At 37.5% G+C, this 144,179-nt stretch overlaps 5 protein-coding genes across 10 annotated transcripts in view; 1 reads left to right on the top strand and 4 right to left on the bottom strand.

The window, feature by feature from the left end:
* Positions 1–2,449: 2,449 nt before the first annotated feature.
* MS3_00007564 (uncharacterized protein) lies at positions 2,450–12,229 on the bottom strand. Its single transcript, XM_051215870.1, has 4 exons — positions 8,440–12,229; positions 3,747–5,727; positions 2,540–2,661; positions 2,450–2,502 (listed from the first exon to the last, which is right to left on the bottom strand). Exons 1-2 carry the CDS (start codon positions 8,835–8,837, stop codon positions 5,202–5,204), a joined length of 924 nt encoding a protein of 307 aa, XP_051066414.1. The 5' UTR covers positions 8,838–12,229; the 3' UTR covers positions 2,450–2,502; positions 2,540–2,661; positions 3,747–5,201.
* Positions 12,230–52,568: 40,339 nt separating this feature from the next.
* On the bottom strand, positions 52,569–53,584 carry MS3_00000428 (uncharacterized protein). Its single transcript, XM_051208195.1, has 3 exons — positions 53,241–53,584; positions 52,953–53,205; positions 52,569–52,915 (listed from the first exon to the last, which is right to left on the bottom strand). The coding sequence occupies exons 1-3, from the start codon at positions 53,451–53,453 to the stop codon at positions 52,629–52,631; spliced, it is 753 nt and encodes a 250-aa protein (XP_051066413.1). The 5' UTR covers positions 53,454–53,584; the 3' UTR covers positions 52,569–52,628.
* Positions 53,585–54,595: 1,011 nt separating this feature from the next.
* Positions 54,596–56,147, bottom strand: MS3_00000430 (uncharacterized protein). Its single transcript, XM_051208197.1, has 3 exons — positions 55,178–56,147; positions 54,731–55,134; positions 54,596–54,692 (listed from the first exon to the last, which is right to left on the bottom strand). The coding sequence occupies exons 1-2, from the start codon at positions 55,882–55,884 to the stop codon at positions 55,107–55,109; spliced, it is 735 nt and encodes a 244-aa protein (XP_051066412.1). The 5' UTR covers positions 55,885–56,147; the 3' UTR covers positions 54,596–54,692; positions 54,731–55,106.
* Positions 56,148–56,281: 134 nt separating this feature from the next.
* On the bottom strand, positions 56,282–125,485 carry LIMA1_5 (LIM domain and actin-binding protein 1). 4 transcript variants are annotated; one of them, XM_051215866.1, is made up of 14 exons: positions 121,746–125,485; positions 111,867–112,529; positions 111,530–111,560; positions 110,770–110,861; positions 109,662–109,817; positions 103,376–103,657; positions 98,676–98,815; positions 91,755–91,828; positions 89,856–89,909; positions 70,572–70,699; positions 67,406–67,537; positions 62,353–62,428; positions 61,441–61,537; positions 56,282–59,519 (listed from the first exon to the last, which is right to left on the bottom strand). In XM_051215866.1, the coding sequence occupies exons 1-14, from the start codon at positions 121,821–121,823 to the stop codon at positions 59,384–59,386; spliced, it is 2,139 nt and encodes a 712-aa protein (XP_051066408.1). In that variant the 5' UTR covers positions 121,824–125,485; the 3' UTR covers positions 56,282–59,383. The 4 variants fall into 4 exon arrangements, with proteins under 4 accessions (XP_051066408.1, XP_051066409.1, XP_051066411.1 ...); XM_051215869.1 differs by lacking the exons at positions 103,376–103,657; positions 111,867–112,529 and adding an exon at positions 99,416–99,463 and having other exon boundaries at positions 121,746–121,846; positions 125,377–125,449; XM_051215867.1 differs by lacking the exons at positions 56,282–59,519; positions 103,376–103,657; positions 121,746–125,485 and having other exon boundaries at positions 60,233–62,428; positions 111,530–112,941.
* A 16,426-nt stretch (positions 125,486–141,911) lies between these two features.
* STK16_1 (Serine/threonine-protein kinase 16) overlaps positions 141,912–144,179 on the top strand; it is a 3,994-nt gene continuing 1,726 nt past the window's right edge. For 2 of the 3 annotated variants that reach the window (XM_051215861.1, XM_051215863.1), the window contains exons 1-2: positions 141,912–141,977; positions 144,065–144,179. The exon at positions 144,065–144,179 is cut by the window's right edge and continues 25 nt beyond it. In XM_051215861.1, coding sequence (XP_051066406.1) covers positions 144,086–144,179 — 94 coding nt within the window. In that variant the 5' untranslated portion in view covers positions 141,912–141,977; positions 144,065–144,085. Of the gene's footprint in view, positions 141,978–144,063 lie in introns of those variants that run through there. The other variant, XM_051215862.1, reaches the window with a different exon arrangement.

Genomic DNA, 144,179 nt, shown 5'->3' with positions numbered 1-144,179 from the left:
TTTGTTAGATAAGTTATTCGTATAAGAAACCGAAATTCGATGCGTGTATTTTATTCCAAGAAAAACAGCTATATTGTTACTGCTTATCGGAAAATCATGTGTATTTTTTGGAAGAATATAATCAATGAAACAGTCAGTTACACAAACTTAAATGTCTACGGAACAACGATCTTCATACAGAGAAATGTAAACTTAGCTAAATGCCGTAAGAGAATAAACAAGAGAAATTATTATACACAAGCTTTAAAGAAGTCGTTTTAAAACTAGTCAATATGATTTTTCTCTTTAAATTCATTTATGTTTGATTCATTGACTTGATGATCTGAAATAAATGTCCGCAAATCCTCTATGCATCGTTGGCCTCTTTCATGTAAGATTTCTTTGAGCATCGGCATAAGACGGCTTTCGAGATCATGATCTTTGCTGAAATATAGATAGTAAAGATTAACATCTTTTCAGATGGGAGATATAATCCATATGTAAAGTAAAGTCAGTTTTCTGGTAAAAAAAAAATTTTAAACACTTATTTATCTAACAATCTTACCATTATAACAGGTCACTAGAAAAGGAAAAATTCTGAATTCGTTAAAACAAACAAGTTATTGAACTTGCAAAGGGTCGTATATCAGGTTGGATGAGAAAATATATGGCCATTGTATTAATGTCGTCACTGGAACAACGAGAAACTCAAATGATAAAAATGACGGGAACTCGACAAACAGGATGATTAAGACTATTAGAGTTCAAATACTGAACACTAAGAGATATTCAGCCATGTAGTTTTCCACATACAATATAAGTTAATGTTATCCTAACATATGAAATACACAAGTAGACAAGCAGAAAGAACATAGGATCTGAGACAGGCATTGGTTAAAGATGTTGCAGATCACATCTTGTCTCGTCATATATCATTAGAGGAAATCAACAAGAGGGAAAGCAAAGAATTGGAAGAAATTGAGAAAAGTGAAAGTCCAAAGAATTAGAGGACTTGTGTTGCAATAATACGACTAAGTTTTAAATGGGGATAGAAAATAAAAGTAAGTGGGTAACTGCAACCAATCACGAAGTCTGCATTTCCTTACATAGTTTGGATTAGTAGCTAGTAGCTCCACATAATTTCTTGGTTCCTCTTTCCTAACCCACTTTTACTCTGACGTCAGCATAGCGCAACAAGGTGGGAGACGGTTGACCAAATGTGACCACATATAAAACCTAACATCCACAAAGTTATTGGTCGTTTGATCACTTGCATAGAGTACTCTACACCTAAAAATCAAGATTGCTCATCAATCCCATCACAGGTTACCAATGCTGACCACACTGATCAAATTATTTCAAGCACGTTCTTTAGGTTTACAGTCCATAACTCACATCAGTAAGCTCATGCAGAACAGCGTGTTGAACAATGTACTCGTACTTTGTCCAGATGTAAACAAATGTGTGCACCAAATATCGAACTTAACATTGTTCGACATAACTTAGTTGAGTATATGACAGACAATACTGGTAAGATATATATCCGTTCATAGTAGGTCACACATAACACAGGGTGGTAGGTGTTAGTAACTTTGATGAGCCTAACATAAAACACCATAGGTAGATTCAACAGTTTTTGATAATCAAAATACGAATTGCATTCGCCAAGAATTCGGATTATTGTCAGACTTTCTTTATGGGTTTTAAAAAATATAAGTGAATTGTCTTTGCAAAGGGTGATTGAACACTGGAATTCAACCTCATAGGACTTCATTAAAACAGACCCAGCAATTGGTGCAGAAACTTCTCATTTACCAAGTGTAACAAGTATAGCCTCATGTTAATTAGCGATATACAGGCGTAGGGAGAGACAGCTACTGCGCAATGTAAGGAAAAATAAAAAAAGAATCTAGCCACTTACTTTTGTAGAAAACAGTAGTTTTACACATTGACATTAGAATAAAATGATTAATGCATAAAGTAGACAATGGATGGCGACAATTCAATAATTGCAGCATCAGAACGAGCAACACGAATAATGTGAAAATCATCAGCCAATCGAGGTAAAATATACATTATTGCCAGGTTCGATAAAACACGAACGAGGATGAAAGTAAGCACCCAATCAACAATTGTCTGACCAATCAAAACATTCTACAAAAGAGCAAACGCCAACTGGAATTGTAGGCGTAGTTGAGTGTATATTTAAATTACACAACCAGCATGTGGCCCGTTAACAGGTAGGCACCGTACGAGTCTCAGACATATTGGCTGGCATCTAACGTAATTATTCATATTAATATCCATTATTTATAAATCAATTCACTGTTCCATACTCTGAAGGTAAGAAATCAGCCCTTATCCGTAGGCAGAGAATATTGCCATGTAATGCTAAAATTGCCAAAGCACAGATTTATATTAGATTTAAGCGTAAGAGGAAGGATACATTACGGACACAAATAAAAATTACCTTATTAGCATGCGAACGACTGTAGTGAATGCCTCGCAATCCCGTTTATAATCCTTTTAATATATTAAAGCATTAAAAATAAATAGTTACCTCTGCCAGGGCATCTTTACGATCACGAATCAGATTCATTACATCATCTGAACAATCACCTGACTCATTTTCTTCATTATTGAAAGATGATGCGGAGCCGACAGTAACTGACTGATTGTTACCTAGAATTCAGAAGCAATACATGGCACATTAAGTCAGTCAATAATCTGGTAAACAACGCTAATTCATCTCGAACGTTATGATTAAGTCTACTTAACAAATAAGAGATTGACCACCCAAACAAGATTAAACACCAAACCTCTTGAATGTATACCACTAATGAAAATTAGTTCGAAAATGGAACCATGACTCGATGGTCAAAACATTCGACCTCTAATCAATATTACACAAGTTTTAACCAACTTATTTACGTCGTCTAGGTAGTCATTTAGTACAACCAATCCCTACATTAAGTGTAGTTTGAAACTGTACCTGGTAAAAATAAGCTCATTAGATCATACCGTGACTGAAATTTTTAGATTTAATGAAGTGTAACGATCATAGGTTTTGATGAAATTTGTGACACTTAAAAGACAATTTGCCGATTACATGTGCATTTTATCTTGAGGACAAAAATAAAAGTAGAACATGCAAACTGAATTGTCATACTATGATCGTTAAAATATTGTCGGGAAAATGCCTCGGAACTACGGCATTTGGTATGACAGGAGATAATATTGCATATTTATGTTCATTTTTATCTAGTTAACTAATAATGGATAGGGTTCTTTGGATTAATCTTTTATTATGTAATATACAGCACTTTTATGGAACTGATAAGTCTTGTGCATGTGTATACACACATGTTACTCAGGTGCTTAATGGACTGAAACGAAACGAAAACTGATGTAGATACACACTGAATGGTAAGCTTAGAGTTTTTTATACGACAGGAAAATTGTTGAGTGTAGTTTGTATCTTGCCGAAATTAGTCAAAGTAAGTCATTTGGTTGTCTTATACACCGACGAATTTTAATGTGATATTATAGGGAATGAATTGTGACTACAACTAGTTAGATCTTAACCATAAACAATGCAACGTGAAAACGAGTTTAGTTCGTTTAATAGCAGAATATACAATCATTTTACACTCAACAAAACTTATCAGCAGTGTGTAAACATACAATAGCTAACTTTCGAATTTCTACTGGTTGACTTACATAAGTAGACAGAAAATCTGAAGGTCTAGTGTGTCTATAAAACCTACCGAATGAATATTTCAATGAAAATTCCCATATATATTGCATTTTATATAATGTACGATTGAGTGCAGTACAAAAGAAAGTACTGATAATAAGCTGCATATACATTGATTTTCCTCTTAGTATAGATGAATCTAGCTTGATTTATAAACAAATAAAATTTATTTAATTAGACATCAGGACCAAAGTATCCGTTCATAAACCATTATATCTGAGGTATCGGATCCACTATAGTTTATTTATTTGGTTAAATGCACTGACCAATAACAGAGGTTTTAATATATTCTTGTTAATTTCCAACTGATTAATATATTTGACTGCAGAAATTTGAAAGTGGTTGGAATTTTGTCCTGCTGATTCTCATAAATGCTATTGTTCAAGTGAAACGATTAAAATACTAATGTTTTTAAAGTTAAATAAAAAACAAAGACCAAAAGTAATAAATGCTTTGCATCATTTCTGACAAAATATAGTCTAATTTGGAATAAAATCGAACTGAGTGGATATTAGTGAACGACTCGTATTAGGAGTTACATCCTACATCTTAATCACGTAAAGGCTGGTTCCTATATTCGTAGTTAATTAGGTAAATACTCACACATTTGCAGAACAGATCACATGAACACTAAATTTGCAAAGAAAATCGCAGGTGAAAAAGGTATTGGGCCCGTATTTCATAAAATGAAATACTCATTAGATATACCAATTGGTTAAGCACAACCGATATTAAATGACTTTGAAAGCATAAAATGTCCTATCATGTGTTTAAACTATGGTATATATACGCCGTGGATAGTGTCTTATTATAACAGCACATTAAGCAACTGAATAAATGCTACGTGGGAGCCTTTTGTTTAATTCTCTTACAATTCTATGCATTAACAATAGACTATGATTTTTGGTTATCAGGGTGGTTTGACTAAATCTTTAAAGAAGTTAATAGTTGCTAAATTGATGACACATTGTTTGTCCGAGCAGAATCGAAATACCCTGTTCCAAGTCGTGAAAATATTGTCTATCTGCTCATGTAGTCGGTCATTATAAAAAACATTTACTTAGGAAATTTCCGTTTGATTAACAGGAAAAACTTAATTATTGCTGTCAATCAAGGAATCAAGTAAAGATGTAAGTATGTGACCGCATATCTCATTAGGACACAAAAATCAAACTGTTGCACTTTTCCTGTTTGAGACAACATACTTATGACTTAAAGTGAGGTTGTAAATGTCTCATTTTAGGAAGTGATATCAGTCTGTGTTTTAATAAGCTATCGTAAACAGAAAGGAGACCTGATTTTGAGAAATTTCAAGTTTCCCACAAAAAGAATTAATCCTACAATGAAAAACAAAATAGTCAAATGTCTACAGAACAGAATATTTTGTACTCCAGTAAAAAATTCAGTAGTTAATCGCGACCCTTGAACTACAATCACAGGTGTAAGGAAAGCAAACAATAAGATATTAGCATAACTTACTGTTTGAGGATGAACTGGACTTTTTAATTAACGGTTTCAAAGATTCTTTTGCTTTAATATTGTTATTTCTTGAGATGGTCACTTGATTACCATCAACTTTCGAAGCATCCGAATGATCATTATCGCTAGAATTATTTGCCGATGAAATGGCAGACTTTTTCTTTAGCTTAGCCGATTTATTGATAGTTGAGGGCCATTTTTCCTTTTTATGGAGATGGTCATCGTTGACTTCATCTTCTGGAGTTCGCCAACGTTTGGTTGCACGTGATGTTAAAGACAGTGGAGAACGTGCAGTATCCGAGCGTCGAGAATTCTTCGAAGTACTTTTTTCAATCGTTGGGGGAGAATCTTTAGTTGTAGATTTTTTATCTGCTTTGACAGCACTTGGTCTCTGTTTACGATCGGCATTTGTTTGACGTATTGTTGTTGAGTTTTCGACCCTTGGTGTTTTTTGAAGACTGGTTCTTTGAGTTTTACTTCGAGTATGGGGTGGCTCAGGGAGAGATTCTGTGCTGCTAATGAATTTGTTTAAAAACACGTTATAAAAGATGCATGCTAATAAAAGATAATTAAGCCAAGGCCCAATAGAATAAAGTAACCGAAAACGGTTCATAACATATCGAGTATGTCGTTGAAAAAGAGTATACAAGTCTTGTTTTTTCCAGATAGTTTTACTGACGCCTGACTTTCGTTCCCTGGTTCATGAGTTTATCGAGCACCAATTATCGCTTCGCCTTTTCTATCTCTTTTACTGTTATTGCCCACATCCTTCTACAGTCAATGCGTAAACCTAATGTTAAAGTACATTGTTTTTATCGTTTCCCGAACCTCCCAGAATTTCTCCAAATAGTATTTCCCAAAATTCCGATCCGAGTTGCAGACAGCAATCATTTTTGTATTTATCTTCTAGGATATCATGTCAAGCATCATTGAGATGGAGTCTCTTTTGCTATCACATTCTTAATATTTTCGTTCTCCAATTACGAACTAAAGTTTGTGTTCTTACTTTTTTGTGTGTGGAAACGTATGCTTTCAGTAGAGCGTTATCGGAGTCCAAACATGTACTTCTGTAGGACGGAAAATCTTCTATCAAACCTTTCCAATGATAGCTGATTTCTGATGACACCCTATGGGCAGGCAATCAAAAACTCAACTATCAGTCCATCTTAACCTTGTGAAAATGTTTTACCTAAAAGTATTTGCTTTATGTCGTACACTTAATACCAAAAGTAGTGAATCCAGAAAAAATCTGTGGTAATAAATACTCGTAATCTTGGTTTTAAGCACTGCTTTTAAAATGCACGAAACCAGTAAGAATAATGAAAATCTAGAAATACGCATGATAAACAGTATTGATACGATACTAAAATTTCTCCTCAATTATTTTGACGAATAATACAATGCCTAAAGAATAAACCTAACAGTTAGATCATCGACTGGCGGATGAGTGACCGACGAGTCAATTTCCTTCATTTGACAATGACATTTTATTACGTTTATTGTGTTTATATTTCGTAAATAACCATGTTGTTTTATTACATGAGAAATTATTCATTTGGTTAGTGATTTAGATTTTGCTTCCAATTATTACGGGGGCTTACATAACTATTACGGTATCGTGAGTACCCATTACTGTCACATTATATCGTAGGCTTCATTAATCGACAAACATCCTATTTACTGATTCTAACAATCAATAATCTCTTCCAACAAAATAACAGGAAACCACCACAACACAGGAGATGGACGGAAAGTTGAAGTCACAAGGCGCAAAATGGTAGACGCTTAAAAATCAAAATATGATTGTTCAAAACACGTAGTTGACTACGCCGCAAGTTACCAGTATTCGATCACAGATGTCTCAGAAATATTGCTCACATCTGTTGGGATCACCAGGCAAGTAATAGTGAGGTTCGATGCAAGGTATTAGGGAATGATGACAAGTCAGTTGATGAGGCTCTGAATCTACATCAACTGAGATGGTTGGGTCACGTATTATGCACACTTAACTACTGATTACCACGACGCGCAATGCTGATTAGTGTTGGAGACGGTTGGAAGAAAGTTTGGGGCGACCAAATTAAAACGTGGCATCAGTTCTTTAAGTCACTAACTTTTCGTCTGGGCTATGTTGGCAGATACAGACTACTTGGTTGGGGTCCGTGTTTTTTAACCACTGGGTCGTAGGTTTGAACTATTTCTTTTATTCTGGTTTGTGTAGTATCGGTTATAGCCGACAACACGAACAATTATTTGATTAGCATTGAACTGAAACCGATAAGCATGAAAATTTGTCGCTTATTGAGGCAGCAATCCTTTGCTTTACGCAGTCGACTCAGAAACTGCATCACAAGTTTGATTTAGCCTGGGCAACCAGATAGTATTACTAGCCTTCCATAATACACGTGATCTGGAGTCACGTACCTAATTGGTGAATTGAATTGTTTCGCTGCACCAATAAGTAAAAGAGTAAGGATAATAACGACCAATTTTGTTTCGAATGATCTGTAATTAGTGTGAACACTTGAAACAGGAACTTCGACACAACGTCCTCAGAGTAGCCGTGGGCCCAGTAGACTCACTAGTTGGTATTTGATACAACTTCCGAAGAGGAATATTTAAAGAAAATACGCCAGGTTTTTGGCGAGATGAACGAGGTGAATAATAGCAACACGTGTTCGGAAAGATAATTGATAAACGTTGGGACTAAAATGAATTTACTTAAAACGAAATGAATGTTAAAATCCTTGACGTCCAATATGTCATATACTGGAAAACCGCTTAATCTAGTTAGACTTTTGTAAAGAAATAGAGCATCAAGCCTCTACATAATAAAACTGAACTTGTATTTAGTTGCTGAGGTGTGTGGTACACCAAGTAGGATGCCAATATTAGCTGCATAACTTGATTTCAGTTGAGCATGAAAGCAGCAAAGAAAATAAGTTTGACAAGTTATTTCTAAAAATCTTTTGAAAACTACCGATCAAACCCCTTAAAACTTATTTCCATCAGTGACCACTACAGTTCATACAAAAACAATCAGTAAGTTATCATACTCAGTTTACTGCTGATTTAGTCAGGAAGTATGAAAAATGCAGCACGACAATTGGGGCACCAAATTGGATGTGAGTGTAATAAGTTGAAGATCTAGAAAATCACTTAGAATAAATATACATTAAAATATCTGACATTCTGAAGTGAGACTGAAGATTAAATTTAATTACTTGTTGGCTGGTGAATGGGTAATCCTTGTTTTTCTACGTTTCTGAGATTCGACTGAAGGTTGGTTTTTTTCATCACTATTTGAAGCGGCTTCAGTCTTGGACTTGGTGGTACGATTACGAACGTCATTATAGGGTGGTGAAATAGAATGCATCCGTTTGCGTCCACTGCGATTTCTAGGGGAATCAAAAGCACCATTGGAACTGGCGACCGAGGCACCTGAAGATGAATTTTCTGAAGAGTGTCGTGTTCTTCTGGAAAAACTGCCACCTCGGACAGATATCTGTTCAAAACCCTGTCGAACATGGCGTCTTAGTTGTATTAGTCCACTTACCAGTGAAGACCCATCTTCCGGATTAGGAGCAGGAGCATTTGAGAAAGCAAGGTTTCGTTCGCTCATTGAGGGTGACCCTGGAAAATACAAGAAACTTATTAACGTACGATGAGTGATGTCAAATTACGAAACAAAAAAGACGCGTAATAATTGAAAAACTGAAGGGATTTGTTGCACGTTAGTGTGAAAACAGCAAAGAAAACTTGCTTGAAACTTGTTGGTTTCTTCGAGTTTGGTAATCTGGAGATGAGTTTTCATCGGCACTTTGATCATATTGTTCATTATTTCTATTTGACGAGCGACGTTTAGACGAACCTTGACGCTTTCGCTCCTCTGAAGATTGACTACTGCTACTACTTCGATCATGAGAATGGCGAGAGAGGTTGCGAGAGGCACGTCGATCGTCGTAGATGTGACCATTAAATTCAGATTCACTTGCATGCATTGAATCCCCCGGATTTGAAGGCAAAGAATGCCTAGAAGCAAAACAATCTTATCAGTAAAATCTTGGGACATGTAGTGACAGAATTACTTAATTCTTTATATTACTCAAAATTCATCAATTTACTACATCATACAACGGTATAACCAGCATGGAAAATTGTCGAAACATTTACAACTTGATTTCTCTTAGAAGGACTAGCTATAGCATAGATCTGTAAGTTATCCAAATAGCTCCTTAAGAGAAACTAATTGGTTTTTAAAAACTTATGTTCGACATGAAACCCACTTAAATAAGTATCTTTGAAAATCTTCGACATTGTATTTAAGGGATATGAACAGCTTAATCTTACCGGGTTTTTGGTAGGAGCTACGCGTAAGGTTTTGCACGAAACACTTTTGGTGAACCAAAGAACTACCAGTTGCGAAAACTGGCCATATAAGGACGCTGACACCAAGGGCTATTAATTTCAGAATAGAGAAGTATATTTCTGTATATATTTAGTAAGCTTAGGGATTTTGTTTGCTACCACTTCAGCATGCTACCATATCATCTTCCACCAAATGTTTTACTGACAATCTTGTCAACTAGGTCTGATACTACAAGTTAGTGGCACTAAACATAATGCTACTACCGGTCACAAACAATTCAACTGGTCCACTATGAAAAATCCGGGATAGGGACACACGTCGTTGCCTTTTCGTCGTTTCAGCCTACGCTCCCACTGACTGCAACTCGGATGAAGTGGAAGATGAGTTTTACAGAAAGCTTTCTGAATTTCTTCAAAAAGCTAAACACTCAGAGATAGTACTCGTAACAGACGACTTTAATGCCAAGGTAGGAAGCTTAAACCGAACAGAAAGACATTTAGGTGGGTATTTTGGTATTCCGGTTCAGCGAACAGATAATGGCGATCGTCTGCTGCAACTGGGCTCAGACAATCGTTTATTTTTAGTAAGCACTAATTGTAAGCATAAGGAGAGACTGTTATATCCTAGCGAAGATTAATTTACGAGTAACTTTTGAGAACTATTAGGACTAATATTATCTATACATTCTTATGGTGAAACTATTCAGTAATTAGGTTATGTATACCTATATTCCTCTTATAATAAGCCTCATTTTGACTTATAAATTATTATTATTATACGATTGACTGTTCTTATGTTCAGTTTATTGATTACAGTCTCCCACGTTCATAGCCACTTTTTGGCTTTATTGTGTATAATTTTTTTATTTTATGGTGTGATGTGATCTGTTTGTCTGGTATATAAACCAAGTATGTTTGAAACAAATGATTCGCATAGCGGAAGCTGTTATTGTTCTGGACTCAGTTTGACGAACTAGGCGAACAAAGGACCAATAAGGACGCTAGACTGATCAGACAGGTCGAACGTCATTGGTTTATTGCAGTACAAGAGGGAATAAGTACTTCGATTGGCGAAATATTTCTGTGATAACTAGCCGAACTTAAGGTCACAACAGACATCGTCTAACATGGTAACCCCCTGTGTCAAACCAACGATGGACTCAAATAGACCATGTAGCCATCAGTCATCTTTGGAGAGGCTCGACAGAAGACTGTTTGGACTCCGACCATGCTAATACGAGCATGCACTTGCGCCCCACTGGACGCAGAAAAGGAACATTAAGACCCACTAAAGTTGAATTAAGTGACGAGAAAGCTAAAAGTAGATTCCAGGAACTAAGGTCACACTTAGGTAGTTCTGAAAACAAGGCTGACCCGGATGGTGCTTGGAGAGATACACAAACAGCTGTGGAAACAGAAGTGACATTAGTGATTTAAACCAAAGGGTCACAAGAAACTAATTGATCTCTTCTAAGTCTACTGAACTGGTGGATTCTTGTAAACTCATTCCATCAGACTCTGAACACGATGAAGAACAAAAACAAACCAGATCTAGGTTAACCAAAAGTCTAAGGAACGACCGCGAGCAGTGGTGGGCAACGAAAGCAAAAGAGATAGAAAAGACGGAGGCTGTATATAACACAAGACAGCTTTTCAGGCTAATGAAAGGAACGAACTAAGAAGTCAAGTGTGAGACGATCAAGGAAAAGGATGGCACTCTTTTCTGCTCTCAGCTCAGACGTTTGGAACGACGGGCGCAACACTTTAAGCAGCAGTTCATCTGGCCTTCAGCTACTCTACAACTACCCACCACCCCCAAACAAAACAAATGGAATACTGAAGTAGGCCCCCCGACTCTAGCCGAAATTCACAAGGCTATAAATAATCTGAAATGACGAAAAACATCTGGTCCAGATGGGTTGACTCCAGAGGTCTTCAAGTATGATGGTCCAATTTTAGCGATTAGGTTAGCTGTTTTAGACGAAATCTGGGAGTTGGACGTAATCCCATCTGACAGTTCGCAATCACTGGTTGACCCAATATAAAAGGGAGCGAAATCATCCTGAGATAACAATGGAGTGATTAGTTCGACTAATATAGCATCTAAAATACTAGCTTCAATAATTAATTCCACCTGGCTCTGAACATAATGAAGAGCGGAGTCAGCTTAAGCGCAAGCTGACAAGAAATCTAGGCAATGATCGTGAACAGTGGTGGGTAGCGAAAGCAAGAGAGATGGAAAAGGCAGCGGCAATAGGTAATAGCAGACAATTGTTCAGACTTGTTAAGGAAACCGGTATTAGGAAACCGACTGTTAGCGAAACAATCTCAGAGAAAGATGGACATATTATACATTCTCAATCCAGGAGATTAGATCGATGGGCAGAAGACTTTAGGGGTCAGTTCAACTGGCCTTCAGCCACACGTCGGTTTCCCACAATCTCCAGTCTACCTGAATGGCAAGTTAATGTAAGTCCTCCGACTCTTTGCGAAGTTGAAAAAGCTATAAAAAATCTGAAGCGAGGGAGAGCAGCAGGCCATGACAGGTTTACTCCTGAGATTTTTAAGGATGGTGGTCCAGTATTAGCAATGAGATTAACCGAGGTCTTAGGTAGAATTTGGGAACTGGACGTAATCCCATCTGACTGGTCTCAATCACTGATTGTGCCAGTCTATAAGAAAGGACAAAAGTCCTCCTGTGACAATCACAGAGGAATCAGTTTGACTAATAGTGTCTAAAATATTAGCCTCAATAATACTTCGACGCCTAATCAAAGCTCGTGAAGAGCAGATTAGAGAAAACCCGGCCGGTTTTCGACCTGGACGTGGTTGTATAGATCAGATATCCACACTACGTCAGGTTCTAGAACACAGACACACATTCAGACGCCCCACAATGGTAGTATTTTTCGACCTTAAGGCGGCATTCGACTCTGTTGATCGTGAGGTTCTATGGCAGTGTTTGTCACTGAAAGGAGTACCAAAGAAGTACATTAACCTTGTAAAGGCTCTGTACTCGAACACAACTGGTCGAGTGAGACCTTATGGCGAACTGTCATCAGAATTAATTACCTCAAGTGGTGTTCGTCAGGGTTGTCCACTCTCTCTATTCTTGTTCAACTTTGTCGTCGACGTACTTTTAGAGAACACACTTTCCTCGTCTAGATTTCCAGGGGTTGAACTTCTACCAGGAGATTCACTTGTTAACTTGGAATATACCGATGACATAGTTCTATTTGGCGAAGACGCTGACAAAATGCAGTCTTCTGACCACTCTAAGCAACAATGCAAGCATGTTCGGGATGCGATTCTCTCCCTTGAAATGCAAAATGTTGCTTCAGGATTGGGTTACATCGACACCCGAACTAGTGATAGGGAGTGAAGTAGTTGAGTGTGTCGACCGCTTCACTTATCTTGGAAGTCTCATCAGCCCTTGTGGTCTGGTGTGTGACGAAATCTCAGCACGGATACAGAATGCTCGACTAGCTTTTGCCAACGTGCGTCATTTATGGTGTAGGCGAGATATCCGTCTACCAACCAAAGGACGGGTTTACTGCGCAGCAGTTCGTTCCGTCCTACTTTATGGCAGTGATACATGGCCGGTAAGAGTAGGGGATATTCGTAGGCTACTAGTATTCGATCATAGGTGTCTTCGAAACATTGCTCGTATATCATGGGACCATCGAGTAAGTAACACAGTTGTTAGGAAACGGGTACTAGGTAAGGACGGCAAATCAGTTGATGAAGTAGTGAAAATTCATCAGTTGAGATGGCTGGGACACGTGTTACGTATGCCGAACCACCGACTGCCCCGACGAGCGATGTTTTATGATGTAGGAGTAGATTGGAAGAAAGCTAGGGGCGGCCAAACCAAAACATGGCACAAGTCCATGAAGTCACTGGCAAGTGGAATGAGTCATGTTGGTAGGTGTAGACTACCTGGTTGGGGACCACGAGATGATAGCAACCGATGGTTAGAGACCCTGAATGACATGGCTCAAAATCGTTTGCAATGGCGCAGGTGCATCCACTCTTTGTGTTCTCCCAAATTCTAATCTTCTGAATTCTCCATGTCCTTTTTTTCCTCTTTCCAAATTTATTTCACTGGATTATACTCTTTAAATAACGTCTCCAAACACTAATCTTTCCGATTTCTGCTTATACTCTTACTACCTCTACCACTACGGGATTTGAATCGACAACTGCATCTCTGTGTTAAGGTGGTGTGGCAACTCGAACTGATGTACGTACGTACGAAGTCCTACGTTGTTACTGACTGACCAGGCAAGTAATAGTGAGGTTCGATGCAAGGTATTAGGGAATGATGACAAGTCAGTTGATGAGGCTCTGAATCTACATCAACTGAGATGGTTGGGTCACGTATTATGCACACTTAACTACTGATTACCACGACGCGCAATGCTGATTAGTGTTGGAGACGGTTGGAAGAAAGTTTGGGGCGACCAAATTAAAACGTGGCATCAGTTCTTTAAGTCACTAACTTTTCGTCTGGGCTACGTTGGCAGATACAGACTACTTGATTAGGGTCCGCGCGACTGTCGTAACCAATGGTTGGAGATCCTGCGTTACGTGGCTCAAAATCGACCACAATGGTGTAGGTGTATACACTGTTTTCCCCTATACCGTGCGACTATAATTGCTCTATATTTTTCTTTCCAAGAACTAATTATTTTTTCTTGTTATATCCTTATACAGTCGTCCTTTTATATATTACTACTACTGAAGTAACTGCTATGAATTTGGTGTTCGTTTGTGCTGAGGTGTGGCAACTTGGACCGACACATATATGTGACTGTTTCTACGTTGTAACTGACTGACTATCCATCAAGACGCAGAGGACATTGAACTTTGTTACAACTGCCCGGATCAACAGCCCTTAAACCCATGCCCGTGGCTTCCCTTAAACTACTAGATTTGTCAACATACATTCAACTGTAACTCTACATACTTCACTACTACTACTTACAATTTTGATGAAAAAACTGAGCCTGCAATTTTTTGAGACAATGTTTTAGGGAAGAAACAATTACATTTAGAGTGACAGGTCCTGGATTTCGGCACGAAATCTACTCACCTATTAGGCTAAATATTTCGTGACGAAAAATCTTAAATATAATCCCTAACCTTAAACATCAACGGCTAATCATAATCCTTACTCTTCCAACTGCTTTATAATCTTCATTCAGCCCTAGTAAATAGGTAAACACGCTCAAGGTCACTTTGGCCTCCCTCGAAGGTCGTCGATAAATAATAGTCTCATATTTTCTTACATGCAGTACTTTGTAAACAGACTTGCTGTCTATCGTACTTACGAAAATTGTCTGGATAGACGACACTCGAAATACTGTAAGTTACTAACATTAGGAAACACCCAGGTCTACCGATGCAAGTTACGTGCACGAAATACCATATAAAGTTAGTGTACGGCAAACATGCGAGACAATTTACCTTGTACGAGATACTGATCTTGACCGAGATCTGCCTGAATTACTAGCGCTCCTTGACGATGACCCTGTGAATGATCGACTCCTTGATACACTTCTCCTTTCCATGCTTCTTCTGTCTGTGCTGCGTTCCGTGCTTCTTCTATCTGTACTTCTACGATCCATGCTTCTACGGTCTAAGCTCCTACGATCCGCACTTCTGCGATCCATGCTTCTACGGTCTCTGCCGTTATCTCTATACCCCCGACCGCCTGAGGAGGAAGAGCCCGTCCGGATCCGTCTAGCATCACCATAGTTTCCAGGAGATGGTATACTCTTTTCTAAGCCTCTGAAACCCCGTTGGTTTGGAGGAAAGCGTCTAACCTGACGCCGCTCTTCATACACTGGAAAAGCAACTTCGGGTGAATTTCGCAAATTACTCTTTGCTCTAGCTTTCTTGAGGTCCTTGAACCAAGTTAGCTCTACAGGGTAACCAAACATTGTTTTACCGTTGTGTCTGCAAATTAGATGAATGTAAGGCTTACCGACGAAGCATCTCGCTGGCAATCTCGTGGGACTTAAACCGTATGGCAACTGAGAATCTCTTCTTATCTTCTGAGGTAGAAAAAAATTCCACCGAGCACCTGGAATTTGTTTCATTACAGAAGAAGTCCCTGAACGTTAGCTAAGAAAGAAGCGTCTTACTTCACTTTAGTTACATCTGTCGTCCCTGGAAGCCCTCTAATAAAGAGGGTGTGCCGACTAGGTAGGACATTACGAGGATTGAGTCTATCAAACTGAGGTCTACGGTACATTCTTCGCAATTACAACAGGCGGCTAGTTATGTCAGAACTCATTAAAACAAACTGATGGAATAGTCTCTGGAAATACCAAGCTTTGTGTAACAAACTCTTGAACTTCTGACCTCAAAAACTTTTCTAGGGCGGAAAAGAGAACACTTTTTGTGCTCTTTGTAGGTGCTCCCTCCTTCCATATTGGTTGGTGAAGCCTATTGGCTTATCTGGACGCTGAATGATGACATGCTCTTCCACATTTTACATCCAGTGATTGCAGATCTTTTGTGAACCGAGTGTTAATGATCATTTTTAATATATTTGACCAATGTTGTTTTTTTAAAGTTCGTCGGACTTCATGGTCTTCTGTTTGCTTATATTCTATTTTTTCCTGTTCAAATCCATTTAATTTTTGTGGATGGAATGTTTTTGTGCATACTATTAGCCATAATTTTGTTTTGTATTCTTTTATACAACCTTTTACTGGATATGCACACACTTCTTTTTATGATCGTTGTTTCTTTATTCACATTGTAGCGGTAAATAAATCCCCAAAATAAACAGCTCTAAGTTTTCGACATTGGATGCTGACCATATGTTTTAGTGGACTCATCTAGCTGAAGGCGCTAGGTCAGGCATCCCCACCAGATCACATGTGGTAACGCCGTGCTCAACATCAACCGCAATCGCTAGTCAGATTAGATCAGAGAATTCCGGTATATTGGTAATCGCCAAATACACTCTTCCGATCTCCTCGACTCTGTCTTTTGATTTCTCTGGGTGGGAGCGAATTATATTAGGTGTTACTGGTAGAAGCGTTGTCAAACACTGAATACCTGTGACATCATCATTGGTGAGCCCCACGTGATCTGGTACACCTAATTGCAACTGTGAGTCTGTTCCTTTTTGGGATTTTTATATGTCATTGCCTTATTTTTTGTTTTTTAAACATTGTGATTTTTTTCGTATTTTTTCTTGGATACATATATATTTTCCCCTCGTTCATTATCGCACTTCATATTTCATCATGACTGAACAGACACCCAGAGTACTCAAGCCTAAGACTTTGTCCCCGCCTTCGTTTCAACTGATGCCTTTCTGGCCCGACAACATCGAAGCCTGGTTTTGCTACGCAGAAGCCGACTTCTCCGAGCATGGCGTGATCGACACACGTGCACAATTCCTCGCAGTAGTCAAGGCACTACCGCGCGAATTCAACAGGTACGTAACACCTAGTATGTTTACTAGTGATGTTTCCGATCCTTACGAAATCTTAAAACGCTCGATTCTTAAACGAGGAGACCTAACCGATCGACAAAGTTTAGATCAACTCTTCAATAACATCCACCTGCAACACGGTTCTGCGATGGACATGTTGCAACGGATGAGAGAGGTTGTAGGCCCAAGAACTTTCGACGAAGGTCTATTCAAACAACTCTTCTTGTCAAAACTTCCCCAACAGGTGCAAGCAGTTCTGGTCTCGTTTCAGAACAACGCCTTAAATGAGCTAGCTGCATCTGCCGACCGCATTTTAGAAATTACGAAACCTTCTACTACCGAGGTATTTTCAGTCAAAGAAAAGCCTCAAACGACTCAGAATGATATAACCGAGTTATTTCATACACTCACGCGTTATCTTAGTCTTCGTACCGACCGTAAGAGATCGCGCACCCCCACGTAGAAGCATTTCACGTAAGCGATCTGTCTCTAGACCACGAGAGACAGATAACCCCGACTGGTGCTGGTATCATAACTAGTATGGAAAGTTTTCCAAAAATTGCAGAAAACCCTGCAATTTTCCCAACACGAAACCGACTGACTCGGGAAACTTCCGAGCCGGCACGCGTTAACAGCAACCGTGGCCGGCGAACATAGCCGTCTGTTATACGTCACAGATGTGGCAACGAGAGTTCGCTACCTCGTCGACACTGGCGCAGAAGTTAGCGTTCTCCCAGCAAATCCTAGCGACCAGCTTCACGAATCGGCTCTTAACTTACAGGCGGCAAACGGAAAACCGATCGCTACGTATGGCAAAAGGTACGTTTACCTTAACGTGGGTTTACGCAATCCCATTCACTGGATCTTCGTTGTTGCTGATGTTTCTATGCCAATCATTGGTATGGATCTTCTACAGCACCATAATCTGATCATCGACACGCGCAAATGGAGGCTAGCAGACGGAAACACCAATTTATCCGTTTGCGTAACTTCCTTCTCTGGTTGCAGATTATCCCCAGTCACAATTAAGAATATGATAGACCCACTTTATCAGCCACTTCTCGATAAGTATCCTTGGATACAACAAACGCAACCGAGATTACCGTGTGTAACCGGCAACGTTACACATCACATCACGACTACAGGACCACCTGTATTTTCTAAAGCACGACGATTAGCTCCCGAAAAGCTAAGGTTAGCGAAAAATGAGTTCGACCATATGATAGACTTAGGAATCATACGACCGTCAAATATCCCATATGCATCTCCATTGCACATGGTCCCTAAAAAGGATAGCAACGATTGGCGTCCAACTGGTGACTATCGGCGATTGAACGCGGAAACCATTCCCGATCGTTACCCGTTGCCTCACATTCACGATTTGACAGCTACCTTGAAAGGTACAGCTGTCTTTTCGAAAATCGACTTGGTTAAAGCGTATAACCAAATCCCTATGGCTGCTGACGACATACCGAAAACAGCTATCATAACTCCCTTCGAACTCTATGAATTTTTGCGAATGCCTTTCGGTCTAAGGAACGCTGCTCAAACATTCCAAAGATTCATAGACGACGTTTTTCGGGGTCTCAACTTCGTACACGCGTATGTTGATGACTGCCTAATCGCAAGTCCGGACAGAGAAACACATCTCAAGCATCTTGATCTTGTTTTCGAACGATTACAAAGACATGGCATTACTTTAAACATTCAGAAATGCCAAATCGGGACCGACTCATTAGACTTCCTAGGACACACTATCGATGCTCAAGGCATTCGACCTCTTAGGACCAAAGTGGCGGCCATTCTGGATTACCCAGAACCGACCACCGTCAAGCAATTACGCACGTTCAACGGCCTCGTAAGTCTCTATAGACGTTTCATACCGAAATGCGCATTACTCATGAAACCGCTAACCGACCAACTTCGTGGAAATGCGAAATCCATTAATTTGGACGACACCGCACGAAAAGCATTCTCCACAGTTAAGGAACTGATCGCTAAAGCAACAATGCTCGCACATCAGGACACCCGAGCACCCATTAGCATCGCAGTAGACGCATCCGACTCGGCAATCGGAGGAGTCTTACAACAATGGGTTAACAACTCCTGGCAACCCTTGGCATTTTTCTCTAGAAGGTTGCTAGACACCGAATCGAGGTACAGCACATTCGGTAGGGAACTCCTAGCCATGTATTGTGCTGTACGACATTTTCAACGCTACATCGAAGGTCGTGAATTTACTCTTTTCACTGACCATAAACCACTTACCTTCTCTCTAAGCTCTCCTTCAGACAAGTACTCTCCTCGTGAGTCTCGACAACTGGACTACATTTCGCAGTTTACTTCAGGTATTCAATACATCTCTGGAGCAAACAATGTAGTTGCAGACGCCTTATCTCGCATAACTTCCTTGAACAGTTTCCAAGGAATCGACCTTCTTAAACTCGCCGAACTTCAAAAAGAAGACAGTGATCTTCAGCACGAGTTATCGTCCACAACCCTTAAACTACGCATCAAACAGATGGGAACAGGTAAGGAAACTCTACTTTGTGACACATCTACAGGTAGGGATCGCCCAATCGTGCCGAAACATTATCGACACAATCTCTTCAATACATTACACAAACTTTCTCATCCAGGTGCTCGTGCAACCATCAAGCTTATAGCAGAACGGTTTAGCTGGCCTGGCATGAATAAAGACGTGAGGGAGTGGGCACGCTCCTGTGTAAGCTGCCAAAAATCTAAGGTTATCAGACACAATAAATGTCCCTTAGACTCGTTTAAAACTCCCGATGCTCGTTTCGACCATGTCCATCTGGATTTGGTAGGACCTTTATTAGATTCAAATGGATACTCTTATCTTTTAACCTGCGTAGACCGTTTCACTCGATGGCCAGAAGCAGTACCTATCAAGGACATCACTGCTGAAACAGTGGCCCGCACCCTCGTCGAACGATGGGTAGCAAACTTCGGCTGCCCTTCAACCATCACTACAGACCGCGGACGTTAGTTTGAATCTGATCTTTTCCGTCGTCTGACCACACTTTTAGGAATCACTCGATTCCGAACGACCGCCTACCACCCACAAGCAAACGGGTTGGTAGAACGTTTTCACCGACAACTAGAAGCTTCACTATCAGCTGCAAACGTTTCACAGTGGACCGACGCTCTTCCACTTGTCTTACTAGGTATTCGGAATGCAGTGAAAGCTGACATTGGATACACTGCGGCTCAACTCGTTTATGGAACGACACTTCGACTTCCAGGAGAATTCGTGGATCCTTCATCCTCTTCAATGAACATGGATCTAACCTCCTACACGAACAGGCTTACAAACGCAATGCGTTCAGTTAAACCTGCTTCCACTCGACCTCAATCAACTAATGTTTTCGTCCAACCTGACTTACGATATAGTACACACGTTTTCGTTCGTCGAGACTCGCATCGACGACCATTCGACTCAGCATACGAAGGACCTTTCAAAGTTCTTCAACGTGAATCTAAGCACTATATAGTCGATAAGAACGGAACCAACGATAGCATCAGCATCGGTCGCTTAAAAGCAGCGTATTTAGAAGGAAATCCTATCTACGTGGATTTTCCTTCGGTACAATCGCACAACACGATTCCTACACTCATAATTCCTCAACCGACAACCAACACTAGCGATGATACTCCGAATGTATCTGAAAATATACCTAAAACGACGCGTTCTGGAAGAAGAGTAAGATTTCCAGAACATTTAAACGACTACTGCACGTAAGGCACTACTCGACATTTTATATTATCTCGATTTTTCTTTTTACGATATAATATTAAAAAAACAATTTTAATATGCCTATATATTTTTATTTTTATTTAAAAAAACAAAAAACAAAAAATTATTTTTTTAAACGCTATTACGTGTGCTTGAGTTTATTTTACATTTTTTTCGCCGACATTGTGTTTTTACGCACATACGAGTGTATTTCGACATGCACTTACATTTTCTTTCTTCTTTTCCAGAACGGCTGGAAAAGAACGATGACGTTTATGAGGAACTGAAATTTTCATTGTACATTTTCTTTTTTTACTATGTCGTACCTCGGTCCCATATAGTAAGGAAAGACGACCAGACACTGCTTAACTTAGTAAGCTATCAGAAGAGTGTTTACCAACGACAAACTCGCTGGGTTTAAACTTCTGGTTGGCCACGTCTTAGGGTCGTCACTGCCCCACTAGGAGGGGGAGTGATCTGTGCCGGTAAATAAATCCCCAAAATAAATAGCTCTAAGTTTTCGACATTGGATGCTGACCATATGTTTTAGTGGACTCATCTAGCTGAAGGCGCTAGGTCAGGCATCCCCACCAGATCACATGTGGTAACGCCGTGCTCAACATCAACCGCAATCGCTAGTCAGATTAGATCAGAGAATTCCGGTATATTGGTAATCGCCAAATACACTCTTCCGATCTCCTCGACTCTGTCTTTTGATTTCTCTGGGTGGGAGCGAATTATATTAGGTGTTACTGGTAGAAGCGTTGTCAAACACTGAATACCTGTGACATCCTCAACATGATAATATTTGTGGTGATGACGCATTTGTTTACTGGTAGCAAACATTTGATTACAGCTTTCGGTTGGGAATTTGTAAATCAAGGCTCATTTTACTACTATGGTGGGCTCATAACTATCGAATTTATCTAGTATTACTGTTTGGGATGTCTAACCAGTTATTAGTTAGATGTTCGTTGAGTGCTTGTATGTCTGCTTGTAGTTGCCTGATTTCGCACTCGTGTCGTTAATCATTTTCCACATGATTTCTTTCTTTCTTTGTTTGGATGTGTATGATAGGTCCAGTCTATTTTGTTTTATTTCCCCAAATAAGTTTGGTAGGTTAATGTCATGTTTTATTTCATCTACTATTTTTTGAACGAGACTATAATTCCTGGACAAAACGATCAGATTGAAGATAACAGATCATGGATTTTGTAAAGAAATTCATTCATCTATTGGGTTAAATAAAAATTAGATGTTATAGCTAGTGTAAATTCGTGATGAAATTCAGAAATCTAATTCCTAACCTCAACATCCAACTGTAAATTCTAATCATAATCCCTCAAATTAATTTATAACGCCCGTTCAACCCAAGTACAATGGTGGACATTCTCAAGATCACTTTAGGGTCAGTCAAAAATCATTTGTTAATTGGAGTCTTTTCATGCTGGTGGGTACTCCTTGTTCCATCGATAGAAGGAAACAGTCTAGTGGTGAATACGTCATTAGTTAGATCGTCCAACAGAACAGTTAGAGCACGAGGTTGCCTTCTTCATACAAAAGGTTGTCCAATAATCAATATAGAATAATAGGAAATATAATGCCTATACAAAATATGGAAGATAATGAATACTTGAGTTATATTTTTTTGACATTATTAAGATGTTTGAGACTAACTCTTAACCAATCTACATGAGTTATTACAGTCTCACCACTTTTGCTTATTATTATTGAGTTCTAGAATCATCTGTCTCGCAGTACTCAACACTATTTCGTGTTCCGTTGCTTCTTCAGGTTGTAGTACTATTGTTTGTAAACAATATATCAAGGCAGGTGTATGATAAATATAAATATTTGAAATAACTGCTAACTAAGGACTCTCGAGATAGCGTAATTTAGGCCAGACAGAACTAGATAAGTACAAATAAGGGTATCAAAGAATATGAAGTTAATGACCAGAAATCCTCTAAATGGAAACATTGGTAAGCTTGATCGTGACGTCGGAATTCAATGACTTAAACTTCCCAACCGATACGATGAACTTCATAGTGTCGGTGTCATCAGTAAAATCGTGAAAAACAGCACTAAACAGATATAATCGTTCTTGAATATAAAACGAATTGCTGGAAGTTGTACATAAGGATAGTATATTCCAGGAAGTAATTTTCTGAACATTCATCTCTAAACTCTCCCTTAGATTTTCGAAAAGAGTCTTAGCTTAGCCAGCGCTATTCGACTTGATAAACTTTGTTTCTAAAACACTAATCAACTGTTAGTATACAAAATAAACAGTTAATGCAGCCTATTAAACAAGGGGAAAGAGAGATATAAATAACATGCCGAACGGTAGCTAAAGGATAGAAAAGCGAGTCAACAAAGAGAATGCTGTTTTATGATAAGCATAAAATTGTGATTGATGACTGAGCTATGCATAGTCATGCAAAGTCAAGGAGAGTTAATGTGGCGGTGGACGTTTTATGCTGTCATTGGTGGGTTAGTTTATCGTTCGCACTTTACACTCCATCCGAAACACACCACGCTCATCGTCCTAGGTCGTTGTCAGATACACGGCTTCTTCAAGTATGCATAGACTTTGTAAATTTCGAACGACTTCTTTGTTTGTCGTTCTCAACTTTACCGTAAGAACTTGTTCGTCAGGTTCACAGCTTACTTGTCCAACAATGGCTTCAAGCCATGAACGTCTACTTGATTTAATATTGCTAACGAGTACTAGGTCTCCTAGTTGTAAATTCTTTTGTACGTTCGACCATTTATCTCTTGTTTGGGGGGAGGTCTACAGATATTCTCTTATCCATCTATTCCAAAATGCGGTAGTTAACCTCTGCGCTTCCTCCCATCTTCTTTTAATAAAGTCCCGCCCGCAGAAACATCGTCGAATGACAATCCTTTATAAGTCAATAACAATTTATCCGTAGTGGCAGTCTCTAGGATACCAGGGTCATCAGTCATTTTTAGTAGTGGTCTGTTGTTTGATATCCTTTCGGCCTCGGTCAAAAATGTTTGCAAGGTTTCATCAGTCAGCACATCTTCAAATAAAAACACTTAAAATTCTTTTAGTTGATCTGATGATGCACTTCTACACTCCACCTCGATGACTTGCCCTAGGTGTGTTGAAACGCTACCCACACCCCAGTCCTTTGAGGTAATTCTCTATCCCATGAGTATATAATGTGTCTCAAAATAGCATCTACGCCTCTAAAAATTGAAACCCTCCTGGCAATAAACCTTGATAATCTGCATAAAAATGAAATCCATGTCTAAAGAGTAAGACTTTTTAATGTGAACAGCTCGGATAGACAGGTACGTGAATAAACAACCTTAACGTTTCTCCACGACTCTTTCTCATTTGGTGTACAGTAGCCCGAATTAGTCCACACCAACTGAGCTAAATGGTGGTGAATGGGTGTAAGATCCATTTTGAATGCCTTGTGTGTTTGTGAAAATCCCTCCATGTATATACTTGCACTTTGTTCCTATTGATCTTCTTAGTTGTACATTGTTAACTTTTGGACTACATTTGAATTGTTAATCTTTGTATTTTATTATAGTTTTTGTTTTTACCACACCTTTACTAATTCCCCATGTTTCTTCCCGAACTGCACTTATGTTGTTTTACTTTATACTAAGTCTGAGCGGCAGTCATTTTGGTTGGTTCCTGCCTTTGATTGCTTGACCTGTGTTGACTGGAATTGTGCATTTTGGTTGTGAATTGAAGCACTCTTCCAGAATTGAAAACACTGTGTTATAGAGCGACCAATTATTACCTTTTGAACGAATCTGTACGTGATCTATCCAGACAGGATAGAATAACATTTATTTGTGGTGATTGTTTAGATTTGATCAATTAAACAATTATTGGTTGGATAGCTGTGTGGTTATATTTGTTTAGAACTGTCCAGCAGTCCAAACGTGGTTTGGATCCTACAATGGGCTTCTACTCAGCATTCCGGAGTAGGTACCATTATTTGGGAGCACGGTGTAGAAGAGAGTCCTCTACATAGATAGCGGTGTTTTAGAACTTTCCTTACGGTAGAGTAGCCTCTAGCAATCCAGTACTTTTCACGGGGACCACTTAAGTTTAGGGTAACTCTGACATGTACATTGAGCAAATGATAATGAATTATAATCAAATCAGTAACAAACTGTTTATTCGAAAGTATAACCGGATGTTTGGTTTCAAAGGGCAGGCATGATAATTGTAGACGTTCGCCTACGCGGATCATTTCCTCTAACATAAAGAGGTTGAAATTTTCTATCGAACTGTGACAAATTACATTTTCTCTCTTGATCATCTCGTTTATTCTTTCTGGGCCTTCTTTCTGTCTAGAAGCATTTTGTTCGAACATTCACGGTGGTTTGTACCAGAGCAGGCAGTTTGATCAACAAACCTGAAGGTGCACTGAAACTTACCATGGGAATCTTATTTCACCACAAACAATTTTGACATTGCGATTTCCCATTCGTACCACAACCTGACATATTGCCTTGACCGTACTGATCTAATTGCCGACCATGTGGCTTATAATGCCGATAGGGGCCAGAATACTTTCAAAACCTTCAAGAGAAAGCTTAGAAACACCGCTACCACAAGCATCATAACGTGTATGCTCTCCAGAGGATACTTAACTTGATCGATAAAAATGAATAATCTAAACACAAGTATCTTATGACCATGGAGAATAAAGTCCTACGTAGTAAAAGCCCAGAAATATAAGCACTTCGGCTTTTCAAATCCAATGTGAAATCAAATTCCCTTGGCACGACCAAATTCTGCATAGTACACGGAAGCACTGTTGACGACCATGATGCTATTTGGGAACAATTCAATCAGCATTTCCCGCAATGCTACAACACCGAGACCGAAACCTCAATCAGTACGTTTCCAAAGTTGGCATCTGAACATCTATCTAAAGTTGGTTTCATGTCCACCAGCATCAAGCAGGCCATAACTGCGCCGGAAAAGTCCAATGACAGTGGACTTGATGGAATTCCCTCATTATTTGTGAGATATAGTAGTAGAGAATCCTGGTCGATTTGCTTAAAGCTGTCCAAACTCTCTATAGACTATGGAGCCTATCCATCTGTATGGAAAACATCTCTTATCACCCCTAGATTCTAAACGGAATCACGTAGTGATACTACTGACTATAAGCCAATTAACACAGGTTTATAACTAAGCGCTCATGCCTCATATCGCATCTGGAATTTTCTGATCAAATTATCCAGAGCGGAGATGTTGGTCAGTCACTGATATTTCAGTATTTCAATTTTAGTAAGGCCTTAGACAATGTCTCACACAAACTTCATCTTCGAAGACTTTCTTCATTTGGCATACGGAATCCCCTCTTATTTTGGCTCAAATGTTTTCTAGCAGTTCGTGGCCAGTAACATCGAATCGAGATTTTACTCTGAAGTTTTACAATGTGGAAGTTCTTAGATGAAATGCATTTTCCGTCATTCCGAAGACGCCCACTTATTCCTTCTTCTGTCGATCGTTTTTTAGTACCATTAATCGGGCTGAGATCCACATGGACATATATTCCGGATCTAGTTTATATGAATTTTTCAGTATGTGGGTTCTTTCATCAGAGGAAGTGAAAGTGACTTTCAAAAGGTAGCTTGCCAAGGTACTTTCGAAGCTCACTTTTTGTGTCATTCTATAAAGCTTATGAATACTGACTTCTGCTGCTGTTTCTGAAAGTAGCTTGCTCTCTAGAAGCTTAGTGTGGCTTAGATTGTGTTAGAATTCAACATTTGGTTCCTCCTCCTCGAAGTTGAGTGTCTACTGGGTCTTTCATCCGCTTCAACGGTACTGTATAAACGTTTCTTGGTTATAACAGTATTGTGATGCCTCTGTAGTTATCAAACTTGCTGAAATCTTCTTCCTTTGAGACCTTGATGGGACACCATTCTTTCTAGTCTGTCTGCGCTTAACCTTTCCCCCAAATCCTTCTGAATAGAACGTAAAACATTTTTGGAGTTGCGTTTACGTCTAACTTCAGTGCTTCAGCCGGCACGTTGCCTGGTCCTGCTGCTTTACCATTATTGGTTTGTCTAATAGCCATGTTGATTTGTTCAACTGTTGATGGAATGGTGCTCTTAGAAACGTCCGTAGGTGACACTTCGATATTTGGTAGGTTCAGCGTGGTCGGTCTTCAGAAGTGCTCTTCACTGTGTAGGTATGTCACCAACGTGAGTAATCTCTGTCGATGGTGAGGGACCCGTTCCAGTAGACGGAGAAATGGTGACCTCCTAGATTACGTCGAAATCTCACCTCACGGGTAATACTCCGTGTATATTACCCTTTAGTCGCATCAAGTAACTGCTGTTACTCTGATGGGTGTAGGCTGGAACATAACGTTATGATAGGAATGCATTTGCAAGAATAGGTACGAGAGTAGAGTGTGACCATTGCCGTACTCTTCAACTCTATAGGCAGACTTTAAATGTTTTAAATATTTTCCCTGCTTATTTTTTAGCAAAGCTCTTTTTCATGGTATGTGGTTGCTAACTCCTATGCTCAACCCTTTTTCCGGGTGTGGAACAGACAGTAACCCCAGAAGGTCTACAGATAGAGTTGATTTTATCATATCGTAGCCTTTACACAGAGATTTTTGGATTGCGTCGAAGCCACCAGTTGAGAATATCTGGCGAAACTTCAGATGAGGGAGTAGTGCTATCATTTGGATTATCCTTTTTGTGTGGTGTCACCTGCATGATGATGACGTACCTCTTTTATAAAAGATTTAGTGCTACACGCGTTGAAACAATTCTGACGAGACTCCTTCTACTCTGCTAGTTCGGTATAAAGTAGCGTACAATCTGACTTACAGATGAATTTCTTAGATAAGTCATTACACTGTCACACACAGAGTCTTTGAAGGGCTGTAGTCGAAACAGGTAACTATGTGTGTAGCCAAAAATCATAATCTGTCCCTAAAATGTAAACTAATATGGTCAGCACAAGACGCATAGTAGTAGTCAATTACAAAAAGAACAATAAACGCGCATAACGAGCAGTAGCAAAAAAATGTAAAAAGGGAATAAACAACGAGGGTCGGCCGAATTCATATAACTAGTGCAATCTCGTGATTGGCATTTAAATTAAAAGAACCAGAATAATAAACAGTTCAGGGTTTAATGAGTCTTAAGTAATGGGCTCTAGTTGAAATATTGTTAGTTCATCTACTCCTGTCTATCCAAATTAAAAAATAGTACTGTGACTCTGAAGTGGCCGCTGATGTATATCACTCACCGCCCTCTGCTTTGTGTTCCCTGTCATATACGAGTTGTGTTACTTCTTACATAATAACTCAATTGGGGAGAGCTATGTTTTAATTAGAACTATGGCTCTCTCCAATTAGAACGCATGCTTTTGGTCTCTTATATCTCCCTCTCAGGTTCCTTACATCGATGCAGAGGCATTTAATTGCTTGTCATTTCATGCAGTGACTATGAAACTTACCTACACAGAGTTAAAATTGACTCTCACGTCCACGTCGTTCCTCCTGGATAACAGGGCCTAGGCTCATGAATCAACAAGGTTAGATGGGAATCATGCCAATCTACTACACTAAAGAAAACCAACCGATTACAAAAAGCCCAAAATTGATGTGCATAACTTCTGAGAATGGAGCTAGTAGACCGAAATGGGATTTGAGGAAGGCATCTCTAGCGGTTATCTGAAGCAGATCCTCCTGTCTCCCAAAAACAGAAAAATCTACGAAAACCAGAAATCTCATAAAAACCTAAAGTTCGGCCTGTGAAACATTCGTGGTTGTGCTCAAGACTGAGATCTGAGCCATATAGTTGACCATTTGGTAAGAAGAAAATACCACCCAACTGTATTGACCGAAACGAGACAAAATCCCATAGTAACAGAGATAGAATTGGAATAATATACTAAAGCAGTAGTCCTGATGTATAGGAAGGTAAAAATATGGAAAATGGTTAAGTGGCAACCGAAAGTTTAGGGATAGAGTTGTTGGGATACAATGAGGTTATCAGAACCATGAAAATAAAACTTGGTGAAATATCACCTTTAGAAAGCCATTCTGGATAACGTTTGGGGGTGTGTTTGGATGGCACTCGCTTTGTAAAGCTGGTATAACCTTCTCCAAAAGAGCAAGTGAGCCTACAAATACACATTGACATGGCCAGCGTGAGGGTTTGTCCTTGACACATCCACGAGTGATGGGACGTCCGGATAGGACGATATCTTAAAAAGTCTTCCTCAAGGATTTCGTCAGATGATTGTTCAAAATTTCATCAGCAGTACCTTCTTTGAGCTCAATGTTCATGAAGAGAGAAGACCTGTAACAGCCTAGGCTGATTGGTTAGGAGTTGACCTCAAACAACTAAGTATGTGTCGAAACAATAGAGTTCAAGCATTAATTCAATTCCTTATTTTGTAAAGGCATTATATTTCCTATCATCTTATATTGAATGTTGAGAAGCTTTGTTTGTCTGGACGGGTAATCCCAAGCTGCACTGTGACTGCGCGAAGATCTAAATTAAAACCAATTCACTACTAGTCTGGTTTTTTCTATCAATAGCACGAGGGTTACCTATAAGCACGAAAGGCCTCCCCAGACACACTTATTAGCTCAATCGCCTCAAGAGTGCAATGTTACATATAAAACCACAATAACGCATTGCATTTTTACTGAAGCCATTCATACGAAGGTTTCGCCTGATCTCAAATTAATTCACCCAACGCCCCAGGCTACCACTGAATCAATCATACTTGGCTTAAGAACTTTAAAATGTCTTGATTGGTCGGTCATTCGACTTAGGATATAGACGGCATAGGATTATAGCTTGGAAGCTTCTTAAAATGCCTTACCAATACATGAAACTTATCAAAGGCTACTGTAGGTTCACTTCGTAGCTGTACTAATTAAGTGTAACACATGGTATCTTTGGGCAAGTCCAGAGTAGCGCAGTTATGGGAATGAGATGATTAACACAAAATATCATGATTATTAAGTTATAAAGTTCAAACCACTTTAGAAATATATCTTTGACATGCCTCCTTTACCCAATGAATTGACAAAATGCCTTATACCACATAGAATGTTTACATAACAACATACTCTGCAGGTAAGTTGTGACTCGGTGGGAATATCTGAAGAGGCAGAAGTCAAACATATGGACTGTCTCGGTGTGTTGATCCGAATTTTGAACGAAGATTTACATCCATTGTTGATGTAGTCAGCATCATCACTGAATAATTAGAAAACCGTTTATTTTACAGAGTTGCTAAGCGCTACAAGTTCATGATTCGTGTCTGTTTACAAACAGTGTTATTTATAGACGTATTCTTTTATTGTCTGTAACTTTGAATAAATGAAGTTAAATCAGAGACAAGTGAACTTGTAAAAGAACTAAAGCTATTGATTGACGTTTCCCTATGGTTTACTTTATACTCTAAATCCAACACTACACGAAGCTTCGATAAGCTGCTAAAAATCCAGATGTCTATCATTCGTATTGGACCTACATTAGACTTCACAAATGCTGTCACGTATGCTTTATCTGAACATTTAAGCAGCATATTGAAGCCACTTCAACACAACCTAATCAACGTTGCAAAGGATTCATATGAATTCGAATAAAAGATCTCGGAATCATCTATTAACACGAACAAAACAATGGTGAGCTATGATGTTGTATTTTTGCATACTAGCATTTCAATTGATGGATGTAAAGACTTCGTCAATGGTTTACTAGAGAATGATAATACTCTATTTAACAGAAGTTCATTATGCTCCAGTTCAACAATAAAATCCATCAAACTATGCAAGAATGCAGTATTTTTCACTTTAAAAGGAAGTTTCTGTGAACAAATGAATGAAGCAGCCATGGGATCTCCAGTATCTCCGATTGTTGCAAATTTATTTACGTCATACACACTACACATCTGGCTTGGATACGCAGATGACACATTTGTCGTTATTAAAAAAGACTTTTCTTAGACGTTTCTCCAAACACATAAATACTTTCTCAGAACACATCAAATTTACTTTCAGCAGAGAAGATGAACATAGTGAACTGCAACTGGACTGATTATTTGAAAGGAATTATAATGGTAGTTTGATTCTAGCTATATATTGAAAACCGGCACATCCAAATCGGTATATGGATTTCAACTCTGCACATTCATTCAGTGCCAAAATTTCACTAGCCCTGAATCTTTTCAGAACAGCGGTCAAGATCATTTTTACACAAAATTGTGTATATAGATTGCGTTGTGTCAATTGTGATGCGTTCTACATTGGGAAGTCTTCTAGGGAAGTCTCGGGTCGCTCCAGTGAACAATTAATTCACATAAAATGACCTAATAATTCTGTGGAATTGGAAGATCTACGAGTGAAATCAGTAATAGCAGTACATGCTATTTTAATGATCACCAAATTGGTACTAAAAATATCAAAATAATTTAGAAAGGTTTTCCAACCATAGAAAATAGAGAGTAGCCGGAGCATTTCACATAGTACTAAATCCCTCTGGCCCTGAATAAGAAAGGAGGTCCGACTATCCATTCAAACAACCACATTCAACCCTATTCATTTTCAACACAATCTACATACACACACGCTCAATTCCAACCTCACTAATTCATATTACAGATGGATACAATTTTGTATACCCACCGTCTGAAGAAGAAATTAATGGTGATATGTCACATAAAGTGACCTTAACCAAGGATAACTTGACATTGACACATTTAGATCTGTTATTATGTTAATTGTACTGAAAATATTTTGCACTGTTTCTGTTATATCCAAGAGAGGATTGAATCACGAGTAACTTCCGAGACATATTAACTGACTAATATTATCTTCACATTCTTATGGTATAACTATTCAATAATTAGATTATGTATACTTATATTCCTCTTATTATAAGCTTCATTTTGATCTGTAATTTATTATTGTACGATCTACGGTTCTTAAGCTATGTTCAGTTTATTAACTACTGCCTTCCACGTTCACAGCCACTTTTGGCTTTATTATGTACAAATGTTATTTCCTATTTTATGGTGCGTCGCGGTCTGTTTGGTTGATATATAAACCCAGTATGTCTGAAATAAATGAGTCGATTCGACTCTCACATTGGAAGCTGGTATTGGTGTTCTGGACTCAAGTGGACGGGCTAGGTATACATAAGACCAATAATAACGCTAGGCTGCTCATACCGATCGAACGTCATTGGTTTGGCACAATGCTAGGATTGTATAAGTCGTGTTTTTATTGATGGACAAATCACGTGGTAAAAAACCGGACATAAATTCACAACAGTTTCGTTTCTTTTGTACTATTTAAAGTTGTGTTAATTTAATTGCATTTACACACTTACTCAGAAGAAGTGGCCTAAACTAAGTCACGAAACACCAGAAATACAGTTTTGTACTGATTGGGATATCACAAATATGTATTTATGACTAACTTTTTACCTAATGCTCAATTTATTTCAAACTACCAAGTTCAACCTTGACATTGATACCTACACCTCCAGAATTGTTATAAGAAACAGTGCAGAATATACGATATCACTTTACAACTCGAATTCTTTGAGTTCCAATGCAGTGACAGATCCCATAAGCCCCTAAGTCAGATTCCATTGCGAATAGACTCTCATTCTACGAACGTCGTAATCTTCAGACTAGAGATGATGAGTTTCTACTTCCGAATCATGAGTTCCCAATGATTGACAACAAATCACTCATACATGGTTTAAGGTTTATAAAAATACCCAATGTAACTTTCAATAGGAACTCAGAGCGTGCTAGAGAGGTTCTTCTGTGAAAATATCAAACTAAGGGAAACAAAATGCAAACGAAACAGCATCCATCATGGCCTGCAGAAATAACAGAATCGATACACATCCCAGAATCAGCTCATAGCCTAATTAGTAGGTTGAATAACTGTAGTCCGGTTTTTGTCTAATCTGTGGAGCGTGGTGTTTTGTTGGATGGTCAGTGACATATATATATATATATATATATATAGTTACTCGTTTCATTTATACTCAACACAGTAAATTACCATTTATTAACAATTCACTCCTGTCTCCTCATCAGTATGCTGACCAGAACGACAATAAAGGCCTCACTATCAAACCTACCAACTCGGAGAACACAGTCAATAAAATTCTCCTGAACTACAAGTTTCCACCTCAAGATATGGACAGTTTTCTGCTGATCATTAGTTTTAGGATTACTCGACAAATCCCTACTCGAAAATTTCTCAGTACGTTCAGTGAAGTTGACAGTGATGCAACAAACAGACATATTATGGTTGAAACATCCAAAATAGTAATATGAAATGGATAAATTTTGTATTAAACAAAATTTAGAGCACGTGAAATTTAAGTGAATTCGCGCCCAACTTTACAAACTACACCTCTAGATTTTTACGGCTGGGTTCCTATGAGAAATACAATCGTCACCACCTAACGGGATCTCTACGACCTTGAGAGTAAAGTTGGTCAGGATGGCCAAGTGAGGCACTTGAGAATTCCGTGGACCGCAAGTCAACTCTATGCAGAACCTCGTGGACGGTACAGGTGGCCTTCTGGAATGAGTCCTCTAGTATTTGTGTAACTTATCGTTCTAGATTAGTTATATTAGTTCCAATAATTAAGCAGTCGCGCAACTGAACATTCAAAAGGTCCCCAGAGGTACAGTATGGTATTTGTGCTAGGAAAGTATGGAATCTCTGGTCTGATCGGTTTGGAGCACTGTCTTTTAGAAATCACTTACATCTGTTATCCCTGCGGTTCATAGATCGCCAACCAGGATTGCCTGACCAGCTCTATCCTAGGTTCTCCCTTCCAGTTGTTCCCAAAAGTCATTCGTTCTTTTGATGTTCAACTTCAATCCACTGGTTAGCTTCTTTTGCTTTGAGGAATCCTAGTTAGGGCCTGTACTGTGACACAGTCTAATGATTTCCGTGAAGTTTGAATCTACAACGTCTCTTTTTAACCTCCTTCTCCACTGAAATCTGATTTGTTCTTACCCACGGTAGGTTGTTGCTGATGGTATCCAGTCAAAAAACATGGATTATTTCGCGTAGACAGAGGTTTATAAATACCTATGTATTTTGATTATGGTTGTAGTTTCAGTCCCGTAAAACAGAGTTGTGTCAACGTCGAAATTCGAAATTCTGATTTTGATAATGTCTGATAGCTCTTTTGAGTACCGGATCGTAGGACCGAATTATAGGAATCACAGACAGTTCTGCAGACATACTCCATATAGCATATCGTTCTCTTCAAATTTAAAGGGCTAACTGATAGTCAGTGAGTTTGAAACTTTTTTCGTCTTCCTTTATTATTTATAATGCCTTCTAAAGTATAGTTAATCAATTGGCTTCCCAGTAATCAGGTTTTGATTTGTTGTCGACTAATGCAGTCCCAGTTGTCATGCTTATTTGTTAGAAAATACATCGGTCGACTTGACTGATGCATTTACGATTACTAAGCAGACGGTTGGTTAATTGGTGGGGGGTTCGAAACAGCGTTGAATGAATTCAGCACGTAGGAGAAACATATTTGTACGTGTTTTAGACGACTCTCACTCTTCATATATTCATAGTATATATTTACTGTTTGCAAGTAAATGTTCGACTGAAAATGTAGAACACATGATTTAGGAATAATTAGTAAACTGTAAAGACTGCAAATCTAAAGTGACGTTTCAGATCCAAGTTTTCGAATTACCAGTCAATATTTCGCCTAATTCTTCTACAGAACTGGTTATTTATTTGGACACATGAATATTGGTACAAGGGAGCGCCAATATATATGCGCCACACAGAACAATGAATATTCGAAGAGGAATACAACGAAAAAAAAGCTAAGGAGCACAAAAAAAGAGAGAACAATAACGAAGAGATTTGTGTAAGGTAATGTGCTAGTAATCAGGGAACGCAAAGGTACAATCGGAAGAAATCTTTCGGGTAACGGAGACACAACCACTTTTTATGAAGAAAGTAAAAGAAGGTTACAGCAGGATCGCCACTGGCTTCTATTCTGAGCCATATCTGATAACGTCTTTAGCCACTGTGTAGCACCATCTCTCAGGCCCCAACCAGGGAGTCGTGAAGGACCAACACAAGCCAGTCCTTTGCAACTTTCTTTCATGCCACGACACCATGTCATGCACTGACCACCTCTCCGCTTCTTCCAACCAGTCCCAGAGTCGGCAAATAATGCACGACGTGGAATTCTCTGGGACGACATTCGGAGAACATGTCCAAGCCACCGAAGTCGGTGTTTCAAGATGGTGACACCAATTGAATTATCATCTCTGTGCCCGAACACACGATGCCGAACCTCTGCATTACTGACATGGTGTTGCCACTAATGTCAGCAATCCTTCGGAGACAGCGATGATCGAACACAGAAAGTTGTCTAACGTCCTCAACTCGGAGAGGCCAGGTTTCACAAGCATAGAGCAGAACTGCTCTCACCGACGCGTCGTAGATCCGACCTTTTACAGCCAGACTAACATCACGAAGGCGCCAAAGATGGCACAGATTGGCATAAGCCGCTCTGGCTTTCACTATACATGAATTGATCTCATCACTCACGCCACCACCAGCACTTATGCAGCTACTCAGATACACGAACTTCTCGACTACGTCTATCTGCTCACCATCCAGGTTGAGTACAGGATTGGAATCCTGCCAGTCTTGTAGAAGTACTTTGCACTTCGAAGGTGCAAAGCACATACCATACCTACGGACACTGATTTCCAACTGATTAAGTGCGGATTGCATGCCTTGGGCATTATCGCACAGTGAGACAATATCGTCCGCATACTCAAGGTCGAGAAGTCTTTCTCCAGGCAACAGATCTACACCACCATTACTTACATTCATCAGAGCTGTTTCCAGAATGTCATCGATGGCAAAGTTGAAGAGGAATGGTGAGATTGGGCAACCCTGCCTAACCCCACTGCTCGAATGGAACAATGGAGAGAGGTGGTTGTATGCCCTCACTCTGCCTGAGGTGTTTGTATATAGGGCTTTTAGGATGTTAATAAACTTCTCAGACACACCCTTCTTTAATAGACAATCCCAGAGAACAGTCCTGTCCAACGAATCGAAGGCAGCCCTGATGTCAAGAAACACTACGATCGTTGGCCTTTGATAAGAATGGCGATGTTCTAACATTTGGCGGAGGGTGAAGATATGATCAATACATCCTCAACCAGAACGAAACCCAGCCTGCTCCTCGCGAGTCAATCTTTCTCGGGTTTTGAACAACCTACGAAGTATGACGGAAGCCAATAGCTTGGACGCAATCGGATGTAGATTTATCCCCCGATAGTTGTTGTAGGAACGAAGTGAACCCTTTTTAAAGATAGGGACAACTATCGACTCATTCCATGACGTTGGTACACTCTCTAGTTCCCAAACCTTGGTAAACAACGTCGTCAATTCCTTAGTCAAAAAGTCACCACCATCTTTAAAAAGAGCCGGAGGTAAGTCATCTGGGCCAGGTGATTTGTAACGCTTCAAGAGTTGGAGTTCCTTGCGGACTTCCTCCTCGTTTGGTGGATCAGTCGTCACCGGCCATGGAGGGCAGGACAGTCTGACCGATGTTGCCGGAGCAATAGGCCAGTTGAACTGCCCTTCGAAAAATTCTGCCCATCGTCCAAGACGTCGATGGATGTTAGTGATTGGCATCCCGTCATCCTCGCAGATTGTTTCACTCACACCAGACTTCTTGCTGCCAGTGGCTCGGATGAGTTGGAAGAGCTTCCGGTAGTTACCAGATGCAGCCGCTGCTTCCAGCTCATTAGCACGCTTCGACCACCAGGCTTCTCGGTCCTTACGCAAGCTTTGCCCAATTTCCTTACGTAACTTCCTTCGTTTATGGTCAAACTCACGGTCACCCGGAGTAGACCGACAGGCTTCAATGAGTTGTAAGGAACCTGCAGAAACCCAGTGCTTAAAAGCGGGACGTTTCGCAAACCCACAACTGACTGATCCCGCCATTTTCATGGCGTCATGCAATTGCAACCAATGCTCATCTATACTTTTCGGTGGAGTGGTAGCTAGCCTAGAGGCTAGCTCGGTTCGATACTTATTTGCAACAGAAGTTGCAACCAGCTTGCTAATATCAATCCTTTGCTGGCGGTCACTTCGTTGTCCACTGAAAAGTAAGGCAAGATTGGCGCAGACCAAGGCATGGTCAGAGTCCAGATAGGTACTCCAAAAGGAGCGGCAGTCTTGTACACAACCACGCCAGCGGTAGCTGATCGCGATGTGATCAATCTGAGTCCAGGCTTGAGATGCAGAGGGAGGACGCCAGGTGGCACATCGGCGACGACTGTGCCGAAAGTTAGTGCTAGCCAGAAACAGGTTGTGGTCTGTGCACAGTTGCAGTAGACGGTCCCCGTTATCTGACCTGCGACCAACGAGTCCCCATCGGCCACCTAAACGACTCTCTTCTGTGCCTAGACGCCGGACCTGAGCATTCAAGTCTCCGGCTAGTACTACAATATCTGTCGAACGCACTTTCTGGAGAAGAACAGTTAACTGGTGGTAAAACTCATCCTTGATTGCATCCGGGCTGCAATCTGTCGGGGCATAGGCGGAGATAACGAAAAGACATCGTTTCTCACGCCGATTTCTTCTCACCTTGATGGAACTTTCTAATCTAACAGCACATAACCGACTGTTAATGGGGATCCAATCGATTAGTGCTGCCTCAGCTCTAGCGCTTAGTGCGACACCAACGCCAGCAAGACCAGGCGAAGATGCCACAGGGTCCCCGGATAAGAGCACGTAAAACAAGCTTTTTGAAGTGACAGATGTAGAGCGAATTTGTAGTACTTCACCAGAGTCTTGAATACGGGTCTCGGATAGACAGCAGACATCGATATTAAGACTTTCCAAAGACATAGCCAGCCCTATCTGTTGACCAACCTGCATAAGTGTGCGAACGTTGAAGGCAGCCAGTTTGAATGGCGCATGTGGTTTCAGAAAAACTGCTTCAGTACTCATATTCGATGGTAACATACAATTTTCGACCGGACAGTGACTCGAGAACGTTTAGATACAGTCGGATTTCCACCAAAGACGAGCCGCTGTATAAGTATAAAAGAGGGTGGATAATGTGGATAATAATAATAATAATAGTATTAATAATGACAATAATAGTAATGATAATTATTTGAATCGATTGATCGTTTTTCGGAGCGAGAAAAGTAGTTGCCATAGACATAGAGTTCATCATTTGTGTGGGCTGTGATACTGCCCGGGTGCCCAAACCGAAGCAGGTGGTTATCTTAGGGGCCACTCCCCGAGCCTTTGACCTAAAGGTCTAACCCACAAGGCAGTGGAGCATCGTAAGGAGATGCAATCCCATGGTAGCCGGTGACCAAAGATTGGTTCATACGCCATTTGTGCCCTCAGGATTCTGGAGCCCATGTGCACCATTGATTTGGGATCCGGTTAAAGCGCCGGACATTCGCTTTTCGTCCTCTCATTTTCGTAAACAACACCCCCGTCACGAGAAGGCAATGAGTAGGACTGCCCTGGCAGAGGCTGTATACGCGCGGCCGTGTGAGAGTATTTCGAGAGGGAGAGCGGACTCACCCCACTCTCGGCCGTACCAGGGCATTCGGGGGTACGTGACCAATTCATGCCAGATGGTACATAATTATCCTTGTTAAAGTTCGTGGATGATTTGTAGTCCGCGGACGAGGCAAATGGCTTCAAATTATAGGGAAAATCTGAGGCCAGTACTAATCTAATCATCATTCTTAGATCAGGCGGTTGAATATATTAAAAAACAGGCTCACCGTAAGGCTAGTACAACTAATTTGAAGATACTGAAAGCACAAATGTCTACAGGTAATTGTCTATTGTTATATTTTCAGGCTGTAGTACTCGATTAGGATTCTTCAGTCTCCTAAGACAAGGAGATGAACTGGGAGAATTTTCTTCCGAAGAAGAATCTGCTTTAGTAACTACGATCAGAACTCATTCTATGAACAATATCCAGACCTTTTCGGTACGAACTCTACTTGCGATACCAACAACAAAAATTGCGTATGCTGTTTGATAACTTTCAATTTGTAAGTATTCAGTGTGTCCGTTAGTGATAACTAGTAAATTTGTCCTCGGTCGTCCGATTTTATTTTCACAGATATGGATAGAAAAGAACGACAGTATAGGCTGGATATTAGATCGGTTTACAAAAATAACGGGTGGTACGTCAAGGACAGAGACATTTGTTATTGCCAGTGAGCAAGCTGAGGTTGCCGCAGTTCGAATCTCGCATTTACAAGCCAATATAATCTTATGAGGCATTTGTTATATCCCAGTGAAGATTAAATTACGGGTATCTTCGGAGACCCATTAATGGACTAATATTATCTATTTACCCTTACTGTGTAACTATTTATTACCTAGATTATGTATCTATATTCCTCTTATTATAAGCTTCGTTTTGACCTATAGATTACGATTGTACGATTTACTGTTCCTATGTTATACTCAGTTTATTAATTACTGTCTCCCACGTTCACAGCCACTTTTGGCTATATTTTGTACGAGTGTGATTTTCTACTTTATGGTGCGTTGCGGTCTGTTTGTTTGGTATATAAACTCAGTATGTCTGAAATAAATGGTTCACATAGTGGAGGCTGTTGTTGGCATTCTGGACTCGAGTGGATGGGCTAGGCAAACAAAGGATCAATAAGGACGCTAGGCTGATCAGACCGGTCATTGGTTTAGTACAGTATAAGAGCGAATAATTCGTATTTTGATTAGCGAACAGATTACGTGATAACTAGCGGGCCATAAAGTCACAAAAGCATTCATGTTTGCCACGCTTTTGATAAAAGGGAAGGTGAATGAAGACTAGCAACATAGTACTTAGACCAGTAATTGTATTTCAAAGGCCTATCTTTTTCTCCTAGTGAATATGTAGATTGTTGAATGGTAATGCTTACAGTGCAGTCATTTTCTAGACTTGATCAGTACTTCGGAATCATCAATCAGATATGCCGAAGATTGGAACGGTATCTCCGTCGGTCATGGCTCAACAGATAGGATATATGGGTCGCAGCTTTCAGTGGCTAAACACTAACACTGAGCAACGACATGAATAATCGTGTTGAGTCATTGAGTCGTCAACTAAAAGCATATGTGTGGAAAGTTGATTTCTAACATAATTGTGTATTGAATGTGTGCAAATGGGATGCCAGAATATCAGCAAGAAAAGTCACAGAAGACTGTATATCCGCAGTCAGGACGCCTTAACTATTGCTACCACTAACTGAACAACTGGCTCCCACAAAACGTGATGCTGAAAGTTGGAAAGTTTAATAAGGTGTACGTAGAATAAAAAACTTATGGTCTGATGTTAATAGTAGATCAAATGTAGGCCTACCTGGTAGATTTAAACAAGTTTGGGCGATTGTTGAGTGTTCTCAACACGCAGATATCCATGTGGGCACATGCTTCTGGTGCACTTGAATAGACGTATATTTACTGGTTACTTACTTACACCTGTTACTCCTCGTGAAGGAGCATAGGTCGCTCACCAGCATTCTCCATCCAACCCTGTCCTGGGCAATCCTTTCCAGCTCCTTCCAGTTGTAATTCATCCTTTTCATATCTGCTTCTATTATCCGACGTAATGTGTTCTTTGGCCTTCCTCTTTTCCGCTTCCCTTCAGGATTCCAAGTTAGAGCTTGCCTCGTGATGCAGTTTGACGATTTGCGTAATGTATGTCCTATCCATTTCCATCGTCTTTCCCTAATTTCCTCTTCAGCTGGAAGTTGGTTTGTTCTCTCCCACAGAAGGCTATTGCTGATGGTATCCGGCCAATGGATGTTGAGTATCTTGCGTAGACAGCTATTTATAAATACTTGTACTTTCTTGATTGTGGTTGTTGTAGTTCTCCAAGTTTCAGCTCCATACAGTAGAATTGCCTTGACGTTCGTATTGAAGATTCTCACTTTGATATTGGTTGAAAGTTGTTTTGAGTTCCATATGTTCTTCAATTGTAGGAATGCGACCCTTGCTTTGCCAATCCTCGCCTTTACGTCTGCATCTGAACCTCCATGTCTATCGACGATGCTTCCCAGATATGTGAAGGATTCTACATCTTCCAGAGTTTCGCCATCAAGGGTGATTGGATTGCTGTTCTCCGCTTTGAATTTGAGGACCTTAGTTTTCCCTTTGTGTATGCTGAGGCCTACTGATGCAGAGACTGCTGCTACACTGGCTGTCTTCATCTGCATCTGTTCGTTTGTACGTGATAGGAGGGCTAGGTCATCTGCGAAGTCCAGATCGTCTAATTGGTTCTGAGCTGTCCATTGTATTCCGTGTTTTCCTTCAGATGTCGAGGTCTTCATAATCCAGTCGACCACCAGAAGAAAGAGGAAGGGAGAGAGTAAACAGCCTTGTCTGACTCCGGTCCTTACTTGGAATGCATCTGTCAGCTGTCCTCCATGCACTACTTTGCACTGTAGTCCGTCGTATGAGTTCCGGATAATATTGACAATCTTCTCAGGAACTCCGTAGTGTCGAAGAAGTTTCCATAATGTCCTCCTATCTACACTGTCGAATGCCTTTTCATAATCAATGAAGTTGATGTATAGTGACGAGTTCCACTCAACTGATTGTTCGACGATGATCCGTAGTGTTGCAATTTGGTCTGTGCACGACCGATCCTTTCGGAATCCAGCTTGTTGATCTCGAAGTTGGGCGTCTACTGCATCCTTCATCCGGTTCAGCAACAATCTGTTGAGGACTTTCCCTGGTATTGACAGTAGTGTAATGCCTCTGTAGTTTTCACATTTGCTCAGATCTCCTTTCTTTGGAATCTTGATGAGGTGTCCTTCTTTCCAGTCCATTGGCACTTGTTCCTCCTCCCAAATCTTTTTGAATAGAGGGTAAAGCATGCTTGTGGTTGCTTCGATGTCTGATTTCAGTGCTTCAGCTGGTATGTTGTCGGGTCCTGCTGCTTTCCAGTTCTTGATTTGTCTGACGGCCATTCTAATTTCTTCCGTCGTTGGTGGGTTGACATCTATAGGAAGATCTGTGTGTGCTGCTTCGATGTTCGGTGGATTCATTGGAGCCGGCCTATTCAGGAGTTCCTCGAAGTATTCTACCCATCTGTTTCGCTGTTGTTGAATTTCAGTGATTGGCTTGCCTTCTTTGTCTTTGACCGGCCTCTCTGGTTTACTGTATTTCCCTGATAGTTTCTTCGTTGTATCGTAGAGCTGTTTCATATTTCCTTCTCTAGCAGCTTTTTCTGCCGTCGTTGCTAATTCTTCCACGTATTTCTTCCTGTCGGCTCTAATGCTCCTCTTCACTTGCTTGTTTGCTTCTATGTATTCAGCTTGTGCTTGGACTTTCTCTGCTCGTGTTTGGCTGTTGTTAATTGCTGTCTTCTTGTTCTTCCTTTCTTTGATCTTGTCCAGTGTTTCTATAGAGATCCATTCCTTATGATGGTGTTTCTTTAGGCCCAGAACCTCTTGACACGTTGAAGTCAATGTTTCTTTGATGCCTTTCCAGTTGTCCTCCATGGTAGTTTCTTCTTCCTTCAGTAGATCTTGAAAGGCTTGGAATCTGTTGTTGAGAGCTATCTTGAATTCATTGAGTTTGTCAGTATCTCGAAGGAAGGCTGTATTGAACCTTTGTATTGCTGTTTGTCCACTTGTCCAGTTCTTTTCTAGCTTCAGTTTCAAATTGGCTACAACTAGGTGGTGATCTGAAGCTACGTCAGCTCCTCTCCTGGTTCTCACATCTTCCATTGTCCTTCGGAATTTTTGTTGATGCAAATATGGTCTATCTGGTTCTCTGTAGTGTGGTCCGGTGAGATCCATGTAGCCTTGTGTATACGTTTGTGTGGAAATATTGTGCCTCCTATGACTAATTTGTTGAATGCACACAAATTTGCAAATCTTTCTCCATTTTCGTTCCTCTCTCCCAGTCCATGTCGTCCCATAATATCTTCATATCCAGTGTTGTCTATTCCAACCTTGGCATTTAGATCTCCCATCAGAATGGTGAGGTCCTTTCTTGAGCATTTCTCTATGATTGACTGCAGCCGCTCGTAGAATTGATCTTTAATGTCGTCGTTGCTATCATTGGTGGGTGCATAACATTGGATAATATTCATTAAGATCCCCTCCTTCTTTGTTTTGAATGATGCTTTGATGATTCTGGATCCGTGGGATTCCCATCCTACAAGTGCATTTCGTGCTACTTTGGACAGCATAAGAGCAACTCCCTGTGTGTGTGGAGCATTTTCCTCTTCGTGACCGGAGTATAGCAGCATCTCTCCCGTAGCTAGCCTTTTCTGTCCAGCTTGGGTCCAGTGGGTTTCGCTGATTCCCAGTACTGCCAAGTTGTATCTCCTCATTTCCGTTGCTATTTGGCTGGTCTTCCCGGTTTCCCACATTGTTCGAACGTTCCATGTACCTATAAAAATTTTTGCTCTGGTTGTTAGAAGGGGCATCGGCCTCGTGGCTTCCGAAGGAATTCGGCTTTCACCATGAAGCGTCATAATTCTTCTAAATGAAGACCTTCTAACTCTCAGGGCAGAGTTAAAATGGTTTGAATTATTTTTTCTGGTAAGCGTTTTTTTAGCGAGTTAGTTTTCTACGGGATGGGGACGCTAACCCCATGCCCAACCCTCCTCCTTTACCCGGGCTTGGGACCGGCAGTAACTCTAGAAGAGCTACAGGCGGAGTTATATTTACTGGTATTCCCTCTCAATTATGAAGTGTCAGTGTTCTAGTTAACCAAGACTTTAGACACTTTGCGCGCTGGAACTTTTATTTCTCTCTATCCGCTATCACTAAAACAACGATATATTTTTTGCCACAGAGTAAGCAGAGAGTAGGTGCAAGAGGTTCAAAAACTGTGCTGACATCTTTGGCAAACAGACGGGAGGTTCAGTGAAACTCGTGGAATAGCTACCAGGCAGGTTACCAGTTATTATCAGTGAGTCCTTAATAACTAAGTAAGAAATCCACCTCATTAATTCACGAACGACAGATCACTTCTCTCATCTTATGTACGCCTACTTGATCACATACTCAGTACTGAAAATTGTCCTCAGTGCTTGCAGGATTATAGTTCACTTTGGTATCGGTACATTTATCTTCGCTACTATGCTAATAGAACCAATCCCACAGTTGTTGACTTATGATGTGACCACCTAATATATAAGATCTTACGTAGAAGTCACATCATTGTCTGCAATGACTCGTCCTATCGTGAAAATCAGCAATATGATGTTTGACACTCCTAAAATAACATTTAGGATGGGTAGAGAGTAATACATTCAGCACAAAACAATAAATTATGTGGAGTAACAAAGTCTGCTTGACCTAACCATGTCATTTATATCGACTGTTTCCGAATTCACCATTACCGACCCCTTCCAAGTGTAACACGTTTAATATAAATCTCAGCAAATTTCAGCTTCGAGGATGGTGTGGTTAGGAACCAATACCAATACATACTCTCCTCAGCAAACCGTTAATCTTATTTGGTATTGCATTATATTGTATTTACATTTATAAGTCTATTTGTTCTTGTTGTTCCTACTTACCTATTATAATGTGTAAGTAAGCTGTTGCATGTAAATAATATTTGTTTTAGAAATCATTGCGGCAATGCGGGAAAGTAGACCGGCATTGTTCGCTGTACGTAAGTATAGGGGTTCTATGTAACGTAGACTGTATAGTGGGGTATATTAGTTGACGGGTACTACGGCAATAAAAGTACATATATCCGACCACTTCGTTGGTTTCGTGATGCTTATATAAACAGATGACTAACAGCAGTGTATAAACTTATATTTAAATATATACATTTAATGTTTTGGAAGTAATTTATTTCCACATAACATGTCAGTTTAAAGGCAAGATCAAAATTTTACAAATATTTCAGAACTTAAGGTAACAAGCTGCTCAGTTAGCTTGATATACAAGAAGATATGCTGGTTGTAGAAAAATAGGAGGAAAATTTACATACATAAGAATTTGGATAATTTTATGAGTAACGATAATATGTAGCCAGTACAAGCCATCTTTACAAGCATGATCAATATTTTGCAATATGGGTTTACAGTAACAATTTGATCTTGCCTGTAAACTGGCATGCCTCATGTAACAAACTGTTATTTGAGAATAAATTATTATTAAGATAGCACCTGAGTAAGGTTAATAGATAAGACTTAGGGAACTACTATAACTATCATCATAAAAGTACAAGAACTTATAAATAGTTGTTTACTCAAGATAGTGATTGACTGTCAGTCAAATACCATCAGAAACAAACTACTGTGGAAGAGGATAAACTAGAGTGCAGTTGAAGAGGAAATTGGGGAAAGACATTGAAAGTGGATAGGACATACATTGCGGAAATCTTCAAACTGCATCGTAAGACTAGCGCTAACCAGGAATCTTGAAGAGAAATGGAAAAGAGGGAGACCAAAGAACACATGGTGTCAGGAATTAGAACCAGAGACCAAAGAGATGAATAGTAACTGGAAAGGATTCCCAGGATATAATTAGACAGAGAATCTCAGTGAGTGGCGTATGCTCCCCCACGACGGGTAACGGGCATATGTAATTAAGCTCACTAAATAAATAGTCAGCAAACATTTACTATAGAGTATTCATGCACATAAATCAAAAATTTAGTACATGGATTTGTGTGTTTGTACTGAATTACGAGTTCGGGTTTGTTGTAATCCTTTCAAAATCACTCATGGTACAAACTGTAATATCGGAAGTGATAAGTCTTGCTAATTTGAACGCTTAATTCGGTTCCTAAGCTATTCTGGTAACGTGCAAGCTAGAACTACGCAGCGACCTGAACACGAGAGAAAAGGCGAAAAGCACTTTACTCCAAACGTTCATTTTTTACAGAAAAACGTGTATTTATAGATGTTAACATTTGTTAAATCAACATCATATTTTGGGCAATCCGCTAAAAGACATATTATGCTACTGACCAATAGTAGCAGGTCACGTTGATATTCTAGAGAGCTCCATCATGCTCTGATTAGTTATGACTCTTCGGCTCCTTTAGGGCCTCTGGAAAGCCGACTTAAAACCTCCCCCGAATAAGATTTCTTTCTAGGATCCACTTGTAGCTTGACAACTGGGTTGTGGCGGCGTCTCATTATTCTTGTCGACTTCCTTCTCCGAGGCTTCTTTTCAGTGTCCTTGGGCATATGTAAAGTTGATGTGTCGAAGATTAACTCTAACGGAAGATTTGGCTGGTTATTTTGAGTCTGCATCGTTCTTTTGTCTTTATGGATCTGATTTGTATGTCATATACATGTTCCAAAAGTTCCTTGGACTCTGTACAAAACTTTTCCCAATTTTTGTACAACTTTTCCTAGCTCCCATAGGTTCTTCCCGAGGTAGGATTTAATGAAAACTTCGTCGCCAACATTAAGGCTCCAGATATTTGGATTGTAACTGTGCTCATCCACTAATTTGGATGGCAACATGGCGTTGAAAACGGTCCGAATACGCCTTCCGAACATGGCGTCAGCAGGAGACTTACCATCTGGAACATTTGGGTTCGGAGTGGTTCTGTAGGATGTTAAAAATTTTGTGATTATCTGTCCAGTTGTCCCTTCGCCTCCCCCTTTCAGTAATGCTCGTTTAAAAGTGTTCACAAAACGTTCTGCTTGTCCGTTCGACTGCGGATGATAGGGCGGAGAACAAAGATGAGTTGTTCCATTCGCGCTACAGAAATACTGAAACGATTCTGCGATGAATTGCAGGCCATTATCAATTACTAGGGTCTCTGCAACTCCGAAGCAGCTAAACACGGTAGACAACTTGTGGATTGTTCCTGATGTTGTACACTTGGGCATGGTATATACTTCTGGCCACTTAGTAAATGCATCCACAATAATCAGAAACATTTTTCTTCGGATTGAACCAGCAAAATCTGCGTGAAGTCTTACCCAGGGTCCTGCAGGCGTTGGCCAATATTGAGGTTCACGTTTCAAAGGATGTTTAGCAGCTTGAAGGCATGATGGACAGACACATGATTTGTTCTCAATATCTTTGGCCAATAAGCATAACCACGAGCCAGCGATTTCATTTTATTGATTCCAGGATGGCCACTGTGAAACTGCTTGGAAACCTTGTGACTTAATAACTTCGGAATAACGATTCGATCACCGAACATAATACACGAGCCGACAACCATTAGTGAGTCCCGTCGACGAAAATACTGCAAAATTTCTCCGTCAAGACGATTGTTTGGCCATTCGGTCGTTAGATAGCTTTTGACTGTTCTCAATGTCTTATCAAATTCAGTGATCTTCTTGATAGTTTCAAAGGTTACTTGGAGTCCATTGATTGCTTCATCCAATACACGATGAACTTCTTTCTCAGCTTTTATATTTGCTACAAGAGTCTCCTCTGGGGGTTTCGATTGGGAGCCTATTAATCTTGATAATCCATCAGCTTGCCCGAAGGCGGCAGTAGACTGAAACTTGATCTTGAAATCGTGACCCGGAAATATGGTTGCCCATCGTTGGAGTCGGTTAGCTGTATGAACAAGAATTCCTTTCTTCGACCCAAAAACTGCAAGTAGTGGCTTATGGTCTGTTATTAGGGTAAAATGTCGACCATACATCATCTTGTGGAACTTTTTCACTGCAAGGATAATTGATAGGGCTTCTTTCTCGATTTGGCTATAGTTCTTTTCAGTCGTTGTCAAAGATCTGGCAGCGTGTGAGATAGCTTTTTCAGACCCATCAGGAAAAATGTGAGAGATGACTGCGCCCACACCATAGTTAGAAGCATCTGAAGCAAAGACTATCGGTAGCGAAGGATCATAATGTGTCAATGAGAGATTGGAAGTTAGGAGTTGCTTGATCTTCTCGGAAGATGCTTCACAGTCCGCAGACCAATTCCATCTTGTATTCCTTTTTAGTAGGTGGTTTAGTGGAGCACGTAGATGATGGCGATCGCGGAGGAAGATACCATAATGGCTGACTAGTCCCAAGAACGATCGTAGTGTAGGAATGTTCCTGGGTCTAGTCATTGTTCTCGCAATTTCAATGTTCTCTGGAACTGGTCGTCTTCCGTCTTTACCTATTATGAACCCAAGGTACCGTACTTGCTGCATGTAAAAGTCACACTTTTCCGCTCGGAGGCAAAAACCATAATCGGCTATGCGTTCTAGTACCTGGTTCAGTTTCTTCTGCAGGTCCATTTTGTCTGCTGTCATAATTATGTCATCTAAATAAGCTGCTGCCCCTGGAATACCTTGTAACATGGTACCCATAATTTGCTGGAAAATAGAGGGCGCCCTATTCACCCTAATAGGCAGTCGGTTTTACCGTTCAGCTTAGCGAGAAGAGCTTCCGGTAAGAGTAACGGATACTGGTGAGACTCTAGAGGTTCATTTAATCAGGTAGAGTAGTCTGCACATAGACGGACGCCTCCACTCGACTTCTTGATTACCTATATTGGTGCAGCCCAGTTCGAGAGGTTCACAGGTTCGATAACACTCATTTCCTGAAGTCGTAATTCTTGTTAAACTATTGGAAGAGCAGAATAAAGTACAGGTCTCTTAGGTCGAAAGACGGGAGTAGCCGCAGGTTTTAGGGTTAAAAATGCTTTGGCCTTCGTACATTCCCCGAATCCTTCGTTAAACACATAGTGGTGTCTTTGTAGCATGGGATTTTTCTGATTCCACTCTAAGGTGTTGTCAGTTCTAATTCGTCTGCAGATACTGTTAACAGGATGGTCTGCTGCTTTAAGTGTCTCAATAAGATCTAACCCCATTAGGTCGAGTGCTGGCTTCTTTGTAAGGTGTACTGTTGCATTCGTTGTTACAGCACCTTTAGAAACAGTGCAGGGCACTTCTCCAACAATATTTAACTTCCCCCCCAGATGCACTGTGGGCAGAGCTCCAGGGGTATCGCGAAACTTTTTTGCGCCACTTTTTCATTCCTGCTTTTTGCACAGACAAACTTCGAAATTAATTATAGATAAATTTGAAATTTCATTTTCCGTTTTCACATTAAGGCAAAAAAGGGTTTTTTCATTTTGCGGTGCATGGTATCGCGAAGTCCAAGAAAATTCATTATTCAGGTGCTGCTATAACAGTCTTTTCATATTTGCATCGTAGGCTAGCAATTATTTCTACCTAAGTATACACTGATGGTAGGCAAATCACTTTTTTATATGAAATAGCATGATCCAAGCATATATCGTCATAAAAATTGCATTGTCGTCAAGGCTACAAAAACTGCGTTACAAGTAACGATACCATTGTAAGATTTATCGTTTTTCTCCTCTTTATCACAATTTCGGCTGATTTTCACTGTTTTGTCCGACTTTTATGGCAGAAATAGGTTGATAGTGATAACATTAAGTGTTCTGAGTGTTGTAAATATTATGTATATGCTATAGATGATAATAACACATACCAACCCAAGCTGTCAGTTTTCGGGAATTTCCCCAGGTCTGGGGAAATTTTGGGGTTTGGGTCTCATTTCCCCAAAATTTACTATAGCGGCTTCCCCAAAATGGGTCCAGTTTTCCCCAAAATTGGGAGCTTGGGAAGATATTAATATCACCTTCTACAGTTAGATATATTAGCCACCTAATGATTAGATTGCAAGAAATACATCATAATCATGTGGAAGAGGTGTAATTATGTGAAGATTTTACCAGAGATCAAGGTAAGACAGCTTTAATACATCCTGTGCAGAGTAACAATGTTTTGGCTGCCGGTATTCTTGTAAAAATACCTAATAGCAGGAATAAGTACTAATATAAAGCGGTTACGAGAAAGCATTGACAAGTACGATTTGATAGTCAAGATATCTTGATCTCAGGTGACCAGATTGTCTGAGGTCGTACGTGATGATCTTTGAAAGTCAACCAAGGCCTGTCTAGGTTACGTGCTGATGTCGTAAATGACAATTACTCATACCTTACGTCGGACTAAAATGAAATAGGCATCAATAATTGCAGGTTACATAGGACGATTCAAAGTTCACACAGTAGTCTTTATATATGTTCATTGTCTAAGTCTCCGAAGTGCAACCTGTCCAAAGAATTAAATAATACAATCCATGTATCAGTTTCAGTTTGGGAAGGACAGGAGGCCTGATGGCCTGTGTTAATCCTGGCAATGGTGGTCCCTCAGTCGATCCAACTTTCTTTTGAAAGGATCGACGGATGGAGCCTCAACCACGTGCTGAGGTAATGAGTTCCACTCGTTGATGATTCGGTGGGAAAGTCGATAGTCATCTGACAAGTAATTTGTTCTTGACTTGTGAACTTTTTTGGAGTGTCCTCGTAAATTCTCTGTTTTGGAAGACAAGAAAAATGAGGGCACATCAGGTGTAACTTTATTACTAAGCAATTTGAAAACTGTAATCGAGTCGCCTCTAGTTCTGCGATATGACAACGGGAAAAGGTTCAGCTTGGTCAGTCGAGCTTTATACGGAAGCTTCGCTATTCCGGGAATAAGCTTAGTTGCCGTTCTCTGAACCTCTTCCAGAAGCTCACTGTGATTTTTTAAGCAAGGGCTGGCCGCCTGTATGCAGTAATCAAGTTTTGGACGTACGAACACTGTATACAAAGTTGAAAACGTCTTAGTGTCGACACGACTAAAAGCCTCACGTATTGACCATGACGTTCTAAAACTTTTGGCGGCTATTGCACAGCAGTGTGCAGTAGTCTTTAAGTCTTGGCTAACGATGACTCCGAAGTCATTATATGTCTGGACGACAGGTAGCTCAGTGTTATTCATCGTGTGTGTATCTGTACCTTGATGACCGATATGCATCACAACACACTTGGAAGTATTTATCGGCAACTGCCGGGTTTCAGACCATTCAGATAATTTCTTCAGGTCATTTTGAAGTTCTAAGCTATCACCCTCACATCGTATCGTTCTCCATATCTTGATATCGTCAGCATATAGCAAGACCGATGATGATAGGAGACGAGGAGAATCATTTACATACAAGAGGAATAGCACTGGCCCCAAAACTGTACCCTAGGGCACTCCACTAAGCACAGTTTCCCAGCTAGATAACTTTGAGTTCACCCGTACTCTTTGTTGGCGCCCAACTAGGAAGTCTTTTATCCACATCAATAGAATGCCTCCAATCCCGACATTTCTTAACTTATATAACAGCCGGTTGTGCGGAACCTTGTCAAAAGCTTTGCTGAAATCAATTAAGACTACGTCTACAGGTAACTTTTGGTCCTTAATAGCGTACCAGCTTTCACGAGCCACTAATAAGTTAGTGAGACAAGAGTAACCTATTCTGAAACCGTGCTGCTTCTCTGAAAGGATCCGGTTTTCATCGAGACACTTAAACAGCTCCTTCCGAATAATCTTTTCTAAGATTTTAACAACCACACTAGTCATGCTAACGGGGCGGTAATTCTCAGGTTTGTGTTTCGTACCTGTTTTGGAGACAGGACTTACTATGACGTTTTTCCAGTCTTTGGGTAAACGACCCTGCCTTACGGATAGATTAAAGCATATACTTAAAGGTTTCGCAACGAAGTTAGATAATTCCTTTAGTAGACTAGGCTGTTATTCATCGGGCTCTGTGGATATACCTATGTCAAGCTTATTTAGTGAACCAAAGACATCGAGTTCTTTAACGGTCACGCTATCCAGTGTATGTGTGGGGGATTTGTATGCGCTGATGGGAAGGGTGCTTCTATGGTATATACATTGCTAAAGTAGTTTGAGAACACCTGAGCCTTACCAAAGTCGTCTTCCACTAGTGACTCGGCAGCACTGTCTCCCCATAGAGCAGGAATATTCCCTCTTCTCTTTGTCCTTTGGTTTATATAAGAATACAAGCGTTTAGGACATTCTATGGGTTCCTTAACAATTTTTTCTTCGTACAACTTTCTAGACTTACGGAGGGTCGAGGCACAGGTATTCCGGACTTTTCTATACTGGGATTTAGTTTCACCAGTCCCAGTAACCTAAATCTATCCCACATTTTTCTTCTCTTACAGAGAAGGATGCGGACCTCCCTACTGAACCATGGTGGGGAGTTTCTCTACCCCCTTGGTATAGTCCAAAGGATGTGAGGTTTGGTAACTTTTAAGTGTGAATTTCGAAATGCGTCCCAGGCCGTTTCAATTGAGAATTCTGGTCTATTGCCCAATCTATTAACGGTGCTGAGTGCATGATATCTGGTATGTTTGCTTTCCAGACGTTGGGTCTGGACTGGACTGACGCGTGCTTGTGACTGACAGTTACATAGAAGTCAAAAGTTGAAAAAGCGTGATCACTTTTACCTAGGGGTGGGATGTAATGAAGGTTCGCAATGTCATCCACATAGTGAGTGAGTATCAGATCTAGTAAGGATGATCTTATTTCCAGCTGGCTTCGCAAGTGTTCACAGACCTAAGGGGGACAATTCCCAAGAAATAGAAGTTATTTATTAGTGGATCATTTGTGCTAGATTTAAACTTTAATAAACGTTTTCATTTATAACGCATCAGTCTTTTAATTACGGCAATTCTTATTTATCGTGACAGGTCGAAATTCGAACTACTAGTATGGTACATCATGTTCAAGGTTGCAGTATTTGGTAAACGGTATACATGACTAATCGCGTGTGCGCCAAACTGGTAATTATTACACAAGAACGCCAAACAACATCCCTGTCTCACAGCCACATAAAACTGCACAGTACACTCTCCCTGCCGTTACGCTAAAAGTATAAATTAATGGCCATATAAATGAATTTATGTAAAACTAAAAAGATTACAATATTAGAACTTCTTGTTATCAAGAAGCATAGCTATAGCCTGTGTTAACAATGGATTCTGACGTTGTAGCTTCATCACTAGCACCGATTGAACGCATCACTTGTGCGCATATGTCTTCCGATGCTTCGAGGCATGAACGGATGAGTTTACTTGCCAAAGGTTCACTAAGAGCATGGATTGAGTGGTAGTTGTTAGTGAACCTCTCTAGCAGATCATTACTCCCTGTAGAGATTGACATGTCCAGCGCACGAAGAACCAGGTTCATTATGTATTTCCTAGTCCACCGGTTGCTATGTCGAAATAAGTCTACAAACCTTATGAAGACAAAGGAACACACACATACCTCCATGAATCAGATCTTTAGAATGTGCATACAGAATATGACCACAGGGCAGCATGTAGTCATTGAAACGCTCACAAGCACATCGTGCACATGAAGTATCAACAACATACATCATGCCCTTGTCATAGCACCGGATGTATTCTCCTTCTATAAATTCGTGTCTCATTGTCCGAACACGTTTATGATTTATAGCTACAATTTTAGCTGCAAAAGATGTGAACTCATGTAGAAGAGTTCGAAATGACATTGGAACCTGAAATTAATGATACATTTAACTGTATTTCTTACCTGAAGAACTGGAAAACTTTGAAGGTCCTTTACAGCGTCATATGGACGCAAACATAGGTCAATGTCTGTTTTGCTCCAAATTTTCCAGAACGTCAATAGCAGGGAATCACCTCTTCTGAGACATTCTTTTAGGTGTTTATAAGCACTTTCAACACGGTTGTTTGTGTGGTTGCCCAGGCTTAATACATGTCGCCGGTAACAGCGAGCGCACATTGACTTCCTGGCAATCCAGTAATCTTTTATATAATCATACGCCCGTGGGAAATGCGTCCTTAGATGTTCGTACTTCCGAGCAAATCCGAATATAGTGCGTTATGAAAAGGGAAGCTCACATATCAAACCGTCTAGTCTTCACAAGCTGTTCCAAGCATTTGCGTTCATCAGGATTTCGGAACTACAGAAAATAATTTGTACAGCTAACACATACCTTCCTGAAAAATGCTCTTAAGACATGAAGTGAACAAAGTCTTATGTTAGAATTACTGTACGTAGACTGCACTGCTGAAATTTCAGTCGCTGCTGAATCCATAACGAAAGTGTGTGTATCATAAGTACCGCACATCCCAATAGTTTTTCGACATCTTCGCGTCGTTCTTGGCTGCAGAGAGCATACATAACAGTGTGCCCTTGCCCAAGACTACCAATCACTACTAGCTGGAACAGTGGAAAACTTTAAGATAAATTTATTACTAATCGTTACTTATCCAACTTCGTTGGTCTGATAAGTCGAATCAATACATATTACCTCCGGGAACGCTATTTGATCCCTGCGGCTGAAGCAAATCATAGATATGTTCCCATTTTCATTGAATACTTTTACTTCAGTGTTCGCTTGAACACGCTGTAAGGTGCCATTGATATTTTTAGTGTCTAAACTCAATTAATTACAATGTGAGTTCAACAGCCTGGGTGTAACTGTGAACGCATTTTGGCGATATCGTCCTTGGTAAGCTGTTTATGGAACTTCCAAGAAACCATATGCCGTAAGCTACGAGTTGGTGTATTACTCAGTAGAAACGTTCTTATATATAAGCGTTCATTTGACGTCAACTGTCGTCTCGATGGATCGACAGAAATATATCCTTTTGTGCAAGGATGGTTGTGCACTGTTTTAACAGAGGTGACTTTCAGCTCACTATTTACTGCCCGGACCCAAAATCCAGATTGACAATGGCAATATTTCGACCTGAAGGATAAATTCATTTGAAACAAGCCATACGTAGATGACCGACGTCGTCTCCTTTGTCTAGGTTGTGTTGGCGAGTTAGAAGTTGTACATTCTTCAGGAGAATGATGATTACTATCATCGTCCACATCCTGAACGCAAGCATCTGACTCTGACGAACTGTGTTTACGTCCATATATACAGACATATCTCACGAAAAAGTGCTTTGAAGTTGGGTCATCACTGTTCTTTTTGCATACTGACATAATATAATTAGTATGCGTATACTAAAAAAAATAATTATTAACCACAGAAGTCATATTACCTTATGTACTTCTTTCAAACAGGTCTCCAAATTATCCCAACTTGTAAATCTTCGAGATAACATAATATCATTGAAGATTCATCCTATATCATGCATCATCACGATGGCATCGTCTTCGTTACTTGAAGAATGAACATTATCAGACATGGTGTGGCTGAACTCAATTCAAATCTAAAAATGTCTTGATTTGACCGCTTCGGAAAATTTTCACGAATTGTTGATGTGACGCACCAATCATCTTGTGGCAGTTTGACCTTCAAGTGCTCGCAACCTCCAACAGTGAACGATATCCCTGAAGCGTTGCTTGCACTGTGTGTTAGTTGTGTTGTTGGGAGAACTATGGGTCTCCCAATGTTCCTCCAAGTTTCTAGGCTGATTAGGGTAATATCAGAAGCTGTAACAAGCTGAAAGTGAGTACGGTGTTTATTAATACCAAAGATTACGTACCTTCTTTGGCGGCGATTCCGTGCGTGATTATGTGATACCAATACTCTTTTTGTTAATGCGCCAAACTTGTATTTCTTGAAGCAGGGTTTTGTAGAATACCGTTTATGCTTTCTTTTTCTGCAGCTGATTTCTATATGGCCCTTCCGATGACAATTACTGCAACAATGTTCTTTACACGGGTAGCTCTTATAGTGCCAACCTCCAAATGACCAGCATGGACATGATGGTTTGTCACTGTCATTACGATAATTATGCATGCTGGAACCTTGCGAGACCTTTCTCTGGACTGCACTAATGTAAGGGAAATGGGTACCGTTCTCTACCATAGAGGTATCATGCTTCAAGTTCACTAACCCTTCGGTAGTTACTTCACGCAGCATCATATCGGGGCATTGTTCAAGCTTGCTTAGGATTATTGTTCGGATGTCAGCATTTTCGGGTGAACGCAGGCTACAGACAAGTACTAGGCATTTAAACTGGTCTTCAATCATGGAAGACAACTTGGACCTCTCACACTCTCGGTTCACAATTCCTGCATGTTTCACCCAGTCATCTGGTTCTTTCGTTATCTTCAAGCATTGGCAACGGATATTAAATAGAGATGACTGTTCTCCAAAGATTTGAGACAGGGTTTTAACTGTTTCATCAAAACTAAAGTCTCGTGGGTTCTTCGGGAGAATGAAGTTACTGTAGCGTTCATGTTCCATCGTCCCAAGTTTTCTTAGAAGTATTTTGACTTTTGAGGCGTCATCAACTCTGCAGAGATCAACATAGAACGAATCTTCATATTTCTCAAACCAAGAATCAAAAGTTACACCTGCTGCACCGTCAAAATTAAATTTATGAATGGCATTAATGTCTGAACCAGTATGAGATAATTGTGGTTCACCAAAAGCAGTTTTGCTGGGACAGGCAGTCAGTCAGTCAGTAACAACGTAGAATTTCGTACGTACGCAAATCAGTTCGAGTTGCCACACCACATTAGCACACAGATGCAGTGGTCGATTCAAATCCCGTAGTGGTAGAGGTAATAAGAGTATAAGCAGTAATCGGGAAGATTAGGGTTTGGAGATGTTATTTAAAGAGTATAATACAGTGAAATAAATTTGGGAAGAGAAAAAAAGAGACAAGGAGGAATAAGGAGGGACAGGCACAATTTCTGCATCAAGGCTACCATGATTCCGATTTGGTACTGTTCAAATCTCTTCTCTTGACGCTCCATATAGGCTTCTAGTTGCTCCAAAGAAATATTCATTGTAGTTCTCCCGTCGTCACTGATAAGTTTTGGTAATTTGAAGGTTTTATTCGGTTCCTACGCAGCGACCTGGACTCGAGAGAAAAGGCGAAAAGCACTTTACTCCAAACGTTCATTTTTTACAGAAAAACGTGTATTTATAGATGTTAACATTTGTTAAATCAACATCATATTTTGGGCAATCCGCTAAAAGACATATTATGCTACTGACCAATAGTAGCAGGTCACGTTGATATTCTAGAGAGCTCCATCATGCTCTGATTAGTTATGACTCTTCGACTCCTTCAAGGCCTCTGGAGGCTCCGTTGCAGTTCTCGGAAAGCCGACTCAATAGGGAGACGCATGTTTGAAGTAATTGGCTAGAAAAGAGTCGAGTGGTAAACCCATAGAGACTATAGCAGTTTGTCCGTATGTCATTGTCAAATCTAAATTCAACACTGAAGATACCTTCCACGAGTAATTCCTTTAGATAATGTTTTATGCTCTAACTTTCTCTGTTAGTTATCACTCGAAAAAATTGTCAATCCGAATATCGAACTACATAACCTTGTTCTTGTGTCACGTCAAAACAGCACTAGCAACCTGTTGTCAACTCTGAATCCATATTGGTCCTTCTCGCCTTTCCCTGTCCTTTGAGTACAGAACATAATCTCAGCCTTGACCATATGAATAATATACTTCAGACATATGTAGTTTATATACAAGCGAACCAGACGGCATCACACCATAAAATTAAAAAAAAAACGATTACAGAAGATCAAGCCAAAAGTAGTTGAGTGTGAGAGACTGTAACTGGTACATTAAGAATTGTAAATCTTATAATAATAGCCAATAGATCAATTGAAAGCTTATGATAAGAAATATAAATATATAATCTAGCCACTTAACAGTTATACAATAAGAATATATACACATAATAACAGTCTATAAATAATTCTCGGAAGTTACACATAATTTAATCTTCGAATACAACATTTCTGAAGACCAATATCGAGGTCCACATCATACTGTTATGAAAGATCTTCTAGAGTAGATGGATTAATTAATATCATGCTATTTAGCAAATTTCGAAAGTTGCTGAGACAAAATTCGATGGTGATACTTCCAATAAATGAGTCACACAAGTATTAGTACTATGCGTATGATTACAGAAAGCGTGAATTCTTGTCATACAAATTTCACTGTAGGTTGTAAGTTAACTTTCCGCTTGCTTGTGCAAGAAAATTAGGTTTGATGCTTTGGTCACAGTACCAGTAGTGCGTTATTCTCTCAATTTAACTCAATCGTTAATTTTATTAACGAAAGTTCAGTAATAAGAGGTCTAAAAGCCAATCTGTCGTCATAATGTAAGTAGAGATTACAGTTATATAGCTTCAGACGTCAAATTTCTCAACAATTAGAATGTAAATTTTAGCTCATATTCATAGGCTATTAAGTACTGACGAATAAGTTCATAGATATGATAAATAACCAAGAGAGTTTATACTGTTAGTTGATTGTATTTAGAAGAATTTCGAAAACTGACTGATTTACTCAGCCTATTACACAAAGTTATTTAAAGAAAATTAACTTAAATAAATATAACAAGTAATCTTTTGGAAAGTGAATTTGATTAACACTGGAGAGTTTATGATTCAGCTTCATTTTAATTGTTTAAAAGAAACGAACACAAGAATTGAATAATAAGCAGCAAAATGGCAATCCATGCAGTTAAATGCAAAAATTCGTAGACCAATTAGTTTTTTTCTGCATACTACTTATGATTAAGTTGTAGTAAGTCTTAGATATAATCCTCTTATGAGTACCCATCTCAAAAGTCCAGAATAAGTATAGATGCTTTTGCCAGTAATTCTACAAATATGGATAAAGTGTTGGAAGTTTTAGAAACACTTTTCGTGCTAGTTGACACTCGTTAGATTGCCTGTAACCTTGAAGGAACTGGTACTTTTCATGAGATTTAAAACTTATTACTGAATTATACAGGCTGCGATTGATCCACCTGGGGAATACAAGTAAAAACCTTTAATTTGCAATTAAATTAAGCTTTACTCGAAAAACAGAATGGTAAACAGGAACAGTTCGGTATTTAAACATTATCAAAAGAAATAACGAAGAGATATAGACAAGAAGAAAAGTGAAAGCATTGAAAATGACAACGAAAAACAGGATGAAAATTCGTATTGTTGGTAGTGTCATAAAACAAAAAACAAATGAATCATGTATGAAAACAAAACACACTATGTACGGCAAGTAAAACAAGTAGAAATGGACACGATAAATACTAAAACAAACCCACTGAAATAAACTCAACTGTGGCTACTTCCAAATTTGTGTTAACAGAAATAAAAGCTATGTAAAAAAGAATACTATCATATCAAAAAGGAAACTGAGCGTTAAAAAAGAGTAAGTTTTATAGATTGACAAGAAATATAAATGACACTAACAATGACAAATCAAAATGGTACTCTCTCTCTCTCTCTCTCTCTCTCTATATATATATATATATATATATATATATATATATATATATATATATATGACAATAAAATGAATATCAGAAACATAGCATGTGGTGCTTAATAATTCCTCTTCCTTATAAGTAAATTTTATTCATAAATCTAAGCAGTAACAACATCAAATAAATACTTAGTAATGTAAGCGTAATGAATAAACCACAATGAAATAATAGATTAAGATACGACAATCTGTTGTTATGAAAAAGTGGACCAGTATGAAGAAATAGACTGTAACAAGGATGACGATAATAGCGACAAAAGTTGTAATAAGAGAGTATTAGTAATCAGTAATTTGAAAATAAAGTCGAAAAAAAGAACTGTTGAGAAAAAGTGTGTTCCTATTGATTATGACCAAATCGTTTTAATACTCATCATCATCTTCATCTGATTACGCTACTATTTTTGGTAAGAAAAGTGTTGAGAATATGTCATAAGTTAGGATGCAGCAGAAAGGGCAGAAAATTTAGCAACTAGATTTCGTGTAATACCCGGAGTTGGAAATTCACTTGTTTTACCATTTGTGCTATGATACTGACCAATTTTCGCGCTTTCAGTAGACTCCGAGGAACTGCTAAAAGGAAAGAGAAGTTTTTTTTTGAAAAACAAGAAAAATACATGAAATACATAACTTACCTGTGTTTTCTTAAACCTAAATTGCTGGTGTGTGGTGATAAAAATATACGAGAAGGGTTATTCATGGGGATGGAAGAACTAATATGAGGTGAGATGACATTCAGCATTTCCGTTTGGTAAGATGAGATTCGACATTTTTAATATCGACCTTTTATAACCCTTTTCTTCCATTGTGAAAAGGCGGCATCGTTGCAGATGTAGTATATCTGGGGGAAACTTCTTACTGTTATCACAGACCTCTACACTCAGCAGTACGACTTTACCCTCTGACCTAAAGTAACGGTAAATGATATCAATGACTCACTAGGCTAATATTGTACAACCTGTGGTTAAAATAATGACTTTGAAATGTGACATTTTGAAAATGTCAATACAAGCAAAAATACGTAACAAGTTGATGTATTTGGCTGAGACAGACTACTAGTGTAACAGCTACTGTGATAACATCCAAGATCTCAAACTGAAATAGATTGAACCGGAATCAAATTTTTAAACTATTAGTTGAATGCAAAGTGATTTAACTATTAAGAATCCACAAAAAGATTTAGTGTGGGAAGAAAGACAGGTGTCATACTGAATAACTTGAATTTCATAGAAAAATTTATATATATATATATATATATATATATATATATATATATATATATATATCAACACTAGCGTACGATATCACTCAACAGAGAATACAGATTACCACATAGTTTACACCAAAATTCGTACTGTACTGTTAACATCAACATTGGAAGAGAGTTTAGAGACCGATTACAAATTTGGTCTTGGTTTTAGGATATTTTAAACCGGGATTCTATCACAAAGAAAATTACACAAGAATTTAATGGGCGAGAATTGGCACAAAATGTATTTAGCTATCACTATCTATGAAGGCTCACAAAATTCCAGATTTGTTAGTCTTTTCTAAATTAAGCTCGACAAATTTCCATTATAACTATTTAAATAGTATCATTACATGATGAGAATGACAAAAAAATTTTTTAACTTATAACACAAATCAAGCACATATAACCTTCCCATATTATACAACGTTAACAGCGATTCGTCGTAACCCTAACATGGGAAAACCTCTATGATTTATGGTTACTATTTTCCTTGTGTCCAAGCCGATAATTGACATGGACTAAAACTACAGTAGGCTGGGAAGTGTTTGGCATTATCTAACGACACAGTGGAGATTTTTGCACACAAAGTTCACAGTTATCACGTCTTATCATCAAGTAGTGGCTACTATGATTTTTGTACACACGTCTGTCTAGCAGAATAATTTGGCCAAAACAATGACTACGGCATTTTTACGTATGAGGGCTGGTTAAATGATATGAGACTATTTATTTGGATGACTTGGCAAACACATAGCTAATTTCTCGATGATAAACGTTTGTCTGGAATTTTGTGAGTTTCTGTACACAAAACCATACGGATTAATGGAGCTCCATAGTTGTACAAAAAGATGGAGCACAATAAATGAAAACGGTCCCACACACTATAAATATACCACGTTATTTAAACAACGAACTGCCTGATAGGACTGGTCGGATAGTGTCGCGTTATACCATGAAGTGAACTAAAGGTAATGTTTATTGTTTGTGAAATTTCAGTGTTCAGAGTTCGACCACCACGTGCTTTTGTACAACCGAGAAATCCTAAACTACAACAGACCAACTATCCGGAGCTTCTTGGTTTTCAATAATTCATCATCCAGTATAAAAAATTCATAACGAGAACTAAATTCAATCAATTTTCGAAAAGCTGTCAATCAAATAAAATGTCTCAAATCAAAGATTTTTTTGAAAAAAAAAATCACCAATTAGTTTCATTCATTCTTAAACTAAAATTCAACTTACTAAGCTTCATCTTCAGGTTTATGACTGAAATTTTGTTTTAATTCACTGACTAATTGTTTTGGTTTTTGTTCGACAGGTTTTCTAGTTAATGGTTTGGCTAGAATAAGTAAATATGAAAACTTAAAATTTTAACTGTTTTGCATAGAATTTCTTAATTCATGATAACGATAGCTTTAAATATAGTATGCACATAGTATGACGAAAATGAAACAGCATGTAAACATGTGAATCGATGTAGATTACCAGATGCACACCGTAAATTACTTATAATATTCTGATTATCTAGTTGGGTAATATGAACTTTATTTCGTGAATTTGTCAACTAGAAGTCAAATAACCATCAACTGCTCAATTAAAAATTTCAGTTCTATGCGAATAATCAAGATTCGAACTAGGAAATTGTTTCCATACAGTGAACCAAACAGAGAAATAAACAAATGATGAGTGGACGTGGTTGGTTGAGAAATAGCTTTAATTTACACAAGGTTAGACCCAAACAGATGATCGTCCTAATTTCCTAAGGATGTTATGTATATATAAACTTAGCTCTCCATTTAACGTGTAAATAAATCCCTTTGAAACCCCCAAACTTGACATCAAAACCTCTTTTTCACAACAACTCATGAACTACTTACAAGTAGTTAAGTTTAAAATGTTTTATTAATGTGTTGTACGATTTTAAGAGGAATGCATTTCGGTTGACTTGAACATTTACTTTTTTTGTAACAATTAGGAAATTGTTTGCAATTATTTATGGCACATATCAAACGAGGTGTGGTATGGTCATCTCAGTTATGTTTATTTGTCTCGCATATACAGATTGTATTTCACTCCCAATTATATTCAATAGTTACAGAACAAAAGTAGTAGAAATATATAAACATACATACCAAAGAAGATGGTATAACTTACGTTCCACAGGAATGAATTTCCGTTGGTTTGAAACATGAGGTTTTCCATTTACTTCAGGCGCAACTCGACCAACAGTCTAAATTTAAGGAAGACTTCTATTTATCTATCTTCGAGTATGAAACAAAGTCAGTATTGATTTTTCACCATTTAAGTTAAGGAAGAGGGCTTTATATGAAATCTCGAATAACAAGCATCAAGCTAACGAAATGTAGAACCTAGTGATAAGAACAGTCAGACATCACGTCAAAAAAATCACTCAGAGTCCTAGTTATCAAGAATCCTAAGACTTATGAAGTAAAATTTGACTGATTTTCACAGTCAGTCGACAAAGACTGGATATCTGATAAATCTGCTACCGGGACGCTTATTACTTAATTCCTGGCCGCTTCCTAAAGGAACAGCGCTGAACGTAAAAACTTTATTCCGAGGTCAGTTTGTGCACACAAAACTAAGGATATTTATGACCTTGATATTCCAGGACCTTCTAGAAACACATTGAACACAGTATCTGAATGGGTAATTATTCAATCAAAAAGTGACAAGTGATCGCTCATTTCTTAAGTGTTCTTGAGTGGCCTCTATTCAGTGCCTACTGGATAAAATATTTCCTAGGGTTTTATGAATTCATAGTGACTATGGAAAAAGATATCATTGAACTCACCAACACCATTAAAAAAACACGACTTGGGTCTACTTGTAACCTGATGATTAGTTTTATTTTCTTCAGTGTGTTTCTTACCCAGCCCTTTCCGCTTTTTATCTTTCTGTTGCCCTTCGAAGTTTTCATCTTGTATGTGTCCGTAAGTATATTCAGTGGAATATTTTCCTGAACAATTTCCATTGTCTTTTAGAAAAATCTAGTTACCACAATCAAGTGAAGGACTTCTAGGACAAAGAGTAGACACATCAAGCTATAAATCACAGAATCTAATTGGAGTTACTGATATTAGGAATTTTAGTCGACTTGTGATATGATGTGACTTATCCACCGGTGGTACATTGTATTCTTCCAATACTGCACATTACCCAACCCTATCTATAAATAAAATCTTTAATGAACTGACAATTCATTTATGAAATATTTTATAATACACTACTTTGGTCTGCACTATTATGTGCACCCAGCTACTTCATTATTTCCAAATACAATTTTGGCTGACAAAAGAACAGTTTGGAGGAATAAACCAAAAAACCATTGGCAAACAGTCTAGACGTGTGAGAAGGTGTATATTTGCTGGTTATGGTCGACGTAATAGTAGTAACCTATAACTGGAAGGTTTGGGTGAAAACCCCTTCCCCAAATTGGTTTCAGTGGCCAGATACATCCATTATCCATACATAACATATGTTGGTTTTAAGAGATATTATTCGTTAAACCTTTACTATGGTTAGTAATACTATTGTTTGAACTACTTTTACTTTATTCTTTTTAATTACCTACCATAAAACCTGATAAACTGGACCAACCACAGTTATATTGCCTGGAACCATTTTTCCCTTAGGTCCTATCATGTCAGGCTGGTTGAGGAACGGTAAGGCTCAAAGCATCAAGCCCATGGTCCGAGGATGAAGCCATACTGTTAGGCGCAATGAGGTGTGAAAGTGGTTACTCGTTTCCTCCAGACATCCAACATCTGCAACGATGCCGCCTTTTCACAATGGAAGAAGGGGGTTATAAATGGTCGATATTAAAAATGTTGAATCTCATCTTACCAAACGGATTTTCGTCTCCAGATACAAGGCCTCTTGAAGTGAGGAGCTAACATCGAAAACTTCCCATAAAAGGTTGTGTGCGGCCGGCCTCAAGCAGTTACCTCTTTGACTGTACGATCACGCTTCTAGATCTTTAAGACCATAATTGAGTTTATTTTTCTGGTCCATCAAAAAGAAATTTCCTTCATTGGTGGATGCAGGTATAAGGGAGCCGGGAAGAGAAAGTGGTATTTATACTTTTAAGAGCAATAGGGTTCTACTTGTTCACGATCGAATCCCTTCATCACTTCTTGGCTAAATTCATGTTGTCACCTTATAATAAATCGAACCGACCACTGGATGGACACGAACATTTGAAAATTATCTAAAAGTGACTAATGGTATTTTTCTATTACCATCCTTATACTCCTACTTTTCTTGTCAGCTATTAATTAGTCCAAGTACACAAAAAAGTGCTCACAACAGTTCTTTTATCCATTCTTACATATTTATGCATTTCAAGTCTAAATCATTGTCAGGTGATTGATCCAAGTCCTGTGAGTTTTTAAATACAATTGTAATTTACATAATGTTCTGTGCTAGCATAGAAATGGATGGATAATTCAAGGCAAATTACAATTCCTTTCAATGATTAAAATAAAGTGAAATCAGAAAAAGGCAAACTTCTTAAAGAACTAAAGTCAATCATAGGTATCTCTTTACGGTTTACTTTATATCTCAAATCATGCACCACATCACATTTTTTTAAAGATTACAAAAAGTTTATAAACCTGATAAACCACTAAGACTTAGTAGATTCCACAAACACTCCAACATATACTCCATCTAAATATCTAAGCAGTATACTGAGACCACTTCACAGGAACTAATACAATATCATTAAAAATTCTAATGATTTCAGATAGAAAATTTCGGATCTGTCTGTCAAAAAAAATGAAGACTGTAAGTTATGATGCATAGTTATGTACTAGTATTCTTATTGATAAATGCGTAGATTTTATTAATCGTTTACTAGAGAATCATGATATTAATCTACTTAGCTGATCTCCACTAATCATTAGCTTAATAATGAGAGCCCTTCAATTCTGAATTTGACCTTATTTACGTCCAAAGAAACGTTGTATAGAAAAATAAAAGAGGCTCCATAAAATCATCTGTATCACAGGTTGTCGCCTTTTTATATAAGTACATCAGTTGTATATATAATCGCATATTTTTCCACGTGCTATCAGAATTATGCATTTAGCTCAGATATGAAGATGACATTTTCATCATCACGGAAATTACTCTCTTGAGGGACTTTTATAAAGTGAGAAGTAATTTTTCAGCTCACATAAAATTCGCCTTCTAAAATGAACCCAGTAAACTACTAACTTTAGACTGTTTAGTCAAAAGAAATTCAAATGGATGTCTCAGTCAACTCATCTACCATAAGCACACACACAAACTCAAATCGAAATATTGATTTCAAATCGGCACATCCACTCAGTACAAAAATGTTCTCGGTTCCAAACTTAGACGAGTGTCAAACACTATGACATCAGATGAAGAGAAACAAAATGAACAGAAAAATATAATTAACATCTTACGGTTTGAGAACTTTTTCATGAATATTATTAAAACTACACCAAAAAGAAATATTATTTTGTCAATTATTAAATAAAGTGAATAAACTAAAATGGATTATTACACTGTAGTTCTACCATACCGTCATGACACAACAGAAAAGCTGCAATGAATCCTTAGATGACACAGAATTCAAACATTCCATAAAATAATGAACACCCTTAGAAATGCTATGGTTAAAATAGAAGATAAAATTTCTATTGCTTCGACACAATTGTGTCTATTGACTAGGATGTATAGATTGTGATGCATTCTAAATAGGAGTTTTCTCGCGAAATCATTACTCGGTTCAAAGAACATCTAAGCTATAATAAATAACCTCAAAATAATCTTGTATGTTTAGAAAATTGATAAACCAATCAGTACTTGGTTTTTTTAACAACCATCAAGTCAATAATAATAATATCTAAAGAATTTCCCAATTATAAAGAAAGGCGAGTAGCTGAAGCTTTTCAGATTTTGATAAACCCTACCGCACTGAACAGCAAGGAAGACCTAAAGATTCATCCACCATGGATCACTTCGCAAATATTTATAGAATTAACATCTCACACCACTGACAAATAGATGAGTATTCATAATCTTACTGTTCAGCATTACAAATGCACTATTTTTACACCCATACGCAATTATACACAGCAATATCTCACACAATAAAAATCACCTTGACCGAAATGACATGACATTAACATGATCAAACCGATTTTAATGTTGATTGTACCAAAATAATTCTGTTTTGTGTCCTTTGTACTAATTAAACCTGTGTTAATTCGATTCGTTTATTTGTTTTTATTCTCTGAACAACTGGCTTACACTACATTGCAAAACGTCAGAAATGTAATTTACTACTAATTAGGACTTTAAAAATATATCATTTCTGTCACTAATCTCTTCAATCGTTACAATACACATGAAATGAGGAATAATGTAAGAGATGGAAATTCTACATTTAATGTCGATATAAAATTAAACCTAGACCACCATGGAAAACCTGGAAGCACTAGACAACCGTTTCATCCTAGTATGGAACTCTTCAAAAGTGCGCATCCACGATCCCGCAGTTACTCACTGAAGACAATGGTGAACGGTGGCGCAACATTGTGGAATGGTTGAAGTGGGACATTAACACCATTGGTTGCCGGTTCAGTGGTCTAGAGGTTAAGCGTTTGAGCGCGAGACCGAAGGTCCTGGGTTTGAGCCCCGTGTGTGGGATTGCACTGTTGAAGAGTCCCATACTAGAACGAAACGGCCGTCCAGTGTTTTCAGGTTTTCCATGCTGGTCTGGGTTTAATCAGCTCATGAATTAAACTATTAAATTACTATAATATCTACAAACCCCATTGACAAAATTAAAAGCTCACAATGGTAAACAGTTTCAAGTATGATGGCAATGTATTTTCGACGGCTCTCAGCACTTTGAATACTAACAAATAGATTAAATAAACCAAAAAGTTGACATCAGAGATTAAAATTTTCATGTGAGTTTGTTGTCAAAATGAAAATAAGAAACAAGTAACGAAAGAAGCAAAACATCCTGAGGGAAAATCTATAACATACAAACGCACACATACAAACAAAATTGACCATTATACTTCATCTTAGTTGAAAGAATAGAGACTATGGTTATTTGGATTACTCAATACCTATAAATAAACAGTATTGGTAATAAGAATAAAGACAGAATGGGTCTTTTTTGGCGAAAATTCGAGTTTACCTGGTGATTTTCCAGAGGCATTTTATTCCAACGTTCTACTAATTGACGAGCACATCCTGACGATGGAAAAACATCACCATTTGCACTGGTTGGTCCTGTATGAGTGGAGTTAAAATAGATTCTACGTGGTGGCTACATGATTAACACATGTCCACATACATTTGAAAGTGACCACAAATAAGAGTATTGAAAAAAAAACAAGAATATAAAGAATTTAAAAAATTATCATCAGTGATAAAAAGTAAAACCCGCTGATTCATACAATATTCTCCACATTAACAAAAGTGTGATTTTGTCCACCTAATTTCTTTAAATGACATATGAATATACTTACATATATTTACTGAAGGAGAGAAGAGTTGTTCCTTCTTGAATATATTCATTTATCAGGTACAAATTCATGCATTTGGATTCAATCCATGTCCTAAGTTTTAGGTCTACCGATGCTACTTAGTTGCCCAAAATCAAATGGGTAGATTCAGATCTGAGATTTAGTGGCTGAAAATTGAACACCTTACCCACCGGGCTATCACTCTTAAATATGAACTTAAATATAAACTTTATTGAATGACAAATGAGTCTGTTGAATACATACATAATATTTTTACGATGAATTGAACGATATGGAAAAAAAATGAAATAAGTAAACGTCACAATAACAGTTCAATGATAGTTATGAAAAATTGTTAGAGCAATAATAATAATAATAATAATAATAATAATAATAATAATAATAATAATAATAATAATAATAATAATAATAATAATAATAATAATAATAATAATAATAATAATAATAATAATAATAATAATAATAATAATAATAATAATAATAATAATAATAATAATAATAATAATAATAATAATAATAATAATAATAATAATAATAATAATAATAATAATAATAATAATAATAATAATAATAATAATAATAATAATAATAATAATAATAATAATAATAATAATAATAATAATAATAATAATAATAATAATAATAATAATAATAATAATAATAATAATAATAATAATAATAATAATAATAATAATAATAATAATAATAATAATAATAATAATAATAATAATAATAATAATAATAATAATAATAATAATAATAATAATAATAATAATAATAATAATAATAATAATAATAATAATAATAATAATAATAATAATAATAATAATAATAATAATAATAATAATAATAATAATAATAATAATAATAATAATAATAATAATAATAATAATAATAATAATAATAATAATAATAATAATAATAATAATAATAATAATAATAATAATAATAATAATAATAATAATAATAATAATAATAATAATAATAATAATAATAATAATAATAATAATAATAATAATAATAATAATAATAATAATAATAATAATAATAATAATAATAATAATAATAATAATAATAATAATAATAATAATAATAATAATAATAATAATAATAATAATAATAATAAGTTAAACGTATCGTTTTTGGACTCAGCATTCGATCTTGCGTCGGTGAGATGTCAATGCCTAAGCAGTGCGCAAGTATTTTAGTTGGATCTCGCTTTGATCAGATTATTTTAACCATGTAGATTACTTTAAAGGACAACTCCTCTGAAACGTGTCCAGGTGCTCCTGTATTAGGCTAGTGATAGCTTTGCACTCCCTTTTATAAGCCGTTCACTGATGAAGCGTTGACAATTCACCCAGCCATGACCGAATGCCGAGTCCAAAAACGATATGTTTAACTTCTCATTCTTCTTTGACCCAAATTACCCTCTCCAATATGTCTTGGTTTTTTATTCTTTTGTATTATTTAAACCGTAATCAGCTATTATTATTATTATTATTATTATTATTATTATTATTATTATTATTATTATTATTATTATACTCTAACAATTTTTCATGATTATCACTGAACTGTTATTGTGACCTTTACGTTTTCCATTTTTCTTCAGTTAGTTCAAGTCGATAATGACCTCTGATATTTCTGACCCGTAAATTAGTCTTCACCTCCTCTACTTGTCTCGAACCCAATGATCGTAACACAATCTCCTACTGATATTTGAAATCTTGGATCACTTAATGGTGCAACCCCTGCTTTCCTTCTATAGACGTATATTTATCAAACAACTATAAATACTAATGTAAAGCTTAAGTAAGGAATTTCGTGGAAAAGAGAATTTTCTTCGCTGAATTCTCTTTACTTTTATTCATCAGTTAGGTCAAGAAACTATTTCCAATATTAGTTTTACACACTCCTCCTGACCACCTATCTCACCCCCACCCATCTTTAACATATGTGACAAATAGTATGGTTATAATCAGATCATAAAACTAAGAGCCTGCAAAGTATTTTACAGTTTTCTTTAAAAACAAACATTAATTGACTGTAATTATGTGAACAAAATGTATTCTGTTTAGTAAGTAGGTATAACATAATCGAACGTTTGAACTACGTTCAATTTATTTTATAAGAAAGAATCATTTTTTTATATTACTAGTAGCATCCAGTTAAAAGATGTTCAAATAAACGATAAATTTCTGATAATCGCGTCTTAGTGGAAACTCAATGTATTTTTAAAACCACCTGCAAGCAGTCATACTCAGGGAGTCCGGAGTAGGAATCATATGGTGACTTTATGTACACTTCTACAGAAAATCAGGGAGCATAGTTTAGGACTGCTTAGCAATGCACACTCACGAACCTATGGGGGATCAAACGCAGGATTATAAGACTTGTTAGCGGGATACAGATTGGATTAAAACGTGTTCCATGCAGGATAATTTTGGGGCACACTGGTTGGCTATTTCCTAACCAATCAGCGCTAGCAAGTACTTGGAAAAGAGTCTAGAATCTTCTTGTGTAAAATTTTAAATATAGTAACGTTTTCCTTATTCTGATTCCTACTTTCATTCAACATTGTTTATATAGAGTATAATTACGTTCCTGTTCAACCGTGTTTTGATATGGGGGCAATAAGAGCAGCTGGGTCGTAATAAGAGAGATCATAACAAGACTACTGAGCTTGAATCCAATAACTGGCATTTACAATTTTAGAAATCTTTAAATGTACGATCATATCAATACAAACGAGTCATTAAATAATTCGGTCTAATCATGAATGTATAATTTTAATAAATGAGGCAAATTCACTTGATTCTGTGGTAGAGAATTTTGTATACTAGTTGTATTGTTTCCAGATTCTAATTCTTGAAATTTGGCTACTAATGTCTGAGTTACATTTGGTGTTGCCCGTTCTATCTTCGAAACTTCCTGTCGAACTGCAAAAGAATAAACGAGATGAAATTAAATGAGGGAAGAATTGGAAAGAAATGACAACTAACGGGAATATTATAGTATGAAAGATATTAAGCACAACAATAAAAAGCAAAGAAATAATTACATTAATAAAAAAAATGAAGGCGGAATAAATCAGTGAGATTGGTTGAGTGAATTGGGGGGAGTTGTGAAATGTAATGAAGAAAGATTTCGTCATACACACTGATATCACATTAAACTGATCTCCACATTCCATTTTTTTACATAACAATCAAATGATCACTAATAACTAACTTCGACATGGATTACTGAAGTTCTAATGATAATGAATGATCATATCGAGTGCGGAACACTCATCAATGATTACACTAGATGAAGACCACGTGAATTAATTAAGAAATATGAAAAACTGGTTCGCAACTTTGTACTCTTAAGTTAGTGGTCTATAGGTTATGGGTTCGATATCTGGTAAGGTCATAGGTGGTCACTATTGAGACCACAACTAAGACGAAGTAACTGTTATTAGTGCTCGCTGGTTTTCAATATTTCCTCAGTTAATGTTGATGTGTGATGGGCACTCTTCCTATGCATACATAAGTAAATCATTTAGACACGACAAGTTGCACAAAATGAAGAAAAGAAAATGGAATTGTTTGTAAATACGAATGAGAAGAAACGAAAGTCACTCTTTTTCGGTAAGAAGGCAAAATGATAATACAAAGTGAGAAAAATTCGTGTAGTAAAACAAAAATATAAATATATTTTGAATTAAATTTAGAATAACAAAATATTACAGTAATTAATTAACTTAAACCTGATCATCAACTTACACATTTTAGATGACAGATGATGTCAATTGTAGGAATAATATGAACTTATTCACAATACCTACCTTAATGAATTTTTCCGACTCTATATGAAATCAATTAAAACTTTCACTGTTCGATAAACGAGTTGCCTTATCAATAAAGCATAGTGTTTCGGATTTTTTTATTCAACAGTATAAATAGGAAAAATATCTACAGTCATTTGACATGAAAATCATATGGATTGGATAGGTAAAATGTTAACAGTTAAGAAACACATTTGAATAATGTCCAATAGCCAGAAAACATTATGAAAACATGCTTTTATGGTATAGTTTTATCATGTCAAAAAGAATTTGAGAAAGACTGAGCTTCCGGAAGTATTAGTTATTTTTATTGTATTCTAATACTATCGTAGTTGTTAGCGTTTGTTTGACAAATAATCCTTTGTAATATCTCTTACTGTTTCAGAATTTTTTCTTTATTAATTATTTACGTCTTGTTTCGTCTTTGCACCGATTATGACTGAATATTGTGCATACATAGTAATTTCTCATTTGTGTTGTTGTGTGGTCAGATTACCTGAGATATATTATTTTATGAGTTTTGAGTTGTGAATGTACAGAGTACAATAGTGAATTAATGCGTTCGGTTATACACATCTGATTGGAAACCCGTGTACCAACAAGCATCAAAATTCTTCTATGATTATTCAGAGCCACTGAGAGACTAGAAATAAAGGTCACTGGTCCTACAGGTAAAATAGGAAAAATAAACTAATAACCAGACTAGATAATACAACTGCTCTTACAACAAACGGCTTGATCACACGGCCCTGAATACAATGCAAGAATCTGTTATTTTTGAAGTATATTACAAACCAAACCAACATTTGAAGGTGTATTACACACACCCGAAAGTCGCAAATGTTCATATGCAATGGATGCTGACTGATGTGTGTGAAAGAAGGAAAAGGCACTGCATGCGAGTATATCATATCAGTCAGTTGAATTATTGACATGGACTGTGTGAAGAAATGAAGATGTTTTCACCAAATAGCTGAGACTTTTAAACACTGAAGGTTTTGTTTGTTTTCTTTTGAAGTCCCCTTCAGGTGTCTTCCTACTCTGTTGGATGTGTTAATTCGGTAATTTCTTGTGGTTAATCTTCAAAATATCAACGTTGGCAAGTTTTTCCAACATCCTGAGATTACAGATGATGTCAGATTACACTGAAGTATTATTAACTTTATAGTTTGTATGGTGAAATGCTTATCACTTAAGTGTTACTTACTCAGAATAAACTGTTTCATTTAAGAATGTCATTAAACAATTTTAATGTCTGTAAACCCTCAACTGACGTTTAACTAAATAAAACTTAAAGCTATCCTGGATAATTCAATTATAAATCTATACCAAGAGAGAGAGAGAGAGAGAGAGAGAGAGAGAGAGAGAGAGAGAGAGAGAGAGAGAGAGAGAGAGAGAAACACCCAAAAATTATATACATCAAAAGAGTTTAGTAATATATGAAATTAGTAGGAGGTGAGATCAGTTTACTGTCTATAGTTTGCAACTAAATTTATCATAAACACATTTATTAACACGTTGCAATACATATTATTTAGTATGAGTAGTAAGAGGAAGGTAAAAGATACATACTTGAAAACAAACAAACAAAACCAAATAGAGAAGCAAAAAGAAAAAATCACTGACAATACATTATGTGTAGTTAGTCATTCTCAAATTATCTTTATTTAGTACGTATAAATGCCAAGGTTGGACTTGAGAGCTTCAAATAAATTATTATTATCATTATCTTTATTAGCTATTACAAAACCATTTATTGACAATAAACTACAAATGGTTTGTTCCGTTTCACTAATTAAATTTACTGGTATAACAAAGTTGTAGTTTAACAATTACTACTTTAGTTAGAAAACTGAAAAAAACAGCGTGTACATGAAGTTAAGTAATTAACTGTAAAAAGATGACAGTATCCACAATGTGTAAGTCATTAAATATTCAACAACAAAAATCAAACAATACAACCTTTACTTGTTCATACAACATACGTTTAATTTTATTCTACATATGTTAAATTGATTCTTTCTCATATTGGTATATTTGTTATTAATTGTGAAGTTACTTTGAGCGATGAATACTTTAATGTACCGATTAATTTCGTTTAATTATCTGATTGTAATCAGCTTTGATAAACTCTTACATAATTAGTCAATTCATGTGAGATCATATGAAAGTTCACCATTTTACAAATGTTGAATAATTTTATGGAAAAAAAATATATAGGATTTCTGAATTTATTAAGACAGGTTACTTACTGTTATTCAAAGATAATACAAAGTGAAATAGTATTGATCTAATATTTCCCCAACATGCGGCTGAAAATCAACTAATCAAAGTGATCAATGGATTCTTCTAATTGATTATGAACACTTTTTTTACTAAAATGTCACTCTTAAAATTCCAACAATAAAAATACGTCATTTTGAAACTAACTCTTAAAAAGCAAACAAATATGATATTCTCATTAAGTGCAAAATTAAATGCTACATGGAGAATTTGATGAAATTCCATTTAAGTGTCATGTTATGTTAGAGCTAACCAATTAATCATCTTGTGTAAAAAAAAATTAATTGGGATACAAACATAAAACGAAAAATTTTAAACGCTGATAATATTCTGAAGTATACAAAACGTGTTAAGAACAAGTTTACTAAGAAATAGGAGAAAAAGTGATGTTGCATCAATAACAGATGAAGCACAAGTTTCTCCCTGCAACGAAAAAATGTTATTGATAGTACAATGGGTAGAAGGTACTTATATAACCAATACAATATGAACAATACAATCAGACTTCCAAGATAAGTGAAGTTGTCGACGCGTTCGACCACTTCACTCCCTATCCTTAGTTCAGATGTTGACGTAGACCAGTCCTGAAGTAACAACTTGAATTTAGAGGGGGGAAACGTATCCCAAACATCCTGGCATTGTTACTCAGTGCTACCAAAATACTCTGCATTTTATCAGCGTCTTCATCAAACAGGACTATGTCATCTGCGTATTCTAATTCGATAAGTAGACCTCCTAGTGGGAGATCAATTCCCGAACATACAGACGAGTGAACGTTGTTTCCAGCAGTATGTCTATGGTGAAAGTGAACAAAAATGGAGATAATTGACAGCCTTGACGAACATCACATGAGGTTGCAAAATCAGATGACAGTTAGCCATAAGCTCTAACTCGACTATCGGTGTTCGGTTAGAGATTAACTACAAGGTATACCTTTCAATGCCATAGAACCTCTCGGTCTACAGAGTCAAATGCTACTTTCAAGTCAAGAAAGACCACTATTGTCGGACGCTGATAAGTATGCCTGTTGTAGAACCTGACGAATAGTGAATGTGATCGATGCAACCACGACCAGGTCTGAAATCGGCTTTAATTTTTCGTGTTTACAGTTCACGAGTCTTTGTTAGGCGTCCGATAATTATTGAGGCTAGTATTTTAGACTCTGTCACTTCATCCAAAGACTAACAAATAGCCATGCAATTTCTATCTTGACAGGATATGCTGTTTCCACATATTAAACAATGAAGTTCCATGCAGGTGATGGATAGGTATGAATAACACAGGTGTCTACAATGTCACAGAGTTATTAACTCATCGATCAGCTGTATCTGGCATTATTTACCTAACAGATGAAAACAACTCATGAAGTAGTTTAATTAATGCTCAAATAAATGCAAATTAAACATGTTCTCCACTTACACAGGTTATATATGTCAAGTGAAAATGTTAACTTTCGACGTCTTCTTGAACAACCTAACGAACTACACAAGCTCAAATTTCGTATGGGAGGAAAGTTTGTCACATCAATAAAAAAACTTGTAAGTCCAGTTGAGCTATTTGTACTATGTAGCAAACCTCTTCGAAGTGATTTGTCCTAACCTTTGGCAGATAAATTGTTCTAATCTCTCTATATGTCCTATCACCCAAATCTTTGTGCTCGTCAATTACTCACGTAGGCGTGGTATAACAGAAATTTGCTACAAGTACTCTGGACATCATTTGTACTAACTGTCGGAACGGCTCCCAGAGAGTACAACGAAGCCTTAAGAGGCTCTAAGGTAACCCAAGAGATTTCATCCGGTCACAGCCCGATAAAATTCCTAAAATGTCGTCATAGCATGCTATGATTGGACCACTGTATGAATTTCAGGCTTGCGAATTCGATGTATTATAAAGATGTTTATAACCTATATCAAAATCTATAAACACCCGTTTATCCGTACATATTGATATTTACTGCAGTAAGCGTTCATACTGTTTTCGTGTGACCTTTCGATTTACGACTTAGGAAGTTCTAAACGTTTAAGTGCCAAAGTTGTATGCCATATTAGTCGTAATCAAGTCGACTCCGTGGCGCAACCGGTTAGCGCGTTCAGCTGTTAACCGAAACGCTGGTGGTTCGAGCTAACCTGGAGGCGGTTGTCACTTTAGCCCCCAAATGCCCTGGTATGGCCGGGAGTGGGATAGGCCCTCCCTTCCTCTAGAAATGCTCTCACACGGCCAAGCGTATACAGCGTCTGCTAGGAAAGTCCTACTCACTGCCTTCTCGCACCACGGGTGTCGATTACGAAATTGAGAGGACGAAAATCGAATGTCCGGCGCTTTAACCGGATCCCAAACCAATGGTGCACATGGGCTCCAGTATCCTGCGGGAACCAATGGCGTATGAACCAATCGATGGTCACCGACTACCATGGGACTGCATCTCCTTACGATGCGCCACTGCCTTGTGGGTCAGACCTTTAGGTCAAAGGCTCGGGTTGTAACCCCCCAAGAAAACCACCTGCTTCGGTCTGGGCACCCGGACAGTATCACAACCACCACACAAATATGATGAAAATGATGATATTTACCGAAAACTCTTTTCTCGCTTCGACTTACAGTCAAACAATTCACATTATTATTATTATTTACCACGTCACTTTCTCACTCTCTTTTATTCCCACTTAATGTATCCTTATTTTTCGACTTATACAGCAGCTCGTCTATGGTGGAAACTCGGTTCTACCTAAACGTTCTCGAGTCACTGCCTAGTTGAAAATTGTATGCTACCATCAAATACGAATACTGAAGCAGTTTTTCTGAAACCACGTGCACCATTCAAGCTGGCTGCCTTCAACGTTCGCACACTTATGCAGGTGGCCAATATAGACTTGTTGGTCGCAGGACAGATAACAGGGACCGTCTACTGCAACTATGCACAGAACACAACCTGTTTCTGGCTAGCACTAACTTTTGGCACAGTCATCGCCGATGTGCCACCTGGCGTCCTCCCTCTGCATCTCAAGCCTGAACTCAGATTGATCACGTCGCGATCAGCTACCTCTGGCGTGGTTGCGTACAAAACTGCCGCTCCTTTTGGAGTACCTATCTGGACTCTGATCATGCCCTGGTCTGCGTCAATCTTACTTTACTACTTTTCAGTGGCCAACGAAGTGACCACCACCAAAGGATTGATGTCAGCAAGTTGGTTGCAACTTCTATGGAAAGTAAGTATCGAACCGAGCTAGCTTCTAGGCTAGCTACCATTCCACCGAAAAGTATAGATGAGCATTGGTTGCAACTTCATGACGTCATCAAAGTGGCGAGTAAAGCCGCTTGCGGCTTCGCGAAACGTCCCGCTTTTAAGCACTGGGTTTCTTCAGGTTCCTTGCAACTCATCGAAGCCTGTCGGTCTATTCCGGGTAACCGTGAGTTTGACCACAAACGAAGGCTGTTACGTAATGAATTCGGGCAAAGCTTGCGTAAGGACCGAGAAGCCTGGTGGTCGGAGCGTGTTAATGAGCTGGAAGCAGCAGCTGCATCTGGTAACTACCGGAAGCTCTTCCAACTCATCCGAGCCACTGGCAGCAAGAAGTCTGGTGTGAGCGAAACAATCTGTGAGGATGACGGGATGCCAATCACCAACATCCATCGACGTCTTGGACGATGGGCAGAATTCTTCGAAGGGCAGTTCTACTGGCCTATTGCTCTGGCAACATCAGTCAGACTGTCCTGGCCGGTGAGGACTGATCAACCAAATGAGGCGAAAGTCCGTAAGAAACTCCAACTCTTGAGGCGTTACAAATCACCTGACCCAGATGACTTACCTCCGGCTCGTTTTAAAGATGGTGGTGACTTTCTGACTAAGGAATTGACCGCGCTGTTTACAAACGTCTGGGAGCTAGAGAGTGTACCAACGTCATGGGACGAGTCGATAATTGTCCCTATCTTTAGAAAGAGTTCACGTTGTTTCAGAGAAAATTGTCGACGGATGCATCTACTCTAGAACACGTCCAAGCTACTGGCTTCCGTCATACTTCGTAGGTTGTTCAAAACCCGAGATTGACTCGCGAGAAGCAGGCTGGTTTTCGTTCCGGTCGAGGATGTATTGATCATTTCTCCACCCTCCGCCAAATGTTAGAACATCGCCATTCTTATCAAAGGCCAACAATCATAGTGTTTCTTGACATTAGGGCTGCCTTCGATTCGTTGGATAGGACTGTTCTCTGGGATTGTCTATTAAAGAAGGGTGTGGCTGAGAAGTTTATTAACATCCTAAAGGCCCTATATATAGACACCTCAGGCAGAGTGAGGGCATACAATCACCTCTCCCCATTGTTCCATTCGAGCAGTGGGGTTAGACAGGGTTGCCCAATCTCACCATACCTCCTCAACTTTGCCATCGATGACATTCTGGAAACAGCTCTGATGGATGTAAGTAATGGCGGTGTAGGTCTGCTGCCTGGAGAAAGACTTCTCGATCTTGAGTATGCGGATTATATTGTCTCACTGTGCGATAATGCCCAAGCCATGCAATCCGCACTCAATCAGTTGGCAATCAGTGTCCGTAGGTATGGTATGTGCTTTGCACCTTCGAAGTGCAAAGTACTTCTACAAGACTGGCAGGATTCCAATCCTGTACTCTTCCTGGATGGTGAGCAGATAAAAGTAGTCGAGAAGTTTGTATATCTAGGTAGCTGCATAAGTGCTGGTGGTGGAGTGAGTGATGAGATCAATGCACGGATAGTGAGAGCCAGAGCGCCTTCGCGATCTACAACGCATCGGTGAGAGCAGTTCTGCTCTATGCTTGTTAAACCTGGCCTCTCCGAGTTGAGGATGTTAGACGACTCTCTTTGTTTGATCATCGTTGTCTCCGAAGGATTGCTGACATCCAGTGGCAACACCATATTAGTAATGCAGAGGTTCGGCATCGTGTGTTCGGGAACAGAGACGATAATCTAATTGGTGTCACCATCTTGAAACATCAACTTCGGTGGCTTGGACATATTCTACGAATGTTTTTGTAAAAGTACTAATTCCGTGAGGAAATGTGAACACAGTTAATAAAAAGGTTATAATACTAGATTATGTAATACGGATAATAACAGTAACAATGGATTTGGTAAATATAATAAGATGATTAAAATGTTTTTGATATAATAATTAAAGGTCATAGCGGTGTAAAAAATAATAAAGTGGTATGATGAGCGTTCATGAATAAAACAATGAGAATATAAGACATAAGTAAAGGGGAGAATGCAGTAATAATAATAATAATAATAATAATAATAATAATAATAATAATAATAATAATAATAATAATAATAATTAAGGCCAAGGTAACGATAACAATAAGACGTACTTCTTTTGTACGCATCGTTCTGGTTTGAGCTCGTGGATGGTAACAGCTTCGGCTATTTTTAAAAGTTGGATACGAAGGAATCTGGGTAGATTTGAATGAATCATATAAACAACCTTAAAGTCAATTTGTGGATCTGTTGAATGGTTATAGTCGATTAGGTGTTCAAGTATAGAACTCCTAACTGCTTTCCTTTCACTCTTATAGAACCACAGAAAAGAATATGAATAGAAGTAGTCGCGACAAGAATTCTAGTTGTTCCGTTCCAAAGAAAAACCTTTATATAAGTCTGGAATTTAAAGGTGATCGAACATCTGACGTAATCAAAAATCGTCTAACAACAACTATTAGAAGAACATTTAACGCGGCAAAACTGCGAATATCCTTCACTAGTAGGAACTTATTTTCTGTATCCAAAAAAAGATAAGCTTCCGCGACTAGTCACCTCTATGTGCATCTACCAGTTCACCTGCTCTTGTGGAGCAAGGCACATTGGCCGTAGCCTGCGCTCGCTTTCAACTCGGATACGAGAACATATCCCAGCTTGGTTCTACAAGGGTGAAAGAAAAGCAGTTAGGAGTTCTATACTTGAACACCTAATCGACTGTAATCATTCTACGGATCCACAATTTAATTCTAAGGTTGTTTATATGATTCATTCAAATCTACCCAGATTTCTTCGTATCCAACTTTTAAAAATAGCCGAAGCTGTTACCATCCACGAGCTCAAACCAGAACGATGCGTACAAAAGAAGTACGTCTTATTGTTATCGTTACCTTGGCCTTAATTATTATTATTATTATTATTATTATTATTATTATTATTATTATTATTATTATTATTATTATTACTGCATTCTCCCCTTTACTTATGTCTTATATTCTCATTGTTTTATTCATGAACGCTCATCATACCACTTTATTATTTTTTACACCGCTATGACCTTTAATTATTATATCAAAAACATTTTAATCATCTTATTATATTTACCAAATCCATTGTTACTGTTATTATCCGTATTACATAATCTAGTATTATAACCTTTTTATTAACTGTATTCACATTTCCTCACGGAATTAGTACTTTTACAAAAATAAAATTTTCATATATATACGATTGTACAGCTTGATAATAAATTCATTGAAAAGAGATCCCTTCGCTGAAATTCGTGTTTTAATTAACACGCATTTAAATGATGATTACGTACATATTTCATCTTTAAAAATGAGTAAATCTATAAGAGAAAAATTGATATAATTGTGTCCTAGTATTTTACACCTAATGCATATCATAGTATGATGTATAAAACTAGTATAAAATTGACTATTATTAAGTGTCGAATACTGAAATTTAACTCAATAGGAAAATATAATGCTAAGGATGACATACAATAAGCGCGCACACACACTATTCATTACACTAGGAACATAATAAAACACCAGTGACGAAAACATATCATTATGTATCACTGAAGTGTTACATCGGGAATTTTACACTGAATGATTACTGAGTAGCTGTCAATCAATGTAAATATATCAACCCTATAAGAGGTCATTCGCCACCTGAACAGCTTGACAGTATCGTCTCAGACTGTAACCTGGGGTTAGAGTCCATTATGGAGAACCAGCGTTCAGAAGATTGCAGATATATTTGCCTTACTGACGAATGCCAACGAGCACGAAACCTAGGTCCAGGGTATCCACAGAACCACCTAACATCAAACACTTGACTTACCTCGGATCCAAACCTAAAATCTTATCACACCTACCTACATCAGATTCGGTAGTTGAATAAGTACGGCTATTCCTAGTACAGAATCTCTAGTGTGTTAATGGGTTTTATAAATATTTTGAATATTTACAACTTATCAGGATTATTAGTATGATATTACATTTTAAAAGTATTTAACAATTCAATTGGTAAATATAACCATGAAATATGAGATTAAATATTACTTTCCAATTACACATAAATGCATAAAATTTAATTAAACGCATTTTCTAAATTGCGTTGTTGTCCAGTATGATAATGAAAGTTCCTCTTACTTGAACTACCAAGTGCAGAAATTACACTACCTCCTTCTTCAGTAAACAAGAATCAGACAGAATTTCGCACAAAAATGAACTAACAAGATAGTCTAACTAAAAATTCATGATGTCCAATGGACAGTAATTATAAGTGTTATATCCGAACGAAGAATGAATGAATGTTAAGTACTAGGAATTATTTATGGACTATTATTACATTTATTATTGGATAATCATTAAATAACTAGATTATGTATATTCGTATTCCTTTTATCACACGCTTTCATTTGACCTAATAACTACTAATGTACGATTTACTAACCCTAATTTATTCCAAATCTATAAGTTACAGTCTCCTGTAATCACGATAACGTTTGACTTGATCTTGTATAAATACTAATTTTCATTTTATGATGTGATGAGGTCTGGTTTGCTTGTAAATGAACTACGTATATCTGAAATTCACAATTCACACAGAGGAGACTGTTATTTTTTATGAACTGAGTGGGCTGGGCTAAGCAAGAGGTTACTATATAGAGGACTAAAAGGACTCAGAGTAGACAAGAGAGTACTAGTGCTTCTTGACACGTCACTGGTTTAGCACACGGACAAGGTCAGAGAATTGATCATTTTTTCATGGGATATTTGACGGGTCATAGGATATAGCAATAAGATTAACATTTTCTTACAAATTTCAAACCACTAGCTTGATTGTAATGAAGAACATGTTGATCTGATGAGATTGGAGACAACAGACAGGAAACCAAAACCTAAACTCAATAGGGCGTATCTTATAGCCAAAATGATTGTCTTGTACAAAGAAACATCTTTTACGTAATCAAAAATTCATAGGTAACCGTTTAACATCACCACCAAATTTATATGCGTCTGCTAGAGTAATCACATTGACAGAGAAGAAAGAAAGGCCTATGTTCGATTCCAAGAACATACTCTAGAAATTCCAAGGACATCTGTTTGACACATGACATTAGGTTCACATAGAGAAATATTTGACGGTGAATAGTCGATAATCGAAATTTAGTCTTCATAAATTTGTTGAAACCATAACAATAGTTTGTCTTATGTCCGAGTTGTGTGTTCAAAAAAGAAACAATGTTAAATCTTTTCTTACCATTATAAAACAACTCTATCAAATAATTTTTTCGACACTTATTTTGATTGTATTACTTTCATTGCTTTCAAATGTATAATCTTATTTTATTTTTTATGTGTGTCATTCCCAATATACGTCAAGTTGTTTTTTCTACCCTATCACGTAATTGATAGACGTTTTAGCTATACAAGCCTTAGTAACTAATTTAGTGTTTTAGAACCTCTTCCGTACGGTATTTATCCGCAACATTGTGTTTCCTTTCAATCTTATAGACTTCATTGGGATCATCGATTCACTACAACGATATACAATCACGTATGTTAAATTTTATGATCAGCCTTGATTTTAAAATGTGTTAGGTGGTAAGCACCAGCTAATGAGAAACCAACACAACAAAATGAATTTGTTTTATTCTGCTCAAACCATTGTTCATCCTTTCTTCACAAAAAGAACTGATTTTTAATAAACAGAATAAGAAATTCACATCAACAAGGTACGCTTAGATTTCCGATTCACGTGTTTACAATTAACTTACTGTGTGGTGTGTGTGTGTGTTTGTGTTGGAAAACAACACAACTTTTATCAATAAATTTTTTTAAAAACAATTCGTCATGTAAAAGCAAAAATTATTTGCTAAAACTGATCACCTTCATGCAGTCTAAAACGTGATAAAATAAAATAAAACAGGGAGAGGGAGAGAGGTGGATGTTATACAAAATAAGAAAACGATTTCAGATGGAAGAAACAACAATGAGATTTGTTTCTATTCTAATTAGGAATAATACTGAAGTGCCAGAAAACTATTCTAATTATTCTGTTAATAGATTATCCGAAAAAAATTATATCAGTAAATAGTGACAGTATAATTTCATTAACCGACAAGCTTTATCAGGATGATTATGGTGATCAAGTTGTAAATCAATTGGAAATAATAGGGATTTTTGGTCCAGGGGGAATGCTTTGGGTATTTTATTGGGTATTTATTAACTGGGAAAACGTTGGAATTCTTGAACGGGGGAATCCTGAAAATCACAGGGAACTTCTGCAAGTTTCGCATTCAGATCAACCCCTAATCAATAAATACTTTGGAACAAACCCAATCTGTCAAGCCACATGAAAAAAACTAGTCAACCACAAGGCCAGAAGTCAATAAAACAAGAAGGTCAACGACAGTGAAAAGATAAATGAACACGACGAAACTTACGATGACAACAACTCACAAATAAGGGCATCAGAACGAATTGATTAGTGGAATAAGTAAAATATTCACTTTTACAAAAAATAGTTATTGATAACGAAAGCTCCGGAACTAAACCATTCAATAGGGAGAACTAAGAAACACCAAAACAAATTAATTCGGCCGGATTTATAACGTGGACACAAAAATAAAACATAGTAGCCGAATATGAAAACCTGCATTTGACGGCCTTGTCACAGATGAGCAATTCTTCTTCAACCACCAACTAGTCAGTCTGAAAGTTATCAAATGCTGCTTAATACGGAAGTTTTCACTATGTTATATATCAGACGTGCATTCAAGGCAGTATTTTACAACCTACAAATATGACACATTGGTGAACTATTTAAATATCATTGATACCGCTTAGACTAAAACGTTATTATGCTCGTTCTGATATTTACCAAAGCTTCAGTGGTATGTTTTCCATACAAACGACAAAGATTCAGTAATAACCATGATAAAAGCGTCAGACGTTCAATCTAACTTGCGGTATGGCATTTATCCACATGACATGTTTTATATTGTATGGATATATGAAAAGAAATTTAAGGTAATTCGATTCTTTATCTTTATATCCTCTTAATAAAATGTGTGTCTAATTACCAATAAACATATCTGTTATATTTCCATGAATGTTGTCTACTGAAAATGAGGTGTCAGATGACAGCACGATTCTAAATATACAAGATAGTCAACGACGAATAGACAAAAAAATTCGCGGATAGTTTTTCTCAACACAGAAGTATCGTAATAAACTCTCTCTTTCTCACTCACTCACTCACTCACTCACTCACTCACTCACTCACTCACTCACTCACTCACTCACTCACTCACTCACTCACTCACTCACTCACTCACTCACTCACTCACTCACTCACTCACTCACTCACTCACTCACCACTCACTCACTCACTCACTCACTCACTCACTCACTCACTCACTCACTCACTCACTCACTCACTTAATATAGTAAGATTCAAGACAAATATGCATCAAGATAAAGTCCACAAAGATCATATTAACAGAATGAGAAATAAAAATTAGTCAGATAGAAACTAATAAGAAGCGTGAATGGCAGACAACAACCAAACCAGATATTGAGAACATAATTCAAAAAGAACCAATAAAGATGAACAATGAAAAACTTGGAATAATATGAGGGCTAAGAATTTAGGGGTAGGTAAAGTAAAAAATACATATTTGTTATTCTGAGTGATTTTACCATATGGCATTCCAAGATGAGCGTATAGACCTTTGCCAGTAAACACTCATTTTTCAATGTTTTAGTACTGCGACCAATGACTTTATCGGATAGATTTAGTTGCCTTTGTATTATCTCCCATCTACTAACCAGTATTCTAATCAATTCAATTGGGAAAAGTTCGCGAAATTATAAACTTAGTCAGTCATGCACAACGTAGAGACTGGTACATGAGTAAATGGTTTGAGTTGCCACACCGCTTTAGTACAGAGATGAAATTGTCAGGGTCAGAATAGTTTACGTCAGTCAGTAACAACGTAGAATTTCGTACGTACGTACGTGCGTACATCAGTTCGAGTTGCCACACCACATTAGCACACAAATGCAGTGGTCGATTCAAATCCCGTAGTGGTAGAGGTAATAAGAGTATAAGCAGTAATCGGGAAGATTAGGGTTTGGAGATGTTATTTAAAGAGTATAATACAGTGAAATAAATTTGGGAAGAGAAAAACAAGAGACAAGGAGGAATGAGGAGATCAAAATTTGGGAGAACACAAAGAGTGTATGCAAATGCGCCATTGCAAACGATTTTGAGCCATGTCACTCAACGTCTCTAACCATCGGTTGCTATCATCTCGCGGTCCCCAACTAGGCAGTCTACACTTACTAACATGACTCAGTCCAATTGTCAGTGACTTCATGAACTTGTGCCATGTTTTGGTCTGGCCGCCCCTAACTTTCTTCCAACCTACTCCTATACCACTGAACATAGCACGTCGAGGTAGTCGGTGGTTGGGCATACGTAACACGTGTCCCAGCCATCTCAACTGATGAAGTTTCACTACTTCATCAATTGATTTGCCATCCTTACCTAGTACCCGTTTCTTAACAACTGTGTTACTTACTCGATGGTCCCATGATATACGAGCAATGTTTCGAAGACACCTATGATCAAATACTAGTAGCCTACGGATATCCTCTACTCTTACCGGCCATGTTTCACTGCCATAAAGTAGGACGGAACGAACTGCTGCGCAGTAAACCCGTCCTTTGGTTGGTAGACGGATATCTCGCCTACGCCATAAATGACGCACGTTGGCAAAAGCTAGTCGAGCATTCTGTATCCGTGCTGAGATTTCGTCACACACTAGACCACAAGGGATGATGAGACTTCCAAAATAAGTGAAGCGGTCAACACTCTCAACTACTTCACTCCCTATCACTAGTTCGGGTGTCGATGCAACCCAATCCTGAAGCAACATTTTGCATTTCGAGGGGGAGAATCGCATCCCGAACATGTTTGCATTGTTGCATAGAGTGGTCAGAAGACTCTGCATTTTGTCAGCGTCTTCACCAAATAAAACTATGTCATCTGCATATTCTAAGTCAACAAGTGAACCTCCCGGTACAAGTTCAACCCCTGGAAATTTAGATGAGGAGAGTGTTATCTCTAAAAGTACGTCGACCACAAAGTTGAACAAGAATGGGGAGAGTGGACCGAGATTTCGTCAGACACCAACCCAGGTTTGATGAGACCTCCAAGATAAGTGAAGTGATCGACAGTACACAACGCATAACCTCGAGACTACTTACCATGTGAGAAATACGCTATTAAGTCATGTAAGATAAAATACTAACAATCTACACACATAAACACAATACATACATAAATAATGATAACTAAGGGTCAAAATTCAGCTATAAACATGAGTTGGGATTCGATCCTATTTATAAGGTCAAACATTTTATTTGTTTGTTCAGGAACAAAAAAAACCCAGGAAGTTAGTGAATAATTATAGAGACCGAGAATAAATAATAATTGACTTGTAAATCAATAACTAATATAAGTACAAATAATTACTACTGTAAAGTGAAGTATTCGAAAATATACAAGCTTGATGACATAACATGACTCAAGTTATTATCTTTATACCCTAGAGTACGTAGGCATAACAGATTCGATACATAAACAATACAATAAGAGGGTGACTGCATCCACTAATCAACTCACAATACCAACATTTTCTCTGACCTCATTTCCATTCCCTTGGCCAACTACAGAAAATGTTCAAGTCGTGTAGGAAATATATGTGTCTTTTGTCTAGTTAGAGTTATAACAAGGATAAAATATGCGATTGGTACGATTTAAGGCAGACAAAAAGAATGTATGCAAAGTAACCTCTACTAGTCGATTGGTTGATATGTATAAACTCAAATACACTAAACAAGAGAAAACAATAGGGATAGAGGTGGACTACAAACTTACTATAACAATTAAGAGAGAAAAATCGATGAGATCAGTCTCAAATCTAATAATATCGATGAGATGTAGGGTGAGTCACATATGCATAAACTAACGTAGGTATATACAAAATCAATACATTTCGAGACCAATTATTTGTACAAAAAAGAAAAAAGCCTCAGTGTTATGTATTTTTAAATAGGACAAGTAGGAATTTTTATGCAAAGATGAACTAATTTTGTGGTAAAACTGAAAAAAACAATTGTTCACTGGACTGGTTAGTCCAGTCTAGACTTTGTTAAATCCTGAAAACCTAGATAGTATTTATACTGAAATAAGATGAAACTAGGCATGATTGATAAGAAATGACAAAACATTTGAGTATTTGTAATTATAAAGTAGTTCACAAATGAGATGAAGTTACAATTTTTTTCAATAGATTTTTTAGGGTTATATAGTTGCAGAGCAAGTGAGTTTACAATCTACTGAATGAATGAACTATGGTTACTAAATATTATAATTGGTTAGTGCTACTTTGAATTAGTTAAATATGATATAATTGGGGCTTTGATAAGAACCTCTCTTCTACAAATAAAAAACACGAACTGAAACGTCTTAAAAACTTAGTCAGCTGACGAAATTTGAAACGGGCTACTACTCCTAAGTACAAAATAACTCAAATACTGTCACATTTTAGTTGATGAACATTAATAAGACAAAAATTTTCATCTGTCTAACCATTGCGAGAATGAATCTCTCAACAATGAGATTTGAAATAAGCAATTACCATGCACCAAAAAACACAATTCCCATTACGTTAGTTGGTTATGTCTAATTTAGTGAACCTATGAATAGGGTCACGGATATCCTGTGTAATTATAATAATGTAATGGAATCTGACTGAATTCTCGGCATAGGGTAGTGGATAATATTGAATTTTATTGAAATCACGAACTAATCAGAGTTAGGAGATTAAAAATCTGGAAACACTGGGTAGCCGCTTCTTTACTAGTGACTAGCTTCTAGAGGAAATTTCCGATGAACCAGAGAGAACCCATGTCTAGTGCAGCTAAACCGTATCGAGTGTGAGGAAGGTACCTAACAAAGACCAAAAGTCCTGGGTTCGATTCGCGAGTGTGGGATCGTGGACAAGCAGTCATAAGGAGCCCCGTACTGGGACGAAACGGCCATCCAATCTTCCAAAGTTTCTAATGGTCGTCCAACTCTGACCCCTTTGCGATGTCAATATATATAAGGCTATCGATTAAAAGAACATCTTTAGGAAGAGATATGCGTTTAAACTTTGACATAGATTATTCTAACCAAAGGCATATTGTAATCCATAAGTGTTTTTATTATCTTAAGAGAATTGGTAACAATGATTTGGATGGACATTTACAGTCAGCAGCTATATATAAACACACATAACCACCAGTAATACTTTCTTAAATAAACTTCACTTCACTGATTTATCAAAAAATTGAATATCATAAATTACCAGGGTGCAACGTGGAAACTGAGTGATTTCCACTCGAGGATACTCAACAAGATTACTTGATAAGAGGTTTACTAAACACTATGATAAAATTTAGTTTCACTCTAAACTGTTTAATTGACACACATTTCAGGCATGTTTTGATGACAATCACATGATTCGAAGCAGTTAGTCCCTTTGACAAATTTCGATAGTGTAATAAGAAGACGAAGATTATCAGAACTATGTCGTATATTAGCTCAATAATTTCGGACAATACGACTACACATATACTTGTTAAGAACATTTATATATAAAAATAAAAAGTCAAATAGACTAGAAATGGAGGGTAAGAGGAGACAAGGATAATAAAGAAAATAGTGTGAAAACATTATTCGAAACAATTTGAAACCTCATCACTCTGGATAATTAGCTAATAATAATAATAGGTTCAAGGTAAGAACAAACTGTGTTTGAATGCACAAAGGGGTTTTGAATTTTCGTATGGCTAAGGCTTCAATAAACCATAAAACACGCCCGTTCATACTTTTGTACAACACCACAAAAGCCGTGTTAAGATCTGTTTCAACTATGTATTTGGTAATGGAGGATGATGAATGTTTATCCTTTACTCTTATCGGGTCATTAACAAGTATGTGTATGATCAGATTGTTCAAAATGTATTGCGATAAAATATCACATAGTTCTAATAATCTTCGTCTACTTATTACACTATCGAAATCACATGATTAAAAAAGTTATATTGTAAACAATACTGTAATACTATTGGTAATACTACTTCGCAGATCAAGCAGAACACGTTTTGTGAGGATCAACTAGTTTGCAAATTCATTATGTAATCAAGTTGATTTCAATAATTTAAACTTTAAAAGCAAAAACAGAAACAACTTATTTTAATATTAATCATTCACCACACTAAAAACATGCAACGTCGAATTACTTAGTCATAAAAAACAAAAAGAAAAGGCAAATGAAGATGTGGACAGCTTACTGCAATCCAAATCTACTCAGTTTCTTTGATAAGCAAACAAAATCTGAAACTTTGTTGAAAGAGAAAAAAATAACTAGAACAAAACTATAAGAGACAATTAAAACAATTAAGAATGAATGAGTTGTCAGCATCTCAGTTTTTCGTTTCACTCCTTTACAGAAGAACAGTTAACAGACATACAAACAGTAATCGATCTGTGAAAACAAAGAAAGCAATCTTGGACGGGAAGAAAAGAAGAGTAGAGACGGATAAAAAGAGAAAGATGAACAAAAAACAACATCAGCAACAAAGAAATCAACAACAAATGAATGTTAAATTATGATGAACTTACCATGAGATGAGGCATCAAATGTTGGAGTTTTTGTTAAATTACTGTTATACTGTCCTAGAGAAAAAGAAAATGGAAAATAAACTTGTTTTCACTAATACAGTTAAAATAAAATCACAAAGGAAGTTTGTTAAAAATTCAGAATGAAATGAATATATTATACTATTTTGTTTAAAATATTTGTTTTAAAATTAGAAACTGGATTGTTTATTTTTAAAGTGAGAACAAAAAATTTAATGGGATGAAGTGAATTCATTTCATTTTGTGCGCTCTAAATCCTCCATATACACAGAGATTTGTATAAATCAATAAAATGTTTCATAAATGTAATTTAGTGTGTAGCATGTTTAAAGTCAATTAGTTAACTGATAAAAAATAACTATGAACACTTTGTATATTCATACAGGTCTAATTTATTGGTGAACGGATAAAGTGAGAGATGATGAAAATAATAGCAACTGTCAAGAAAAAAAGTAACCATAGCAGTCATAATAATAATAGTTAAAGATGATATTAGAAGACAAAAGTACTTGGATGCTTACGTAAGTAAGGAGTCAAACATTTTTCGTGAATTATGTCAAAATAATGAGGCTAGTTATGTTAACAATAGCCTTTATCAGTAATTGACACTGGGAGAAATGGCTGACGACAACTAATAACAGCATCCGATTTCCCGGTTGTCATGACCACAAACAAAATCGAAATCTACTAATAAGACGCGACAGCACACTTTAACTGATATAATGTGTATGTTCTGGAAACGATTAAGGAATGAATGTCAATATACGGGTGAAAACAGGATGACACAAATTAAGAGGGAACCTTTAGGAAACAACTTAAAAATACATGATTCATAAGTTGTTTAGATTAAATATTGATACTGAATCATCAGTTGAGATGGCTGGGACACGTGTTACGTATGCCCAACCACCGACTACCTCGACGTGCGATGCTCAATTGTATAGGAGTAGGTTGGAAGAAAGCAATGGGCGGCCAGACCAAAACATGGCACAAGTTCATGAAGTCACTGACAATTGGACTGAGTCATGTTGGTAGGTGTAGACTGCCTGGTTGGGGACCACGAGATGATAGCAACCGATGGTTAGAGACGTTGAGTGACATGACTAAAAATCGTTTGCAAAGGCGCTGGTGCATTCACTCTTTGTGTTCTCCCTATTTCTAATATCTTGAATCCTCTTTGTCTTTTTTCTCTCTCCAAATTTATTTCACTGAATTATCTTCAAACCCTAATGTTTCCGATTACTGCCTATACTCTTACCGCCTCTACCACTACGGGATTTGAATCGACAACTGCATCTCTGTGCTAATGTGGTGTGGCAACTCGAACTGACGTACGTACGAAGTTCTACGTTGTTACTGACTGGCTGATTGATACTGAAATGGATGTTAATTATGTGAAGTGAAACCGGATGCGAAACTGACAGGTGATATTTTTTTACAATCCAGTATTATTGGCTGAATATACACCCTAATAGTCATAACTCTTGTAAGCAAAATAACTCATCGAGCAAGTGGGATAGTTACAACATCATGTATATTTTAGGATAACAGATATCAATTTTATTGCTATAGAATGTTTATTAAACAAGCCAATCACTAGTGATATATCTTGATATTTCACGTATCTTCGTATTCACTTAACAACCCAAATCAATTTGGAAATAATTAGAACAATTTCGACTTGATTAAAAAGTGTTACAATGTAATTTGTATCAAGATTCGGAAATGAACTATTCGAACTACGGGATTGATGCACTCACAAGTGAGGAAAGATGCGACTACAGCATGAATGCATTGATAAGTTTAACACACACGTATACATCTTAATCAATTAAAGACTTGAAAAATCTAGTAGAAATAGAGGATAATTATGGAACTTACCAAACGCCTTGAACAATACAAGATAATGTGGCTCACAATATGGATTGCCTTCCCATACACTGTATTTGCCCAAGCTATGAAAAGTTTTCAACAATAACGAATGAATGAAAAAACAAGTTGTGTCTAGTTGCAAAATTTAAGCAGTAAGCATAATTCAAAGGAAATATGGCAGTCGATAAGTAATTAACGCCAACTACTGACATGGATTGTGAAAATATATGACAAAAAACTAAGTATATTCAGTGTCTGACATGTAAACAGAGATAATTTATTAAATATGTTGAACAATGTACACGGTTGGCTAACTAGCTACAATGCTGAATGGTCAATTTGTTTCAACTTTGTAACAGGTACGTGAACATGTATGTGCATTTCGAAAAATGTCATACAGTGATCATCAATAAACATTTATCTTTAATCATCGTAAGTCTTATGTATATATTATTGCTTTGACTGTTACTGATGACCTAATCATGTTGCGTACGTAATTCACTAAGCTCATCGATAAGCTTACGTATATTAATGAAATAGGCAAAGCTTGTGAGTTGGAAGCCAAAAACTTATGTTCATGTCCATTGTAACTAATCAACGTGAAGTATCTAAAATTTTCCAGAGAACGGTGCTTAGCTATAAGCTCAAATGTGTACTTTAGTGCGAGAGTCAGAGACGTCACCAGTCGGGTAACGAAGCCCTTCTGTAGAACTGTGTCAATTATATAAATCTATTATCATATTTAGTCCCCAGATTTAGAAAAACATTTGGTTTACCAAATTAGTTTGATAATTCATTTTTTAAGACAGTTTGTACCGCTATATTTTAGAAAATTTTCTTTTCGCAACTTTTAAAGTTTAAAAGCAGATTTCCGTTCGTACAAAATACGTATTCATCAATTCACGTAGGCACCACTACAATGTTCACCTTTCACGGTTGATGTTGTATTACGATGACAAAATATTTTTTAATTCATATTTATGATTAAACCAGCGTGCAATGAGCAAATTTTATTATATAATTTGTGTTTAAAAGTTTGTATTCTATAGTAAATTTAGTATTTCAACACATTCCTAGGACTATTCTTCAGTGATTTAGCTGCACGAACACACTGACTAGATATATTCTGGACAAACGTTAACCCTTAAACCTTAAAAGGATATGTGAAGATTGGGTGAAACATCCGAAATTAAATGCCATTTACAAACTACAATTGTTAATTCCTTAACAGCCCTATTTTATAAAAATCTTTTTGATATTACTACACAAACTGTGTGATATATTTGTGTGCAAGTCTGACAGTTGGATCTATTCGTAGGCTAACTGTAGATATTATTGACATGATGAAGTAAGCTTATCCATGGTAAGTTTATCTCGTATTATAAAGTAGAAAGAAGAAAGTCTTGTTGAATTGGATTAGAGAAAACAATGCTATACATTTTGATGAATAATAATATTAGGGCTATCAATTCATCTCGGTAGAACTATGAAATGAATCAAGGTTTTCATCAAATATGACGAACTGTTTTAACATCTTGTGAATCTAGTCAAACCAGCTGACGTATATGTATATCTCTAATTGATATCAAAGACTTTTTATATATTTTAGTGTTAAGCTGATTGAAATGAGGCATGATATTAATTGATAAAATTTAATCAAATATTGTCCCAAATATGACAGAAAGAAATCAGCATAGTCTACTCATTGTATTGTGCAATACTCAGTATAAATATATAACCGTTAGGGTTTATCAGTTTTATATGAATCGCTGTTAATTTTAGCTGATGTAATTATCAATTATTATTATTGTTAACACTGTGACCTCAGGTACAACTTGAGTAATTGTCACGAATCATAAAGGATTTGAATGATAAGCCTATTTTGTAATTTACATACATATCCATACACACACATATCACAATCAACAATAATGATGACTGTCAAAATAACCTGACAATGGAGCAGTGTGTAGTAATATTATTACAATTGATAATATTACTACTTATTTGATGAATAGAAAGTAGAATATGCATTACATAAAATTATGGAGAAATTTAATCATCTCACATGCAATCGATATAGTTAGTTAGATATACATGCTACATACATACCTAATGTGATTAATTCTCCATTTTTTTTTACAAGTATATAACTCTTCTTTATAATCTGCTTCTATTTAAGTATTTGTGTACGCTAGTTTGAAAGTGTCCACCTTGACCTTATGCATATATATACATTGATATGAGAAAGCATACAGAAATTCATTGCTTTAACTCAGTAATTAGAAGATGGAATTAGTAATAAATTTTTAAATATATTAGAATAAAATGATCTGTGCAATTAAATTGTAGAATATATCAATATTAAAGTACATATTTTCTATCATTTAAATGACATTAAAACTAGTTCATAAAATACATTCATTCTATCTTTATGTATATATATATGCCATGTACTTTTTCAAATACAACTCATCTATCTACCTAGCCATCATCATTATTATCATCGCCAACACAGCTGAAATGTATAGTTAAAATGGCGATTTAGGGAAATGTATACATTTATAATGTAAAAGGTCTTTACTAAGTAGCAAACAGTAATTATCACATTCAATCGCGCTTTAGTACGCTAAATTCCTTGGATTTACCAGTATCAAAGCACCATGTTATTGTAAATAATTTGACCTTAATTACATTGTATTAGATAATGAATGCCACAAAGTACATTTATGCCTATCTGCTGAAATGAAACCAATTCAGCAAATTAAGAAAATGATAATAAATCCATACAAAACTATCACATTTTTTTGAGTTTCATACTAAGAGGAAACGACCGTCCAGTGGCTTCTAGTTTTCTATGGTGGTCTAGCTTCTATTGACTCATGAATTTAACTATTAAATTTTTTTGTATTCACTAAGAGACTTCAGACACAAACGGAATAGTGAAAAAACTAAAGCACTCGTATCTAAAACTATACATATGGTTGTGTCCTAAATGATATGTTTTGAAAGAAAGTTAGGAGCCGAAAACCGAAAAGTTGAATCTGTTCACGAAGTCAGTGACTACTGGACTTAGCCATGTTCGTAGGTTCAGACTGTATGATTAGGGTGCGGGTGATTATCGTAACCACAAACCCCTACTGGTAGGTTTAGGATCCAAAAAGGGTAGCCGTGTTTATACAGCAAACCGTCTACAACGATAGGCAACTACACTGTTGGGCTATGATTTCAAGATAAAATATCAATCGATAATGGATTTCAGACAGGCAGATGCTCTCTGAAGATTAATTGGTCCTCGCATAAAACAAGAAGAGGGGGTGGTTGTAGCTGCCGTAGAATCTGAGGCCGAAGTTCTCACAGTGTTGACAGACAGTTTATGGACTGCCGGTCACACTCGAAGCTATTAAAGAAGCTAGTGAGAAGGATAATACGGTGAAAATCGTTCGCCACCATATACTCAACAAGTGGCTTTCACCACGACTTCATGGAGAGCTTTCACAATACACTCGTCGGTGAAACTCCTTGCCAATTGTCCATCCATGAATCATGTTTGGCTACCGGATTGTTATCTCCAGAATTCTTCGACATAAAGTTCTTAAACATTTCCATAGCAGGTATCTGGGAATAAGTAAAACGAAGTTGCTGCCTCGGAATCACGCATACTGACTATCAATGGACCGTTATATAGAACAAAGGTATCGTAGCTTTGGTCCTCGTCTAGATTCCGCAAAGAATTCGACCAAAGCAGAACCCAAACCACGGCCAAAACCGGATGGACCTTGGCAAAGAGTACATGGTGATTTTGCTGGTTCAATACAATACAGAAACTACTTGGTTATTGTGTATGCTTTCACGAAGTGGCCAGAAGTATACGATATGCCGAACAATAAGAAAATTGTCAAGTATTTGCTTGTTTCGTGGTTCCGGAGATCTTGGTAAATGACAATGGCATTCAGTTCATATTGTCCGTTTTCAAACGGTTCTGCAGTGAAAATGGCATTACGCATCCACAATCTCCTCTGTACCATCCCCCATTCGAATGACCAACAGAAAGATTCTTGGATACAATGATGATTTCGCTTTTACTAAAAAATATAAATACCTAAGTGTTTTGTTCCATGTTTGACACTGTTTGGAATAAGATTACTTCCTATTCGTCTTTTGTCTTCTAGTTTGAGACTTGGAAGGTTCCAGAGTTTGAGTGCTCAAGTTGTGCGTGGTACAACAAGAATACAAGCTCTAGATATAACACTATGTTTCATCATTCAAATATGTATACATTTCAGTGTATGACGAGGATTCTCAGAAAATATGCGTGAATACAGTAATTTTGATTACAAACAAAAATGAGTTGGGAAGCAACAAAAAAGTAGTGAGCAGTGAAAAGTTTTGTACATAACTGATATTCTTTATTAATGCACACACAACTCTAAACGGAATAGAAGTTGTAACCTACGAGTCTTGTAGGTGTACATTGATGAGAATGTGGCCAAATTAAAATGAAACAGCTATTCAGTTGTATATGCTTCCCAACATATCTTTAACTGATGTCACTTCATTATGTAAACAACTAATGGACAAAAACATATATCACACGATCTACAGTGAGATACAGAATCCCATAAATCGTCTACAGATGTGGTGAATACTATTAGAAAGATTGCTTGTAAGTAGTATGCAGCAGAACGTGGCGTCGAAGTTGTCACAGTTGTAAGACGGAGAGAAGAGTTCGGATTGCAGGAAACACTGCAAGATGCAAGTGGATGGTAGAAGGCTATGTATACATACTATAGCTACATTGTAATTTATCATAATAAACATTTCTTCTGCCCACTGCCTTGTTCTAAATTTGGTGTCGCTGGCAAGAATCAGGAGGAAAGTGCTGCGGCCAGAGCCATTTGAAAGTAAAGACGTAAAGAGTTATCTGAGCCAATTCTAGGACATGGTAGCACTGGTCGATGAGGAGGAGCAATGGGGAAAGGTGATAGTTTTGGGGACACAAGTGCGCAGCAGGGTGGAAGTGGCACCAGATGGTATCGCTCTTGTTGATGGGGAGGAATCATAGGACGTCCTCGTTTCTCGAACGCTGATGGAGTTCGAAAGTCTGGCTTAGCAGTAGGAAGTATTATAGAAGTTTAAAGTTATGCACTTTGTGCCAGACGGAGACTTACTTGTATTGGCATCTACGTTAGCTAACTTGCTTCGATGTACATTACCCGCACTAGAAGAGGAGTCGAGAGAACAGTTGCTGGCATCTTAATTCCTAGAGAGTGTCCCAGAGATGATAGACCAACAGTTTCGGGTAGCGAATGCCGCACAGCCAATGGACATCTAGAAAATGACTAGAGCAGCTACACAACTGAAGAGTTTGGCTGTGTCATCAGTGACGAACGACTTCAAGACGTCAGTCTCCATGGTGGGGTGCGTTGAAGGATCTCCGACAATAAGTAGCAGTTCTCAACCACTGGAAAATAATTTTTAGCGATCATCTGTGCGGTAGACAAATGGAGATCGTACATAGATGGTCAACGATTCTACTACAATGTGTAAAAACAGCACAAGACCCCCAGGAGGAAATTATCACGACAGACGTTTCACGTGCAGAAGTGTGGTTTTACGATTGGTCAAATATTGAGGGGAGAAAATACGGTTGCAGATAAACTACTGCGACCAGAGAACGACCGCGATTTACCCGAAGTGGTTTTCGGAGTCAACACAGTGCAGTCGGACCCAGAAACACTTATTCATTGTTAGGATCCCGAATCAACGCTCAAGGCAGCGAGGCGAGCGCTAGCCGAAGGAACTTACGCTAATACACCGAAACTAAACCAGGATGTAACCACACTTTTCAACCAGATAGATCAGTCAAGTCTGAATGCTGCGGGAATGCTAACTCGAAGTGGAGACGACAGGAGCTAAGTAGTGGTAATCACGAGACAATTACGCTGTGAGGTGATCGGCGAATGCCACCAACTGGCGCATACAGGTGTTGGGAGAACAACTGGCCTCTTACGAAAAAGTCTATATCAGCCAAGGCTGAAGGGGGACGTGAAGATATATGTACTTGCATGACCCCAACACCAGTTAATCAAGAGATATAGATGCGTATGCATACCTCTGCCACCAATTCCTGCGACAACTGTGAGAGGTCTAGGGTCGGTAGACGTTATTGGATTGTTTCCTCAAGCATATAAAGGGAATCAGTACCTGTCGGTACACGTTGGCTAAACATAATTGCAATTCCTGACCAACAGGGAAAGACAGTGAAGGAGGTAGTAATTCTACACATTATAGCGGACCATGGAGTTCCGAAAATGGTATTCACAGGTCAAAGTTCATGTTTTGATAGCTATGAGTTTACATCTTGCCTAAGTCACCTGGAGATGAAAAGAATCTGAACAAATCCATATTATCTACAAATTAACGGGCTGACAAAACAAGATGATCACACATTGAATAAATGGCTGAGGGCAAAATGGAGGTAACTGAGAGGCGAAACAACCAACGATATAACAGGCATATTATGCCTCAATCAAACAAACTATCAGAAAGTCGTCTTTATAGTTGATATACGACAGACAATCATCAAGTAATAAACAGTTATTTTAGTAAACTTCAGATGGGTCAGTTGGATAGACAAAACTAATGTTAATATTCAAAATAGAAACCACTGTCTAGGAATTTAAACTAACCAATAACTAATGAGATATGCATACATGGTTAATGATTCTACTCGACTATCCAAGTCGAGGTTTGAGGAGAAGAGGGTTTCAAACATGAAACTCAATTATCAACACTCAAGTGTTCTAATCAATGATTTAACGCTGCAACAAAAAATCTGAAACTCAACTAGTTAGTTCCATTTACCTGGAAGGTTTTAAATAATTAACAAGAATGAATAGTCATCATTATTATTTGACAACAAACTACCTTAGAACACGGTGACATTGATGACACTTGAAACAGCTCTTATGATAAACTCGACCAATAGTCTGTAAAGCTTCTAAAGGATAGACCACTTCTGCACAAGCATGACACCTTGGTTGTTCAATTGATTCTCTTGTTGGAAGCTAAAATAAAACAAAAATCTTTATGTATATACAAATTCTTCAATTATTCAGAAAATTATATAGAACCAAGGAGACAAAAATTAACGAAGCATGAAAGATTGGAACTAAATAACTAAAAATGAATAAAGGCAAACAAAGAGCGAGCAATGGGAAATAAAATTATATGATGTCATGCGTGAAATCAAAATGAAGAACTTTGTTTTCATGGTATTCCTGCTTCAAAGTCAACTGGTAAATATTTTTCATCAAATCTAATGCATATATATGCATGTACAGATAAATTCATGATTAATCCAACATTATAAAGGTAAGCTGAAAATTAGGACATAAGTTGTTAAAGAAACTCAACTGATATGATATATTTTTACAAGAACATATATATATACCTTGTTGGTGTACTGTTATACATAGACTTGACTGAAACAAGAGTAAATGTATTGACTAAATCTATTATACACTTAAATATCGTTAATTCAAACATGTTAATTAACATGGAAATAAGAAAAAAATATTAAGATCAGAATTAAAATAAATATTTCAGTAGATTAAAAATGAACTTTAAATAAAAATAAATGATAATTGACTAGTTGTTTTGATTACCGTCATCAACGTACTACTCATGTCAATATTTTTGTCCATTTTGGAACCCTATATGATATTTTTTTTGAAGAATAGGGTAAAAAAACTGAGTTACTTAATAATATTTGAAACAAAATTATAGTTCATGTAAAGATATGTTAACAATTAAATTTATTTAGTAGTACGTTTATTAATAGTATATATAATCAACCAGAATTTAAATGAATATTAATACTATTGTTAAAATATTCATGTCTCCGGTATTCCTTTTTCATATTGTATTGATGGAATTAAGAAAAAAATTTTCAATGGTTGAGGTCATGAGTCAGTTGAAGCTAGACCACCATGGAAAACCTGGAAGCACTGGAGTTCTAGTGAGAAGTAGTGACCAGTGGAGTTCGACCAGGTCTGTTGTGAGATAGTAACTCACTGAAGACAATGGTGGATGTGTCGCTCAATTTCGTGGATTAGTTGAAGTTAGACATTAACACCGTTGGATGCCGGCTCAGTGGTCTAGTGGTTAAGTGCTCGCGCGCAAAACTAGTAGGTCCCGGGTTCGGATCTCGCAGGGGGCGAGGTCAAGGATGCGCACTGCTGAGGAGTCCCATGATGAGAAGAAACTGACGTCCAGTGCTCCCAGGTTTTCCATGGTGGTCTAACTTCAACTGACTCATGATCTTAACAATTGAAATTACTATAATATCCACAAAACTCATTTGATATTTAAAAAATTGTTAATAATTTTCAACTTAAAATGTTTCCATAATATTACATTTATTTGGTTGTATATTAGTAGGGTAATTCCAGTAATCAGTGATTGTGTATTTAAAAAATAATGGATATTCTAACTAATTTAACATGTAAAATATTTGTAAATTTGATAAAAAGTGAATTCTAGCAATTGCACACAAAATGTTAGAAATAAAACGTAATTAAATATAATTAAATTATTTTTTAAATATTTGAAGTATGTATTACTTTGTACAAATAGATTCGAGCACGCAAACAATGTTCGGGCATGGTATAGTAAGTACCTAAAATGACGGCTATCAGTGTTAATTACTTTGATTTTTTTATATTTCAAGGTATCATTGATTTATTAAACAATACTTTTATTACTGAAGCCTTCACTGATAATTAACTTTGGGTGAAGACAAAGTATAAACATTTTTTTATTATTTGCTTTCACTCTGTATAGCAACATTGGTTTAGCCGACAAGTCAATAGGTCTTGAGAAAAATCCCCGAGTAAGGAGTCAATAAAACACATTATTTAAGTGTTTAACTGTAAGCAATTTAAAAGACTTAATCAATTTATACTCAGAACATTTTTCAACCACAATTAAGAGCACTTAAAATTATTCATTTCTCTGTAAATACTATCAATAAAGTGTATTCAGTCAAAAAATGAACAACAAATTCGTAATTAAGTACCAGTTTGTGTAATCACACTTGTGTGTATCGTGGTGATAACTACCAGGTTGCTCAAACCGAACTAGATGGAACCTGGGGTTTAACGTTTAAACCAACGATCAATAACCATTAGACCACTGTTCTCCAACTAATTTATTTTTTATGTTACATGTATTCAACGTACATTAAGTTTATATGCAATTCACCTAACTTTACTTTGAAATGAAATCGATTGTCATGAATGAGTATTTTTATAATGACACCCTCTCCAGATTACAAAGCTTTCAATATAATATTTACATCCGACTTCCTTAAATGAAACTTCAAAAATAAATGGTGTTAGCATGATATAATTAATAGTGAGTTTTGCCTTCATTGGATTAATTGATTTTCCTACTGAGTACTGTGTGAACAAATTCCACAACTTCCTGCTGGTGAACATATTCCCGGATATTTCGGTCACTACCACCATGTTTATGTTCCACTTGATACATTTAGTTTAATTTTCTATCCTTGACTACAGTTCGACTGGAATCACAATCTTAATGGCTCCAGTATTTTAGTCGAAATTAAGTTTATTAATGATCATATCCACCGTTAATAAAACCTATGGGTGTATATTAGATCATGGAACTACCGATTATTATTCTCCTTAAAGTGTAGCTAATCATTCAAAGATTCACTCTTAAAATGACTAGCTAGTTGGATGATTAAGCATCCACCCTACTCAACGGAATGTTTATGTAGAATACCAATAAACAAGCTAACAATCTAATAGGAAGAACAGTACTACTAATAAATATATACTAACGACATTTATTGGTATACATTAACGATACATATGCCCTTTTACACAGATATAAATCTATGCATTGTTATAAAGCCAAGGTTACAGACACCTCTTTTCAAAATAGCCATTTACAATTGACTGTTATAGCACTAGTTAGCCAAGATTATTTTTAAGCAACAAATAACTAATTGGGTTTATTTCAAATTTGCCAACAGAAACGAATTTACATGATAAAAATGGCGTTACACTGGTACCAATAGATATACATATTTCCATGATGAGAGATAGAAAAAAAAAATACCGACGGTGAGTAATAAGAGTTAGGCAAGCATAACACTGTAAAAATGGCGGCTAATTTAATGGAAATATTTCAAGATAGGAGCAACAAAAGCATTAGATAAAAAAGCATAAACTTCTGATAAGTATGAGGAGTTGAAAAATACCTACACTGTTCATCAGATGTATTAGTGACAGAAAAGAATAGTAACATTTAAATATTTTACAAATTATCATTACCAACTTGTGAAGTAAACTGAGACTAGCCAAAAACTAAGAGCAAATCCACAATAGTAATATTATTATTACCATTAGTACTATCATTAGCAATAATTACTCAGGGGTATATATATAAGATCCTACCAGTTGGCTACTTAACCAATTATTTAAGAGTTGAAAAAAAGAATATATTCGGACTACTTTTCAGTTACATCATGGATATTAAACGAGTGATAGGACGCTGATACACAACTAACTAGTCACTAATTATACAGCATAAATCAAGATCGTATGGAAAGTGATAGATAGAAAAAGCATAGAATATACATATCATCACATTATATCATGACGAGTTGAAAATATTGACAAATAGATTCCAATTTAATCCATATACTTTTGGCACAAGCTATGCGGAAACCTGAAGGTCCTCGACTCGATCTCTGGTGGGATCATATATACGGACTTCTTAGAAGTTTCTTACTAGAACAAAAGACCTGTTCAGTGCTCTCTGATTTTGAATGGTATCTCAATCAGTGTCAGCCTGTGACGAAAACCACCTCTTAATATGTTTGATCTCCATAAAAATAATCGCAATTACACTAGTTAGTTGGCATTCGGGTCAGCGATATCGACTTTTGCCTGAACAGCACTTTAAAGTTCAACTATAAGAATTTACTGCTAAATAGGTTACTATAATTTTACAAACTCAGGACTTTAATAGATTCATCAACAAATACTTTCCCCAATGTTTTATAATTATTGGCTAGTAAAATTCTTATCAGAATTTAATAGAAATCTGGATAAACAGAGTTCATTGATTGAAAACAATCGAGTGAAATATTTCAGCTGGAAAACAGAATTAATTACTATAGTGACTCAATAATATCAAAAAGTGGACCTATTTCATTAACAGTCTACTAAATTAATTCATTATTTTCTTAAAAAAGTATAATCAAGAAAATTAAGCTAGACCAGTAACTGACTAATTAGCACGACAGATAATACAATATACCAATAATTTTACATGTGATGATAAGCAGTCAGTGGTATAGCGAAAATGGTTAGCTGTAAATGTTGGTCGTGTTATGTAGATCTTACGAAAATAATTAAGTCGGATCAGAATTTATTGTTTTAGTGAATTAGGTGTTAGATGGCTGTTAGTTAACAATGTAAAAGTTCCGTTGATTGAAGGCACAATAGTTCAAACTAATTGAACGATGAAAAGACTAATAAAGAACGTGAAATTTACGCCAAAGGGTTGCACGCCACATCGATTGGACTTACTATCAAAGATGGACAAGTACGCCATCTTGTACGATCCTCTAAATTATCATCGGGTACAACACTCATTGTAACTAAACTTTCAGAATCGCAATAATTTTGCGTCGTCTGAGATTGGTGCTTTAAATTCTCTACGTTTATATGTTGTTCTTCAGTAATAAATCGTTCTAGTGGTATGGTTCGTAGACGAGTTTCACTAGGTAATTCATGATTTGTTCCATTGTTCATATCTTCAAACTCTTCTGTTTCAGCGAATTCATTGTAATAATTACAACCAATACCTAACTAAGAAATTGAATTTAAGGACAAAAGCGATAACGATTATAACGACAATTTTCACTTGTTTTTCTAGTTAATTAAAACCTTACCAAATATGGATGCCGATAAACTTGTAGTGATAACAGTGTATAATGTGAATAACAGAACTTTTATGGACTTTTTTTGACAAAACATGATGTCAATCAATCACTAAACAAAACTTACTAATGAGTACTTCAAATATTTCTTTTGTTAGTAGTTATTTGCTAAACAGTAGTATACAGCTTGTAGCAAACAAACTATCTAGACTACAGTTTATGAACGACATTTGACGTTGGGAAAATGTTACCACTTATCTGGCTTAAATAAGGTTAGAAAATAGGATCAACTGTTAGGTTTATCATAACGAACTGACACCAGCTGTAGTGCAGTCATGACATATAGCAATATGAATGTGATGAATTTCAGACAGAATTCCAACAGGTGCTATTCGATTTGCTCGTCTATAGATTGTAGTCTCGCTCGAAAAATGTTCCCTACTAATTGAAGTAGCAAAATTGGTAAACATGATATAAAATTCTTTAAAAGTGAACCAAATAGTGATCAAATTTGATCAGAAATTTCATATGCAACTTAATAACCATATACGCAGATCCATGTAGTAGACCATAAAATATCATTACTGATAAAGTATAGCTAAGTAAACTTTACTAAGTAGGAACGAACCAAAGACTTTCTCGTTATTTAGTTAAACATGTTAACTAATAAGTCACAATATCACAAGATGAGCAAAATATGCCAAAATGTTTTAATTGAATGCAACTTTGCTTAACGTATTATTAGATAATTGAATTAAATGTAGATAGCGATGAACTATGAGATGATTTCATCCAACATTGATCGCCACCATTAACATGAACAAAATATTACATTGTTTAGATATTCGAATGTATGAAGCGCATATAGAAAGCTACAAAATATTCGAGGCAAGTGCATAACAATCCTTCCACACACATACACATATTAAACACTCATTTTATTGAATAATTTTAATAACTAACAAACCAGCATTCATCAATTAACCTAGTTTTAAATAAGAGGAACGTAAAAATACCAAACTGGGTTTATTACCTATATATATGCTTCACATGTAGGTACAGCTAATATGTAAACAGATCACTAAATACTAAAACAATAACCATGAGCTTATAATGTTGCTTTATTATTTTAGTTATAATAAAAAAGGTAGATGTTCGTGGAATTTCTAAGCACATCCTAGAGAATCAGGTTTTCGGAATGAGAGTTTCATCAAGCCTAATTCAACCGTATGAGTACGGTTTACAGTTGAGATCAGATTTTCAGGATACGATGTATCATCTAATAAGAATTATGTATTTGAACTTATTCTAAATTATTTAAGGTGCGTAAGAATGATTGCATTCACTCTCTCACTGTCCCTCTTTTTACACATTCATATATGCATTTGTGTTTTTGTGAATTGACTAACAAATTATCTCATCTTTTCGTAGGTATGAATAAACCCATAACTTATGAGAGATATTCCAAAGTTCATTTAAATTCCATTCGATATGGCTGACAGAATATAATAATAATACTAAAACCTTGTGCAATAGATTATGTAACGGTATTTAAAGTTGCAGGAGTTTGAAATAAATGATTAAGGAATACAGAACAACAATCGGTTCGATAGATATAATATTGATGTTCGTCATTAATTGGTGGAAAATAAAGGATTAGTTTATGGGAACGATAGATATTGATTTGAAACTATTAATTCTATGGTCTTTAATCGTTGTTACTTGAATACGGCTTGAAATCAAATGACTAAACCTGTACTTATTAAGTGAGAATAATATTCGAGATGGTAGGATGCGCCCAAATAAATGGCAAGACTTTAGAATTAGCCTAACCGTTTTGATTGATACAAGTTTAGAATCTTGTCAGTTAATTAACAATATTATCGAAAAAGATACATTAGTCAGTGAAATAGTTGAGAGAAATTGAGTCAACCTGACAGTAATTTAACATCAAGAACTAATATTGATCGATAATTTGGTAAGGGTCAAAAAACCTTTACCAAATGGACCTCTTATGTAATCAAGAATTTTTAAAAACAATGGAATCACATAACCCATTTCTCTGGACAAGAAACCGGTGGATAATCACTGAGTGGTGTACGATTTATGTAGTGCAATCCTAGTGGCAAGTGTCAGCGACTCAGTAAGTAGATTGCTGTGTATGCGTAAACCAACCGTCTCAGTCAAAAAAGGTTCAGAAATGAAATGATAGACTGATACCCAAAAATGATTTAGTCATGCTACGAATTCACTGAAATGAAAACTATTTATTTATGCAGTTATCCATTAATGGCATGATGGAACTCTTTGGAGCTTCAATAAATGTACGTTACGAACATGTGATCTAGGAACTGAGTTAAAAGTTACACATACGACTCTGTACTTACAGTATTTACATTACTACTGTACTTTTGGCAAAGAAACCACCTTGAATACACTTCCCAAACATGTGCTAATAAAAGATGCAAAAACAAACTCATTTGTTTTTTCCAACTAATTTATTCATTCGAATTACAGTGGGTGATTCTGATCTAACAATCTAGAACTAAAACTTCTTAGTAGTACTTGATTTTTTAAAGTTGCGAACCATACACACACACTCTCTCTCTGTTACACACACGTAGAGTAGTTTATCATGAATTCATGAAGTATTTTACAGCACTAACAAAATGTGAGCACACAGCAGAAGCAGCGGTGGACTGGTCAATACTTATAAATTGGTAGGTACATTAATAAACAATGTATTGATCAATATTAACCGCGAATTTTAATTCGTGATAACACTACACATCAAAATAACATGTAGTTTTAGTTTATCAAGCTAAATTACTTGAAAAGGAAATAATGAGACATTTAGATAAAGTATAAGTGGGAGTAATGAGTTAGATATTTCGGAATGTGTAACATGTGTGTCAGTCGTTAAACGCTCAAGGCATCACCAGCCAACCGACCTAGTAGTTGCCACACTAGCCTTTCAACCTCACCGGGATACAGACTTAACAGCTTCGCCATGCAAAGGCAATTGTTGGCAGACAATGATAAAAATAAGTACTTGAAAATCAGTACATCTTCTACCTTCATGGGTTAAGAGATGAATTCAAAGCATAAATAAGAAATTTCAATAGCGTTAACGAGTGTTCCTCTGCAATGATAGAATGAATGAGACATACACACATACTACCACCGACATTAATCCCGTAGTTGAAAAGTTGACTACACAATTGGACAAGATCTTTTGACAGAAACCCTATGTTTAGTACACATGCATTTTATAAAATGGGTAACATCAAAAACAAATATTCATAAATTTTTCATATTTAATAGTTGAATTCATGAGTCAATTAAAGCTAGACCACTATGGAAAACCTGGAAGTACTGGACAGACGTTTCATCCTAGTATATGGGACATTTTCATATTATCACAAATTAAATATTAGTGTTTATACAACCTTCTTATTTGCATTTTCATAGCTTAAACTAATCTTATTCACATATATTATTATTATAACACCTGCCAATGTTTTATTCAGCACTCAGCCCTATTTACTAATTCGTACCTAATTCATATTATTCTACATATTACATGATTCCTAATTTGTAATCACATTATTATCTCTCGCACACCATGTTAACCATATTTATTCTGATCATTAATCTCATAATTTCATTTAACGTATAAACTTAGTCAAGTCAATACTCCATACTAGTCATCCAAACATTAACATTTTTATTTTATAATACAAATAATTTTTAAACGATGTATTTTGCCTTAAACCTGGTCATATTCTTCGATCATTAATTTGGATATACAATTGTAGAACTTGGAAAGAAATTATTGAAAAAAAAGAAGAATTATCATCGTTCATATATCTCTTGTGTAACAAAAACTGATTAGCACTCGCATCTAGATCATTGAATGCTTAATCAGTCAGATTAATGAATGTATATAACGTGACATAGATGCATAAACAATACATGAAAAGTGTATTTAGATTAAAAAAAGATTAGGCGCTCGCGCGCGAGACTGATAGGTCCTGAGCTCGAATCTCGCGGGTGGCAGGATCGTGGATGTGCAGTGCTGAGGAGTCCCATACTAGGACGAAACGGCCGTCCAGTGCTTCCAGGTTTTTCATGATGGTCTAGCTTCAATTGAATCATGATTTCAACTATTAAAAAAAGTTTGCACAAACATCCGTTGCATCATAGCAATTAATATTATCCTTAACGTTATGAAGCTAACTAATCAATCGTAGATGCACACAGATAAGTTCCATAATACGACGAAACGACTGCCCAGTGCTTCCAAATTTTCAACGGTGACCTAACAATGACCGGTTCATGATTTAAATGAAAATCAATATGAATAATATCGCAACGACCTGTAAGTTAACGTTTTCGAGATCCAGATATATTTTCTTGATTATGGTATCATCGGTTCACCCTATATTATCTTACTAACAATGCTCATATAAGTAAACCAAAAACAAAGAAATTTAGTGATATACTTATATGATGACTTTATTTGATGACGCAAATAGGAGGTAGGACGGGGGATGTTGGCAAGCATTAATGAACAGAGGGAAATCAACTACAATCTTCAATAAAATTTGAACTATCAACCCACAGGAAATCAATATTACTTTAATCCAACAAGCGACTTGGTAAAATATATGCATTAGTCCTCCGTTGCCAAGTACTATATTAACGCAGCAAGAAAAGAAACTAAATAACTAGGGCGGGAGAAACAGAGTAACTAAATGTCGATTCTACACGTGTATAATTTGCGCAACGAATTTCGTAAATAATTCTTAAAATCATCATCGCTATTGTCATACTATCAGGCTATCTGCTAAATAAGATGCAATTGCTATGATATAAACTGACTCAAAATTGATCGACCGGTTTGATTGACTAGGATACTTGATACAGGGGTTGATTAGTCAAGTGAATAATCGGAATTCAGTAGAGAACTAAGGTGTTTATTGTATCCCATTAACTAACTGACCACAAGACCTGTAGCTGATGACGCTTTAATCTTAAATTTGGAATGTCGAACACCTACACCACCGGATATCTAATTGGTTTCAATAACCAGACAAATCTACCACCAACCTTGAAGCCTAAACAAATACAGACGGTAAAAATGGGATAGTACGTTTGCTTTTAGGATTAGTTCAGTTACAGAAATCTGGGAGTATTGAAGCTGAAACTAAGAATTTCTGGAAAACACTAAGATCAATAATAATAATAAATGTAGGTACTCCATTAATCAGATTTAAAATGAACAAATAAATACACATAACTGTTTCTGGGGTTCACAGGGCATTTCCTAAAAGTCCTGGTCAACTAAAAAGTAATTCCGGAATAATTTGCAACTTCTTGAGGAAAATACTCTGACTAATATAATTACAATTACTATCTCTAGGATTAAGAATTATCAGTTTAGTATAGTTATTTGAAGTGTATGTGTTTGAATACGCACAATTCATTATAAAAGAATGTAAAATACGGAAATGAGCAACATGTGAAGTGGGGAAAACCACTACAAGTACTACGGCCCAAATTAATTTTAGCCACAAGATCTACCATTCAATCCAGTTCCAAATGATAAAAGTGAAAACTAATGATAACTACGATGGACAGTTATCAAGTGTTCTCTAGCTATTATTGAGCTCTCTGAGCTAGGTGGTTTCATCGTGAAGCTTTCTGTTTCTTTCTAGACAATATCATCAGCACTAACTTCAGGTGGAAATGATCTATAAAAAATTTCCGTAGATTACATCAATTTTTTAGCAAGAATTTCTTTCAACGTCACTCTAAACTTGCTTGATGCAAGTTTGTTGTACGTGAAACCATGTTAATTATAAGCAGTAGTAATTGCAAAAAATAAGAAAATATCGGAAAATAAACGTGATCAGTCAAAACATTCATACTTTAGAATCAAATTGTTTTTTTGCATATTCTTCATGAGGATTATAAACTTCTAAATTCTCTTGAATCAAATTATCCATTTCTGTATTGTGATTTGCAGTATTTACAGGAGTAACTGTAGTAGGTGTAACTACAGGTGTATGACGAACGACTGTGGCCTAATTAATTAAAAACGAGAGGAGGGAGAGAGGGAGAATATACAGGATAATAAAGCGTTACTCAATATTATTCAACTTACCGAAAAGAAAGAAAGGATTTCATAAACAAAGTGGAAGAAAGTATGGTAGTAAAAATAAACATCTCATGTACAATCTCACCTTTAATTAGTCCTAAAATGCTGTGTTTGCATTTTTTAGATCATAGTGAATGACCAGATAAAAGTCTGCGATCAGAGGGAAACAATTTAAGCTCATCTGTGAGTGTGCATAAGTGTGTGTATCGCTGATGATATCTCTTAGGCATGGCCTCCTTACATATAAAACGTATTTAATGTTAATACTCGTGCTAAGCCACTAAAAGTATGTTCATCAGTAGAACTGATAACACCAAACACAAAGTCTTTTTGGATAATAACAGTAACTCATGTTGATGATGGTCACTGTTAACAAGTAAAAAAATATGGCTCAAAACTTCGGTACTAATTACTTCTGAATATGGAACATAATAGTGGAAATACCGTAAAAGTGTCAAACAATCCCAGTAAATTCAACAGATGTGACGTCATATAACATTGCAAAGTAACACTTGGAGCTCTATGTGAAATATATTCTCTATGTGTTCAGTATCACGTAATTTGACTGAGTTCTCACATATCACTTTAAAACTAAGCGAACAGAAAACCAACTTCAGTAGTTGGAAGTAGTCAGCAAGAAGCTCTAGACATAAATTTTATATTAGACGGCACTCATCAGCAAGGTGTGGTCTATAATCTTTAATCCTGATCGCTGTGGGATTTGGACCTGGAACAACCAGCCCAACAGAATGGAACGTTACCGCTGAGACTTTCGGGTCATGAGTGACCTACAGAAAGGCTGAGGTGCTTATAACTGATTGATTTTCGAGTAGTGACCAATCAAGCTGTGATGTATGTTACCTGTTATAAATACTTACATAAGAATCTTCTACCCAATGATCCAATGGTTGTGGATGAATTTCTATCTCACATGCAACATCGTTTTCATCGATTGTTGTTACATCCGAAGCTAAAACAGAAAGAAATTCTCAAATAATGTTATGGAACGGGACATACCTCATCGTTTTAGATAAATTGCAAACAAAAATTTAATTAAGGTTAACAAATTTACGATTAGTCAGATTTAAGCTAAATGTGATCACCAACAAAACAACTGGTTTCACTGATGTTTTTAATTTGTCTACGGCCTTGTCAATATGCTGATAATCGATTTACCTGTCAAGCTAATTTTTAGACCATTAGTACTATGATGATTTCAATATCATTATTATTCAACTTGCTAATTATATATTGTTATGTTAATTTGGTATGGGGACTTGGGCCGTTGCACATTTGTGCCACGCTCTTACAAGAATTATGGCTGACTAGTGTTTTACTAATCACTGAAGTGAATCAAAGTTTACAATTAAAGAGCAGAATAATAATGACAATAAGATGTGTACAAAAACAACCAGAACGACAAGATGATTATTCCTGTGTGAGACAATCAGTCAAATTGCAGAACTGACACAACATAGAAAAAATTACTCAAAATAGTACGAAGCTCAATTTATCAAAACACCAAGTAATGTTGAAACACCGAGTTTCCATTTATGTACGAACAATATTTACACATACAAGAGCAGAGATTAATATTGGATTACTGTCAATAAATTATTACCAAAGCATATTACTTACTCGAAGAAGATCTTGATTCTATTCGTAAACGCTGTGAATTGTAATGAAATTTTTGAAAAGAAAATAAATTAGCAGTTAAGTTGGATTACTAGGTAAACAGTGAATCGTATTAAATGATACTGAAAAGAAGACATTTGATTAAACTAACTGTTTATGATAGGAACGATGAATTTTAGGAAAACACTGATTATATTGGAGAATAAGACAAAAGTCATGCAACGAGACAGAATAAAAGACAAATGAAAGTGACAACAGTTAGTGAAAACTTTCAGACAACATTTAATGGATAAAAACAACACTACAAAGCAAATAAAGGATGCATCAATTGAAGAATTACTTCATTGAGACTATCAACGAATTCGGTTATTTGCACTTGAGACGAATCTTTAGACATATCTTGTTGGTCGGATGACAATTCATCCACCAGTATTTCGTTGTATTTATGACACTCTTCTTGATTAATTGAAGCTTCCGATGCATAATCTTCATCATTACCATCAACATAATCATCATCATTCTCTTCCATTACAATGGACATACGATCAGGATACCCAATGACAACTTGTTTTATTTCCACATTACGGCTTGATATTAGATTATTATCAGCCGTTTGTGATGGCTGATATCCGATATCACCACCACCACCACCACCATTATTATTATTATTATTAACAAACGCTTTCTCTGCATTTTGTTCATAATTATCATCATCTGATTTTAATTGCTTTTTTCCTACAGATATTATTTGTTGGTTATCCATCGAGTCCGATAACAATTTCGCAATGTCGAATAATTCATCCAAAGTGTCATATTCATCATCACACTGTGTCACATCGGCTGTGTTATTTTCGCTATCAATGAGGGAATTAGACTTATTATCTGTAGAATTTATTAATTTCAGATTTTTAAACACAATTTCATCGTCTTCTGTTTGTTTATTGGCAATATTATGATGGGCATTAATTGAAGAAACCAGCTCTGGCTTACACTGAGTATCACTCTACAAGTAGACCAGTAGTAGAGGGGTGGGTCAAAACAAAAAGGAACAAAACAGATAGAATGACATTTGATTAGATAATGACGTACAACTTATCATCATTAAAAACAAACGAATGCATTTACATGAGAGTTCTCGTTACAAATTAATATTAGTTGTAGAGGCGTTAAAAAACTCCGCCTGTAGCTCTTATAGGGTTGCTGCCGGTCCCAAGCCCGGGTAAAGGAGGAGGGTTGGGCATGGGGTTAGCGTCCCCATCCCGTAGAAAACTAACTCGCTAAAAAAACGCTTACCAGAAAAAATAATCCAAACCATTTTAACTCTGCCCTGGGAGTTAGAAGGTCTTCATTTAGAAGAATTATGACGCTTCATGGTGAAAGCCGAGTTCCTTCGGAAGCCACGAGGCCGATGCCCCTTCTAACAACCAGAGCAAAAATTTTTATAGGTACATGGAACGTTCGAACAATGTGGGAAACCGGGAAGACCAGTCAAATATCAATGGAAATGAGGAGATACAACTTAGCAGTACTGGGAATCAGAGAAACCCACTGGACCCAAGCTGGACAGAAAAGGCTAGCTACGGGAGAGATGCTGCTATACTCCGGTCACGAAGAGGACAATGCTCCACACACTCAGGGAGTCGCTCTTATGCTGTCCAAAGTAGCACGAAATGCACTTGTAGGATGGGAATCCCACGGATCCAGAATCATCAAAGCATCATTCAAAACAAAGAAGGAGGGGATCTTAATGAATATTATCCAATGTTATGCACCCACCAATGATAGCAACGACGAAATTAAAGATCAGTTCTACGAGCGGCTGCAGTCAATCATTGAGAAATGCCCAAGAAAGGACCTAACTATTCTGATGGGAGATCTAAATACCAAAGTCGGAATAGACAACACTGGATATGAAGATATTATGGGACGACATGGACTGGGAGAAAGAAACGAAAATGGAGAAAGATTTGCAAATCTATGTTCATTCAACAAATTGGTCATAGGAGGCACAATATTTCCACACAAACGTATACACAAGGCTACATGGATCTCACCGGACCACACTACAGAGAACCAAATAGATCATATTTGCATCAACAAAAAATTCCGAAGGACAATGGAAGATGTGAGAACCAGGAGAGGAGCTGACGTAGCTTCAGATCACCACCTAGTTGTAGCCAATTTGAAACTGAAGCTAGAAAAGAACTGGACAAGTGGACAAACAGCAATACAAAGGTTCAATACAGCCTTCCTTCGAGATACTGACAAACTCAATGAATTCAAGATAGCTCTTAACAACAGGTTCCAAGCCTTTCAAGATCTACTGAAAGAAGAAGAAACTAATATGGAGGACAACTGGAAAGGCATCAAGGAAGCATTAACTTCAATGTGTCAAGAGGTTCTCGGTCTAAAGAAATACCATCATAAGGAATGGATCTCTACAGAAACACTGGACAAGATCAAAGAAAGGAAGAACAAGAAGACAGCAATTAACAACAGCCAAACACGAGCAGAGAAAGTCCAAGCACAAGCTGAATACATAGAAGCAAACAAGCAAGTGAAGAGGAGCATTAGAGCCGACAGGAAGAAATACGTGGAAGAATTAGCAACGACGGCAGAAAAAGCTGCTAGAGAAGGAAATATGAAACAGCTCTACGATACAACGAAGAAACTATCAGGGAAATACAGTAAACCAGAGAGGCCGGTCAAAGACAAAGAAGGCAAGCCAATCACCGAAATTCAACAACAGCGTAACAGATGGGTAGAATACTTCGAGGAACTCCTGAATAGGCCGGCTCCAATGAATCCACCGGACATCGAAGCAGCACACATAGATCTTCCTATAGATGTCAATCCACCAACTACGGAAGAAATTAGAATGGCCGTCAGACAAATCAAGAACGGGAAAGCAGCAGGACCCGACAATATACCAGCTGAAGCACTGAAATCAGACATCGAAGCAACCACAAGCATGCTTTATCTTCTATTCAAAAAGATTTGGGAGGAGGAACAAGTGCCGATGGACTGGAAAGAAGGACACCTCGTCAAGATTCCAAAGAAAGGAGATCTGAGCAAATGTGAAAACTACAGAGGCATAACACTACTGTCAATACCAGGGAAAGTCCTCAACAGATTGTTGCTGAACCGGATGAAGGATGCAGTAGACGCCCAACTTCGAGATCAACAAGCTGGATTCCGTAAGGATCGGTCGTGCACAGACCAAATTGCAACACTACGGATCATCGTCGAACAATCAGTTGAGTGGAACTCATCACTATACATCAACTTCATTGATTATGAAAAGGCATTCGACAGTGTAGATAGGAAGACATTATGGAAACTTCTTCGACACTACGGAGTTCCTGAGAAGATTGTCAATATTATCCGGAATTCATACGACGGACTACAGTGCAAAGTAGTGCATGGAGGACAGCTGACAGACGCATTCCAAGTAAGGACCGGAGTCAGACAAGGCTGTTTACTCTCTCCCTTCCTCTTTCTTCTGGTGGTCGCCTGGATTATGAAGACCTCAACATCTGAAGGAAAACACGGAATACAATGGACAGCTCAGAATCAATTAGACGATTTGGACTTCGCAGATGACCTAGCCCTCCTATCACGTACACACGAACAGATGCAGATGAAGACAGCCAGTGTAGCAGCAGTCTCTGCATCAGTAGGCCTCAGCATACACAAAGGGAAAACTAAGGTCCTCAAATTCAAAGCGGAGAACAGCAATCCAATCACACTTGATGGCGAAACTCTGGAAGATGTAGAGTCTTTCACATACCTGCGAAGCATGATCGATGAACAAGGAGGCTCAGATGCAGACGTAAAGGCGAGGATCGGCAAAGCAAGGGTCGCATTCCTACAATTGAAGAACATATGGAACTCAAAACAACTTTCAACCAATATCAAAGTGAGAATCTTCAATACGAACGTCAAGGCAGTTCTACTGTATGGAGCTGAAACTTGGAGAACTACAACAACCACAATCAAGAAAGTACAAGTATTTATAAATAGCTGTCTACGCAAGATACTCAACATCCATTGGCCGGATACCATCAGCAATAGCCTTCCGCGGGAGAGAACAAACCAACTTCCAGCTGAAGAAGAAATTAGGAAAAGACGATGGAAATGGATAGGACATACATTACGCAAATCGTCAAACTGCATCACGAGGCAAGCCCTAACTTGGAATCCTGAAGGGAAGCGAAAAAAAGGAAGGGCAAAGAACACATTGCGTCGGATAATAGAAGCAGACATGAAAACGATGAATTACAACTGGACGGAGCTAGAAAGGATTGCCCAGGACAGGGTTGGATGGAGAATGCTGGTGAGCGGCCTATGCTCCTTCACGAGGAGTAACAGGCGTAGGTAAGTAAGTAAGGCGTTAAAAACTACAGTCTGGGGGGAGGATTTGCTTAATTTTAAGGTTTATCCAGGAGTGTATAGACACCTATGGTGTAAACGAGATTAAACTCAGGGCCTTCAGGAATTGAAAAAAAACAATATATGGTCGTGTGGTCAAATCAGAATATGAAAATCCCCGATTTCACATTCATCGGGTGATAATCGTGAAAAATATATCACTCTTCCCGCCAAATTAATGGATTCCACAAGTCAGTTTCCTGCTACGGTATACGGATATTTAAATTAGAATGATGTAAACTGTAAATACTCTTTACAACTGCTCATTTTCGGATAAACCAACAATATATCGACACAGTTTAAACTAATTCTAGTGAATAAACCGTTACCATTACTAGTGTGTTGAGGGAGCAACCAACATTCCTTTGTGAGTAATGTAAAGTTTGAACAATCGAGACTGTTCTACTAATTTATGTCGATACAAAAAAGTCCACACCGTTTTAAAAAAATACAAAGCAGGAAAACAGTACCAACGACACTCTGTTCCGCTGACTTAAACAATAAGTGTTTCAGCTCAACTGAAAGGTTAATTACTGAGGAAATATTTTTAATTTAGGATAAAAGATATTGATGCGTAATTATTACCACACCTTTTGGAAGTATTGCTAAGAAACTTTCATATCATTATTTTCATTTAATCTAGTTGTTTAGAGTTAAGAATTACAAAAAGGAAAAGAGAAGTTACGTATAAATTGATAAAACTTAGCAATAAGTAAAAATATATCTAAACATTTTACGTTGGTTTACATAAAGAATGTTTTACCACTCAGCAACATTTCAATAAACTAAATTGAACTTTTGCTTCTCTTTGAAGGGCATACATTTTATTCAGGATAGACGTAATTTGATAAACTATTAAAAGCCAAGAAATTACAGATAGATATTGTGGTATACTCTCCACTGTTCAATAAGAGTTAACAATAGCAAGCTATCTGACGACAAGACACAGAACTATCAATGTTCATGATAACGGCAATGTTATCAGGACAATAAGTTAGAATCCAAAAGAGTTTACCTCAAGATTTTCGAGTATACATTATACTGTTTGAAGAAAGTATAAACAATAGAAGTGGTGGAGGTTGTGAAGTATCCGAAACCTTCAAATATGAAACATCTAGATAGTTTCATGCTTATTTTCTAACTATTCTTCAGATAATCGATTCATTTAAAATAATCAATTTTCTGGAAAAAAACCCTTCCTTTCAACCAATCTTTTTATTTGAGGTACAAATCAGACAATCAATTGTAAAAGGTAACATACTACATGTATGATTAGTGAGAAGGCAAAAAAAACCAAACAACTGGTTTTCAAATATGTGCTTTAATTGTTTGTATACCACCATGTTTGATAGAAAAAAAAACCGAAAATAGTGGAACTGATATCAGTTGAAATACTTATCAGCGCGTTATGAATCCTCTAATTTCGTCAGTTAATAATTACTAGTATTTTTAATAGCACGCGTTACGTATTCTTCAAAAAACATAAAGCACTTTAAGTAACTGACAAAATACATTATTATACTAATTAATAATGATGCGTGCATTTTAGTAATGTAATGCGACAAATGCTTTCAAAGAATTGTTGATGTTAAAAAAGTAACGCTGAAGTTAGGCATAGGTTATTATGTAAAGAACTGCAGATCTCTTGATTGACATCCACGTATTAGTCACTTATGGGTGGAAACAGCAAAATGGCTTAAGATGACTAAGTATAGAAAACGTACTTATGATATACTTCCCTTCCAAACTTGCCTTATTATTATTTGATAATTTCCATTCTCCAATGTTATTTATTAATTTCAAAGTGCATCTTTGTGGTGTTTTCACTACCAATGATGTTAATTGGATTATCTTTTATGGCGTTGTTGCTGAGAATTGTGTTGACTGGAATCAGTGGACATCTCTACGAAAAGTCCTACTTTGTCCATAGCTAACTAATACACAAGTACACTTATTTAATATAACTTGAAAATACAGTAAATAAATAATTTTCCTCTAAAAAAAACGTGAAAAGAAGCTCATCTTTGTATTGGTTGTTTGAATCTTCCCCCCAAATACCTGGTACGGCCGAGAGTGGGGAAATGTTCTCGAAATGTTCTCACATGGCCACGCGTATATAGCCTCCGCCAGGGAAGTCCTGTTCACTGCCTTCTCGCACCACGGGTGTTGTTTACGAAATTGAGAAGACGAAAAGCGAACGTCCGGCGCTTTAACCGGGTTGGTAGACATGAAGAGTCCACCTAGGGGAGTTGGAAAACCCTGATTCCAAACCAATGATGCACATGGGCTCCAGGATCCTGGAGGGACAAATGGCGTATGGACCAATCGTTGGCCACCGACTACCATGGGACTGCATCTCCTTACGATGGTCCACTGCCTTGTGGACCAGACCATGTCAAAGGCTCCGGGTGTGGCCCCCTTAGAAAACTACCTGCTTCGGTTTGGGCACTCGGGCAGTATCACAACCCTCACACATATCAAATGAGATCTGTGTGGCGCATATGTATTTGGTGTCTCCTTGTACCAATATCTATGTGTTAAAATAAATAAATCTTCCCATTGGTGTTTAGGCCTGCAACTAATCAGTCTCTTATTGGCATATGTGTATCCTGTGCGGATCGCCTCGATATTGCCTTGAGTCCCAAGCATCATAAGCAGAGATGAATCTTGACTAGCGATAAATTGTACTGTTATTTAAATAACTGATATGTTGAATTATCATTTTCGCAATTTAAACAGTTGTTTATATTTTTAGTGAATATAATCTGTAAATTAATCCCATGCATATCAAAATTTTTTATAAATAATAACTCCAAATTTTAGTAAACAATCCAGTTACACAAAAGTAGTCGTGTGTGAATTGTTAGCTATAGTCATTGAGAGTGAAATAATGAAGCATAAATAAATGAATTACAATTTTTCCACTCGATTCATTTTTGATATTTTGTTGTTCAGATGTCAATTATTTATAGTTCTTGACATAAACATGATCAGATTATATTTATTCACGTTACGGTCTTTGGAAAAGAATTTCGTAATAATGTCTCTTATGAATGAACATACAGTTAAACTTCCAATGTTTAGTGTGACAAAACAAGAGTTAAAGTATTTGCTGCTATTGAAAAAATATTATTATTTAAGTCAATTTTCAAGTATTGAGGTAACATACAAGTGAGGCAGCTACTCACTAAGTACAATGGGAGGTCGTTGAGCGATATTAAAAGTTGATTTAAGTTAAACATGCAAATCAATGGATGCCGGCTCAGCAGTCTAGGGGACAAGCGATCACGTGTGAGACCTAAGACCCAGAGGTCATGGATGCCCACTGCCAAGAATTCTCATACCAGTATAAAACAGTGCTTCCTGGTTTTCAACGGTTATTTCAGTCAGTCAGTAACAACGTAGAACTTCGTACGTACGTACGTCAGTTCGAGTTGCCACACCACATTAGCACAGAGATGCAGTTGTCGATTCAAATCCCGTAGTGGTAGAGGCGGTAAGAGTATAGGCAGTAATCGGAAACATTAGGGTTTGAAGATAATTCAGTGAAATAAATTTGGAGAGAGAAAAAAGACAAAGAGGATTCAAGATATTAGAAATAGGGAGAACACAAAGAGTGAATACACCAGCGCCTTTGCAAACGATTTTGAGCCATGTCATTCAGGGTCTCTAACCATCGGTTGCTATCATCTCGCGGTCCCCAACCAGGCAGTCTACACCTAACAACATGACTCAGTCCAATTGTCAGTGACTTCATGAACTTGTGCCATGTTTTGGTCTGGCCGCCCATTGCTTTCTTCCAACCTACTCCTATACAATTGAGCATCGCACGTCGAGGTAGTCGGTGGTTGGGCATACGTAACACGTGTCCCAGCCATCTCAACTGATGAATTTTCACTACTTCATCAATTGATTTGCCATCCTTACCTAGTACCCGTTTCCTAACAACTGCGTTACTTATTCGATGGTCCCAAGATATACGAGCAATATTTCGAAGACACCTATGATCAAATACTAGTAACCTACCACAATTGATTGATCACTGGGTGGTGATCAATGTCATGTGTGTCAAGTCCTTATTTAGTGCAGATCGAATGCTCTCAACCATCCGCCAGGGAGCACCAGTTCCCTCAAGATTACAGGTACACTTTGCTGACGAGTGCCAAGTAACACGGAACCCGGGTCCAGGGTTTCCTGTCGACTACCTCCAACCACCAACTAGTAACCTACGAACATCCTCTACTCTTACCGGCCATGTTTCACTGCCATAAAGTAGGACGGAAAGAACCGCCGCGTAGTAAATACGTCCTTTGTTTGACAGACGGATATCTCGCCTACTCCATAAATGACGCAAGTTGGCAAAAGCTAGTCGAGCCTTCTTTATCCGTGCTGAGATTTCGTTACACATCAGACCATAAGGGCTTATGAGACTTCCAAGATAAGTGAAGCGGTCGACACACTCAACTAATTCACTCCGTATCATCAGTTCGGTAGTTTAATTATTATCAGCCCGTCATCCAAATTACAAGATACGAGTATTTGACTGGTAAGCATTCCATATGAATATTTAAATCAGTCAAAAACATAATGTTTGTAAACAAGTTGAATGTAAAACTTGGTGGCTTCAGGAATTTTAGTGATTTTCGAGTTCTATTCTAAATGTTCATCGGAGGAAACAACTCCAATTGTTGATTTTAGGAAGCTGTTCAACTAAGCTAAAGGCTTAATAACTAATATGAATCCTTTGAACTATTCTAACGCACGTATTTATGGTGATCAATTCAGTTTTCATGAAATTATTTCAATCCAATTTAATGAAACTCGGTAATCTAGTACAAGTTATTATCGTATGAAATATGAAAAATATGCATAAAAGAGTATGACAAGAAGTGGAAAAACTCAAGTTAGCCAACTTTAATCATGTCTTTTATACGATAATAATATGAAAATGTAATTATCTCAACAAAACATATCACTACTATGAAATCTATGTGAAAACTGTGTTAGCAACCTGACACAAACAGTAGTGTAAGTGTTTACTTATGATTTTTCATTAGTTCAGTGGATGATTTTACTAAACAACCGTATTTGATTTTGTTTTTTTTACATCGTGTACACGAGAGAAACTAAAATAACATGGCAATTTTTAACGAGTTTTAATTCCTATAAAAAAAACTATTAAAACTAAGTTGTATGATTTCTGTAGTGTTAACACAAAAATCCTAACATTTCAATAAAGGTAATTGCACAACGGTCAAAAAACACTGATTACTGTTTATGAATTTTTAGAACGAAGATATACCTGACGGGTGGTTTTCAAGTTTGGCTGAGTGGACACTCAAAAGTCAGAGGGTATCAACCAGATGGTATTAAATTCTGCCTAAAGGAATTTACATATCCTTTGTCACGTAGCACCACAAAACGTTTCTTCATGTGTAAAGACGTATTCGCTATTTGTACGTTCAAATACTAGTTACACAGAAAATTCAACTGCCCATTGAGATATCTTACTTTTATTAAAACGTAGTGGAAACATTTCGACTAGTTTAAATTCACACTGTAAGAATAAACGGAAACTATTCAAAACAAAATAAGCATCACCATACTTTACTCACTTAGTCATGTGATAACTAAGTATCCAACAATGTATGATAAACTATTAAACATTATTGTTTTAGTGACAATCTCATCCACAGTGCACAATTAAAACATAACCGTGGGAAATAAATCTAATAAATACTCATTACTTTATGTTATAGAAATATAGATGATTTTTACGTCTACTCACTCCATCATGCTGATTTTCTTGTTCGTGTATAATTATTGCCAATTCTCTTTGATCATCATGTTCACTATATGAATCCATCTTGTTAAATAGTTTCTAAAGGACTAAAAAACAGAATGAACAGTTTTGACAACTGAATGTAAATAACCACTTCAATTGTTGCTTAATTTTATCATAGTAGTCCTAAAAATGGGGAAATTAATGTAAGCAACGCAAACTAAAACGGATTGCATGAGCTAAAATCTTGGTGACATGGAAAGATGATTATTCATTAACTTATTTAAACAGATAAACATTGGTACAAGGAGACACCAAATATATATGCGCGACACAAATCAAATTAGTGTAAGGGCTGAGATACTGCTCGGGCGCCCAAACCGAAGCAGGGTTTATTGCAAGCTTACTGAAGTTTTTACACAGCTAAAACCGTTGATTGGAAGGCTAAGAAATACAAATCCTGGAAAAACAAGACAACAAAAAGATGGACCATCCAAACGAAGTGACAATGCTGTAGAGAATTAAAGGATATAAGTGTAGCACAATCGAAAAATGAGTATGAGAAGTATTTATCAAAACACAGCTCTACAAAAAAAGTTGATTTGGTCAAGTGAGATCGTATCACTTGTATAAAAATTGTAATGAGTAGTTACAATATCATCCTTAGTCCTCTATTGTAAGATTATTGATAACATTTCAAGCTACACCAACTTTACTACCGTCGCCAAGGAACCGAGATGAACTCATATATCCTAGTTCTATCGATCCATCGGTCAGGGTAAAGTGTCATAAACTGACCACCTTTCGGTCTTTTAATCCAATTCTAATATCAGCAAACAATTCACGATAAGAAGTTCGTTGAGATGACATCGTAGAGCATGATCAAACCGCTGAAGTCGGTGTTGCAGATTAATGGCACCAACTGAGTTAGTCCGACTATCCATATTTCATACCGCTTTTCAGTTAAATATAACAACCTCAGTTGTAATGATTGTTTTCTGGTGACGAAATACTTGGTGCTGGTCATATCAGTGGTCTCTCTACTTGTTTTACTGCTAAAACTTTCCAGTGATTTTCAATGGTTGGTGGATAGTTTTATTAGCGGCATTATCTAACATTCAGTGACCAGTATGTTGTAGATGCCGACGAGAAATTTTCCGAATTTAGTATCGACGGCTTTAACTATTGGATATGGTCGCAAACTACTCGTCTGAAAAAGAAATAAGCTGTTGGTACCGAAGATAACAATAAAATATATATCCATTAAATGTATAGTAGTAATAGATGATTCCTGAAACAAACAGACGACTGGAAGTAGTGCAAGTAAAAAAAAAACATTTTAGGCTGGATCCCATCAGTAATTAGCAAGACTCAGTTTATTGTCTTTTAATGGATCCAATGCTGTTTTCTAATACAGATGTAGTGTTTCACATTGAATCCCAATGAAATGATCACGAGAACCCTCAGCATTCCCATTAAGATTTCCCAATAATAATCAATATGAACAACAACTACTAAACATCAGGCATATTTGGATAGGATGGAAATTAGTTTTCAAGTATAGATATCATATGGGTATTTTGGCAGAAGGCATGTGCTGAATTGTACGAATTAACGATCCCTCTAGTGTCTAAGTGGTGGTGTCGGCGGAGTGAGTGATGAGGTTAATTCACTTTTAGTGAAAGCTAAAGAGGCTTATGCTAATCTGGGCCGCCTTTGGTGCCTTCGTGATGTTAGTCTGGCTGTAAAAGGTCGTATCTACAACGCGTCAGTGAGAGCAGTTTTGCTCCATACTTGTGAAACCTGGCTTCTCCGAGTTGAGGGTACTAAAAGACTCTCTGTGTTTGATCATCGTTGTCTTTGGAGGATTGCTGACATTCAGTAGCAACACCATGTTCCTAATGCTGAGGTTCGGCATCATGTGTCTGAGCACTGCGACAATAATTCGATTAGTGTCACTATCTTCAAAAATTGGCTTCGATGGCTTGAACGTGTCTCACGGATGTCGTCCCAGAGAATTCCACGTTGTGCATTATTTGCTGACACTGAGGCTGGTTGAAAAAAAGCAGAGGTGGTCAGTATATGGTGTCGTGCTATGAAAGAAAGCTGTACAAGAATGGCTTCTGTTGTCTCTTCGCGACTCCTTGGCTGGGGCCCTAGATATAGTACAACACTGGCTAGAATCGTCATCAGCCATGGCTCAGAATAAAAGCCAGTGGCGATCCTGCTGTAATTTCTTCTTACTTTGGCGAGACTCTAATTTATGGACGAGCCAACCAAAGGCGTTTTAGAGATTTCAAGGTTACGGCGCCCACTTCGGTGCTTAATGCTAACGTACGATCGGTTCACAGAGAATTTTGTACAAAGCGTGATAATTGAGCGACTATAACAAATAAAACGGCGGGACTATAATTTGTGGACGGAACAATCAGGTATAAGATAATAGATCTCGGATTTTAACGCGAAAGCCTTTCATCCATTTGGCTGGATAAATTTCTGGCATTATAGCTGATGTCAGTTCGTGATGAAAACCCCATATATAATTCCTAAGGCAAATTACGACAATTATTGCGAACTGGATAATACAAGCACCAGTGACTGGCTGCAGCCAGGTACTACAATATATACGGATGTTTAGAGAACGTACAGACTCCTACATAGGCTTGGTTATGTGCATCGTGTCGTTATCCACAAGTAGCATTTTCTGCACTCAACAACCGGAGTGCACATAAACAATATTGAAGCTATGTGGTCGAGGCTGAAAAAGTTTTTGGGACTTTATCATGGCTCTAGAGAATGACTATTCTGTAGCCGTATGGATGATTTCCTCTAATGCATGCATTACGATTTTAGAACCTCTTTCTAACCTTGACAAGTTTTTGAACCACGTATAAGAAGTGTATCCACTTTACTTTCTTGGTTTTGTATAAAATATTTTTATTTTATAATGTCTGTTTGCTGGTTAGCTAATATTTCTCAAGGTTACTTAAAGTTCGTTCAAAGGTCGTCCATAAATTAGTCTTGCAGAAGCTGTTTCTCCCAAAATTATTATTAATATTATTATTATTTAACTCTTATAAACCAAATTCATTTTCGTTTTTGTTCTTACTCATTACACGCACTTTGCATTCTCTGTCTCTTCACAACCTCAATAATAATATGTGGGCCATATGCATTTGTTTCACCCTTGTACCAATATTTGTGTCCAAATAAATAAGAATTTAACCAAAAACGTAGAAACAATGTAAAAGTTAAAGTTTCGCACCAGTCACTTTGGTTACCTTTAGCTAAGCATTTGTATATCCCAAAAACTTAACACAATTTACCGTTATACAGCCGAAATTCTTTAATTGCAGGTACTCATAACCACTGGAAAATATTGTACTACAATGCCTCGGTTAGGGTTGGGGTAAGCAGTACTAAAGTCTGTAGACCACAGTGGATTATTACGACATAAATTATGGCGTTAAAAAGCTTTGCCAATAACAGTAACAAAACTGAGTCTATTGCAATAGTTTTACGTAGGAAGTGATTTAGAAGAATACTAGTCAACATGTTACACCAGAAGTGACCAGTAATCACTTAAAAACCAAGTCGAGCGTTATTCTTGTCAGAAGGAGAAGAAAAATATCCCTACCGGAAATTTCGAAAGACACGCAATCGCATATAAATTCACGTCGTATCGACAGCTAGATTTACTGGGAGCAGCTATAACTTACGAATTGCCGCCACCAATAGCTTAACCTGTTGAATAGGTATTAACGATTTCAATAAACAAAAAGATTTTATGTAATTTGGCTCAAGTTTATTTGGATTGTGAAAAACTGAATTGCTCTTAGTTTTCATCTCCCATGAACTGAAAGGAATGAACAAAAGGAGAAATCGAGAAGTAACATAGAGTGGCCAGTGATGATGTCACAGGTATTCAGTGTTTGGCAACGCTTCTACCAGTAACACCTTCTAATATAATTCGCTCCCACCCAGAGAAATCAAAAGACAGAGTCGAGGAGATCGGAAGAGTATATTTGGCGATGACCAATATATCGGAATTCTCTGATCTAATCTGACTAGCGATTGCGGTTGATGTTGAGCACGGCGTTATCACATGTGATCTGGTGCGGATGCCTGACCTAGCGCCTTCAGCTAGATGAGTCCACTAAAACATATGGTCAGCATCCAATGTCGAAAACTTACAGTGCTATTTATTTTGGGGATTTATTTACCGGCACAGATCACTCCCCCTCCTAGTGGGGCAGTGACGACCCTAAGACGCGGCCAACCAGAAGTTTAAACCCAACGAGTTTGTCGTTGGTAAACACCCTTCTGATAGCTTACTAAATTTAGCAGCGTCTGGTCGTCTTTCCTTACTATATGGGACCGAGGTACAACATAGTAAAAATAGAAAATGTACAATGAAAATTTCGGATCCTCATAAACGTCATCGTTCTTTTCCAGCCGTCCTGGAAAAGAAAAAAGAAAATGTAAGTGCATGTCCAAATACACTCGTATGTGCGTAAAAACACAATGTCGGCGGAAAAAAAATGGAAAATAAACTCATGAACACGTAATAGCATTAAAAAAATTGTTTTTTTTTTGTTTCGTTTTTTTTAAATAGAAATAAAAATATATAAGCATATTAAAATTGTTTTTTTTTAAAAAATGATATAAAATGTCGAGAAGTGCCTTACGTGCAATAGTCGTTTAAATGTTCTGGAAATCTTACTCTTCTTCCAGAACGCGTCGTTTTAAGTTTATTTTCGGATACTGTCGAAGTATCATCGTGTGCGTTGGTTGTCGGATGAGGTATTATAAGTGTCGGAGTCGTGTCGTTCGATTGTACCGAAGGAAAATCCACGTAGATAGGATTTCCTTCTAAATACGCTGCTTTTAAGCGACCGATGCTGATGCTATCGTTGGTTCCGTTCTTATCGACTATATAGTGCTTAGATTCACGTTGAAGAACTTTGAAAGGTCCTTCGTATGCTGAGTCGAATGGTCGTCGATGCGAGTCTCGACGAACGAAAACGTGTGTACTATATCGTAAGTCAGGTTGGACGAAAACATTAGTTGATTGAGGTCGAGTGGAAGCAGGTTTAACTGAACGCATTGCGTTTGTAAGCCTGTTCGTGTAGGAGGTTAGATCCATGTTCATTGAAGAGGATGAAGGATCCACGAATTCTCCTGGAAGTCGAAGTGTCGTTCCATAAACGAGTTGAGCCGCAGTGTATCCAATGTCAGCTTTCACTGCATTCCGAATACCTAGTAAGACAAGTGGAAGAGCGTCGGTCCACTGTGAAACGTTTGCAGCTGATAGTGAAGCTTCTAGTTGTCGGTGAAAACGTTCTACCAACCCGTTTGCTTGTGGGTGGTAGGCGGTCGTTCGGAATCGAGTGATTCCTAAAAGTGTGGTCAGACGACGGAAAAGATCAGATTCAAACTAACGTCCGCGGTCTGTAGTGATGGTTGAAGGGCAGCCGAAGTTTGCTACCCATCGTTCGACGAGGGTGCGGGCCACTGTTTCAGCAGTGATGTCCTTGATAGGTACTGCTTCTGGCCATCGAGTGAAACGGTCTACGCAGGTTAAAAGATAAGAGTATCCATTTGAATCTAATAAAGGTCCTACCAAATCCAGATGGACATGGTCGAAACGAGCATCGGGAGTTTTAAACGAGTCTAAGGGACATTTATTGTGTCTGATAACCTTAGATTTTTGGCAGCTTACACAGGAGCGTGCCCACTCCCTCACGTCTTTATTCATGCCAGGCCAGCTAAACCGTTCTGCTATAAGCTTGATGGTTGCACGAGCACCTGGATGAGAAAGTTTGTGTAATGTATTGAAGAGATTGTGTCGATAATGTTCCGGCACGATTGGGCGATCCCTACCTGTAGATGTGTCACAAAGTAGAGTTTCCTTACCTGTTCCCATCTGTTTGATGCGTAGTTTAAGTGTTGTGGACGATAACTCGTGCTGAAGATCACTGTCTTCTTTTGAAGCTCGGCGAGTTTAAGAAGGTCGATTCCTTGGAAACTGTTCAAGGAAGTTATGCGAGATAAAGCGTCTGCAACTACATTGTTTGCTCCAGAGATGTGTTGAATACCTGAAGTAAGCTGCGAAATTTAGTCCAGTTGTCGAGACTCATGGGGAGAGTACTTGTCAGAAGGAGAGCTTAACGAGAAAGTGAGCGGTTTATGGTCCGTGAAAAGAGTGAATTCACGGCCTTTGATATAGTGTTGGAAATGCCGTACAGCACAATACATGGCTAGGAGTTCCCTACCGAATGTGCTGTACCTCGATTCGGTGTCTAGCAACCTTCTAGAGAAAAATGCCAAGGGTTGCCAGGAGTTGTTAACCCATTGTTGTAAGACTCCTCCGATTGCCGAGTCGGATGCGTCTACTGCGATGCTAATGGGTGCTCGGGTGTCCTGATGTGCGAGCATTGTTACTTTAGCGATCAGTTCCTTAACTGTGGAGAATGCTTTTCGTGCGGTGTCGTCCAAATTAATGGATTTCGCATTTCCACGAAGTTGGTCGGTTAGCGGTTTCATGAGTAATGCGCATTTCGGTATGAAACGTCTATAGAGACTTACGAGGCCGTTGAACGTGCGTAATTGCTTGACGGTGGTCGGTTCTGGGTAATCCAGAATGGCCGCCACTTTGGTTCTAAGGGGTCGGATACCTTGAGCATCGATAGTGTGTCCCAGAAAGTCTAATGAGTCGGTTCCAAATTGGCATTTCTGAACGTTTACAGTAATGCCACGTTTTTGTAATCGTTCGAAAACAAGATCCAGATGCTTGAGATGTGTTTCTCTGTCCGGACTTGCGATTAGACAGTCGTCAACATACGCGTGTACGAAGTTGAGACCTCGAAAAACGTCGTCTATGAATCTTTGGAATGTTTGAGCAGCATTTCTTAGACCGGAAGTCCACTAAAACATATGGTCAGCATCCAATGTTGAAAACTTACAGTGCTATTTATTTTGGGGATTTATTTACCGCTACACCAGCTTCAATTATTTTGGAGCTGAAATATGTATCTTTTAAGAGAACCAACGAAAGTTATAATTATGGATATTTCAATGGGCAATTCCACTGGTCTTTAATGTAAGTAACGAAGGCAACTTTACGAATTTTAGTATTCATTTTTTTGTAATATACCCCAAGTAGATACACCTCAGATGTAGTTTACTTCATAAATATCCTAATGGTCTCTTAGAACAAAGACAATTATAGTGATACCAAGCACATTTATAGCATTTACAGTGTTTTCACGCACTTAAAAAGTGATAGTTCTAATGTCTACTAGTGAGATGAGTAGTATATTTGACAGGCTTCCTGAAACGAATTGTTTTATATGCAATGAGAGCTGGTAATTTCCTAGTTAGTTATACAAATCAATTAGTCATACCATGAAAAATCCACATTTGGGGATCACGTTTATCATTCCAGATCCATAAATAATTGAAAACCTATAAACCTAGATATTGAATCACGCAGCAATTGCTGGAACTGTTGTTGGGGTGAACATTTCATAGATAGCAAGTAGTCATGCAGACCACCATATGTCGAAGACTCCATAACATAAAGCATTTCTGTCACATATTGGAAGACAGAGAATTGATTGTTTGCAAGGGTCGTAGTAATATTAATACTTCATCCTCATAAATATCTAACCAGTGTATCAGAAGCGGAAGTCAATAAACTTTTCGTGCCTATAGGTGACACGCCTGCTAGTGATAGAAGAAACCAGACAAGTAGTGAATAGGTCTTTGTTTTTCTTCGCGCACTCACAGTGGAGCGTGGGATTATTTGTTCAGACAAACAAAGCCTCTCAACATTCAATATAAGATAATAGGAAATATAACGCCTATACAAAATAAGGAAGTGAATGAATACTTGAACTATACTGTTTTGGCATATGTGTGTTTGTTTGAGGTCAACTCTTAAGCAACCAACTCAAGCTGTTACAAACTTTCTCCTCGAAAAGTCTGACACCTTGACTTCATATAAAACGTTTCACCCATGATCGTCCAGACTTTGTAGATTATTTTACGCGTTTGGAAGATTTTAATCATCTATTTACATACACAAACAGTGGTCATACCAGTAATTGAACCCAGAGCTTAAATAGTGGCAGACGCTTTCATCCGGAACTGTGTTAGATTCTTGTCACACTTATAACGATAACGACCGATAGAGTAGATCACCTCAAACCTAAGCTATTCAACACCGTATTTAAACTTTTACGCTTTAACAGAATATTTTGCGCAACACATCATTACCAGGATAATGTGATGGCCAGACTTTTCCAACTCGGCTTAAAACCTAATGTCATGCTCAAATCCCACACATTGGGCAGAATTCCTACCATCAGTTTTGTTGGGAATAAGAACAGCTATCAAAACTGATTTACAGTATTCAGCATCAGAGCTGGTCTTTGGGAAGACGCCAAGCGAGTTTACCATGTATAAACCAAATTGCCTTATTTTTTCTACTTTGCAGTTGTACTGCAAACATCTTCCCCCCTAATTTTTAACTTCAACTAGACAGGCGGCTCACTGAGCCCATCGATACGCGGTCGCTAAGAGACGCTCACTACCATCCTAAAAACGCAAAGAACCGCATAGTGAACTGCCTACTACCAGTGGCCCTGCATCTATGGAGCCTGTTACCCATCGACTTGTTGGAGTAGCACTAAGTAACATTAGCACCAAGTTATTGTGGTTTCCTTGTCTATTTCTCATCAGCTTTCTACTCTCCTGTACACTATATTGACTTACCATTAATTTTATTTCACCACTCGTTACCTTGCCCATAACTCATATATTTCTATACACTTCTACCTACTTCGGTAAACAACTATCCAGCATTATACCCTTGTTATTGCCTGTACTTTGATTGGCAACCTATACTTCGTTCTTTGTGATTGAGAACAGATAAATCAATCCGTGATAGTGAGGTCGTTCTCCTAAGCTCACCATTCAGACTCATGTTTTCAATTTTGTGCTGGATTAACTTCTTTAATAAGACAGGGTATAACATGCTAACTCGGACTTTTACACCAGGACTGTGTGGCAGGCATCCGATAGAAGAAAACGAGAAAAACTCAGACAATAGAAGATACAGTCATTAGTTTTATTAATACCTTAGCTTTCACAGGCACTATATTTCTTATTATCGTATGCTGTATGTTGAAATTTTTGTTTGCTTGAATTAGGACCTTGTGCTCCGAATTTCCTATCCCATGAGTTGAATGAGAACCCACTCCATATGTAAAACGAGGAGTAACTACCAACGTTAAAACACTAAATTAGGCATTATTTTCAGGCTTGGTGAACGTTCAAGATGAGATCTTTTTGATTTGTATATCAATCTAGATTCATGAGGTTTTTGTTCGTCATTTGAACGACCATAGGGGGCGGTATATAAAGCTAGGCTATGGGTTCTCCCACACATGTTATCAAATATTATGGATTATGTTATTTATCAGCTATCAGTATCACTTTTGTCATCACACGTCGATTTTTCTAATGCTTATGCTTATTAAATATCTTTTATCCCAGTTAATTAGTAATTTGACTTAGTTGCTGTTCACGTAATAAGATTGATAAAATTGATGAAACTATTAACGAAATCGGTCAACAAATTGACTTGTAATTATCATTAAATAGTGTTGTTTTCTCGGTATCTTCATCCATTAAAGATGACTTTAGTATGTTTCCTTATCGGTTGTTCAATCAGTAAATACCTTAAAAACATATCAGTTTAATTGGAGGTTGAGCGACACAATCATGCATGCAAATCATTAGTATAAACAATCAGGCAAATCCACAAACTGAAAACACTGTCAAATTTACCACAAAACTGGCTATGGATCAAGCCATTATCACAGGCATTAGTTGGGAGTGTACTCCCCTTGGTTACAACTTATGTTTTCCCTGATAATCACATGAGCATCATTCGCTGTTATTCATCTTGTAAAGACTCATTTAGCCGAAGATATCTTGCAGCACTACATCACCCATAATTGTGGAACATAGGTCTAGTCAATTTCTACGACTTATAATCACTATATCAATTAAATCGTATTCCGCCCTGTGCTAAACTGCATACTTGCGACTAACTTGTATGAACCATCAGCCGGTAGAAATAAATATAAATAAATGATCTCTGGTAAAGCAGAACATTGGGTCCAGAGCATGTCTTTCACGAATACACTCATGTTTAACGATTTGATCTTAGCTGTCCATCCAAAATTCACATAATTATAACTTTTCACGCATTTAAAATTTTTTGATAACCATTCATATGCATTAGTAGTATTACTAAATTCTATCACGGTCAAGGAAAAATGAGGTCGAAGAAATCTCCCCATAACTAAGTAAACCGTATCAAACTAACTGGAACACTAGTTTGAATTCTTCTCCATGGTAATACTTTTGTTCTATAAGTCAGCGTACTAATACAGATACAATTGGAAATCAGCTCATATGGACAGGTTACCGGCATTACCGCTTTGATTTCATCATTCAAACCAAAACTAATACCGGTATTAACATTTCTACAATACTGATTGTTTTTAATTTCTGAACACGAAATTTTATTAACGTACGGCTATTACTACATATCTTACGATGATTTATTGAAATATCTGTACAAGAACTCTTAGTTTTTTTTCTCCCACCTCATTAAAGTCTTATATAATCTTCACGTAGATTTATATTTTTGGGGTGCTTAGAATAAAACCAGACATTTTAAAATTACTTATACGGCCTACAACTTGAGCCGTTAACCAAATGTTATTACAATGCATTTTAATGTAACTTGTTAAGATATCCTTTCACCAAATTTTCGTTTTAAGCGTGTTAAGCGTTAAAACAGATGCTTTAATACGTGTATTTCCTGATCAGTTGCTGCCTGCTTTTTGATTCAATTTCAGCTTATCAATACTCGGAGGATACTTATTATTCTTCGTAACCTCCGGCGGGCGACAACCCCATCCAATTCGGTATCGAACCAACATCATGTTGATTCTGGTGGGAGAGTAATGTAGTGGCATTGGGCCTTACCCACAAAATCCTCAATGCTGAACACGAGATATTTGAGAAAATAGATGTTCAATATTTAACGTGGAGAAATACCTAACGATTGAGAAGGCGGGAACAAGGAATTGAATTAATTCAAGTTGACCGGATGGCATGGCTCAGCCTTGCAAGCGTGGTCCCTGCTCAATGTCACCTTATACCTTTTATTCATATTAAATATATTGTCCTATCTCTAGCTTAAGCTTGTTCTCCGTCATGTATTGGTTATTGTTACGATACAGTGAGTTGGTGTATGCGATGATGTGACTTCCATGTAAGATCTTGTAGATTAGGCAGTTATATCATGACAAATTTACAATTTAAGGATCAGGTCTATTATTAGAGCAGTACTAATAACGAAGTATGCCCTAATTCTACAAAGTCAAATTAACGTGGTTGTTTGTAACAATGTAAACTCAAGCAAGCAAAATTCACTATTAATCAGGTCAAAGATAGGACCAAAAATCAAACCAACGAGAGATACAGCCAAAACAAAGAGGTAAACAATGACCGGTTTAAGGTCAACAAGATCCAATGAACATCGAGTTCTACATGACGTGCTGTGAACCACATGTGGAGAAAGTCAAACACTTCACTTCTACCTGAAGTTTGTGCTGATTATGTCATTCAGAATAACGATGAAAACTTCACGACCAAACAGTCTAGCACATAGAACAAAACTCCATCAAAATCATCCACCTGAGCTACAAATCTTCTCCACAATCTCAATATTTATACACGCCAGTTGAGAATTGTGCATTCTCAGTATTTGCGTCAGTAGCAGTGACCTTCTTACATGCCTGAATCTTAATACTTTCTACCACTTCATATGCCGTTGTTGATTTCAGCATCGCTGTTTTTATCTTCTGGTTCATGGATCACAAACCATCCATGAGCGACTAAAGAGATGATTGTAGAGCATTTGAGTGATTTTACGACATATTCTTTATCATTCAAAGTTGCACTGAACCTTACTTGGCAGCTCATAAACCCAGACCTTAGACGTTACATGCTACCTAAAGTTCTCACAGTTTTTGATTCACTGTTAAACCTTTTACTTTACGCTTATAACTAAAGGTTCAATGAAGCACCACAAAATAGCATTTAAATCTCATATCCCCCAGTAATCTTTTTTCGACATGAATCTGATGAGTATTTTTAGTCTAAAAAGGGATAAAACTTTGTTCCTACTTTTTGAAATTCATTTAGCACACTATCAAATTCAGTTCAGCATCCGAAATTTTTTTTCAGTTTTGTACGTTGAAACGCCTCTCTTACGTCGACTTAAATGTCTCTTGAAGATGAAGCCCTACAAACACAACTGATTGATTGTGAAAAAAAGACATCCACCGCAATAATAATTTTCTAATTGCAGATACTACTACAAAAATTCAAAACTCACCCATTATTTGACATCTCGACGTAGTGTTTACGTAAAACGTCAGTTTACACAACGTTTGCGTGTCTAGAACTGTTAAGTTATTCTTAGAATGCTGTTTTATGGACCTTATTAATTTTGGATTAAAGGCAGTGAGTTTTGGTTCATCAGCTGCTATCCCAGACCACGTTACGAAGCAAAAATCGAGTCAACATGTACGCTACAATATAATCATTTCGTGATCCCACTACTTAAATTTAAGAACACCTAAAATCCACACAACCTAACAGATACCGACCACACAGCATTCGGAACGCAAAATGGCCGCCTCGTATTAGTCCGTTCAAGGTGACTGGGACAAAACGATCGGCGGCTTTGAGTGAACCCAAAATTTTTACCGTGGTCAACCTTAATAGTGGATTGAATGGTCGATGCATTGAATTATTTTCTTGCAATACCTGAGCCGTTAAACATTTCCGACGGTGACCTTAGATTCTTTCTAGCCCATTGATGTGAGCCAGTGTCTCAACTTAAGACCCTTGGGGACCACAGTTGCTATGCTGTAGGGTGATATGTTTACTAAGGGATTCTTACATAGTAAATGTAATTTCAGTGTTGAGTTTCAACACAACTTCACTAGTTTTGGTAAATGATTCATTTGCACTAAAGTTGTTGGAGGTTGTCATCTTAATCTCAGTGTAGGTTATTCTTTGGCTTATCCGCTTCCGAACAGTTGACAATTTTTTCGTCAGACGTATCAGAAGGTTGATGATCTTCAGCATCATATCACTAGTGTTAATATTTCGTACACTATATGTTTATCTGACTTGCTTAGTCTTTTGTCGGAAGTTGCTGTAAGATTTGTGCACGCTTCGTGAAGTCTATCTTTGGATTTGTCACACTACATAACACAGGTGATTGTTTGATGGCAGCCAGGTTACTTCCATTTGTTCTTCGTGACCATGTTAAAATATGAGTTGTCATTTGAACTGAAGTCAAATTCGATAACAGTGAGAAAAGTTTAATAATTTCGGAATGGGTAAAAAAGATAAAAAGATACCTAGTGTAAATGATTTAAACATGTCGAAAGTAGCCTCATAATGTGAAATACGGTAAACACCTTAAAGCTAGCTGAAACTAATCGTCAGTTAGATGTAAATTTTAGTGAAAGTTTGAGAAAAAAACAATCTACCGAATATAAGGCTGTAGTAGGAGTCGAGTCGCGATTGACTGTAATCACCACTACAGGAAGACTATGTGCCAGTTACTAAGTTAGGTCTCGTGGAATCGAAAGCATACTGAAATCATGCCAAGGTTTACAAGCGAGACTAGTGAGCGTACACAAGTTCGTGCAAGGTCACAGACAACGAAAGAATTTGCGTTTTCGGTACACTTAAACAAACAGGTACAGTAAAACAATTACTGGTACGATTTGTTATCATAATAGTTTCGATTATACCAATCGTGTTCTTTTCATACAAGTAGGTCACTATATGAGCCCTCCACTAGAAAGGGTTTACACTTTCGATAGTTAGCGGTCTCGTTCGTTGGACTGATTGGCAAACGTGAGATTGTAGGACGAAACGGTTGGCGGAACAGGAAGCGATCGTTGATCCTCGAGTTGCCACAGAAGGTCTTTTACGTAAAACGGTATAAAGCGAAAAGTGCTGTATTTGTTGCTCAAGTTAGCGTACCACAACAGAGCTGTTTTTATCCAGAACTTGATAATCACGTTCGTATGGGTCCGGACCAGAAAACGCCGCAGACGTAGGACGGAACAACATTGAGCGAAGAAACCAGAAGCGATCATAGCAACCAAGTTTAAGACCTAACGCATGCCAGACATATTTGAAACCAGAATATCAATTGAGTGTGTTGACAAGGGTATGAATGATCAGGCCAGCTTTCGACAAGGTTGATTGAAGTCGACGATACCAAACGGGCGATGGTCGGAGGCGTGGGCTCAGGATACAAAAGAAATCATAAGAAAAAAGTGTAGCATGCATGTACTATAGGAAGAATCCAACACCGTGTCCGTTATTGACTGTGCGGTTAGTCGCGAAAGCGTACGGGTAAGCGTACTCGGCGACCAGAACGTGAGACGATAGTCTCGTTCGTATTTCGTGATCCTTCAATCTCATCCGAAGTCAAGGGCGGCGTGGTCTGATGATCTGGACGTGAGACTGGAGTCTCGTCAGTAGATGGTTAGGTGACACGTGCTGTTGACCGGGACGTGAGAATTAGGTCTCTGATGTATCTAGCGTGGGACTTGAAGTAGATGTAAGGATCCTGCTAGTAGGTTTGATAGGCATAGCATTGAGTCTCAAGTTATCGAGTAGGGCACTGTCATCGACGTGTGCTGGTTTGAGACGATCAATGCTGACTATCTCGACGCGGCCAAGTCGATCAACCTTGAAGGTCTATTCATGACAAGAAACCACATGAAAGGGTCCTTCGTTAGGTCGTTGCAAAGGTATGCGCACCGAATCTACTCGTATGAAAATATGTGAACAGGTAGATAGCTCTCGGAGGAGAGCGACCTGTTGATGTTGTATTCGAGTTGACCCAGGAGGCAGGGTTCACATATATTCAGACAATCGTTGGACGTAGTCTGATTCACCGAAATCGTTACTGCTCCGTGGCGTGAAAAATTCCCCAGGCAGACGCAATGTCGTGCCGTATACAAGTTCAGCGGCGGAACATTGAATATCTGCCATTAAGCTCCTTCTGATATCTAAGAGGATGAGCGGCAAGGTTTCGTACCAGTTGTCGTTTTCGTGTGTTTGAAGAGCACTTTTGAGTTGGCGGCGTAACCGTTCAACTAAACCATTTGATGCCGGGTGGTAGGCGGTAGTGCGTATGAGTTCCGTACCAAGCAGTCGGGTTAGCGAGGAGAATAATTCGAACTCAAATTGTTGTCGTCGGTCGGTCGTGACAGCCGAGGAACAACCGTGCTGCGCCATCCATCGTTCCACGAGGTGGTGAGCAACTGTCTCCGCCGTAGTAGACGTGATGGGTGTAGCTTCGGCCCATCGTGTGAAACGATCGATGCACGTGAGTATGTGATTGTGCCCGTGCGATGGTGGAAATGTTCGTACAATGTCTACATGAACGTGATCGAAGCGAGCATCTGGTGTAGCGAACGTGTCGATGGGGGCAGCTAAGTGCCTGTGCACCTTTGATCGTTGACATTGGAAGCATTGCTTTACCCATATACGGACATCTTCATTCATGGATGGCCAGACGTATCGCGCGGCAATGAGGCGTAGTGTGGCTGTGATGCCTGGATGAGACAGTTCACGCAGGGCAGAGGGTACGATGGGTTGGGGAAGACCAGTAGAAGTATCGCACAGGATAGTAGCTAGTAGCTAGGGATATTTACCGGTACTGAAAGGAATGTAGAATGTTGTGCTTCTGTACATGAGGGAGATAAAACACCGGTAAAGTAACTGCGTTCACTTAGATACGTGACAGAGCATCGACAACATTGTTCGACCCCCCTCTAACGTGACGAAGGTCTGTCGTGAACTAAGAGATGTAGTCCAAATGTCTGCACTCTCGTGGTGAGCAGCGGTCAGACTTGGCATGCAGAGCATACGTTAAAGGCTTATGGTCGGTGAATAAATAAAGTGGCGTCCTTCTACTGCGTGCCGGAAATGTTTGATTGCACAGTAGGCTGCTAGCCGTCCCTGACCGAAGGCGCTATATCTCGTCACCGCGACAGTGAGACGTCGTGAGAAGAATTCGAGAGGATGCCAACTTCAAGGGATGTTTTGTTGCATAACGACCCCTATAGCAAAATCCGATGCATCAACCACTATACTAAGCGTGGCTGATGGGTCAGGATGAACGTGGAATGTGGCTTGAGTCAGAGCCGTTTTGATCTCTGAAAATGCAGTACAGGCGGCATCGTTCGATTCCGATTTGCGTGGATTACCGCAAAGTAAATCGGTCAATGGTCGTAACCGTTCTGCCGCGTGTGGGATGAAACGTCTGTAGAAGTTAACTAAACTGAAAAATACCTTCTGTTCTTTGAGTGTGGACATCACAGTGTACTCCATTATTGCACGTACTTTGTTCTTGCAAGGTAAAATACCCTCTTGCTTAATGATGCGACCTGGGAATTTTGTTTATGGTTTGCCTAGTTCACACTTGTCCGGGTTGACTATTATTTTATTGTCCGAAAGGCGCTGGAATGGGAGTGTTAGATGCTGATAATGTTAATCTACTTTTGATGATGCGACAGATGTGAACAAAGTCTAAGTCTCGCACTATGCTATCGATAAACCTTTGAAAAGTTTGAACAGCATTCCGTAATCCAAATGGCATTCGTAGGAACTCAAACAGACCAAAAGAAGTCGTGATAGCGGTTTTCTCGATATCTTCAAGAGCGACTGGGATCTGATGATATGCTCGTACCAGATCGATATCAGAAAAAATTGCTGTGCCCTTGAGTGATGCCGTGTATGTGGGGGACGAAGTAACTACGTTTAATGCCCGGTAGTTGCTGCATGGTCTCCAACTAGCCGCATCCTTTCTGCGAACCGTGTGAAGAGTTGAGGTCCAGGGACTGTGAGAAAGACGGATAATACCAGTAGATAGTAAATTGACAAACTCACGTTTGGTGAAAGCTAATTTGTCCGGTTCCAGTCGGCGAGGTTTTTCCGTGACTGGGGGTCCGCGGGTGACTATATGGTGGACCACATGATTGGTCACCGATGGGATCTCCTCGAGAGGTTTAGTCAATTGGAGGAACTTCTCGATTAATGCGTGGAATATATAGTCACACTGATGAAATACACCTAAGATTCGGCACGGTTTTTTTAGCTTTATAGCTCATGAATTTACTGTTCGACGAAGTATCGATTAGATGAAACCTAAAGGGATCGACTAGCAATTCGTAATGTTGTAGGGAATCAATACCGAGTATGGCTGTGAGAACATCGGCAATGATGAACGTCCACAGATGCTGTCTTCGGTTGCTCATGTTGACCGTGAGCTATCGTGAACCATAGGTATGAATGACAGCCATTCGCAGCGCTTGGTCGAAGCTTTGTAGCTTGTGACTTACTGTTACTAATAAGTGCGACGGAAACTTGGGCACCCGTATCTACTAGGTTCGTGGCGTCAGTGCAGTAATCATGCACATAAGGTAAGTGGCCAACTTGAGGTGAAGGATCGGCGAGTACGGCTGCATTTACTCGTTGGCTCGGGAGTTTCCCCCTTGTACGAGCAGGGGGCTCGATAACGGCTGGCGCTGGAACCGAACGCACAGTAAACCAGCACCAACCCATACTCGCTTCCGAAACCGCCTTTTGACGTGGCTTGGAAGATGTGGTGGTAGAGATTCGGGCCATAATTCCTGAACGATTTCGGAATCGTCTGTCGTGGGTCCTGTGAGAGATTGCAGCCGCGTGAGCTGATGGCTCAGCCGTGACGTGCTAATAATGTCCTCAAGCGTTTCTCACTCGATGGTCTTAGGTCTGAGGATCGCCTTCTTGAGACGATCACAGAAGTTAAGTACATTGGGTTTGAGGACAACTTTACGAACAACATCAATGTGATCCCCTGGTAAAGTTTCCAGAGCATAAGAGTATTTCTGCCGTTTGTTCAGAATGCGGCGTATCTCGAATTGGGACTCGAGTGCCAGGAACCAAACTTCTGGATCATGTGGAATAAAAGGGACAGGTCAGAAATTGATAACCTGTACCTCGAAGTCTATTATATTAATGTTACTCATATCGCTATCCGTCATTTCTAGTTGTTGCTAGAATATCATACATTGGAAGATATCAAGATGAAATTGTGCAACGAACGTGGATATTTAAGCGATAGACCAACCATAATAGTCTTCTTTGTAAGGTTTTCCAGTGGTTGAAACGTTTTCTTAGTTTGGGATCACCAGATGTAGTAGGCGTCGAGTCTCTATTGACTGTAATCACCACTACAGTGAGGCTACGTGCTATTTACCAGTTTAAGTCCCTTCGTAGACCAAATATCAGAAGGCACTTGAAGGTTGTAGTAAGATATATTTGTTGATGATCTCGTGGTATCGAAAGCATACTGAAATCATGCCAAGGTTTACAAGCGAGACTAGTGAGCGTACACAAGTTCGTGCAAGGTCACAGACAACGAAAGAATTTGCGTTTTCGGTACACTTAAACAAACAGGTACAGTAAAACAATTACTGGTACGATTTGTTATCATAATAGTTTCGATTATACCAATCGTGTTCTTTTCATACAAGTAGGTCACTACAAGGCTGAGGATATATTCTACGTAGCGAAGATGGTACTTTTGTAACTTTACAACAAAAAGAGTTTGAGTAATGCAAGAGCACATTAAATAATAACGCCACAAACGTGGCGCTAATGACCTTCTTGACGAACAGTATTTTCAAACATTTCAACGATCTCTTTCTAAGTACGTCGTTGAGAGCTAAACCAGTAGGACTCGGTAGGACTCTCAGTTATTCTGGGCATTGACTTCGTGTGTCTGAAACTGTAGTACTCAAACAAAGACGTTCGACCTGGTCTGATTATAGTTTGTTCTGCTGTACTGAGGAAGCGGCTTCAATTTTACCAAGACCGCTTAGCTTGATGTTCTCACATTCGCTGAGCAGATTCGCGGTGTCAGAAAGTTGAAGGCCGGTTAATTATACACGAATTTTTGGCGGAGGTCAACGCACCAAGCTTTCAAGCTGAAGACCGGTACAACTTACCTCAATACCCTCAAAATTTATGGAGTCCATTAAATGCGAAGGTCTACGTAAACACATACTATCTATAAACTTCAATTTCTTTTATGATTAAGTTTACTTAGGTATCTACCTTGAGGCATCGGTGATCCACTGCCACTAGATAAGGAAGCTCGTTAAATGAAAGCTTCTATTTCAACCAGATTCGTTTAACGCATTTGAATGTCCTAGTGGGGTCCCCCAGGGCTCAGTACTAGGGCCTCTTCTCTTGAGTCCTGATGCCCCATGATTTGAAGTCTTACGCTAACTGTTACAAAAATGCCTTCCGAGCAAACCTTGCACTGGTAACGTTGAAGCGCATTTTTGGCCAGTTCGACGGACGACCTTTCCATACAATCTTCAATCGTTTCATCCGTCCCCATTTAGAGTACGGAAAAATAGTACTCCCCCCTCACTCCAAAACGACAAGGTCACTTTGGAGCGTATCCAATGGCGAGCCACGAAATCAGTTCGAGGACTCAAATCTAAACCTTAAGAAGAACGCCTCCATTCACTAGACCTTTACCCATTAGAGTATAGGCGTCTTAGAGGTGATTTATTAATGGCTTATAGTATTCTTAACACTTCTGGACATCCTCTTAAACACCTACTTAAGCTTAGTTCGAATAATAACCTAAGGGGTAACACCCAGAAACTGGAAACACAACATAGCAAGACGGAATGTAGACACAACTTCTACTCCTTAAGAGTTGTCAAGAGCTGGAATTCGCTGCCGGCCGAGCTAGTCCAAGCGACTTCTCAGGAGTCCTTCAAGAGGCAGCTTGACCTATTCTTAAGGACCAAGGACAGCATCACACTATGATTTACCAATTTCTTTTCCTCTTTTATTGTTAACATACCTAGGTTCCTGCCTGAAGGATTCGGTGATCACCTGCTACTAGACACGGAAGCCTGTTAAGCGAAAGCTTCTTCTATTCCATCCAAAACCATTTGAACCATTTGAACGTGATTGGACATTGAAAGTTGCGGCGAATCTTCAAAGTGTGCGTTATGTGATTAAGTTATTTGTGAATCATACGGGGTATTTGCTTAATTGATTAACTAGAAGACATTACATTCATTAATATACACTCCTCCAAACATCGGTTTTACTTTGTGCTGTACATATGACGTGAAATCTTGACTCATAATACATTATTCAGATTTCTCCATTAAATACAACAGACTGGTTACTACATAGCGGCATTTCTTACGCTTGTTTACAGTTTTTAGTAAAATTGAAAGTTCAGGAATTCAGACAGCTTCTGATGACATGTGCCGGTCTTATTTATGACCTTGCCAATCATGCTTATATATTTTCGTTCACTTATGTATCTGTAGTCTCATTAATTGTTCATACTTAGTACACTAACTTTACAAATAGTACTAATCACTGCGAATGGAGTTGGATCTGCTGGTAATGCATCTCTACTCTGCACCCAACTATTACCGTCTGTCTGCTACTTAAGTAGCAAACGGGTATATTGCTAATTTGTTACTAACGTCAATTAGTCACATTATGTGTGGATGTCGTTGACAAATTATATTGCATCACCTTATCACGTAAGATCAAATTGGGGCCAAAAACGGGAAATACGTGCAAGTCGAACATACAAAAACTGTACAATTAACAATGTGATGATCAATAATGGGATACATAGAGCATATGCTTTATGACTAATTAATAGTTTTCCAAAAGTATAAACAGAATGCGAGCGTATAAAATCTACTTCCTGGTGAAATCCTCTACAGTGAGACCCAATCTAATAGTCTTATAAATCATTGCGAAATTTCGTCAAAATATGATAAATCGACCTTGTGTTATCCCAAAATAATGAGGATTAAGTGTCAGATTTTTCTCAGTCAGCACGGTCACATGCGTACCTAATGGTGTACGAGCTAAAACTCAGTACATCAATATAAAGCTTTCCGTTTCATGAAATGTCAATTAGCTTCAGCATGATGTTATCAATCCCCTTTTTTCTGTTGTCCCTCTTCTGAAAGCACACGAACGGTTATCCATAAGTCAATGACTAAAAACAGCATTTAGCTATTACAAACTTTATAAATGGGCACAAATTCATTCGATGTAAGCTAATTGCAATATCAATTGTTTTAAAAAGCCTTGTGATCGTTGCAAATTCTGGTGTATGACTCTTCGTTATGAGCAAATATTTAGAATAACAGGTGGTCATTATTTCGCAGTTACACATAACTAGCAGTATCACATACTACAGTCCCGTTAATCACATGCCGACCAACATCCTATTTTTCATGCATTCATCTTCAGAACATATTTAACTGACAAGAATTTAACCCTTAAGTTCACCTCCAACTCAACGTTGAAAAATTAAATGTTTAGAAAATAACGCAGATCTGAATGATAAGATAAGCACGATCACAACTTTAAGCATAGTACAAGTGACCTAATCTTCAAAATTCAATTCGTGTGCATTTAAGTACTTAGAACAGTACTATATGTTCATGACCAGTAACTGCTCTGTTATTCTAATATCTATATCATTTAAGTCTGGTCCTGTTCATGAGGTCATTCGTAAGAACAGTTAATGGTAAATCTCTCTGCAGCCAAAATTATTTAGCACCCAATACAACAAGTACGAGGCAGGCAATCGTTAGTAATGATGACCAATATAAACACCTCACAACCACACGTTTACATAGGATTGCCGTAAAAAACACTTATTCCATTCACTTGCCCACCAGTACCAGGAAGAAAAGGTAAAAGTGGGTTTATAGATTCTGTTTGGGACACGTCAACCCAAAAGATATTTCAGACTAGATTAGTAAAAGAAGTGTTAGGGTGCAAGATAAAAAATCTAAAGACTTGATAAATTTGAGGTCCTTGCATCATACTTCATTTAAACTGCTAAACACGTCATTATAGTTCTACATCGTGAAATGTACTTATGTATTTATATTAATTGAAGTTTCTAGGGATTTCTTATCCCAGTATTTCGTCGCTAAGTATATACAATACAAATGGTCTTAAACAACTAGATCAGAATTCGTTTGTTAATTGTATGTGTCTGTTGGAGCTTAAGTAGGTCTTACTCTGTAGATATTTGTTTCAGACCACCAGTATATCTTCAATATCAATCCTCATTTTAGTGACGAATCTCACTTGAATGTATGGTTCTGAGAAACTTTTGTCTTGTGGGTTGTACAGACCCATGTAATGAAGTTGTTCGAGTAAAGGATGCATCAGGACACTGGAAAACGTTTT

Source organism: Schistosoma haematobium, chromosome 4 (genome assembly GCF_000699445.3).
Source record: "Schistosoma haematobium chromosome 4, whole genome shotgun sequence".
In the NCBI taxonomy this organism is placed as follows: domain Eukaryota; kingdom Metazoa; phylum Platyhelminthes; class Trematoda; order Strigeidida; family Schistosomatidae; genus Schistosoma; species Schistosoma haematobium.
Note: the sequence above shows the minus strand (reverse complement) of the source record. Positions and strands in the feature narration are given on the sequence as shown.

Coding starts and splice junctions, on each gene's coding strand:
- MS3_00007564 (XM_051215870.1), bottom strand. CDS start 8,837: ATGAGCGAACGAAACCTTGCTTTCTCAAATGCTCCTGCTCCTAATCCG. Junction 5,728..8,439: donor ACCCATTCACCAGCCAACAA/GTAATTAAATTT, acceptor ATTCATTAGCAG/CACAGAATCTCTCCCTGAGC.
- MS3_00000428 (XM_051208195.1), bottom strand. CDS start 53,453: ATGTGCGCTCGCTGTTACCGGCGACATGTATTAAGCCTGGGCAACCAC. Junction 53,206..53,240: donor AAAGTTTTCCAGTTCTTCAG/GTAAGAAATACA, acceptor CATTAATTTCAG/GTTCCAATGTCATTTCGAAC. Junction 52,916..52,952: donor TAAAGATCTGATTCATGGAG/GTATGTGTGTGT, acceptor TAAGGTTTGTAG/ACTTATTTCGACATAGCAAC.
- MS3_00000430 (XM_051208197.1), bottom strand. CDS start 55,884: ATGGAACATGAACGCTACAGTAACTTCATTCTCCCGAAGAACCCACGA. Junction 55,135..55,177: donor CGGAATCGCCGCCAAAGAAG/GTACGTAATCTT, acceptor ACTCACTTTCAG/CTTGTTACAGCTTCTGATAT.
- LIMA1_5 (XM_051215866.1), bottom strand. CDS start 121,823: ATGGATTCATATAGTGAACATGATGATCAAAGAGAATTGGCAATAATT. Junction 70,700..89,855: donor ATTTGATGCCTCATCTCATG/GTAAGTTCATCA, acceptor ATTCTTTTGCAG/TTCGACAGGAAGTTTCGAAG. Junction 61,538..62,352: donor GAAATTCATTCCTGTGGAAC/GTAAGTTATACC, acceptor TACTTATTCTAG/CCAAACCATTAACTAGAAAA.